General features: G+C 35.4%; 1 protein-coding gene across 1 annotated transcript; it reads left to right on the top strand.

Moving 5' to 3' along the window:
* Positions 1-50,661: 50,661 nt before the first annotated feature.
* On the top strand, positions 50,662-130,512 carry SLC7A11 (solute carrier family 7 member 11). The gene is made up of 12 exons (XM_033215280.1): positions 50,662-51,283; positions 56,627-56,753; positions 60,755-60,870; positions 69,860-69,985; positions 74,053-74,152; positions 79,201-79,245; positions 108,575-108,698; positions 110,837-110,940; positions 111,747-111,843; positions 113,347-113,496; positions 115,076-115,253; positions 122,674-130,512. The coding sequence occupies exons 1-12, from the start codon at positions 51,007-51,009 to the stop codon at positions 122,733-122,735; spliced, it is 1,506 nt and encodes a 501-aa protein (XP_033071171.1). The 5' UTR covers positions 50,662-51,006; the 3' UTR covers positions 122,736-130,512.
* Positions 130,513-144,179: the final 13,667 nt, after the last annotated feature.

Here is a 144,179-nt window from a genome sequence, read left to right as displayed (position 1 = left end):
TTGTCCACTTAAGCATGCAATTAATTTTTCAGATAATCAGTTATTGAATTGGCCATTCATATAATGTTAATGCATTCAAATTTGTAATTAATCTCTATTTTGTTTAGAGCATTTTATATCTATCTTCCAATTCTAATGTAACAGTATGTGGCCTTGACTTTCTAAGTGGATTTACCACTAAGCACATGTGTGCACACACACACACATTCACACAAAGGACTGGGGAAATTAGAGAAGTAAAGTCAGGCACTTTGACTTTTCAGAAAACATTTTCTAATGATTAGATAGATCTAATTTCACAGAATTTTGTTTAAAAATGTGGAATATTTACATTTTGAGCTTTCTTTTCTAGATCAAGGATTGCCAAACTTTTTCTGTAGCGGGTCAGATAGTACATATTATAGGCTTTTTGGGTCATATATTCTCTGTCTCAACTGCTCAGTGTACAAATTTGTGGACATGGTTGTGTTCCAAAAAGCTTTATTTAAAAAAAATAGGCAATGGGATAAATTTGCTCCATTGGCTATAGTTTGCCAACCTCTAGACCTCTTAGTGTGATTTAGATTAATCTCTTGACAAATCATGGGGGCTCTTGCTTTGAACTTTGTCTTTCTCCATGAACTAGTTCTATTATTTTCTGTCCTTATATATGGTCTTTCAATCTTAAAAAAAGTTTTGTGGTTAAGGAAATGTGATTTTAACTTAAGTGTTATCTTGCATACCTTCTTTCCTCTGTGCTCCTTCTCTTCTTCCACTACTTGTTGTTCCCTACTTGTTTCAGGTCTTATTTTCCCATAATCCTCTCAAACCAGCAACCCTGGTTTTATACGTCTCTCATACCTAGCACAATGAAAATTCTTTTTAATGCTTATCTAAGTAGATTATATTAGAACAAATATGGGAAATGTAGAAAAGTAGCAGAAAATATTCAAGATTGATAAATATTTTTCAAATACTTCCTTGGTGCTGGGTTATGAAGGAATGAAAAAATTGCACCAAAACCCATCATTATCAATATGGTATCACTTCTTTTTTCTATGTACAGGTTTTAAAAAGGAATTGTGTTCATACCACACACAACCACTTTTTCTTGCCTTTTAAATTCAATTGTATAAAGAAAGCATCGTCCCTGTTATATCATACCTTTTATAGACATGCTTTTAATGATGGCTATTACACTGTAGATGTGTTATACTTACTTACTATTTAATTATTAACACTATCATAATTATTATGACAGCAAACAACTATTTGTGTAAAGTTAAACAATTATTTGAAGTTATTTAGGATAGATTCTGGAAATAAGATTACTGATTCAAAATGCCATAAATGGTTTCAAGGCAAATGAAACATATTGCCAAATCAGTGTTACAAAAGATTTACCTAATTCACGTTTTTTTAAGGAGTACACACAATCAGAGGTGTGCTGGAGTCTACTCAGATTGGCTCAGGAAAGCCTATCATAAATAGCTTCACAATTTAGTGTTTAGTGACGTGTATTTGGTAGCTTGCAATCAGCCATGGTGAGAGTATTTATAAAACAGAAATCAGCAAATACTACAAAGAGGTGGTGTTGTTTTCGTTCCCTCCAGAGAGCAAGTCCTTAAGCATTTATCAGTACAGCTCTGCAGCATAGCTTTGTATCATACCATTGGACGACATAATTTAAATTTTTTTGGCCAATTAAAAAATAGTATATTTAAACATATTTTCCATTTGGTTGATTGCAAGTGGGGTTAAAATTTTTTATATTAACCAGCTGCTTTATTTTAATTTAATTAATTAATTAATTAATTTATTTTTGAGGCAGGGTTTGCTCTGTTGCCCAGGCTGGAGTGCAGTTGCACAGAGTAAATTGCTGTCTATCTTCTGGACTCAAGTGATCTTCCCTCCTCAGCCTTCTGAGTAGCTGGGACTACAGGTATGTACCACTATACCTAGATAATTTTTAAAAATTGTTTTGTAGAGACAAGGTCTCCCTTTGTTGCCCAGGTGTTGGTCTTGAACTTCTGGGCTCAAGGTATCCTCCCGCCCTGGCCTTCGAAAGTGCTAGAATTACAAGTATGAGCCACTGCACTCAGCCATTTTTATTTATTTTTAAATAGGCTATATATGTTCATGCCTGTTTGTCATCAAGGAAGTCTTTGTGTTTTATAAGTAACTGTCCTCTTATCTCTTTATTGGCCTACCTTTACTATAGTTATTTCTATAAATTTATAATCTACCAAATATCTGTAACTATACACATTAGGAGGATTCAAATATACACATGCCTCCATAATGCCTAGTATCATGCTAAATATATAACAAATACTCAATAAATACTCTAAAATTAGGTGAGAATATGTATTAAATCTTGGCTCATTCTTGCTCTTGCTTGCATTAATATTTCTCTTATTATAATATGTTTTTAAGAAAATAGGAGCTGAATATCAAATAATTACATTTTGTTTCACAGTTTAATAGTCTGAAAAATTGGATTATTTTCACAGATGCAGATAGAAATATTAGTTTTATGAGAAATTATTTCTTAAAGGATGAAACATTCCACAAAATATATTTTATCAAAGACTATGGGTGAGTACTAAAGTTTTTTGACATTTGATTTATTAAAATCTAGTGACATTTATTCATATAAGAGTAAAAGAATAAGTATATACCTAAAGCAAACAAAACACCACTACTTTTTAAAATCAAGACAAAGCATACGGTAAATGCAATTATGTATATGCATGTTATGAGTAGGATTGGCACAGAGCTGATGGAGAAAAGCATGTGGGTTGGGAAGAAATTACGCAAAAGACAGATTATTGGGCATGTGTAGGATGAGAATTTCCAATCTCACTTGACCATGGTACTTTTAGACTCAATGCACTTTTTTAGCATCAGCTTGTGCAGCCAAAACCTCACTTGGAGCTTTAACCAGGGATTGTAGGTGGAAGAACAGATTAAATTAGAGTCTACCTAGACCTACAGGATAAGTCAAATGCTCAATGCACATACTTGGAAATGGATCCTAAGAAAAGATATCCTTATGTGAGTCCAACTTTAGGTGGAAGACCAGAACACTAATACTTGAAAGTAAAATAGCAGAGGAATCTGTGGATGTTGGGACAACTACAGATTGAGGAGGCGAGGATGAAAGGGGTTTAGGGCAGAAATAAGCCACTGAGCTTTCAGTGGAATAACTAAAAGGGAATTCTTTTAAGGTCTAGGAGCACCTCCTAAGGTTCCATAACCATCACTCAGTAGTAGTAACTCAACATGCCTTTCCTAGATTATGCCTTGACTAAGGAAATTTTCCCTTGGTTTATTACTCTCATGAATTCTGATGACGTTTCACTCTAACCTCATGGTTACTCAGTCATTTTTTCCTCTCTGCTTCCCACTTCTGTAGACAGGCCACTTACACATACCTTGAAGTCCTGTTCCTCCACTACTCCCTGTCGTGGTTTCTTTCCTGTTTAGTCAATACTCACATTTACCGAACACTACAGACAGATCCTCCTTTTTAATTCCACTTTAGTTTTTATATTTTCCATAGAAACTATATAATGTTTAACCTGTCTGGTAACAGTCTATGCCTGAGTGTGGTAAAGATTTGTTTCTGCTCCTGTCCCAATAGCCTTATCTATTGCCATTCTACATCTCTTCAATCTTCATTTTAAGTAAAAACACATCCAGCAGATAGTGCCTCAACCTTGGGGCATTCTAGGAATAAGACTACTTTTTAAGGCTCAGTTTCATTCAATAATTGTTACTGAGCACCATATTGTATAAGGTCCTGGGGATTTAAATAAGATATTGCTCCTATGTATGGAGTGCTTACATGCACTAGAAGAACAAAGAAATAAACAATTTTAAGATGATGTGATAAACCCATTGACAGAGGTTCAACTGTCTGTCTAAGCACTTGCTCATTCATTGATTTATTTATATGAAAAAACTTATAGTGATGTACATTTAAATTTTATTTTCTTGCAAGTTACCCTTCTTTAAAAGAATAAGATTACATAAAAGGTACATTTTTGGTGTATTTATCCATCATTATTTTAAAACAGATATTTTCAAATTGTCAAAACAAATATGATAATGTAGTTGCCAAGCATGAAAAAGAAATTTCTGTGACTCAAAGAACTATGGAGGCTAATCAAAAATGCCAAGGATATAAGGAAAACACTATTATTCTATGAAACCAATCACAAATAAATTTGATTTTTCAAAAATAATTTGGTACATGTATAACAAGAGAAATGGTACAGAGAACAGAAACTATCCCTCCAATTATCCCAGTAAAATGTGTAGAGAAACAATAGCATGTGGATAAACTCTTGTTTTAAACAAAGGAACGACCTCTATAAGTCTCTCATTATTGTGGGTGATATCCTACCTATGACTGATTTATAAAGTGGAATTTATTTATTTTTCCTAATTCTTTTGAGGATTGATTTGCTTCTGAAAAGTAAATTTTTAAAGAATGCAGAGATATATAGATTAATTCTTATAACTTTTCTCTTGGCATTTTCACCATTTATTATTGAGGATGATAGGTATTATTTTTCATACACTTGATTGATTAAATGCCTTTTCAGACCTCCCTCGGCAAGTGTTAGAGTAATTCATGTCTTATATAATCAACAGTTATTTACAGTTTCAATTATAAGTGATTAAGTGTCCTGTTCCCAAGAGTTTGTTAAACAGTGAAATGACCCCTTGATTTTAGCCTTCACACCCAATAATGTGAAGATAATTTTATGCATTTACTTATATTTGGCATACTGATGTTTTCTTGTAAAAATTATCAAATGTTTCAACTATTTTTGACTGTATATACTTTCTTCAAGCCTCATTCAAATATGACTTAAGGTCACAGATATCATCACAAAGATTATTATACAACAAGGATACTATAGCAAGCAAACAATCAGGATTCGATTTAATCAGATAATTTAACATGAACACCTCTTGTTACTTGCTGCCCTTATATCCAAACTAGAGTAAATATTGCGGCTAGAAGTTTTTTTCCTGCATGTATTACCATTTAAAAGAGGGTCATGATTCTGAAAAAGTGAAGACATTCACATGTAGCTTTTATTATTCACATATTCTATCTGACTATTTTGGAAATCAGAAAAAATGGAAAGTAGAAGAGAAATTGTATATGCACCATCACAGTTTCTTTTTTCTAAAGTAAAGTGTTTTAGACCATTTTATAAAATCATGAAAGTCCTAAATTATAGAAATTATAGAAAGAATAGAAAATTGGAAAAATCCATAGTCTTATTAATAATTAAATATTTATTTATTTTATGTTTTTGAGACAGAGTTTTGCTCTTGTTTCCCAGGCTGGAGTGCAATGGTGTGATCTTGGCGCACTGCAACCTCCACCTCCCAGGTTCAAGCAATTCTGCCTCAGTCTCCCAAGTAGCTGGGATTACAGACACGCACCACCACGCCTGGCTAATTTTGTATTTTCAGTAGAGACGGGGTTTCACCATGTTAGCCAGGCTGGTTTAGAACTCCTGACCTCAGGTGATCCACCCGCCTTGGCTTCCCAAAGTGCTGGAATTACAGGTGTGAGCCTCCATGCCCAGCCAATAATCAAATATTTAAAATATGAATCTTAAAATGTAATTCTTGATTTAAGAATGAAAAAATATTTTTTATTTCTTGAATTAATAATTTTTCTCCCACTAACACATAATAATTATTTTTATTTTGTTTTTAAACTTTTATATAAAATGTAACATATATACAATAAAGTAAACAAAAAATATGTGAATTATTACGAAGTAAATATGCCTGGGTATTCAGTGCCGAGACCAAGAAATAGATGATTGTCAACACTTGGAAGACTGCCTCATGATCCACCAAATCAGTATTCTTTCCCTCTGTCCAAGATATAACCACTGTTCTGACTTCTCAAATTACAATATAATTTTGTCTGTGTTTGCATTTTATGTTAACATAATCGTATAGTACTCTTTGTGTTTGGCTTCCTTGCCTCAATATTACATGTGTATTAACCCATGTTGTTCTGACGTACCTGGAGGCCATTCATTTTCACTGTTTTATAGTATCCCGATATATGACTGAAACAATCAGTGAAAGTTCTAGGCCATTGTCTCTTCAAGTATTACTTATGCCCTATTATCTCTCTTTTCTCCAATTACGCATATAATAGACCCTTTACCTCTTTACTATATCCTGTATGTCTTCTATATTCTTTTTGATATGTTCTATTCATTTGTCCCTCCATGCTTTAGGTTGCTTATTTTCTTCTCACTTATCTTCTAGTTTACCAATTCGTTCTTTAGTCATGTCTAATTTCCTGTTGAATCTATCCATTAAATTTTCTTTTTTGACTAGTGTACCTTTTAGTTAGAGTTCCTAAATTTTTTATAGTGTCTAGTTTTCTGACAAAATTCTTTATCCTGTCGTTTATTTTTTTTTTGAGCTTAGGCAACATATTTCTTTTGAATTATCTTTTTCTTACCTGGATTCTCTGAGGATCTGTTTCTACTATTTATTGCTTATTTTGTTCTTGATCAACTTAATTTATCACTTCATGTGTTTATTTCTTTATAATTGAGTGTTGTATATTAGCTTTTAAGATTAGTAGAAATAGTTTGAGGCTTAAGATACAATTATCTTTATTCAGAGAAGATTTGCCTTGGCATCTGGCAGGTAGATAAAAATTCCAGCAATCTTAGATTATTTAAATACATTTATTTCATTTTTAGGTAGATTCCACTAGGAGAAAAGAGGATCTAAATGCCAGTCTCACCTCTCACATTCTATTCAACTGCACAGGATAGAATGATGTAATAGTGCTTCAGAATGATGTGATTGAAATGAACCCAAAATCTCTCACATAACGTTGGTCAAATTTATAAGTGTCTTAGCCACCCTAGGTTTTCTCCTTATCCTCTAGACATTTGCCCTAAAATTTGTGACTGCTTTGCTAGCTCTTTGAGATCTTCAATAGATTAAAAGAAAAATTGTTAACTCCAAGTTTTCTAGCTGTTCTTAAGATTACCTGACATGCTTTTACTGAAATCAGAACTTGTGTTTTTGTAACAATAATATCTATAAATGAGGCAGAATTTTATATTATAAATGTATAACACACAGATGTTTTAATAACAAGGAAACACTAATAGATTGATATTAAAAACTATTAAAGTAAACATTGACAATGTTTTGGAAAAGGCTGTTTTTCCATTTATCTGTATACTTTGAGGTACTATAGAATAACAATTAAGACGGGCTCTGGATCATATTTTCTGGATTCAAGCCTCACACCTGCAACTCACTAGTTTTTGTGAAGTCAAGCATGTAATTTAACCTATTTAGACTTCACTTTCTTCATCTGTGAAATGGGGATAATACATGTTTTTACTTCAAGGTTTGCTTGGGTGATAAATTAAATAATTAATTAAGAGCACTTACAATGATTCCTGCATTTATCCAACATGATAAAGTGTTGAATATTATTATTACATTCTATAATGTATTATTATTATACATCAAAAATTAGTAGATAATTTTGTAATGTATTGTTATCATATTGACTTCTTTCTATAATTATTATTTAATTAGTAAGCAGATCGTGGTTATTGAACAGAAAAATGATCATTCAATGATAATATACAATTGAATGGGATGGGAACGTGTAATAGTTTTTGGAATGTGGCATATTCATATCTCTTATATAATGCCATTCAAATTTGTAAATTACTCTCTAAGCCACTTGATTCAAGTCAGTGTACTTGGCAACTGGGTGGTTTCTATGTCTTCCATATAGCCAAACTAATATGTGATAATTCTGAGGAACTTCCTGTCAATTTACTTGTAAATTTTACTTATTTCTAATAGCGAGGGTTTACTTGTGAGGTTTATCTTCTATATATAGAATATAATACAATTTACACTAACTTGAATTTTTCACGTGTTAAATTGCAGATGATATTATCCTTGCCTGCTAATTTACTTGGGTCCTAGACTAGTAACCTATCTCTGTATGTATTCATTTGTTTGCAGGCAAAATAATACATGGACCCACATACATTTATTTATTTCCTTATTAATTTATCTGTAATTAATTTATTTCCTCTTTTTTTTCAGGTGAAAAACTTTATATTGATAAATGACAGAATACTCTGAACATTGTAAGAAAGGATTAGCCAGTAAGACCACTATAACATCAGTAAATATTAACTATAAACGATCAAATATAAATACATTGGCCAAGCGCAGTTGCTCATGACTATAATCCCAGCACTTTGGGGAGGCCAAGGCAGGCTGATCACTTGAGGCCAGGAGTTTGAGACCAGCCTGGCCAGCATGGTGAAACCCCATCTCTACTAAAAGATACAAAAATTAACTGGGTGTGGTGGTGCATATCTGTAATCCTAGCTACTCAAGAGACTGAGGCATGAGAATTACTTGAACCTGGGAGGTGGAAATGGCAGTTAACCAAGATTGCACCACTGCTTACCAGGCTGGGCAACAGAGCAAGATTCTGTCTCAAAAGAAAAGAAAAGGAAAGGGGAGGAGAGGAGAGGGGAAGAGAGGAGAGGAGGGAAGAAAAAAGAAAAGAAAAGAACAACAAAAACAAATATATATATATATACCTTCTCAAAATTCAAATTTTACAAAAGCATGCAATTTAAAAAATGATTTAAGAATATTTTAAGCAGAAGTACTGTATTTTGAAAAGAATTTTCATTGAGCTATAATGTAAGAAAATTTGATATTTAAACAAGCAAGTTTTGGAATACTTTTAGTATTGAATTTAGTGAAGTAAAAATGAATGGAATGCTAGCAGGATCAATTCAATGCTTAATAAGTATTTTTCTATTAATAAAAAATGGTACCTCAGAAGTAAAAAATGAGTATATAAAATTGACAAATTTGAGTCTACAAAAACTGAAATTTTCTACATGGCAAAAGGTACCATAAAACATTAAAATATAGGAGATCATTTGTGAGACAATATTTGCAAGTCATATGGTAGAATAAATGTAATCAACCCTAAAAACAAAAAGCTCTTGTAAGTTAAGAAGACAATAAAAGGAAAACTTATTTAGTGCAAGATTGAACAAAAGACAAAGCAAGCCACCAATAAAAATAGAAATGCAAACAGAAAATATATGTACAAAAAATTATTAATCTGAAAGATCTACATATTGAAAGATCAGTGATTATTTCATTTCCACCCACAAGATAGTCAAAACTTAGAAGACTGAAAACATTCAGTTATTTACAGGGTGCAAGAATGAATATTTTCATGCATTGTTCTTAGAAGTTAAATTGCCAAAGTTTTTGGAATACAATCCAACAATATCTACTAAAATTAAGAGTGTTTGTTCCCTTTGACATAGCAGTATATTTTGGGAAATCTATCTTAAGGACATAAACCATAAATATGTGAGAGTGTATATGAAGTGATATGTGAATCAACATTGTATTCTGTGACAAAACTTGCAAACAAACTAAAATATTAAGTGAGAAATGTTAAAGAAATTATAGTATAGCTACTACGCAATCCAAGGAATATTATGCATCTGGTAATCATATCAATATGCACAAGATATTAGTAAGAGGAAAATAAAAGCAAGACAAAGACTAATTTGTATAGTCAAAAAAAAAAAACACACACACACACACACAATTCTGTGAAAACAACAGCACCACATTCTAATTCTCAGGAATTTATTTTTTTCTGCTTGTGTTAAAATAGGAAAAAGTTAGGAAGAACATGTGTGAAGCTATAAATATTGGGTACTTTAAAGATAATAAAGGAAGGCTAGGAGAAGATAAGATAAGATTTGTTATTTTTTTCTTTACATGACTTATGTCATTCCATATTAAAATGATCATGTATTGCTTTTGTAATTTGAAAGTAAGTTCTAATACAGCGTAAAAAATAAACACAACAAATGTGAAAGCAAAAATTTCCTACTAATAAAAGATTTTGTAATAGTAGTTTTCTCTTATAAGGATAAGATTGTTCAAATTGTCAGCTATATTTGTTCATTAATTATAGTTGACATTCATTATTATGTAATACAATTCAAATTATTTTTCTAAAAAACAAGTATTTATATTTTTATCATGCATCTAAAAGAATTATCATTTTATTTCTGGCTTTTGAAGGCTTGCAAATCTATCAGACTAATCTTAATCCTATTCCTTAGAATCTTGAGTAAAAACATTGTTTTATTAACCTTTACATGAAAATTTATTAGAATCCTCTCAAATCACTCCATCTGGTTTGGTTGTACAACTTTTAGTTTTATTGTACCACTCTTTTATGTTTAAAAATAAAATATTAGTTTCTAAACTCATACTGTAAGTACTATGAGAACAGCTGGGCATAGAGAACTCAAGAAATATTGAGTGAATAGTTAGGTTACCTAAGTAAAATGTGACAGTTTTCTTCTTAAGTGTGCAATAGACGACTAGAGGTATAAAAGAAATAATTGTTCCAAAGAATAGAGGATGTGGTAAAGGTAAAATAACATTAAACAAGTTGCATGTTCTGTGGATACCGTGTCACTTTTCTCATACTGTTTTAAAAGCTGAATTTGTTGATTTACTTTTGGGATGTGTAGCATGAAATTTCTGAGAAGTTAATTCCCAAATTCAATTACTTTTTCCCAATTCCAATTTATTTAGTTAGCATTGTTTGCAAAGTTGGATGATTTTATGTTTGGTGTGTGAGTTATCTATGGTTCCTGTAACATATTCTAGCACTTGGTAGCTTAACACAACATATTGATCATTTTACAGTTCTAGTGGTCAGAAGTCCAAAACAGTCTCACTGGGCTAAAGTCAAAATGTTGGCAGGGCTATATTCTTTTCTGGAGGCTCTAGGAGAGAATGCATTTTCTTTTCCTTTCCAGATTCTAAAGGCTGCCCATGCTCCTTGGCTCTTGGCTTCCTTCCCTCTTCAAAGACAGCAATGGCCATTCAAGTCTGTTTCACGTTATATCATTCTGACACTGAGTTTTGCCTTCATTTTCCACATTTAAGGACCCTTGTGCTTAATTGGGCCTACTTAGGTAATCCAGGAAAATCTCCATATTTTAAAGTTAGCTAATTATCTGACTGGCAACCTTAATTCCATGTGTACACTTGATTCCCCTTTGCCAAGTAATCTAACATATTCACAAGTTCTAAGGATTAAGCTGCAGAATCTGTTTGGGGTCATTACTCCGTCTACCATATTGTTTTGTTGCATAACAATGAAATAGATTAGGAAGAATCAGAAATAATAAACCTTTTAAGAAAATTTTTATATATTACTGTTTTTAATTTCACCTTCTAGGAAGAAAAATGTGTAGGTATACTTTGAGATACAGTATTTCAAAATTTTTTCTTTGAAATTTGGATATCCCAAAATTCACATGGTCCCAAACTCTGGAATTATTCATTTTACTAATTATTCCTGAATTACTGCACCTTCTAAAATAATTTGTATTGTAAAAATAGATAAATCTCTTTTACTGTTTATACTTTAAAAGTAGATATGTTTGTCATTTAAGTAAAAGAATGATTTAATTCAAAATTAATAATTACTTTTGCTGAAATACATTTTGCTGGCAAAAAAAAAAAAAAAAAAAAATTGTTAGAGACTCATGTCTCTGAGACCGGAGTATTACTTATCTTTTCATCTGATCACTGGTTACTTTTGCAGCAAGATTATTGAGTTAGCTAAGGCATGGCTCCTTAGGCAACAACATAAGCATGATTTAGAGGTCAACATTTCTGAAAAGGACTGTGTACTCTCAAAGGAGGAAATGTCAAGTCCCCCGAATTTCTGTCTTGTGAGAAATAAATAGATAAAAACCTTCATTCCATTCTATTTACTTAATTTAGTAATGAAAAACTTGTGCTTGTATACCATTTGCACTCTGCTGAGTTCTTCTTTTCTGCCTTCCAATGTTCAAAGCTGGCCCCTTCTCATCTTAAATGTTGCATTCTCAGAGGGGGCTTCTCTAAGCATCTTATGCAGACCAGTTTATCTCTTTGCCTGGCACAAGTTAGGCTTTCTGTATTATTTTTAACTTTCTGGTAGAATCCTATCAGTTCATGAGCAGAAGACCTACCAAGCTGGTATTGAATACTTAAGCACTCATTCAAGGAAACAGGGTCAGTCTGTCTGATTTACTCCCAAGCCTCTGAAGTCATCATATGTTCCAGGAAGTTGTCATCTGTTCCCTTAAAGCCCTGGCAGGGATGTTTATAATTGTACATAGTTTGGTCTTTTCTCTCTTTCTCTCTTTGGTGACTTTGACCTCTCTCTCCTTCTTTTCCAAAATTAATTTTATTAGCTTTAGGAGAATGGTAGATGTCTTAGTCAGCTTGTGCTTCCATAACAAAATACCATAGACAGGGTGGCTTAAACAACAGTCATTTATTTCTCATAGTTCTGTAGGCTAGAAAGTCCAAGATCAAGGTGCTGGCAGATTTGGTCCTTGTATAAGGCCCTCTTCCTGGCTTACAGATGGCTGCCTTCTTACTATGTCCTCATGCAATTAAAACAGGAAACTTTGGTGTCTCTTTCTCTTCTTATGAGGATACTAATATCACAGGGCTTCAGCCTCATGACTTCATCTAATTCTGATTACCCCCCAAAGGCCTCATCTTCTAATACCATTACATTGGGCATTAAGACTTCAACATATAAATTTTGGGGAGACACAAACTATATTAGTCCATTTTGTGCTGCTATAACAGAATACCACAGACTGGGTAATTTATAATGAACAGAAATTTATTGGCTTACCGTTCCAAAGGTTGAGAAGTCCCAGATCGAGGGACTGGCATCTGGAAAAGGCCTTCTTCTGCATCATCTCGTGGTGGATGGTGAGAAGGTAAGAAAGGATGAGAGAGAATGAGAGAGAAAGAAAGAGAGAGAGAGAGGGAGAGAAAGAGAAGGGTACTGAATTCCCCTTTTTATAACAAATCCACTCTTGCAATAATAACATTAATTCATTCATGAGGACACCACCCTCACGGCCTAATTACCTCTGAGTAGGCCTCACCTCATTGTTGCATTGGGGATTAAGTTTCCAACACACTTTTGGAAGATATATTCAAACCATAGCACAGACATTTAGTCTATAACAGTAGGCTTCCTTTGTTATTCCTGCAGTTTATACCTGACTTCAAAGATGTTAACTATGGCCACAAAAACAACTTTTGTCAATTGAACCTGATTACCATTTCTGCTATATTTAATCACTTTTTGGACATCGTTTTGGAGCAAAGTTTATAACCATGACATATATGTGGAGAATTTATTTTCCTTTCCTTCTGATGTATCTTCAAACATTTTATTCCTACAGCTCTCTCATGATATTTCTTATATCTTTTCACGTAGAGGCATTTTTGGCACATGGCAGTCTCTAGGACAGAGAGGAAAAGATGTTTTCTTTTTCATATCAGCTATCAGTCTTCTAAGCATCTCAATGACCTATTCTAATCAAGGCTGAAAAGTGTCTCCCTGGGACAGGTCCAGAATTCCCTGCATTTTTATGCCTTCTGAGTTTCCCCAAGTAGCTGGATAGCATACATTGCTCTGCCCATTCTACTAGATGAGCCTGCTTCTTTTATGGCATGCCCAGACACTTTAGGAAGGGATGTCAGAATGTAAGACTTCGGCCACTTTTATACATTTTTTCCTCCTTATTTCTATAGGAAGAGGCTCAATTTTTAAAAGACAAATCAGTATCTGAGTTTGTGTTTAAATGTCACTTTCTAGACATCCCTCTTTCACAAGAGCTCACTGGAAACTGCAGAGGAATTACCATCTTCAGCAAGCTTTATCAAGAATGCATTCATGAGATTCCCACTTTAAACATCCAGCCAAGCACTTTTATGTCTGCCCAGGGGCTTTAAAGGAGAGGCTGGAGAGTTCTCATTTTCAGCACATCTCGGCTGTCGGTATTTCCCAAACCTGCATTGATGTCTGAGAATCCACATCAGAACTTTTGCATTTGTCCTCAAAGGATGTTACAACTATTATTCTAAAATGCCCGTTGCATCTATTTCTAGGGATGGTAATGGTTACTCTGTATGGACTAAGATAGGATTAATAACAATGCAGAGTTGAACTCAATTATCAAGCTCTGAATATTTAATTGTCTTATTGAGAAAATCTGAAATTGAAGGGGCATTAAAAACATGAAACTTAAAGTTTTACTTTTTTTCTCCTTGTCACCCTTTAATGAGATTTATGGGAGACTTAAAACTTTCCTGTCACTTTTGTATTGAAAAAAGTCTAGTCTGGCCTAGATTAGTTTAGAATTTCAGTTTCTTTTCTTTTCTTTTTTTTTTTAAGATGGGGTCTTGCTCTGTCACCTCGGCTGCAGTGCAGTGGTGCAATCATGGCTCACTGCAGCCTCAACCTCCTGGGCTCAAGCAATCTTCCTGCTTCAGCCTCCCAAGTAGCTGGAACTACAGGCATTTGCCACCATAACCAGCTAATTTGTTTTTTTTTGTAGAGGTGGTGTCTTGCTATATTTCCCATGCTGGTCTCAAACTCCTGGTCTTAAGCAATTGTCCCACCTCAGCCTCCCAAAGTGCTGGGACTACAGGCATGAGCCGCCATGCCTAGCCTCTTGTCTAAAACCCTTAGCCTTCCGTCACTGATCAGCCTTGAATTGTATGTGGAGGTAAGGATGTTCTTAGATTTATCAAAATAATAAAACAAAAACAAAAATAAAAATTGCCCAGTTAAATTTGAATTTCAGATAAACAACATTTTCTTTTGGTATAAGTATACTTCAAATAGTGCCTGTAGCATACTTTAAATTTTTTGTTTGTGTATCTGAAATTCAAATTTAATGGGTCATCTTGTATTTCCTTTGGTAACCTATTCTATTATTATGGCCTCTGGATCCTCCGGGGTCTTTGGTGGGTGGTGGTGAAAAGAAATGAGTATCTTTTGTGTAACTGAGCACATGATTATAAGCAATTCCTTCTTGATTGTTTCTCAGGGTTCTGCTGTGTTACCCTGAGTCACCGATTTGCTACAAATATTTGAGCCCCAGGCTTCTGTTGGCCTGGAAACTTGATGAATCAGAGGAAACTTCAGGATAACTGGGACCAGGATTTCTGGGACAGTCTGTTTTCTTACGTAAAAACCTTCAGAGATGTTCTTTAAAATAATATTGGCCAATATTGTTAAGAAAACTACACATTCACATGTTAATACTAATTTTATTTTTAATCATTTGCTGAATAATTAAATATTGAAATCACTTTTGGACTACTGACAATTTTATTATCAAAACACTTGAATGAGCTGTTGATGCTTGTGATTTTAAATGAAGCCGGCACCTGAAGGTCTCAGATAAAAATCTGTATTTCTCCACTCTGTCAAAGGATGGCTAGTATACCAAAGTCACAAAGACATTTTTCTGAGTCCAGAAATAAAATATTCTTCATCATATTGATTTCTGGTGCTGCTTATTTTGCACTTTTGAACTTGTAATTTAAATAGTTATCACATGTACAGATACATATAGAGGTATGCTATACATATAAAATGCATATAAAGTATTCTTATTTTTTGAGGAATTTTAACAAACACAAACAAAGACAAAGACAATACCATGTCTCTACCAACAGTGAATGGCCTTTCCCTGTAACTGGGCACACTGGTGTTCAGATATTTAAAATAGCGATTAATGTTAGATTGTGAATACTTCAACTGGGATTTGAAATACAGATGCATATGAGATGGATTCTTTATAACCTACCTACCAGGTTGAGCTCAGATGGTTTTTTTGTTATCTTTGTTGTTGCCATGGGAAGCGTACAAAAGGCAATGGTAGGATGACATCAGGGAGATAAATTGATATACAGATGAAGTTTAGGCCGTGTAATAATAACTAAGTACCTATGATGTAGAGTTGTTTCAACTAAATAAGGTTGAATTTATTAAAACACTTTGGAGTATGTAAACTATTATAGCCAAACATAATCATTTCATGTTTTACAATTCTGTTTCTCTCTATTTTAATATAAATATTGACCTAATAATCTGTGCATGGCAGGAATTCTTATTTTAAAAATTTGCAAAGATTTAAGGGGATTTTCTAAAAAGTTCTTGGAAGTCTTATGGTTCTAATTATGCCTACTGAATAGAATGCAATTTTCTGAAAATAATTTTCTTTGGAGCAATGCAGATTTTCGTGAATCATATGTTTGAAGACATTTTTAAGTAAGAAAAATATTGCAAAGGTAAATAAAAGCATATTCCTGGGCACCCTTAAATCAATATAGTGCAATAAAGTATAAGATAAAAATCTACTTAAGCACATAATTAGCTTGGCTAATCTTTCTTCTCCCTATTCTTTCTTCTCCCTATTCTTTCCTTCCTAATTTTTATAATATTGACAATTTTTTTTTCCACAAATTTCTATTAAAGCTTTTTTTCCCCCATATCATAGAGATAATGGTCACAGATGTTGTTAGTAGTTCCTGATTCCTTATCTCTCCAAACTTTATCTTGATACTGTGAATAAATTTCACAGAATTAATTTCAGAATTAAAAGGGGAAAATCATAATTTCTGGTCATGTTTATGCCTGTTTGTGGTTTGTAACCCCATAAGTTGTCAAACTTTGTGTTCAGTTTACAGATTTTGAATACAAATAAAAAATGATACATACTGTGTGATTTTTAGTTCTGTGACTTATAACTGATATACATTCAAGTGTCAGTGGATATATATAAGGATATAATAATTAAATACATATGTGTGTGTATATGTACATTTTAAAAACAGAGAACCATAAAAGACTAGATTTCTATTTTACTATTTCATGATGTCCTATCTCAGTGGTAACAGTAAGATGTAGTTTATAGACAAGGTATTTTGTATATAAGATTATTTGAATTGTGAAGAAATACTCCCTTTGTTGAAAAAAATTGGGGTCTCACACCTGTGAATACTTTGTAAACCATAAAAAACAAAACGTCCAAAGTTGATCTGACAGCTGAAGATCAAGGGCACATATCAAGCTAAAAAACAGACATAACATCTGATTTTTCATTCTAGCAAGACATAACTCATATTTCAGTTTATGTATTTTCTAATTGATTCAGCAGGCCTGACATTGAACTGCACATAATATAACCAGTTTGATGAGGTGCAACCTATCCTAAGGTTACTAGGTAACTTAAAAAAGTTACACATATGTTCCTAAGTCTAGGGCTTCAAAATTGGACACAGTTACTTGCAAATATATTTGAAAATAAAGGTTTCAATTGCTGTGCAATTTTAACAGTTACTCTGCTGAAAAGGATGTTCTTTGGAATAAACAGCATGGTAGAGACAGAATCAAAGTATGTTCATATTAGGAAATATTGTATTATAGTACAGCAATGATTTTTGCATTTCATGAATGAAACAAAAATTTGTTTACTTTAAAATAGGGAGGTAAGCTAGATAATTGTGTCATTTCCTTTCTAGCTTTAAAAGTCTATAAGTAAATAGTAAGGGTCAATATCATAAAAAAATAAAACAGTGAAGCCAAATGGAGATTTTCTTTTTATACTCTACTACTTGGATCTTTGCAGAGGCCTTTTCCTTTCAAATGACATTTTCCTTAATATATCCTAACAGGAATAATCAAGCGTTTGTGAAGCAAAGAACTGAGTGATGAGATAAATAAGGACAAATCCAGAAAGGTAGCTGATGTATTTATAGTCATACCATCTTTGTTCATTTTACTTTGAAAATGGATTTATTTGCATGTTGCTAGCAAATTCCTTAGCAAGGCAACCTCTAAATCTATTTTAAAGTTGTTGGAAAGGAGGAGCAAAAGTAATCTGATTTCCGTTCTCTCTGATATTTTCCTTTCCAGTTCAAAAGGCCATTTGAAAAAAAAAAAGTTTAGAAGTTGTTACTTTTGACAGCCACTGCAGAAAGTAGCTACCATTTCTGTACCTCACACAGCTGTCAGGCACGAGAACCCAGGAGCATCTACTTGAAAAATCCCTGGTGTTATCTAAAATGAATTATTTCTATTAAGTCATTATTTGCCTCTGGCATCCTGGTCTTCAGTGTTGAATGTCTCTCCTGTCTGAATATGTTTTCTACAACTATTGATAATCAGAGCTGATGTGGACAGAGATCACTATAAAGAAATATACTCTTCAGAAAAACTGTACCAATGTTCATGCTTGGAAAATGGGTGTGACTTACTAAGATGATGTATTTTTTGTTTGCTTTTTGATATGTCTCCTAGTTCTCTTTGCATTTATAAGTTGAGAGTAGAAAAACAGAGGTTCAGAAGCAAAGGAGAGAGGGAGAAGTTGGCAAGAATATTTACATCCTAATAATGTCACAAACTACCCTAAAATACCACCATCCTTACCTCTCCCTCTCTGAAAACATGTTTAATTTTTATAATTACTTTAATGAATTAGTTAATTTTTTAAAAGCACCCAATTGAAAATGTATGTGCAATATTTGTATTTTATCAGTTTTTCTCTGAAGGCTGTCTTAATAGAGAAATTATTTTCCTATAATGATCAAGACAATATTCATTACAGAAACATTCCAAGTAGAATAAATTATAAAACTGCTCAGAGTAGTACAGCTTATAATATAATTCCATCAGCAGTGTAGCACCATAGGATGGATTTTCAGTAGTGAAGTATGAATGCCATAGATATTTAATATAGAATATGATGACTAAATGAATTATTTTTATGAATAATAATTTCTAATCATTAAAATATTGTATGAAATATTTAGAAATTTTTGGTAGAATTTAGAAACAAGTTAGGATTGTGTCAATCCATCCATTTTGCAGATTAGAAAATTGAGACCTAGATAAGATAAATCATTTGTTTATTGTCTCATTAATACCTGGTACAGAATAGACATGGAGGACCATTCTTAATTTATCAGACTCACTCCCAAGTGTAAGAATGCTTTTAGAATACAAAACTGTCATATTAATGTGTATCGTGTAAATCTCCTATCAGAAACATTTTACATGACTTCATACTGAAAAACCTGTGTAATATTTCATAGTCACTCTGATGTAAGATATCTTATGATTCTAATAAAGGTTTTGATTCATGGCACAATACTTTCTAAATACCAAGGTGATTTATTATTTGAACATTGTGGGTTCTTTGTGTAATTGTATACTCTACTTCAGTTCTTAGACATACAGCATATGATTTATTAATGGATAGAAGGTTTTGCTTTTGAACTTCAGACCTGTTAAATGGAGGAGAAGAAGTAGTTTGAATCTTTGGAATATACATCATAATAGTACAATATTTAGTATATTAAAAATTTGGATTTCATAATCAAATTTTTCTTATAGTTTTGTTTGATCATTGATGATGTATTATTCTTTGGGACATGCTGGCAAAGATGCAGTCTTCTTCATGTAGATGTCCTTAGAAGGTTACAATTTATAATACATTGGAACTTTGTATGGAACAACAGAGGCTTCAGATATAGTTGCTACTTCCTAAGAATACAGAATTCAAAAGAGAGAATAACAGATGTGTTCCTAAGCATGCTTCTCTATACAAAGAAAAGAAATGAAGAATATTAAGAGGTCAGGGTATATACAGATAAGTTAGAAGTTGAAAAGAGATGGAGTCAACCTGAAAAAGCTTCAGAAAATAGATATACCTGAAGCAAACATTTAGACATAAGATACAATATGCTTTCCTGGAAATTGTTCCAGAAGTAAGAAGTAGCTCTGGGATTTAAAGGTCACTCTGAAGCAAGAAAAGCATATTGCTAGAGAAAGTATAAAGCAGAGGCTAGTGAGAAATGAGACTGACAGTGTAGAACTGTAAAGGAAGAGAATTAGACATTAAAGAGATGTGTATGCACATGACTTCTAACTGCGTACAGTCCACACTGTATGAAACACAGAATTGTGGACAAGAACATGACCCTAGAAGCTCAGCTCTATAATTTAAAAGTTCTCTCTAACTGTAAAATGTGGAAAATAATTCTACTTGACAAATGTTTAGCACTTATTAAATTTATATTTTGTGCCAGGAACAAAGCACTTTGCATATATAAATTCGTTAGCCATCAGGATAACCCATTGGAGTAAGTTTTAACACTTTTGTTATGAGGATTAACTGGACAAATAAGTACCAAGAACTTAAGTGAACTTCAAAAGTTAGCAATTAGGATAATCATAACGAAATGCTCTTCAAATGAAAATAAACGTAAGTTTAATCAAGATCTAGTTATACCATTGTTGGCAGTGATATCACCAATGTCAAGAGAGTAAATGAATCATTACAGCTGAAGTTATTTGTGAATTCGAGCTTCATTTTAGTATCTGAAGATCAGAATAAATCATCTTGTAAGTGTTCTGATGCTTCGCATTTGTAGATCAACTATTTTTATTTGTTCATTGTCTTTCAGGAGGTGCCTATTTTCACTGCACATAGATATGCCTTGAGAATGGGTTTTCAATGACCACATTTTTGGTTTTGGCTGCCTGTTTCTGTTTAAAGTAAATGTAATATAACAAAATCCATTGAGTGCAGCAAAATTTCAGATTCCGGTTGAATTTACTTAAATTTCCACCCCTTGTCTACAGCAGTTTTGAATGTTTTTCTCACGTGCCCAGGGTTATCCAAAATTTCAGCCTTTTTAACAGAGCTTTGTAGAAATAGTGGGGCCCAAGTTTCTTCAACATGTTGGAGCAGGCACTGCTTCTAAGAGACTGGAAGTTAATGACTTTAGCTAAAGCTGAAACTTGCCTTCATGTCTCCCTCCCTGATCTGTGACATAGAGCAATTAGAGTTAAATAAGATTGGTATATTGATGCCTATAACATGCAAAATTGGTGCCTGTATCAGTTGCAACTAAAGAAAAGAGCAAAAGATTGATGCCTCCTGATTATTCACCCTAGGTAATGAGGAAACAGAACTGTATTTTTTATTAGATTTTGTGGGTTTTGATTTAAATATAATGTAACCTTAAAAGTTTTAGCTTTTCCTAGTTTTCAAGTATTTTATTTGTATATTTTAATTTAGTCATTTAAAATAATTTTTAATCACCAAAGCAATATGAAGTACATGATACAGTCATATGTCAACTAGGCACATGATCACGATTCTTAAGAACCTATGGTTGGGCAAACATTAAGGATATATTTTCAATATAGTTTTTTAAAAAAATAGAATGACACAAGTCCTCAACTACAAAATATTCTTGAATATGATTAGGAATTATTTATGCAACACATTCACCTCAACATGGTGGTATTTTGTCTGTTATCATTAGGTTGTGTTTTTTAGACATAATTGTTAAAAGATAATATGCTAAACTGAAGAGCATATTGCAAAAGTGGGGAGTTGAGCTCTGATGGTTTTCAGATAGGCAAAAAATAAAAAAGGTGGGAATAAATTTTGAAAAATATTTGTGAGACTAAAATAATGATTGCAATAAAAATGCAGGAATAAAATATAGACTGTGTTGCTGTAAACTGGTAAACCTCCTTGGCTGAGCTCCAGGTAATGTCCTTTCTGTGTGAGCATTTGTTGTTTAGGAAGATGCAATATGCACATTGAGATGTCAGGAAAACGAGCCCCTCTAGAATCTGTTGACAGCAATTCAACTCTTAACTCTGAGAGCACATATGCGATCTGATATCACTCATCCAGAAGGCTTTTTTTTTTCATACTCAGGGTGTAGTCTCCAGTTTTATTTTTAATTTATTTATTACTACAGCAAATTTGTATTGACTCGTTTTCTCCCTGCATTCTGTTTGTTTTCAATGTTTATTTCTTTTGAGCGTGGCTCTCTGCTCTGTTACTTAGTCAACTTCATAAATCAGATTCTTCTCTGATCTGACTTAAATCTCATGTGAATATCCTGATTCTTCTTATACCATCCTTTATCAGCAGAAGTAATGACTGCCTTCTACAACAACACAGAGGATGTTTTGTTGCAAAACTACATCTGGAATTCACATGTATTTAAGAAACATAAAAAGAAAGCATTTATCTTTATTGGAATTTGTATGGAGTAGAAATACATTTATATATATTTCAACTACTAGTTTTTCTCTGGGGATGCCAGAAAACAATGCAGTTTTAGGTTTCAAGACTTCAAAAATGGTGGCAGATTTTCCACAGTTAAAGAGGCGATATAACAGAATGCTGAAAACATAGACTTTGGAGAGAGACATGTTTAAGTCCAAGTCACTTCTCATGGGACTTACTCACCATTTTCAGATTTCCTTAAACTCCTTGAGACTCTGTTCCCTCATCTGTAAAATATGGATTGTAGTATATATGTCACAGGATTGCTATGAACATTAAATGGAATCATGTGTGATTAGCAAAGTAAAACATCAACAGTGGAAGATGACTATTATAAAGAGGGTGGAAATTTTATCAAATGGCAATAAGGAGTTTGGAGCTGTTCCCATTATATCATATATTCCAGTCATACTTGCTCTTGCCACATGAAACATGAGGGGTAAAGTAAATGAGCCAGGGATGTGTAAAAATTATTAGATAGGAAGCCCCATCAACAACTTGGTCCTGACAATGGAGAACAGTAAAGGGGAGCATACTGTTCAAAGGATGGTAGAAGAGGTTTATAGTCAATGAGGGGCCCTGGCCTGGCTCTCCCTCATTTGAAAGAAAATAAAAGCATCGATTTAAACAAAGACACCAGAATATCTTATATCTCCCTGGCATCATTTTAGGCAAAGGGGATGCAGTAATGAACAAAGGAGACAAAATTTTCAGATTTCTTAGAGTTTGTAAATGCATGGGAAACACAGGCAATAGATAAGAAAAACAGGTAATTTATAACATATGACAGAAAAGGAATAAGTGCTCTGGAGAAAAATCAACCAGAAAGTAATTGAGAATGTTGTGAGGAGCAAACGGTTATTTTATCCCACATGGTCAGGGAAGGGCTCAATGTTCATGATTTGAAAGAGGTAGGAAGCCAGCAGATTTCTGCGACTAAAATATTCCAAACAGAAAGAAGAACAAGTGTAAATGCATTTAGGCAGGAAGAAAGATGGCATTCCCTCAAAAACAGCATGAAAGGCACTGTGGGGAGTCGGGGAGCAACTGCTATCAAAGAACTGAGGGACCTTGCATGTATTATAAGGACTTCTGCTTTCATTTAGCCTGAGTTGGTAAGCCAGAGGAGACACCTGATAAGACTTACTTTAGAGCAACATTCACTCTGGCTTCTGTGTCGCAAGTTCTCAGTGATCTGTAAAGGAGATTAGGAAGACGGTTTGTTTAAAATCTTAACATGTGAAATGGTAGAATAAATGGTAAGAATAGTAACATATATTTATTCCAATTTTACTATACACCAAGTGTAGATCTATCTTGTATAGATTTAATATTATATAATCTCATTAACTTCCTCCAATAATATGACATATGGTACATATATTATCCTTATCTTATGGGTAGGAAGAAGAGTTTACAGAGTTAAGGAACTTTTCTAAGATCACAGAGCTAGTAAGTCACATTGAGAAGATCTGGTTCTAGAGTTCAGACTCTAATATGTCTTCCCCTACAGGACATTAAATGAGATCTAAATATTTTATACCTATGTGTGTATATAGATTTTTAAAAATTCAGTTCTTTCCACTATGTAGTTTAATTATTAGTGTTTAATCAAATACATTACCTTTTGTATTAATGACCATGAGTGAATGAAAATCTCTTCACAGATCCACATAGTGTATTTTGTAGCGGGGACTGATGGTCACCAGTTTTCTGTAAATCATATCAAATACTACTTCGATTAGCAAATGAATTATCAGCTATGGTAGAGTATTTAAAACACCGGTTCATAAATGTAGGCTCTGTATATTTTGACAGTGTTTAGTTGGTATAGATGAATGATAAATATGATTTTTAAATGTACACTATATTCCTTTTTCCATTTTGATTTATGATTTGGAATCCTGATTAAGTCTCTCTGGGAAAACAGCAGATTTTAAAGTAGATTAGAGTGAATAGATATTTGCTCTAAATATAAACCTTCTTTAAATGTCTTCCGCTCAGGTTCCACTGATACGTTTAAAGTTCAAAGTGCAGTGATTGTTTTAAAAACTAAACATTCTTCAAGAGCCCTAAAAAGTAGTTTAAAATGTTAGTGGAGATATGCACTTAGTAACAAACCACAGCTTTAAGTAAGTAGAAGACACATCTCACTTTGCATTTCATATAGAGAGGCTCATCTTAGCTTATTATAGACTCAATAATACCACCCTAAAGATGTCCATATCCTAATCCCTGAAACCTATGAGCATGTTACTTTTGCCATACAAATTGCAAAAACAACTTTACAGATGTCGTCAAATTAAGAATATTGAAATGGAGAGATTATCCTGGATTATCTGGGTGGGCTCAATGTAGTCATAAGCATCCTTTTAAGAGAGAGGCAGAAGATCAGAGAGGCAGAGAAATAGGAAATCTATGCTTTCTTTTTTTTTTTTTTTTGAGGTGGAGTCTCACTCTGTCGCCCAAGCTGGATGGCAGTGGTGTGATCTCGGCTCACTACAAGCTCCGCCTCCCAGGTTCACGCCATCCTCCTGCCTCAGCCTCCTGAGTAGTGAGGACTATAGGCACCCGCCACCATGCCCAGCTAATTTTTTATATTTTTAGTAGAGACAGGGTTTCATCGTGTTAGCCAGATTGATCTTGATCTCCTGACCTCGTGATCTGCCTGCCTCCACCTCCCAAAGTGCTGGAATTACAGGCATGAGCCACCGCGCCTTGCCTAGGCTTCTGTTGTCTCTTTTTGCAAAACTAGTCAAAGCTATTTTATTCAGCTTTTCCAGTCAGGCACTGGGCTGAGTAATTTAGGTTCTTTATGTTATGTATTTCTCAGAGCCTTATGAAGACGTGTTAGCTCCATGTTACTGATAAGAAGACCTGGGCCGAGTGTGTGTGAGTGACTTGAGGTGGTAGAGTAGAACGTTTATGGGACCCTGGTTCCTGAGGGTGATGAAGGGTCCAGGTCTCACAAAAGAGATGCAGTGATGGTAGGGCTCTAGTCCCAGAAGAGAATGTGGAGAGAAATTGAGACAGACACTTATTAACATGGACTAGGCTAGCATGTGGTGGGCTTGGAACAGTAGTAACAGGCTGGGCATGTGGGTGAGCAGGGGTATCTGAGGACCTGACCACTGGGGAAAGGGTGAGAAGGCTTTCTAATCAGAGCTGCTCACTGAATGAGGCTGATCATTCACTACTTGCTCTCATCATCACCCTGGTGTAGGACTTGAGAGAAATAAACCCTCCCATGATAGTGAATCTAGAAATAAGGGGAGGAGTCAAGAAGATGCCACAAGGCTACAAACAAAAGGATAAGTTGTCAGTTTTTAACCAAAGGTCCCCAACTTATTAGAAAGTCTACTGAATAGTTATATAATTATTCTAAAAACACATGGAATAAAAGGCTACTCTATCAGAATGAGCAAGGTATACTTTGAAGGCTTCCATGCCAAAACAAACAATTAACAAACCAAAACAAACAAAAAACCATCCTATGTATACCTCTAATTGATATTTAGTAGAAAGTATTTCTTTGAGGTTAAGACTTATAGCAACCATTCACACTTTGCACAAAGTTCTCCAACAAAAATTGTTTTTTTTTATTGTTATAAGTAAAGAAAAATAAGTTATCAGTGAAGAAGGAATTATTTTGTGTTATGGGGCACTTTAGTGAAAATTGGATGCAATTGGGGAAGTGGAACAGAGCAAGAAGGAATAAAAATATTCATGTAAAAAAGGAGGAGGGAAGGATGATCAAATGATACTAACAACAAACTTTTCCTAATTTTCCATTTTAAGTGTGCCACTGAAAATTTTCTCTTTGTAAGACTTTGCATGACACAGATTGCCTGTATGTTATCTTTTAAAACAGGAAAAATGTTTTGGTTTTGTCAAATCCATAAAATGGTTGGCTCCAATTTCTTTCTCTCTCATATTTGAAAATGTGTCATAGAAACATGAGTTATTGTAATTGGATGTTTTTCTCATGGCACTCTATCTTAGTCCATTTGGGCTGCTACAACAAAATATCATAGACTGAGTAGCTTATAAAGAGCAGAAATTTATTTTTCACAGTTCTGGAGGCTGAGAAGTCCAAGATCAAGGTGCAGGCATTTTTGGTGTCTGGCGAGAGCACATTTCCTCGTTCATAGATGGCACCTTCTTGCTGTGTCCTCACATGGTGGAAAGGGCAAGGCAGCTCCCTCGGACCTCTTTTATAAGAACACAAATCCCATCGAGCCCTCATGATTTATTCACCTCTCTAAGCCTCACCTCTTAATACCATCACATACTGATTAGTCTTTCAGCATATGGATTTTAGGAGGATATATACTTCAGACCATAGCATATTCTCGATTAAAATGACCATAAAACACTCAGCCATGCACATCTATTTTTTTAATGGATCCTTTCTATTGCTCCTTTCCTACCTATATATCTTGTTTCCTCCCTTCCTTCCTTCTCTGTCTCTTTACCTTCTGATCTGGTTAGGCTTTGTGTCCCCATGCAAATCTCATCTTGCATTGTAATCCCTAGGTGTTGAGGGAGAGACCTGGTGGGGGGAGAGCAGATCATGGGGCAGGTTGCCCCATGTCATTCTGATGGTTTTATGAGTGTTTGGCAGCTCCTTTCTTATTTGTTTCTTCTTCTCCCACCACCCTGTGAAGAGGTACCTTCTGCCATGATTGTAAATCTCCTGAGGCCTCCCCAGTCATGTGAAACTGTGAGTCAATTAAATCTCTTTTCTTTATAAATTACTCCCTGTCGGGCAGTTCTTTATAGCAGTGTGAACACTGGCTAATACACCTTCCTTATTTCCTTTTCTTAACTGGAGGCCATTACCTTAAGTGAAACAACTCAGAAACAGAAAGTCAAATACTGCATTGTTCTTACATATAAGTGGAGGCTAAATAATGTGTACACAGGGACATAGAGTGTGGAATAGATATTGGAGACTTGGAAAGGCAGGGAAGGGAAAGGAGGTGAGGGATAAGAAATTAGGGATGCAATGTACATTATTCAGGTGACAGTCAACACTAAAAGCCCAGACTTCACCATATATAATATATCCATGTAACAAAACTGTACTTGTACCCCTTACATTTATATCAGTTTTTAAAATGCAAACCAGTGTTGTCTCAGTTTGCTAGGAAAAGATATGTGATACTAATAGGTACAAGACGAACCCTTATTCCACTGTTGAATATGAAGACTTCAAAGCAAAAACTTGTCCAATTTACTACTATTCTTATCAAGAAATATAAGTCACAAAAATGTGGTCAAATAACTAGCTATGATAAATGCACTGAATGTTGTAGCTGGGCATTCAACTGAAATGGCTGTAATCTGACTTGGCACTAGTGGAAGGAAAAGGCCTCATTGCCAGATTCAAAATTTACTTTTAACATGGAGGTTTGAAAAATTAAGTTCTTGCCTGTCGTGCTGTATTTGAGGGTGTAATCACCAAGCATTGCATAACTACCTGCTGTACTTCAAAACTGTACCATGTGCTCTCTGAGTCAGCTTTACTTATCATCTTCCCCCTCCTTCTCAGCCTTCTCATGAACAACTGTCAAGTCTTGTTTTTTCTTTTCATTTCTTTTAAAAAAAAAAAATGTTGGTTCCATATTCATTGACACTTTCCTACCACATGATATATGTTGTTGGCTAGCTCCAGCCTGGCTTTCCTTTTTGGTTCTTTAACAAGCTGTTGTGCATTTAATCATTGTAGGGCTGGATGGGACAGACGGCTAAGTTTCAGTTTGTTCATTTATTTGGCAGAATGATCAGTTCAAAGTTTTAGAAAAAGACAGAACAAATGTACCATATTGATGTACTTTGTCATTTGAGTGGCTGCTTTAGAGTTTCTCATTTTCACCAATCACATTCATTTTCCCCATTTCATTCAACTCAGCCCCACTCCTCCTCACCCTGACTCCCCACACAGACATGCACAATTGATTTGAGTTTCAGGGGTCATAATTATGCTTGCATTTTTGAGGTTTCTGCTAATGGATTTTACCACTTAGCCAAAGTCTTAACATTCTTTTTCCTTCATCCTCACATTGCATTACACCACATACTTAGATTTTTTACTACAATTCTGGAAACTGATGGATACACACACATACATGCACATACAAACTGAATGAGAGTTGCACTGTGCTATTTGCTGGAGAGAATTCCATTATGATGGTTTCAACAAAGCACTGTTACTGGAAGTCACTAGTCAGGACTTTTAAACCATTTATTCTAGCATATTTTACCTTTTAGTACTCTTCCTTGTAGACTTTGTTCTGCTTGCTTGTGCTTTTTTTTTAATGTTTACTTTTCTTTTACAATTCTGCTTTCAAATTGTAAGAAAGAAGAAAAAAATAACCTGTTAATTTAAGAACTGAGAAGGAATTCCTCTTAGGTGAAATGAATATGTTTCTTGAGACCAGCACCATGGTAGACCATCCGTTTGGTTGAACAATGAATGTCTTTCAGCACAGGAATAGGCTGGGTAAGAAGTGAGGCAAAGGGAAACATATTACTATGAATGGTCACGTGAGAAGCATTTTGAGCTTCTCTAGGCAGCCTGAGAACAAGAAAGAAGATGAAAGTAGGTGGGGAACTACAGATCTAGAAACTTAAGCAATGGTTGACATTCTATATTAAAGAAGAGTGAAGTCTCCAATGTCAGAAATGGCTAAGAGGCTTTAAAATCAGACATAACTAATTCTTAATTCCAAGTTGTTGCCTATGTTACTATAATCTGGGAACAACCCTTCTCCAATCACTTTGCACCAAAACTTCACACTAGTCTGCTAGTCATAGATAAATATACAACTCCGAGTAGTTGCTATTTGAGGGTGTGAAATGATTGGGGGCGGTGTACAGTGGGTGAAGAGGTGAGGAAAATCAAAGGCATAAGCAAGAAGCAAAGGCAGAGTAGTGATATAAACTTCAGCAAAAGTAACATTTCAGTGCCAATGGTGGCTGGCAGAAATTTAAGTGCCACCACTTCTCACTCTAAATCTGTAGCAAATATGAGAAGTGAGATTTGACAGCTTTATTTAAAATGTCTTCAATACTGTGGAGTGCTTATTGCATCCAGGAGCTGATTTTTGCATTACAATATAAACTGCATTTAGAAAAGAGTTCTGAGGATATCCCATGATATCAGTTTTAAATTGTACATTTATGTGTATTGTTAGACAAAGGAGATAAGAAGAAACAGGAAGAGGGAGGTAAAGAAGAGAAGAGGAAGAAAAAGGGAAAAGGAAGACAGGAAAAAGATGTGCCAAAGTTCTCTTCATGTGGACAGCATGAACTTTCTGCTACTGCCCCTCTTTCCTCCTCCCTTCCTTTTTAACCTCTCTTCTTTTCTTCATTTTCTTTCTCCCTTCTAAAATGGTTTGGATTTATGTCCCCACCCAAATCTCATGTTGAATTGGAGGAGGGGCCTGGTGAGAGGTGATTGGATCATGGGGATGGATTTTTCCCATGCTGTTCTCACAAGAGTGAGTGACTTCTCATGAGATTTGATGGTTGAAAAGTGTGTGGCACATTCTCCCTTTGCATTCTCTCTCTTCTGTCACCATGTGAAGAAGGTCCTTGCTTCCCCTTCGCCTTCTGCCATGATTATAAGTTTCCTGAGGTCTCCCCGTCATGCTTTCTGTTAAGATTGCAGCACATGGCCGGGCGCGGTGGCTCAAGCCTGTAATCCCAGCACTTTGGGAGGCCGAGACGGGCGGATCACGAGGTCAGGAGATCGAGACCATCCTGGCGAACACGGTGAAACCCCGTCTCTACTAAAAAAATACAAAAAACTAGCCGGGCGTGGTGGCTGGCGCCTGTAGTCCCAGCTACCCGGGAGGCTGAGGCAGGAGAATGGCGTAAACCCGGGAGGCGGAGCTTGCAGTGAGCTGAGATCCGGCCACTGCACTCCAGCCCGGGCGACAGAGCAAGACTCCGTCTCCAAAAAAAAAAAAAAAAGATTGCAGCACTGTAAGTCAATGAAGCCTCTCTCCTGCATCAGTTACCCAGTCTCAGGTAGTTATTTATATATAGCAGTGTGAAAACAGACTAATATACTTTCTTTTATTCCTCCCTTCTTTTCTTCCCTCCTGCTCTCATTGTCTTCCTGGCAATGAAAGAGAACAGATTGCAGTAGAAATGGTATATAACAATTTTGGAGAAAGGCAGCTTTTAATCAGCAACACCTGCATTCTCTTTGGTTTTACTAACATCATGCAGGAAATTAATTGTGAATGAGTGTTCACATGAGTCTCCGAATCTTCAGTGGGATGAAGTATATTTACCTAAATATGGAGGGCAAGTGTAGGCTTCTTAGTGAAGAGCTCGTCAGATGTGGGAGAAAAGTGGGTAAGAATGAGGAAAGGGCTTAATAAAGTTTGTAGAAATACAGCATTGGTTTTCAGAGAAAAGCTGTATGGGGCAACTGGGGAAAAATAATAAGCAATTGGTGGAAACTGATAGTGTTCTTATCCTTTCTCAAGGACACCAACCCTGCCTTTCAGACCATTTCCCTGTTATTTAGACTCCTATAGATCTTCTTGTTGGCTCTTATTACAATTGAAATCAGTTAATTAGCTGTGTCTTCTCTACTACATTGTAAATTTTATGATGTCAGGAACTGTAAATTGCTTATACAGTGATAGGCACTTACATACTCTTATTGTTAACCTCTATATATCCCCACCTAGTATAATGCCTGGAACATGGTAGTCATTAAATATTTGCCTAAAGAAGGAATAAAATGACAGATGCAGAGGGGAGACACTTAAACTAAAGAGGTCAATGAACTGACCCAGCTTATCCAAAGTGAACATTCTCACCTAAGGGCTAATTGTCAATCAGGTATATGTGACTTTGTATATCATTTATATGCCTCCTAAGGATGCTCAAGTGTAAGGAGAATTTACTTACTAAAATTAAGTCAAATATTTATTAACATAAACAGATTTTTAAAACAATCTGATTTTAGGAAAATTATTTTACATTTTTAAAACTTTAGAATTTATTTAGAGTTCTTCGTGACAACTCATGGTGAGTTAGTCATTTTAATAGACATTGTTTTAGTGAATTCTGGCCCTGAATTTCATGTTGAGATTTTCCTACATTACATTCCTAGGTTCATATAACTCATAATTGAATTTAACTAGATTTGAACTAATTGCTTATTACTTGTTTAATAGATTAAAATGCATGGATTTTTTTATGTTATGGACTAAGATTCTTGCCCCCCCCAACTTCAGTAACGTTTTTGTTTTATTTGTAACTATTTCCTGTGGCAAATTCCTTTAATAATCACTTTCCCCACTGCAAAGTGTGAAGTACAAGGCCTCTAACAAATTATTAAAGTGAATATTGACGTAAATTACACTGTAGATAGGCTGTCATTAGTGATGACGGGTGTGTCCTTTTCAGAAATTATGATTTCCTGCTTCTTAAAAGAACAGGGAGTGGAAATCCAAGTGGAGACTTGCTTGTGGTTACATTTTGATGACTCAGTATCATGACTGAAATCAAGGACCACATTTTTTTGATAGGTTGAATTTTTGAAATGGAAACAGCGTCATAATTATGGTATTTCAGATGTTCATATGACCTACATTTATACATGTATTTATAATTTTGTTACTTTGCTTCTATATATTTTCTCTGGTGTTTACACATTTCTTTAAAAGAGACATGCTACAAAAATTAAATATTTTAATTGACTTTATTTAAGGTGTTTTGAAATTGCTTATTTATGAATGATTTTAGTTTGTCTAGATTTAGTATAGCCTCAACTATCTGTTAGAAAAGAGCACTTTCAGCATTCTCTGATAACTGATAAAAATTTATATTACAGAAGGCTAAGTACTCTTCCCAAAATCTCTTTCCTTTTTCACGTTGGAATTTAGGCTTTAGCTGAGTGAAATAATTACAGGCAAGACTGGACACATCAGACCATTCCAAGGATTCCGATAATTCTCTTGTGCTGTGGAACTGATGGTGTTCTCTGGCATTTAAGGTAGTTTGAGATGGCATACTATTTTGTTGCATAATTCAATAGAATTTAATTCAATTCAATTTTATTGATGAAATAATTAAAACCTACAGAAAAAAAGAATATAACAAACACATGACGTGCGATTTAGGTTTAACGGATCCTATTTTGCCATATTCCTTGAATTCACAGCTTATTTTTACTTTAAAGAAATAATACATTAAAGATCCCAGCAAAGCTTGATCGCTGGAACCCTCCCTTCTCTTGCCTTGTAGGTAAACTACTCGCTATTCAGGAACTGGTAATAACCTAATGTTCTTTTACTAAGTATTGAATGAATTCATAAACAATATGCAAAATTGTATTGTGTACTCTTAAACTTTACTTAAATAGTATCATACCCTGTGTATCTGACTGCGGTTTGCTTTTCTCACTTAACTTGATAGTTTTAAGTTGTTAATACATGCAAATTTAGTACATACAGTTTATCAGTAGGAATATACCATAGTTTGTTCATTTCTCTGTGATGTTTCTGCGTTTTTGCTGTGATAAACAATACTGCAGTGAAGGATCCTTGTGCTTGTCTCCATTGAGCGCTTGTAAAGAAATTTATTTAACGCAGATATATGGAAGTGTAATTCCTAACTCATAGTGCAAGTGTGACTTTAGATATTCTAAATATCTAGATAACAGATAATATTCTAAGTATTCTAGATATTTCTAAATTGCTCCCTAAAGTCATTGTATAAATTTACATTTGAAGGTCAATATTTAGGTTTCCTTTCCCCATATCCTCACCAACATGTGGATGTTAATCATCCTAAATATTTGCCAACTGAAGACAGGTGAAACCTTAACTTTTCTTTCCCCGTGTAAAGTAGTTGGTTAAGATTTGTTATGATAAGACCAGAAGATACAATTACTTCTTTTTCTTTTCTGTAAGACCTCTGGCCTGAGGAATGACATTCATTACATTCCTAGGTTCATGACACAACATTATTAGTCCAGTCATGGCCATATTTTTGCTTATCTGTTTGTTTATAAATAATGCCGTGGACACCCATGACCTCTCAAACCCCTCTCCCTTTGCATCACTCAGCCCTAAAGTTTAGTTTGCCTTTTAGGAATTTGTGTGTATGTGTGTGTGTGTGTGTGTGTGGTGTGTGTGTGTGTGTGTGGTTTGCATTTGCTTGTTGCTAAACTTTATAAAGAGTGTGTCATATTGAATTGCTTTGGGGGTTTTATTATGTTAAGATTTTCCCACGTTTTTGCATGCAGTTGTAGTTTCTTCTTTTTCATGCTCCATGATGTGAATAAAACACAATTCATTTAACATTCTCCAGTCAAAGACAATTTGGGATGTTTGTAATTTTTTGCTTTTTGATTATTCTTGTCAACATCTCTTGGTGCACATGGATAAAGTTTTTGCTTAGCTAAATTGCTATGAGTAGAATTGGTGGGTTTGGGGTATACAAATTTCTACTATACTGGTCTTTGAAATGTTTTGTAAGATCGCCTGTAAACTCATCCAGATCTTGTATTAATTCTGTGTAAGATTTTAGCAACACTTCAATTTCTTTACTAATGATAGTGCCATTCAGATGTTCTATGTTCTCTCACAAGTTAGTTTTCTTAGGTTAACTTTTAACAGAAATATGTTCATTTCATCTACGTTTTCAATCTAATTTGAACAAAGTTATTGATAATATTTGCTAGTTCTCTTTATAATTTCAGTTGTATCATTAGTACTGTCTCCTTTGTCATTCATAATACTATATTTGCATTTTCTGTCTCTATCTTTTTATTCATCAACATTACCAGAAGTTTGCTTTTATTTCCCTACTCTTAAAATAGCTAGAATTTGTTGAGTTTTTCTATTTTATCTTCATCTATTTTGTTATCTTAATTATCTTCTTTACTTAACTTTCTTTGGGCCTATTGCTTACTGTTAATCTTTTATGTTGGACAGTTACTCTTTAATTTTTAGTCTTTCTTCTTTTCTAATGGGAGCAGTAAAGGCAGTAAATCCCCCTCTCAATGTGGCCTAAGGTATTCCTCACACATTTAGATATACTATTATTATTGTTATTCACCCCTAAGAATTGTAACATTTCTTACCATTTATTTTTCTTTTAGACCAATGAGTTTTAATGGGGATTTTGATTTTCCTGTTTCTAACTTCTAACTTAATTGTGTTGCAGTCAAAGAACATGAATTGTATAATAGGTCTTATCTGAAGTATTTTGAGATTTCTTAAATGTCATAGGATGTAGTCAACTGTGATAACTCTTCCATATGTGTTTGGGAGGAATATGTTTTTTCCACCAGTATTGTCTTTGATGAGACTATATTAGCCTGCGAACGTGCAAGGGAACAGATGAGGATCTATGTTAATATCTAGGTATAATGCCATATAACTTGTAATTGAATTGTGGATTGTACAATTTTGAGATTGATGAGGTAAACCTGACTCAGATGAGATACTGGCATATGCCAGATTTTCTTAGATGTAGATTGCTTTCAGATCTAGAAAGAGAATGTCATAGCAACAGAAAGCCTCAGCTTTCTTGTATGTTATGGTCTGCAAGTGGTGAAAGGGAAACACCATCAGTGCTGAAGAATGTAGCTAAGATCTCTGTGGTATACCTTGACTACACTTGCTTTCTTCTCTCTGTGCTTCAGGTAAGTAAACACTACTTGATTTCCACAAGCAGTGCCAGTCAATGTTTATAATAGACAAATGTCAACAAAGCGGTTGTGTACCTGATACACAATTTTTTCAATGCTGCTTCACCAGCCGGAATCCTCCACGGCCAGTGGCACCTCTGCCCAGGTTTTGTTGGGGCCACTGGGCCCTGGTGTCTGGACAAGAGGGAGACAGTGGCACCCCAAAACTCAGAGATGCCAGCAACCGTGGAGTCCCAAGGGTTGTTACAGCTTTGCTCAGGGAGTCCTGAGGTCTGAGCCCCAAGGAAGTGTTACGGCTCTCTTTTTTCCTGCTGCCTGCAACTTGGTGAAGGTGGGTATGTCACACATCTTGTTTGGTCCCACCGCCTGGAGCTCAATGAACGGGGGTGTGTGGTGCCCAGCAGTTTTTTTCACTCCTGTAGCTTGATTAGCAGGAGTGTGTGTAAACAGCACCTTTTACACCTGCTCTTCCACGGGTTCTGGGTTCTTGTCTCATGACCAAGAGGAATAAGGTATGGTGGACATCAGAGGGTGAGCAAGGCAGAGAATTTTATTGAGTGACAGAAAAGCTCTCAACAACAAGAGGGGACCCAAAGTGGGTAGCCCTCTGTGATGATGAGTCAACAATTTTTATGGGCTCAGAATGGGGAAGCGCATGCTGATTGGTCCACGGGCAGGCCTGGGAAAAGCAGCATTCAATTCGCTAAAAGGCATGGGGGAAGTTTTCACTCCAATTGTGGACTCCACCCCGAACTGGCAGCTCAGGTTCTCAGGCTTCAGGCTGTCTTTGGTTTGAAGGTCAGGTTTCATCAGGGAACCTCTCCTGTCTGCCTAGGGATTCATCTGTCTCCTGTTGCTATCATATCTAAGGTCACTTTTTCACGTGTTCTGCCAGTTAAATTGTCTCTTCTTTGAATAATCTGATTAAATCCTTTGTCCTTTCTATCTTGAATTGTTTGGTTTTCTTATACATTTCCACACACAAACACATGCACACATTCTGGACTTTACAACTTTCTCTTAGATGCAAAACAAATATGGTCTCTTGGATATGGACTATTTCTATATTTATAGTAATTTTAATGTACAGAAATTTTTTAATTTAATATCATACACATACAAATACTTTATAGTCTCATTTTCTTTTTTCATTTTCACAATTCTTTAAATATTCTATTCAGAGAATACTACATGCCAGGTACTAGATCTAGGGGTACAGTAGCAAACACAATAGACAAAGTGCCTATTCCCTTCTCAGCATTGATAATGACTGATATAAAAAATGTAAAACAGGATTATGATATAGCAAATGGTAAGCATTAAGTGTGGAGGTTCATATTTTATATCTGATGGCCAAAAACAAGCCCTTTTGATTAGAGCAGAGAACTTGTTGGGCGAGGGAGGGAGCAACCCATGTAGATATTTGTCTTGTTTAAAATTTTTTCACTGCTCTGATGACATAGCATTTACTCGTATACATTCTTGTAAAATATTTTTAAAATTAGCTTTTCATATTCAGGTCTTTAATCTGTTTAAAATATTTTTGTGTATACTTTGAGGTAAGAATCTAATCTGAACTTTTTCTATGCAGAAAGCCAACTATTTTAACGCCATGGATTACATAGGCCATTCTGTCTCCACTGTTTTGTAATACTGCCTGTTGTACACCTTTGGCTTCATATGTAATTGAGCCTTTTAAAGTAAGCTTTCTATTCTGTTCTATTGGTCTACTTATTTGTTTCTGTACCAAGATCACTAGTTTAATTACTGTGTTTTTGCAGTAAGTCTTGATTTCCAGTTGACTCTTTCCTCCTCTTACTAGTTTTTATTTTCTAATTGGCACTGATCATTCTTGGCTTTTCATCTTAAAATATATATTTGAGTATGAATTTATCCAGTTTTATAAAAATTTTTAAAAATATTTTATTGTCACATGTCAATTCATTTAATAAGGATTGCTGTCTTCAAGCTATTGAGTTCTGTCATCCAGGAAAGGGCATATATCTCTATGAATTTAAGTCTGCTTATAAATCCTTCCGTGAAGATTTTAATATTTTATAAAGTTTTCATTTATTTCTAGGTAATCTACATTTTTCAACTTTTAATACTTTTTAAAGGATTTTTTTTTTTTTTGCTTTTGGAAATATAATTTTTTTGGTGTAATGATCTGATATTCAACAACCTTACAGGGCATCCTCATTATTTTAAATATATTTGTTGGTAGAGTCTCTTTGACTTTCTATTTAGACAATAAACTAAAGTGTGAATAACCAAAAAAATGTGAATAACAAAAACTCTTTATATACTTTTTTTTACAATACTTAGCCATTTTATTTATTTTCTTTCTTGTCTGTTTTTGTTGGCTAAAATTCCTTTTTTTGTTGTTTTGTTTTTTTTTTTTTTTGGGTTTTTTTGAGACAGTGTCTTGCTCTGTCACCCAGGCTGGAGTGCAGTGGCAGGATCTCGGCTCATTGCAACCTCATCCTCCCATGTTCAAGCAGTTCTCCTGGCTCAGCCTCCCGAGTTGCTGAGATTACAGGAGTCTGCCACCAAGCCCTGCTAATTTTTGTATTTTTAGTAGAGACGGGGTTTTGCCATGTTGGCCAGGCTGGTCTTTAACTCCCGACCTCAGATAATTAGCCCACCTCAGCCTCTCAAAGTGCAGAGATTACAGGCGTGAGCCACCACTCCTGGCCAATTTCTAATAAATTTCTAATAAAATGTTTAATAGCATATGTGAATATACATCTTATTATATATGCATATATAGAAATAATATACTATATATAACTATATTAAATTTATCATTTTACCATCTTTTAGTTACATGATTACACATTAAATTAAATTAAATTACAATTCTAGAAATTGTTAATTCCATATTATGTACATTCCAGTATACGAATTGTAAATTCTATACTTATACAAGAAAATTGCATATAAATAATACACAAAGGACTATGTTTATTTTCTATTGTTCAATTATCTTTCTATTCTAAGATGTCATATTAGATTATTATGAATTTTTAAATACATTATTAAATATGATTTGCCAATATTTTAAGTATTTTTGTTAACACTTTAGCATCCATTTATATTTTAGGTAAGGCTGGACTTCCTTTTTCCATGTTTTTACTGTGTTTTTCTATTGTTTGATACCAAAATTATAATAGTGTAATAGAAAAGAATTGGGAGTTTTTCTGCTTTTACTACTTTGGTAATAGTTTGCAAAAGTTAGGAATTATGTGTCCTTTAAATGTTTGTGGATGTCTCCTATAAAATACCTGTCTACTTTTTGTTGGTTATTTTGTTAAATGTAGCTTTTAACTGTTGATTGAGTTCTAACTATTTAAAAATATATTCCAATTTTCTATTTATTTTTGAGTCATTTTGGTAGTATTGGTTTTTCTAGAAAATTGCTCTTTTAATCTGACTTTTAAAATAAATTGTTCTGGCCGGGCGTGGTGGCTCAAGCCTGTAATCCCAGCACTTTGGGAGGCCGAGACGGGCGGATCACGAGGTCAGGAGATCGAGACCATCCTGGCTAATACGCTGAAACCCCGTCTCTACTAAAAATACAAAAAAAAAAAAAAACTAGCCGGGCGAGGTGGCTGGCGCCTGTAGTCCCAGCTACTCGGGAGGCTGAGGCAGGAGAATGGCGTAAACCCAGGAGGCAGAGCTTGCAGTGAGCTGAGATCTGGCCACTGCACTCCAGTCCGGGCGACAGAGCGAGACTCCGTCTCAAAAAAATAAAAAAAATTAAAAAAAAATAATAAAAAAAAATAAATTGTTCCGAATTTGGGCCCTTTATTAAGGTTTTTAAACTTGTATTTTGTTACTAGTTATTTCCTGTATTTTTTTCTTAAGGTTTAGTCATGACTGCCTCTCCTTATCTTGAGCCATCTTGCCAAAAGCATGCTTAAATTTATTAGCTTTTCAGAAACACAGTTGTCGCATTTGTTATTTCTCATCATTATGTTTACATCTATTTCTGTTATCATGTTTTCTACCTTTTCTCCACATTCTTGGCACTTGCCTCATTGTTTGTTACATTTTTGTGGTTATTAAAATCGGTATTCATTCACAAAGGTTAAATATCAGCGTCAAAAAGAAGTATAAACTAAAACTATTTGTCCTACTTTTACCCCCGTCTGCTCAATTTCTATGCAGAGATTTTGCACAATTATCTTTATGCACACACACAATTATTGCCCTTCTTTTATTACTTAATATCAGATATGTTATGTTTTAGAAATTTACCTATACCACTACATTATGAGATTTAAATAAATTTTTAAAGCTGGTTAGTATTTCATTGTATATTTGGATAATTATTTAACTATTCCCTTTTGATGGATATTGATTTTTTTCCAAACTTTTGCTGTCATGAACTCTGATGCAATGGTAATAGTTTACCGCATCTAACTTATCTTTACATATATTTTTGCTGAATCATCTGGCAACAAATTACATACATTATGACACCCATATATATTTCACATGCATCTCTGAAAGGTAATGATATTCTCCTATGCAATTACAATTTTATTGTCATATCTAAAAAAATTAACAATAATTCCATATGTAATTTAAAATACAATTCTTATTCATATTTTTTCAATTTCCCAAAATATATCATATATATATAAAAACCTGAAGTTCAATCAAGTTTGACAAACTGCATTAGGTTGTTGCATCGCTTTAGTTATTTTGAATCTAGAACACTCTCTCTCCCTTTTTATTTTTTATTACACCGAGTTTTTGAAAATTCCAGGCCAGGCCAGGCACAGAAGCTCACGCCTGCAGGCAGATCACCTGAGGTCAGGAGTTTGAGATGCACCTGACCAACATGGCAAAACTCCATCTCTACTAAAAATACAAAAATTAGTTGGGCAGTGTGCCGGGCTCCTGTGATCCCAGCTACTTGGGAGACAGAGGTTGAAGTGAGTAGAGATCATGCCAGTCTGGGTGACAGTGAGACTCTGTCTCAAACAGAAAGAAAGAAGGAAAAAAGAAAGAAAGAGAGAAAGAGAGAGAGAGAAAGAGGAAAATTCCAGGCCAACTGTGGCATAGATTTTATCATATTCTAGATTTTTCAGATTGTTTTGTTTTCTTATCACTGGATTCAGGGTAAGCATTTTTGGCAAGAATTTTACATAAAGTATATTGCGTTATCAATATTGGTTATGTTAACCGGCATTATTGGTGATGTTAGGTTTGGTCATTTAATTAAGGCAGTGACCACCAGATCTCCCTTTTACAAAGGTACATTTTCCTGTGAAATTTATAAGTGATCTTTGGATGAATAATTCAAAAGTAAGTGAATATTTTCTATTTTAATCAGATTTCACTCAGTGGTTTCCACATTCATTATGATGCTTGTCTGAATCAATTATTGAATAGAATTGCAAAATCATTGATTTTCTTTCTTTCATTCCTTTTACATTTATTAGCTGTGATTCTTTAAAGAACATCCCTTTTCTTTTTTCCCTTCTCTCTTCTAATAAAACTACACTCATCATTTAAAAAATGTATAATAATTCATTGCAATCATTATCTTTCTTAGTGCTCAAATTATTCCAAGTTTGGCCAGAATATCCTGCCTCAAGAAAGCTTCTCCTTTTGACTAACTCTATTTGTTAATGAGAACATTCTTGATTTTTGAAATTGTATTTCAATATGATTAAGATTGAATATCTTTGCATATGTGTAAAAGCCGTATGTATTTTTTTTACTGTGAAGAATTTATTAATATCCTTTGCTCATTTTCAGTTAGGTTGCTGATTGTTTTGTTATCAATTTGTATGAACTTTGTTAAATTTAAAAGGACTAGAACTTTGGCTTTGGTTTTAAATATATCACGTTTTTGTGACATTATGATTTTATGTTTTGACTTTATGATTTTTTCTTTTTGCCAGAAAGATTTCAATAATTTATCTTGTTAAAATGATCTCTTTATTTTTCGTGGCTTCTAGAGTTTGTGTCAGTTAGACAAACCTTTTGCACTCTAGATTCTAAAGGAATTCTACTATGTTTTATTACAGGACTTTCTACCATGTTTTGTTATAGGACTTTTGTGACTTTATTTTTACATTTATACCTTTGATCTATTATGATTTTATTTCTGTTGTATGGTATGAACAATTAATTCAACTTTATGTTTTTCTAACAGTTTAGGGTTCCCCACTTCATTTATTAAAAAAAATTTTAACTTTTATTTTATTTTATTTATTTATTTATTTTTTGAGATGGAGTCTCGCTCTGTCACCCAGGCTAGAGTGCAGTGGCCGGATCTCAGCTCACTGCAAGCTCCGCCTCCCGGGTTTACGCCATTCTCCTGCCTCAGCCTCCCGAGTAGCTGGGACTACAGGGGCCCGCCACTTCGCCCGGCTAGTTTTTTGTATTTTTTAGTAGAGACGGGGTTTCACCAGGTTAGCCAGGATGGTCTCGATCTCCTGACCTCGTGGATCCGCCCATCTCGGCCTCCCAAAGTGCCGGGATTACAGGCTTGAGCCACCGCGCCCGGCCGCTTTTATTTTAGATTCGGGGGCACATGTGCATGTTTGTTACATGGGTAAATTATGGGTATATTATGATGCTGGTGTTTGGGGTATTAATGATCCTATCACCCAGGTAGTAACCGTCACTGATAGTAGCCAATGGGTAGTTTTTCAGTCCCCACCTCCTCCATCTCTCTCCACTAAAGTAGTCCCCAGTACCTGTCGTTCCCATCTTTATGTCTATATATACTCAGTGTTTAGCTTCCACTTATAAGTGAGAACATGTGGTATTTTCTTTTCTGTTTCTGCATTAATTCACTTAGGATAATGGCCTTCAGCTGCATCTGTGTTTCTACAAAGGACATGATTTTGTTCTTTTTTATACAGCTGAGTAGTAGTCCATGGTGTATAACCAAGTCCCACATCATTTTTAAATAGTTGATATTTTTTCCTCTGGTTTGAGATGATACTTTTATCATTTGGTAAAATTCAAAATTTATTTGGGCCAATTTCTGGTCTTTAGATTCTGTTTTTAATTTACCTACACCACTGGGTTTTAACTACTGAACAATCGTAGTATATTTTGATGACCTTGTATTTTCTCAATCTTTGTTTTTTAGTCATGAAAAGTTAACATTTTCATATAGTTGTAGAATTACTTTTCCTGGTTAAAAATGTTCCTGGCATTTTTATTTGTATTATGTTCCATTTATAAATTAACTTAAAAAATTGACAGCTTATATTATTAGTATTACTATCTAAAAACATTTCATAGCTTTCTATCTGGTCAAGCTGTTTTTTTAAAAATATACAATTTACAGGCCAGGCACCATGGCTCACACCTGTAATCCCAGCACTTTGGGAGGCCGAGGCGGGCGGATCACGAGGTTAGGAGATCGAGACCATCCTGGCTAACATAGTGAAACCCCGTCTTTACTAAAAATGCAAAAAAATAGCCGAGCATGGTGGCGGGCTCCTGTAGTCCCAGCTACTCAGGAGGCTGAGGCAGGAGAATGGCCTGAACCCGGGAGGCGGAGCTTGCAGTGAGCGAGATCCTGCCACTGCACTCCAGCCTGGAGGACACAGCGAGACTCCGTCTCAAAAAAAAAAGAAAAAAAAGACATATCTTTCTATCTGGTCAAGCTGTTTTTTTAAAAATATACATTTACAAATGTCTTGTTAATTTTATTCTTAGCTTTTAAATTCTTTGTTACTGTTGTAAATGGTATGATGTCTTTCATTATGTCATGTAACTTGTTTGTATATATAAAATGTACTGATTTGGAAACTTATTTATTGTAACCATTACTTTAAAATAGTTTAATTCATTGTAGGAGAGATTTTTGTTGTTGTTGTTGTTGAATGTTTTATTTTTTTCCAGGTAATTAATCATAAAATAATGAGTTTTTGTGTTCTTTTCTTCGTTCTTCATGCTTTTTCTTGTCTAATTCTAGCAGTTAATGCATAGAAAATGATAAATGATAGAGGTGACAATATCTTTGTCTTATCTCTAACTTTAAGGAGAGTACTGTAATATTCCCAAATACTAGAGGTTGCACAAAGCAGTTCATCCCTATTCAACCATACCCTATTCCAGTTCATCCCAGGTGAAAGTCTTAGTAACTGCAATACAGCAGCCTGACAGGAGCTATACATACGCTGCTGGTCGCTTGAGTTGGGCTCGTTACTGCCATTTGAAAGGTGAGTGAATAAACTACAGATTTTTTTGAGTCTGCACTCGACTACGTTCAATGTCAACTGTCTTAATTCGAGTTCTCTAGAAAAATACCACAAAATAAGGAAATGCTTCTATGAATACTGTGAAGGGAGTGCAGGAAGCAGAACATGGAAGAGAAAGACAAAGAAAGGTAGAATTTCGGATAAAGTCCTGGCCTGATCCTGCAGATTGGGAAAATAACTCTAGAGGGCAAAATACACTTTAGAGATTGTCGCAAATCAAGGCAAGTGTGTTGGACTGTCATTTTCTCAAATCAAGGAGTGACTGGTTAACATCCCTTAACATTCCACAAGGGATGTAAACTCCCAGGCGTCTCTCTGTCCCATGGGAAAAATAGTTCCGTCAATCTAAGCGCCATCCTCTCAGGAGAGTCGCAGGTACGACTTTTTAAGCAAAAACAGAAGCTAAGGAACAAATGCCCAGAAATAAGAAAAGTGTTATGAGAAAATCTTCAAAGAACATCAACTATCACCTACAACTGATATTTTTTCCTATTGATTTAATATTGAGAGAAGCGTGTTGAATTTTCCAACATTTGCTTATCAAATTTTCTTTGTTATTTTATTGTATCTGCTTCACATATTTCGTGCTGTGTTCTTAGATGCATAAAGATGTTTTATCTGTACGATGACTCTCTTCATATATAATATTTTTTGCCTTACCATGTTTTTGTTTTAACTCCTATCTTGTAGGAATAGCAAGCACTGAATATGCAAGGAGAGTTGCTAGTAAGAGAGAACATCAAAGTGGAAATAGTCAATTCCTGTATGTTCTCTTAAGCCAGAGTTAGCAAACTTTTTCTGTAAAGAGGCAAATTATAAAAATTTCTTATTTGGCCATTCAGTATCTTTTGCAGTTACTCAACTCTACTGTTGTAGTATGAAAGCAGCCATAGGTAATATACAAATGAGTGGGCATGGCTATGTTCTAATAAAATTTTATTTATAAAACTTCCTGTCAGTGCCCATTGCACTGACTTTGTAATACCTTATTTGCAGTTAAGATAGTGCTAAACAAAGAGTTGGCAAACTACACAGGAGCTAAGAAAAATTTTATGTTTTTAAAGGGCTGTAACACACACAGAAACAGACACATAGACATACACACACACACACACACACACACACAGATACACAGAACATGGACAGAAACAATGTGTAGCCTTACAGCCTAAAATATTTACTGCTTGGCCTTTTACAGGAAGTTGGCCAATGTCTGCACTAAACTCACAAAAATGAGTTCCGCAGTTTTTCCTCCTTTTTTCACTTTCTGAAATTATTTCTCTAAGGAGGAGATTATTTATTTCATAAAAATTTGGTATGCCTTACCTGTAAAACAAGTAGAATCCAGTTTTGTTTGGTTTTGTTTTTTGAGCCGGGGATATCCTTGATTAGCACCATAAGTAGTTGCCCTTCCATTCACTTTTTCTGTTTTTTCTAGTGACATAACAGAATCGATTCATTTTCCAGAAATGTATCCATTTTATTCTGAGTCTCAAATTATTTTCCATGTAGTAGATCACTATACTCTTTTATTATTTAAAAATTCTCTTTAGCTCTCTATTTTCTCTTTTTTTAAACTCACATTTAATGTATTTCCTAATTTTTTATTGCTTACATTTGCCAAACCTGTATCTAAATTATTATTCTTTCTAAATAATTAGATTTTCCAATTGGGAATGTTTTCTATGCCCCTTTTGTTCTTAATTTTTTGATTTCTGTAATTATCTTTTTTTCTTCTTCTATCTGTAATTTCTTTTTTTCTTCTTTTTTATCTTCTTTGACTATATTCTTTTTACTTAAATTTTTCTGTTGAATATTGAGCTCATTTCCTCTTTTATTTTCTGATGAATGTATCTTGAAGCTTTAAGTTTTCCTTTAAGTTTTCTTTAATCTACTCTAACGAATTTGAACATAAGGTTTTCATTGTTATTAAGTCTTAACTATTTTGTGAATTTTTTCTCAGAGCCATTTTCTAATTTAAAGATAAGTTGGTAGTATGATTTTTTTTTATTTTATTTATCTTTTTTGAGACAGAGTCTCCCTGCGTCACAATTTCAGCTCACTATAACCTCTGCCTTTCAGGCTCAAGCGAATCTCCTGCCTCAGCCTCATACTGGGATTACATGAGCCACTGCACCCAGCTGGTAGTATGATTTTTAATTTCCAGACAAATAAGATTTATTTTATTAGTTTTATAACTATTAATTTCTAATTTTGTTGCATATTTATGTAGCAGAACGGGCGGCAGACAAAACTCCTCAGACACCGAGTTAAAGAAGGAAGGGGTTTATTCAGCCGGGGGCATCAGCAAGACTCTGGTCTCAAGGGCCAAGCTCCCCGCAATTCCTGCCCCTTTTAAGGGCTCACAACTCTAAGGGGATGCATGTGAGAGGGTCATGATTGATTGAGCAAGCAGGGGGTACGTGACTGGGGGCTGCATGCACCAGTAATTAGATCAGAACAAAACAAGATAGGGATTTTCACAGTGCATTTCTATACAATGCCTGTAATCTATAGATAACATAACCGATTAGCTCAGGGGTGGATCTTTAACTACCAGGCCCAGGGTGCGGCACCGGGCTGTCTGCCTGTGGATTTCATTTCTGTCTTTTAGTTTCTACTTCTTCTTCTTTCTTTGGAGGCACAAATTGGGCATAAGATGATATGAAGGGTGGTCTCCTCCCTTACTTATAGTAAGAGTGTATAGTTTATATAATGTTGATTCTTTGGAATTTGCTGGGGTTTCATTTTTGCCTTTGATACGAATAGGTTTGTTAATGTTTCATATATACTTGAAAATAATTTTTATTTTGTATTTGGTGGATGGGAAATTCTCTCTAAAGTAACTGTATTGAGTTGATCAATTATGCTCCCCAGATTTTCTACAGTTTTGCTTATTTGTCTGCTTGAGCAATCTGTTTCTGAAAGAACATCACAAATTTTCAACTGTTGTGCTTTTTTTTTTTTTATAACTGAGTTATGATATAAATACAGAAAGGTATAGCAATATAATGTAGGCCAGGCGTAGTGGCTCATGCCTGTAATCCCAGCACTTTGGGAGGCCGTGGCAGGTGGATCAGTTGATGTCGGAGTTCAAAACCAGCCTGGCCAACATGACAAAATCTCGTCTATATTAAAAATACAAAAATTAGCTGGGCATGGTGGCGCATGCCTGTAATCCCAGCTACCCGGGAGTCTGAGGCAGGAGAATCGCTTGAACCTGGCAGGCAGAGGTTGCAGTGAGCCGAGATTATATCACTGTACTCCAGCCTGGGCAACACAGTGAGTGATACTCCGCTTCAGAAAAAAATAATAAAATAAAGTAAAATAAAATAAAATAAATGTAAAGCTCAGTGAATTGTCAGAAAGTTAAAATATTCAGGTAATTACTACCCAGGTTATAAAATAGTACAATACCAGGACTCTAGAACTGTTTTGGTTCCCCCTCGCAATCACTAGAAATGCTTATCTCCAAAGATAACCAGAGAGTTCTCAGACTGTAGAATCATTTCACCTGTTTTTAAACTTTATATAAATTGAACCATGCAGTATATGCTTTTTTCTTCTGTCTTCTAACATTATGTGAGAATCACCCATATTGTTTTTTATATCACTATTGTTCGTCCTTTTTTTTTATAGTATTGCAGTATTTCACTGAATAAATACAGTGATATATGTATCTGTTATACTGTTAATGGACATTTGGTTATTTTCAAATGAATAAAGGTACTAGGAATATTCTCATCCATGCTTTTTGACATATAGATGCCCTGCATTTTTATTGGGCATATTCCCAGGAGTGTTTTTTTGTTTTTTTGTTCAAAGGGTATGTGTCTGTTTAACTTTAAAAGATACCATCGGCCGGGCGCAGTGGCTCAAGCCTGTAATCCCAGCACTTTGGGAGGCCGAGACGGGCGGATCACGAGGTCAGGAGATCGAGACCATCCTGGCTAACACGGTGAAACCCCGTCTCTACTAAAAAATACAAAAAACTAGCCGGGCGAGGTGGCGGGCGACTGTAGTCCCAGCTACTCGGGAGGCTGAGGCAGGAGAATGGCGTAAACCCGGGAGGCGGAGCTTGCAGTGAGCTGAGATCCGGCCACTGCACTGCAGCCTGGGCGGCAGAGTGAGACTCCGTCTCAAAATAAATAAATAAATAAATAAATAAATAAAAGATACCATCAAACAACTTTCTATAATGGATGTACCAATTTGTATCCCGCCAGCAGCAGTGTAAGAATTCTGGTTCCTCCATGCTGTCAATACTCCTGGTATTGCTAGTCTGTCTCATGTGAGCCACTCTCAGTGGGAATTGATGGCTTATTGTGGTTTCGGTTTTAATTGCCCCAATAACTAATACTGTTGAGCAGGTTTTCACAAATGAATTGACTATTTTATTGAACATCTGTTCAAATTTCTTGGCCATTTTTTATTGGGTTGTCTGTCATTTTCCTATTGATTTATACAAACTTATTATGTATTCTCGATATGAGAGCTTTGCAAATTGGAAATATTTTGCCCTATTTTAAGATTCACTTTTATAACCGAGTAATATATTTTGATAAACTCAAATTCTTAATTTTAATGTATTACACTGTATTTTTCTCTTTTTTATATTAGGGTTTGTGAGTCCCTTTTAAGAAATCCCTGTTTACACAAAGTTTAGAAATACATTCTGCATTTTCCTCTAGATCAACACTGTCCATTAGAATTATAAAGTAAGCCACAACTTTGAACCACAGATATGATTTTAATTTTTAGTAGCCATAATAAAAAATAAAATAGGTAAAACTAATATGAATAATACAAATTATTAATAACTTTTTTGTTGTTTTTCTTTAACTAAGACTTCAAATTCTATTCAGATTTCAAGAGCTGATAACCACATGTGACTAATTACTATCATATCGGGTGACCCATTTCTAGAAACATTCGTGATGCACCATTCAAATTTAGCTCCATGATCCATGTACAATTGACTTTTGATATGTTATTAGGTAGCACACCTGGCAAGGAAACAAGGTAGATTACAGAAGCAAATGAAGATCTTCAGGATCCCGAACCAATCTGTGTCCCTTAGGAACTAAGATAGGGCATGATAGTACTCGGACTTTCTGAATATCTCTAATTTCTGCATATTCAATCTTATTCCATGAGGAGATTTGCAATATGTCAAGGAACATGGCCACCGGTTGTTCTCAGGTCACATCTTTACAATCTCCAACAACAGATGAAAAATGCTAATTCTAATTCTATTTAGAAATAGCCAAGCTCAGGTAATATTCCAATAGTCTGCAGCCAGAGCAATGGATTATTTTTGGCCAGGCCTAGATTATATACCTATATTTATAACCATGGGACAGAAATTATTACTAGAAAATGGTAGCTATCACTATACATTATGTCTATTTCTATTATGAGATGCTGTGAGGAAGCTAGGACTATTTCTTGTGCACAGTAAGCAGTAAATAAGTTTTTGCGAATTGCACTAGGATAGTCTCATAATTTGACAGCTATGCTAAAAGTAAGGCCTAATAGAGGATGAAGAATATGTATTCATTTGCTTTGAACACATTTTTATGTTACACAAGTATTTGAGGACCATCCAAACTCTTAGTTTACACACTTAGAACTGGCGATTTTAAGAGTTCAAGAAAATTCAACATTTTCTTTATAAACTGCATTTTCTACAGATTTTGGCGTGCTTAGAAGAGGTACACTGCTGCCCTTAGTAGCAATGTGCAGCTTTGCAAACATTGTGAGTGGTGGCCTCTATCTTACATGAAAGTACAATCCTTTTGGTTTTTAATCTAACATCAGCCATTTTTCTTCGCAATTTTAAAAAAATACTGTGAGGAGGAAACTGTTATTTAATATTGAAAGAATAATCGTCCTTTAGAATTCATTCAGCTTCCTATCTGAGTGGGGTCTTTGGCTCAACTTATTAGTTCAGTTATTTATAACAAAATTCAAAATTAAAGTGTGACACTGTGTTAATTAGAGAAAGAAAGTTGCTGTTCCCTGTGATTCCTAGCGTCCTACTTTTATCTCATATTTCTTCAGAGCTAATATGTTTCTCTTATTGGGAAACAAAAGCCACTCCCCCTTAGGTACATTAATCAGGAAAATTGTGTGAGTGAAAGGAGATGTAGGAGGAGGAAGAGAATTGGAAGGAAAAGAATCTCCATTTAGCTTCCTTCTTTAAGAGTTTTAGCAAGATTGCATGAGGAAAATGACCCATTTTTGTTTTTTGAAAGACATAGTAAGTGAGAAAAAGTATTAAATAAAAACTTTAACTTGGTGTAGCCAAAGCCAATTATATAGAATTTAGAAAGATAATTTTAAAAGGAGAAAATGTCGCCTCAATTATTTGGATGGCAAAGCATTGAGGTGGTGTCATTTTCTCAGGTGCCAACACAACAGAAAATGGTCTGACCTTTTCGATGCTACTTTCCTAATGGCAATTTCTTATTTCTTTCTTTGATCATCCTGACCATACTTGACTCCCTTCTTTCCTTGCCAACCTCTCGCACACAGGCTTTTTGTTTGTGGTTTTTGTTCAAAGGTTCAGAAGCATATTTAATAGTGCGTAAAGCTAGCTTCAGGGTAATGATAACATTCAATTCTTCTCACTGAATTCAAAACCACATGTAACTATAGCCAAAAATGATATCTAGGATTTCTTTTCTTTTCGTATTTGTTTTTTCTTGACACTTGGTTGAGAAAGTTAGAAGGGTTTAAAAATGTTTTGCCTTTTTGACTATTGCAAAGTAAATATTTTAATCTTAGGTTACATTTTAAATTTATAATCATAATATAACAATAGTTTATATAATGTGGAAAAAGTCATACATAATATCATTACTTTCTGTAACTACTATTCTGTGTTTTCCTTTACAGACTTTTGCTAGATGCATATTTTTATGTAATTGTAATTGTGTAATTTTGAACTTAGAAATTTTTTTTGGTAATTCAAAGGAACAATATGTATCTTTTACATTAGTTAAAGAAATCACCTTGTGCTAACGAGAATCAGAAAATGACTATTTTCTGGAGTCATGGTGAATTTTATATTTGTCACACTCAGATGTGACTTAAAATGTTGGTTTATTATGAGTAGTAAGAAATAATTTTATCTTTTAATGTTGAGGAAGGCTTACAGTTGTATGTATGTGACAGCAGTATAAAGTGTAGAATCTTTTTAATTTTGTAAATGTTAGATTTGACTGTATTGCCTTATAAGAAACTCAAAATAAAAAATAAAAATAAGCATTACGCAAATTATGAAACTCAAACTGTGTTGTTATAAAAAATGCAGCTTTAGGATACATTCTACTCACAAAACAGTCGCGTGTAAAATGTTTTTATACATGCATTAAAGAAAAAGAAACTCCTTAAAATGAAGTAACTATTTCCTGTTTCATTTTGTTTGAACAGCTTTTGTTGCTCACTACAAGTTGCTTTAAATCTCTGGGAAGGTCTGTTCCGAATTTACTACTTCTGGATTGGCCAAAATCTCTTTAAAGTGTGTGCTTTGTTCTCTAAAAAGCTTAGGTCAGTTGAGCAACAAGCTCCTCCTGTTTTTTTTTTTGAATAAAAAAGAGCTGAGTAATGCTGGAGCCTTCTCATGTGGCTGATGCAAACCTGGAGAATTTGCATCATCATTTAGCTGTAGTAAGTTGGTGTGACAGGCAGGCGCTTAAATACAAGCCCATGAGGAAGCTGAGCTGGTTTGTAATGATAGGGCGGCAGCAGCAGCAGCGGTAGAACGAGGAGGTGGAGAGCTGGGAGCACGATGCATACACAGGTGTTTCTCATTAGTAATTAGCAGCTGTGAAGGAAAAAGCACACCTTTGGGTTTTTACCTGTGAACACTATAGCGCTGAGAGAGACAGTCTGAAAGCAAAGAAAGCAAAGAGGAAGACCTCGATCAGTTAACACCAAGAGACACCAAAGTTGAAAGTTTTGTTTTCTTTCCCTCTGTTTTGTTTTTCCCCCGTGTGCCCCTACTATGGTCAGAAAGCCTGTTGTGTCCACCATCTCCAAAGGAGGTTACCTGCAGGGAAATGTTAACAGGAGGCTGCCTTCCCTGGGCAACAAGGAGCCACCTGGGCAGGAGAAAGTGCAGCTGAAGAGGAAAGTCACTTTACTGAGGGGAATCTCCATTATCATTGGCACCATCATTGGAGCAGGAATCTTCATCTCTCCTAAGGGCGTGCTCCAGAACACAGGCAGCGTGGGCATGTCTCTGACCATCTGGACGGTGTGTGGGGTCCTGTCACTATTTGGTGAGTGCAACTTTTTTCTTTGGGGGGGAGGGGGCGTGGCTGTGGGACTGGAAAGCTTGCTTTCTGGGAAAGCAAATGGTAATTTTTGAGGAGTGAATGGATGGCAAAGGCCACACCAAATTTTTAAAATTTTTGTTCAGGTACGTGAACTACCCAGACGCAGAATCCACTGTTGGTGGGATCCGGAACGCCCTCAAATTATTTCCTACAGGCTGTACTTTCTTTTCCTGACTAAGACAGGCTATTTTCTGACTTTTCCCTGTGGGATGAGAGCAAAGACTAACTTTCATGACCCAGTAAAAAAACATGCACACTTTCTGTGCCGGGCAGTTGTGCTTAGCTTGGGCATTCTGGCAGCTGGCATGTTGAATGAAACACCTGTGAAGTGGAACCTGGCATGGCCTATTTAGACATAGAACGGAGTGTTCAGCAGAAGCCTTACTGACTTTTTATTAGCCAAACAAATGGGTAGCAGTCTTTTTAAAAGTTTTTTTTTTTTTTTTTTTTGAGGCGGAGTCTCGCTCTGTTGCCCGGACTGGAGTGCAGTGGCTGGATCTCAGCTCACTGCAAGCTCCGCCTCCCAGGTTTACGCCATTCTCCTGCCTCAGCCTCCTGAGTAGCTGGGACTACAGGCGCCCGCCACCTCGCCCGGCTAGTTTTTTTTTTTTTTTTTTTTTTGTATTTTTAGTAGAGACGGTGTTTCACCGTGTTAGCCAGGATGGTCTCGATCTCCTGACCTCGTGATCCGCCCGTCTCGGCCTCCCAAAGTGCTGGGATTACAGGCTTGAGCCACCGCCCCCGGCCTTAAAAGTATTTTTTAAGTTCATGTGCTTGTCACCTCTTAATATCCTTTCAAAAGTCCTTGACATGAGAGAGAAATGTATGATGGCACATAACTCAATCCCTATCATAATGGGACCTATTGCAATGGCCTGAGCAAATTTCAAATTACTTTTCAACCTTTCATCTCTTCTCAATACCCATACACTTTTGCAATATAAGTTTTAAAACTTCAGTTGGGTGTTAGTTTTCTGTGCTTGCCTAGATCTGTTTTTATCATCTATATTTCACTTGTTCTCCAGGGACACAGATAATTTGTCCACCTGTTCACCGAATTAATCCGAAGGGAACTGGTAGAAGTATAATTATGAATTTTTCTTCAAAATCTATGTCTCTTCTATTGATTTGAGAATTAATAATAAAGAGATAAATGCCCCTTATGAAATAGGCAAATTACTAGAGAGCTACCTGAGTTTGTTGTAAAGATGATAGAAACTGGTGAACTGTCAAACATTAAATATGATTTATGCTATGAAGATTTGTTTACTCTTCTTGGGAAAGATTCTATACTTTAAAGTTGCTCTTTGTCTTAACTCTAGGACTAACACTAACAAGTACTAACACTAACTCTATGACTAACTAACAAGTACTAACTCTTGTTCCCATGTGTACCAATCCATTCATTCTTTCCACTCAGGCTTTGTGATGTTTTAAATCATTGGTTTGATGCTCATCTAGATAACTCAAATTCCTTTTTTTTTTTTTTTTTTTTGAGATGGAGTCTCGCTCTGTTGCCGAGGCTGGAGTGCAGTGGTGTGATCTCGGCTCACTGCAGCCTCCGTCTCCCAGGTTCAAGCAATTCTCCTGCCTCAGCCTCCTGAGTAGCTGGTGCTAGAGGTGTGTGCCACCACGTTTGGCAATTTTTTGTATTTTTGTAGAGATGGGGTTTCACTGTGTTAGCCAGGTTGGTCTCGATCTCCAGACCTCATGATCCACCTGCCTCAGTCTCCCAAAGTGTTGGAATTACAGGCATGAGCAGTGACGCCACTCCTGGTCCTCAAATTCCATTTTTAGGAAGAAATAATTTATTTATTTTAAATAAAACTTGTTAAAACAAGGTCATAGTATAGAAAGATTTATAGAGGAATTATTTGGGGTTTTTAAAAAGAGTTTGTGGTATTATTTATATGACTAACTTGTGCTTTATTAAATATTCAGTAACAATTGTGTATCATTATTTCCCAGTATTACTTCCCATCTTTATAAAATAATTTGGAGTAATACTGTTATGAGAAACTCTGATAGTACCCTTAGCCACTATTAATTTTAAAATAGCTCTGGTGTATGCACTTGTAGATAAAGAGAAACCTAATTGTTGATCATCTTAAATGACTTTGGGTACCTCAGTCTTTAAATCTTCCTACAACACTTTATATATTCAGAATAAATCAATATCTAATCAGAAAAACCACAACCAGTTTACCGGACTTTACATACTTATGTGCATGCAGCTTCCACTATGGGATTCAATTTTTACACATAATAAAAGATTATTCAGATGTAATAAAATAGATCAGTATGCATATTGAACTATTAAAGTGATGTTGACTTGCACTATGAAGATATGCTTATGCATAAGTATTACATATCATCTTAAGCAGAAGCTCAAAAACAATAAAAAGAGAGAAACAGCTAAGGAGACTAGCTAACATTACACTTGAGCTGGTGTTCTTTGATTAATAATTGAAGAGAGTGTGCTCTCGTATTAATCTACTTATCTTTATCTGCGTTGCATTTGTCACTTAAGTTACCAGAAGCTTTTGGACAGGAGTGCCTCTCTAACAGTAAGCAAAGCAAAATGTAAAGAAAAAATAATCCTTCTTTTTAAAAAGACTCTAGAACTCTGGGACCAACTGTAAAGAATCTGTACATTTGGTTTAACACATATATATAGTTTTTTTTTTTTTAAGTGAAGGGTCAATACATGGATTTTTACATCTTGTTTTGAACTTTTTTCATCTGGGCAAAATGGTTATGAAGCTTTAGATCTTTAAATGAAAATCATTCCCCCAGAACTCAGTGTAAACCTAGGGCAACCATCTTGGAGTTTCAGCAAAGCATACAGAGGTCTAGGTATTGATTCTCTGACAATAAATTCTGAGGTACTTAAGACTCTTTCCAATAACATTTTATATTGGATCCTCTTCTGGACAGCCTACCAACATGGCGAATGTTCCCCCATGGAGCGTGAGTGGCAACTTGTTATAATTAGTTATAGGTAGATGAAATATATCAGTGTTCCCCACATATCAGTCTGAAGACTAGTTACTTCAGAATTATTTGTGCAAATTTTAAAATGATAGAGATTCTTAAATTTCTCTTGTGGACAATCTACACTCTCTTGATTAGAGTCTGTTTTTCATTTGAGTGTTTTCGAATTAAAAATTATTCCCAGACCGAGCATGGTGGCTCATGCCTATGATCTCAGCACTTTGGGAGGCTGAGGCAGACAGAACCCTTGAGCCCAGGAGTTCCAGACCAGCCTGGGCAACATGGCAAAACCCTGTCTCTACAAAAAATACACAAAAATTTAGCTGGGCATGGTGGTGCACTCCTGTGGTCCCAGCTATTCGGGAGGCTGAGGTGGAAGGATCACTTGAGCTCAGGATGCGGAGTCTGCAGTAAGGCGAGATTGTGCCACTGCACTCTAGCCTAGGTGACAGAGCAATACTCTCTCTCAAAAAAAAAAAAAAAATTATTCCTAGGTGACTTTGATGTCATGACAAGTTTAGAAATCAGATATAAAATATGTAACACTAAGATTTCACTGAGTATCCAAATTATATTTATGTTGGACAGTTCTGTCTAAATTATTATTAATCAGTAATACTTTTCTACACTTTTATTCTCAGAAGTAGCTTGGAAAAAAATCATTTTCTTACATTTGAGCACTTGGCAGTACAGATAGAACTTTTCACATAATGACAGGATATATTTTTTATTTTCTTGTTAATTACTCAAATTAATAAGTATAGCTATATTTCATGTGGTGCTTGCCATGTGTCAGGCCATGTACTCTCCTAGGTACCCACTGCCACATCTATACACATAATTCCCTTATGAGGTAGAAACTGAGATCTCCATTTCACAGAGAGTGAAACTGAGGTTTTGGGGAGTTGCATATTTGTCCAATTTTATGTGAATTTTATCGTTAAATATTAAAAATTTAGCTCATAGTTAATTCAATCTGAAGTACACAAATATAAATTATAGCACCTCATTTTAAAAAGTATATTCTGGGCCGGGTTCAGTGGCTCACGCCTGTAATCCCAGCACTTTGGGAGGCCGAGGCGAGCAGATCACCTGAGGTTGGGAGTTCGAGACCAGCCCGGCCAACATGGAGAAACCTGGTGTCTACTAAAAATACAAAAAATTAGCCAGGCGTGCTGGCAGGTGCCTGTAATCCCAACTACTCGGGAGGCTGAGGCAGGAGAATAGCTTGAACCCTGGAGGTAGAGGTTGCAGTGAGCAGAGATTATGCCACTGCACTCTAGCCTTGGGGAGAGAGTGAGATTCTGTCTCAAAAAAAAAAAAAAAGTATATTCTGGCTGGGCACAAGGGCTCATGCCTGTAATCCCAGCACTTTGGGAGGCCGAGGTGGATGGATCTTCTGAGGTCAGGAGTTCAAGACCAGCCTGGCCAACATGGTGAAACCCCGTCTTTACTAAAAGAACGAAAATTAGCTGGGCGTGGTGGTGGCCACCTGTAATCCCAGCTACTCGGGACCCTGAGGCAGGAGAACTGCTTGAACCTGGGAGGCGGAGGTTGCAGTGAGCTGAAGGCACTATTGCACTCGAGCCTGGGTGACGAGAAACTCCATCTCAAAAAAAAAAAAACAAAAAACCCAGAGTGTACACTTCAAAAAACATTCAAGATAGCCTTTTATAGAAACAGAAGGGGTCAGAATTCATTTTGTTGACAAAATATATCCTACAAATTAAATGAAATCTTGCAAGGCATAGAGTCCATAGTTTTCTAAAGAGTGGATACAGCTTATTTATTTTGATTTTCCACGGAAACATAATTTATTAAAAGGGTTCTCAAAAAATAATTCAAAAAAAGTTAAAAGCTAACTCAAACATTTGGACTAATTTAGCCTTGTCTTGGTGTGAGGTTGTGTTCTTCTAAAAACAGGTCAATATTATTGACATCTCTCAGGTCAATATTATTGACATCTCTCTTCTCCTTTTCCCCTATTTCCAGGTTTTCAGCTCAAAATTCTGGAACACATGATATTGTTGTAGACATGTGTCTTTGTCATTTCAAGTAAAATTATAGTGTTCAAATAGAGTGAACTAAATCTCAACTGTGAGGATGTTAGAAAAGGAACTTGGCGGGTCTTAGCAATTAGATGATGGTTATTTGTCTTGAATAAGGATGCCATTCAGACCAAAGGAGGTAGTTACATCTCAGGCAGCATATAAACATTATTGTATCCATTTTAATGCTAGGTGTCTTGAAAATGTGTTAAATTGGTACCATTTTGTGACAAATATTTCACAGGAGCCTTGTCTTATGCTGAATTGGGAACAAGTATAAAGAAATCCGGAGGTCATTACACATATATTTTGGAAGTCTTTGGTCCATTACCAGCTTTTGTACGAGTCTGGGTGGAACTGCTCATAATACGGTAAGAACATAGTAAAAAGAATTAAGAAAAAATAAACCAATTCATTCTTATGAATCACCTTGATTATTTTTAACTGGTTAAACATATGCATGTCATGTGACTACGTGTAAACATGTCTACCTCAGAATATAGAGCCTGTGATAAAATACCTTTCTGGATTAAGATATTTTTAATGCAATTTTGTCACTGACAAGCAGTTCACCAGCAACGTCAAACTATTAAAAGTATCTACCTTTCTTTAACCCTCAGCTATCCTCTTTGACACTTCTAGGAGAAAGATGATTACTTGAAAGAATATGAACATGAAAATTCACCTGGATACCTTTTGACCAACTAGACAAATTAAATATTATACTAGGAATTGGAATTTTATCTTATTGTAGATTATATCACTAAGGCATTTAACTTTACTTAGTCATTGTGACGAAGATACTTCTGTGCCTGACAACTTAATTGGTCACCAAGTCTTATACTTTATAAAAAACAGAGTTTGCATGACAGAGTCAAATGACTCATTTCCTTATGTTAAACAAATCAGGAACTACAGTTCCAAAAGCCTTTTTTGATTTTATTGTTGTAACGGTGTGTTTACATTCCTGCTTGTCTTAGTTTAAAATCAAACTGAATAGTGCCAAGTCACTCTGAATAGCAAATTTCCTTCAACTTTGTGGGAAGCTTATGATGTCATATGAGCATTTCAGAGTATCAAAGTTTCTTAAGGCTAACTACTTCTATAAAATGTGATGTGGACATTCTGATTACAGAATTTAATGGATGTTACTAGGGAAACTTGCTCTTATCAAACTTACCAAACATACATGATTTAGAGCTCATGTGAGCTTTTATGGCTAAGTGCCAAAAGTGCTAGTTAGTACTGACTTAACACTAATCATGGGTTTTACAGTGTTAGAAGTCTTTTTTTTTTTTTTAACAGAAAAAAGATCTTCAAAGTAGTATATACTTCATGAAGTCTTTTTCATTTTAAACAACTCTGCATTATTTAAAATTGTTATAATGATATAATAATAAATATTTTTTTCCTTTTCTAAAATTCCTGTATCAGGAACGTACTTTCTGTTCCTTTTTGGTTATCTCAATCTTATCTGCTCTTCAAAGGTCATCTTATATCCTTTCTTTCTCATAATTAATTTCCTGTTTATTCTAATTTGTTATTTCTTTCATCTCTAAATTCTTCTGAAACTGCTCTCTCTGCTTCACATTTGACATTGAACATGATACCTTCTATTCTTCCTTAATATTTTAGGTGTCTATATTTTGTTTCCCTTTTAAAACTGCCAACCTTTCAAGCATAGAAAGATAAGATCTTTTTGTAACCTGTATAGCACTTAGGTCAGTGCCCTTTTCTCGGCATATATTAAATTATTTTTGAATAAGTAATTGAAAGTTTAAAGTTACAATATATTGTGTACAACATACTCAGCATTCAAATGCATGTACTCCTTATTTAGACTGCTGACCTGTCAGACTTGTGGGCTTTGGAGCTTATACAGTTGGACTTGACTCCATCTTCAACCATGTATTAGTGTGTAACTTTGGCTCATTGCTTGGCATTATGATGAACACGATCATTCCATATAAATATAGCTTATATCTTACGGTAGCACAGATAAAATATTCATCTGTTAATTTATTTATTCCACAAACTGCTACTGAATGGTAAATGACAATAAAAAGAGATCTAAAGTGAAATCAGTCATGATTTCTGCTCCCAGGTAGCTGATAATCACTTGTTACTTTAATTTAAAAAAACAACAAAAAACTACTTTTCTCTGTGTGTATGTGTGTGTGTGTGTGTCTGTGGACAGAGGAAAGTACCTTTGTATTCTAGAAGCTTCTAAAATATGCTTATATATCTCTTTGTCATAACATACTGATTTTGCTGAGTTGGCCTTTTAAATAGGTAGAATAACAAATATCATGAGGAGGGACAAGACATCTAAGTATTTAAACATTTCTCTTCTTTTACTAATACCCATAGTTCCTAAGTACTTCACATTAAAATTATACCTTTAGATTAAGTTAGTATTGCCAGAAATAATCTGTAAAACACAGATTTCAAGGAGAAAAATATTACCTATCCGTACACAGCAGGGGTCATTAAACCGAATTTGCGTGTTCACTATATATTTAATATATATTGGGTTTCTACTATATGTTAGACACTGTGCTAAACACTGGAGATAAAATTGTGGTTAAGATAGATACGATTTTGTACCCTTAGAGCTCAGAGTCAAGTGGGAGGAAATCATTATCAACTGAGAAATCACATAGGTAAATATAAAATTGCTACTGTGATAAGCACTGTGGAAGACAGGCCAAGAACTTCAGTATGAATATACTCCAAGAGACCTGGCCCAGTCAGAGGTTGGAGAAGCTTTCCCTGGCAAAGGCAAATTGAACCAAGATCTGAAGTATATAGCATAGCCAATGAGTTGCAGAGGCTGCAGGCAGAGAAGATTCGTATCCTTCTAGTGGGAGGAAGCTAACTGAAGAAGTAAGGAGAGCTTAGACCAGATGGAGCCTTCAATGCAATGTGAAGGAGTTTTGCATATCCTGAACATATTTTGAAAGCACTAAAATGACATGATCAAATTTTAAATTATACATCAAAAATTGTATAAAAGATGGAGAATAGGATAAACAGTTTTGTTTGGGGAAGATGAGAGGGTGTCTAGGAAAAGAAGAAAATCAGAAACCTTATGCTGCTCTCCAGTATCAGCCAGCCACAGTTGAGAACATGTATTGGTGGTTGGTTTTCTGATAATCTATGGATCAGGCATGAATGTCGGGTGACCACGAGAAGAAAGAGAAGCTAAAAAGGAAGTTTGACATAAGAAATTAGATAATTGCCACCGGGCGCGGTGCTCATGGCTGTAATCCCAGCACTTTGGGAGGCTGAGGCAGGTGGATCACCATGTCAGGAGTTCAAGACCAGCCTGACTAATATGGTGAGACCCCGTCTCTACTAAAAATACAAAAAATTAGCCAGGCATGGTGGCATGTGCCTGTAATCCCAGCTACTCAGGAGGCTGAGGCAGGAGAATTGCTTGAACATGGGAGGTGGAGGTTACAGTGAGCTGAGATCATGCCACTACACTCCAGTCTAGGCAACAGAGTGAGACTCCATTTCAGAAAAAAAAAAAAAAAAAAGAAAATAAATTAGATAATTGCACAGACTTGCATGTTTATGGAAAAAATATGTGTTCATATATACATACATCTAAAATGAAAAGGTCTGTGCAATTTTCTCATAAAAATATTTGAAGAATTAAATAGAAAGATGTATTACCTATATTTCTATATACTTGAATTTATTTCATATTCTTGTCCCATTTATATTTGCTTACTTGTATAAGATTATAATGAATATATTATTTTTAAATTTATACTTTATATCTGATTGTTACTATAGGAGTAAGAATAATCACTTGACTTTGAGTTTTTGTCTGTACAGAAAAAATAAGAGTAAAACAACATCAAGTATTTAGGTATGTATTTCCAGGGAATACTTAATACTATTTTTTAGGTTGAGTGTTGTGTTCATTCTTTAGACTATGCCTTGACACATTAGATCTGTACGGCATTAAGTAATTCATAATATGGCTGAAGTTTATTTACTGACTTTTTGAGAAAGAAGATGGCTTCCTGTAAGCCTAGCTCTGTCAAGATCTCATGTAATAAGCCGGATTTTGAAGGAAAAGTCAAATATGGGAGAGCAGGAGAAAAGTTGGTAGTACTTACCCTTGTTCCCAAGAATATGTGAAGTTTAAAAACTAGCCACCAATGTTATAGGAAATATTTCATTTGGAGTGTCTATGACAACCTAATCAAGTATGGAATTCTGAAAACTATAGACTTTCATATTTAACATGTTCCATATGCTAAATACACTCAAGGCAGAAAAATTTAATGAAATTAAATTTAATAAAAATGCTATTTTCCCCCCCTGTGGTTAATCTAAATATATACATTTTTTTTAGCCCTGCAGCTACTGCTGTGATATCCCTGGCATTTGGACGCTACATTCTGGAACCATTTTTTATTCAATGTGAAATCCCTGAACTTGCAATCAAGCTCATTACAGCTGTGGGCATAAGTGAGTATTATAGCTATACATGTAAAAAAGGAAAAAACAACACAAAAACGATTGAATACAAAGTGTCTTTAGACTTTTTGCATTGTGGGGTTGCCTCTCACATCATGTTCTTCTTGCTTACAGTTCCAAATTTCCGCTGGAAGGATTTGGAGTGACATCCAATATTGTATTCCATGCCAATTTTGTATTTGGTCAATAGATAGGATGGCTAATCTTTTTAAATAGTAAAAATCACCTCACTAGTAAAATATTAAGTCGATTATACATGAACAAGACTTTTAAAGAGGAAACCCCAATTATTTTAGAGATTATTTGAATTGGAAATTAGCTATATATTGAATTATATCTCATGTGTATTTGTGGAGTTACGTAGTTAGTTATTTATGTAGTGGGTGTGTAAGTTGTGTTTATACATTTTGTAGTGTTAGTAGCTGTCACTCCCAGTGTTATAATGTTAGCTGCCTGTTGTTGATCATAAAAAGAGTTTTCTTTCAAGATTGATTATTAATAGTGTTTTCCAACTGGATTTCTTTATGGTCTCCAAATTGAGATATTGCCTGTAATTTACCTATTGCCTGTAATTCATTTATTTTTTTAATTAAAATTTAAAAAATAGATTTAGTGGGTACAATGCAGTTGTGTTACATGGATATATTGTGTAGTGGTGGAGTCTGGGCTTTTAGTGTAACCACCACCCAAATAGTGTACATTGTAGAAATTAGGTAATTTTCATCCCTCATCCTCCTCCTACCCTCTCATCTCTCTGAGTCTCCAATGTCTATTATTTCACACTCTATGTCTATGTGTATACATTATTTAGCTCCCACTTATAAGTGAGAACATATGGTATTTGACTTTCTTTTTCTCTAATTCCACTTAAAATAGTGACTTCCAGTTCCATCCATGTTACTTGCAGCAAAGACATTATTTTATTTAATTTATTAAGAACACAATAAAAATGGTAGCTATTTATACTTTTAGTAAAGCATCATTTGAAGTTCCATGAGACGAGAGACCTATTCATTGCTGTATTTCCAGCCCCTCATTTAGCTCCTAGCATGTTGTTGGTGCTCAATAAGTATTTGTTGACTTGATTTTCTGAGAAGTCTAAGAATTTTTTTCTCCAGCAGAAAAGTCTATAGTCTGTTTACTTGTTGAACTTGGAGGATTAGATATCTTCAATATATTTCCAGGCAGTGGGAAAATGATAAAAATGAAATAGAGTTCGCTTCATATTATGTTCAGATCTAGCAGTCTAAGTTTTTGTGGGTTGAACCATTTTAGCATAGTGGTTACAGTTTAGGCTTCGGAGGCAAACAACCTGGAATTGAAACTTGGTATTACAATTGTTAGTTTTATGATCTTGTGTTAATTTTTAAACCTATTTAAGCCCCAATTTTATTTATTAGGAAAATGCCTGTGAAAAAATAATTTATTAATATCTTGAATGGCTGAAGGAAGATGAAACTAAGCCAGATTTTTTGTTTAGGTCACATTCTTTTTCATTATATTTTCTTTTTCCTTTCTTTAGCTTTTATTTTGAGTTCAGGGGCACATGTGCAGTTTGTTACATAGGTAAACTCATGTCATGGGGGTTTGTGGTACAGATTGTCTCGTCACCCAGGTTCTAAACCTAGTACTCAAGTTATTTTTTTCTGATTCTCTCCCTCCTTCCAGACACCCTCAAGTAGGCCCAGTGGCTGTTGTTACCCTTTGTGTTCATGAGTTGTCATAATTTAGCTCCATTTTGTACATGAAAACATGCAGCATTTGGTTTTCTGTTCCTGTGTTAGTTTGCTAAGGATAATGACCTCTAGCTCCATCCATCTTCCCACGAAACACATGATCAAAGTCAGACTTTTAAGACCATTAATGGAGTGCCTTGTCTATAGAAAGTTCTTGATAAGTCCACTGTTCCACTAAGGGATTGGACTAACAGCCATTGTTATATTCATCATTTTCTTATCCCTCAAATGACTGAGGCAGAATCATATCAGAGTTATTATATTTAAGAAAGAGAAGAGAAGGGGTAGCATTTTGAGAGCTCTGTAAATTAATAATAATAGTTATCAATTAAAAGCCATAACCAGAAGACTAAGTAGATTGCATGTAAACATTTATAAATCCACAAACTTTACTCACTTTGGAGTTAAAATTACATTAATAATAATGCTATATTTATGTTTTTATAAGTCTAGATAACTCTCTTCTTGTTTATCCCAATTTAATTAAACATTTTAAAGGGAAAATTAGTATTTCAGAGGATTAAATGAAAACTGCTCAAACTAAACTTTAAAACAGTTCTAGGAAAGGATAACTATGTTGGGATTTACAAAACCTCTGTAGTAGACATTGGTGACGGAATAGTTAACAAGGAGCCTGAATAAATCTTAGATGAACCCAGACGTTTCCTTCTATTTTTGCCACAAGTTACTATATTCATTTTTAAATTTTGATGTTCCTTTTGCAAGCTTGAAATTCTGAGAAAGAAATGTGTTTCCATAATCAGCAACAATTAAAAAGAAAACTGGATATCCTTATGACTCAGTGGTAGGTAATGTAAATCAATGCCCTAATTGGGAAAGTCAAACTGTCTTTAAGAAAAATTTAGCTTTAGTGGAGCAACAGGGGGTAGAGATGGAGAGAGAGAAGGAGAAATTTATCTAGGGGCAAATCTCTCACATCCTGCTTTCTTCAAAGTGAGTCTAGGTGATTTTCTACCTGTTGGGGTGGAAGGTTACTAAGATGTAGAAAATAGAGTTTAATTGCATGAATTGCTTCCCTGTGAACTTTGGGGAAGGAAACAGTTTGTGGTCATTTGAAATCTCTAGTTAAGCATAGAAAAAGGGCAAACCTGAAGGGTCTTGCTACATCATGGAAAAAAAGAATTTCAAATTTTGTGAAATGTTAGGCAACCATTTGAGAGATGATAATAGGATAAGGGTGGGGGGTTAAGTAAATACTAATTCACCCCCATTTTTTTAAGTACTATATTTCATTTCTGTCAAATTTAATGAAGATAAAAAAGCTTTTGCTTATACAAATTTTATCCATTCCAATAAGCATGTCAGGTGCATAGAAGTTTAGATGGAAAATCTTATAGATTCACATTTGGCTGCTCTCTTATAGCCCAATATTGTAATTTCTTTTTCTTTCTTCTTTCTTTCTTTCTTTCTCTTTCTTTCTTTCTTTCTTTTTCTTTCTTCCTTCCTTCCTTTCTTTTCTTTCTTCTTTCTTTCTTTCTTTCTTTTTTTTTTTTTTTTTTTGAGGCAGAGTCTCGCTCTGTCGCCCGGACTGGAGTGCAGTGGCCAGATCTCAGCTCACTGCAAGCTCCGCCTCCCGGGTTTACGCCATTCTCCTGCCTCAGCCTCCCCAGTAGCTGGGACTACAGGCGCCCGCCACCTCGCCCAGCTAGTTTTTGTATTTTTAGTAGAGACGGGGTTTCACCGTATTAGCCAGGATGGTCTCGATCTCCTGACCTCGTGATCCGCCCGTCTCGGCCTCCCAAAGTGCTGGGATTACAGGCTTGAGCCACCGCGCCCGGCCTCTTTCTTTTTTTTTTTTTTGAGACAGAGTCTCCCTCTGTTGCCCAGGTTGGAGTGCAGTGGCATGATCTTGGCTCACTGCAAGCTCCTCCTCCCGGGTTCACGCCATTCTCCTGCCTCAGCCTCCTGAGTAGCTGGGACCACAGGCGCCCGCCACCACGCCCGGCTAATTTTTTTGCATTTTTAGTAGAGACGGAGTTTTACCATGTTAGCCAGAATGGTCTTGATCTCCCGACGTCATGATCCGCCCGCCTTGGCCTCGCAAAGTGCTAGCATTAGAGGCGTGAGCCACCGCACCCGACCTGTAATTACTTTCTTCACCTTCTGTAGAAGTTCATGAATTTTCACTGCTTTTATAGATTCAATAAGCATTGAAGTGTGCTCAATATTTAAAATATTTATCTGTTCTGTTTTCCTGAAATTGAACCCTTTATAATGATACACTTGAATGTCAGAATATTATAATAAAAATATTCTCCTTAAGATATGAGATCTAGTCCCAGATCCGTCCCTAACACCATCAATTGTTGAATGCCAATTTCCTTGCTAGTTTATTTTATCTATATAAAATAAAGATGAGTTAAGAGCCCCATCCTAATTCTCAAACTTTTGAAAGTAATTGGGAGGAACAAACAAAATAACATTTGTGATTGTATTGTGAAAAAAGTTAGCCGGTTCTACAAATGTATTACTTTATATTCTTTTTGAAATCTATATTTTCCTGGCACCATTAAATTACATAAAAGAAAATCTAGGACTATTTCTGTGTTAGCACTTCAAATATAGCATATGAAGTGGCTCTGTTTACATCTTTGAAGTCTGGCTATACCTACTTCTTTTCTACCATAAGTAAATTACCAACACAACCAATCCTTAGGTAAATATACGTAGTATTAAAATATAAAAATACTGCAGAACAACTATCATATACTTTCAGAGGATGACAAGTAAAATGTGGAAACAAAGGGTCCTGAAATCACAGCTAACATAAATATGAAATTTTGCAGAGAGAAAGAGTTATCGCGAGTTTAAAAGAACTAGGTACACTAATGGAATCATGTATGTCTTTTGAACTACTTCCTCATTGTTACCTGGGAACTAATTAAAAGTGTGGGCTCCAGAGTTAGATTACCTGGGCTCCAGACTCACCTTCACTGTTACTACCTATGCAAACATAAGCAAGTTAAATAATATCTTGAGTCTCAGCTGCTCATCTGAAAAATAAGGCTGATAAAATGACTATGTCATAGAGATATGAAGATTAAATAACATTATTCATGTAAAGTCTTTGTAGAATGTCTGCCATGAAATAATAGTTTATATTTATATATCACTTAACATTTTTATTCCCAATAGTGAGATCCTAGATATAAACTGTCACTCTGCTTTTTAAAGTGTTTGTTGCTACATATCTTCTCTAAAATTAATGCATCCAGGAGACGAATGCTAATAAAAAGATAAAAGGAATCCAGGCAGCCATTACAAAACAGCAGTGAAACAACTCACTTTATCTCAACATGTAACATACTTACACAGTATCCATATATTTTATCAGTTTAGCACAAAGTACTTAGAATTCAGAAGCCAAGAAGAACCTGAACCTGGGAGAAAACCCAATATATCTAGACTCTGTAATCTCACTCTTCAAAACCCAAAGATAGACTTGAATTACACAGTGCAGAAAGAGATACTTGCCAGTCCTTAAATCACAGCTTTAGTCCTTAACATTCCCCTAAACATCCTCTTCAAATATAGCTTCCTTCAAATATGTATTTCTTATCTCCAGGATTTATAGACATAGCTTCCATTGCCACATTTCAGTTCTTAGGAAACTGCATCATAAATAAGTAAATAAAAACTATATGTCACTATATTTTTATTTTGGTAAAATTTAAGGCAAGCACACAAAAAATGCCCAAACTGATATAATTATTTCCTCATGTGTGAAATTAACGAATTGTTATTCAAAGGAAGTAAAACTAGGACCAGAGAACTGGCTCAGATTTCTTTCATTATTGCAGTGTGGGCAGGTAGTATTTTTTAAAAGTATATATTATTTGTTTCAGAAACTCAGAAAGCTCTTGCGTTTAGTGAATCCCAAATCCCTTTTCAATATTGTTGGATAAGCAACATACATAGACATAAATTTCACTGTAAAGACACATGATGAAACAGCAGTTATAGCCACTGGAGAAGCTTCACTGTGCCTCTCACTGGCTGCCTTGTTACTTGTTAAGCTGTGCCTTCAGGGTAGTACAGGTGCATCTCAGCTGGAATTTGGTGTACCAAATAATGAGTACAATGTCTGGATGCTCAGATAAAGCAGGGCTTTGAGAACCCTTTGAAAAAAAGTCATCTTTTTTTTTCTTAAAAATTTTATTGAGGTGTAATTGACATACAATAAGCCATACATGCTTTAAATGTACAGTTTGATAAAGTGTGATGTATGTATTCCCTTGTGAAACTATCACCACAATCAAGTACCCAACAATGGGATTGCTGGATCATATGACAGATTTATTTTTAGTTGTTTAAGGCACTTCCATACTGTTTTCTATAGTGGCTATAGTAATTTACATTCCCACTAGCAGTGTACTAGCATCTTAATGAGAATTTTTGTTAAGCTATCTGAGAGGAAAGCAGGATGAGATGATCAATTCATAGTATCTGTTGAATTATGTCTTCCATTTGCCTAAGAAAACTTTACAAAGTGTTTTTTAAAATCCCAAATACCCAGGGTTTTTTTTTTTTTTTTTAATATTTCAATAGGCATTAGGTACTTATACTCTTTATGAAAGTAACAAAACCTCTTTCTTATTTTCAAACATATAGATGGCTAGTTGTTCCAAAAATAAGAATGCCTCACTCTCTCTCCTTCCTTCTTCCTTGCCTGCCTCGTTTTCTTTTTATCTTTCTCCTTTCCTCTCCTTTCTTTTTCTCTCTTTCTCTCTATATAACAGTTCTTTTCTACTGCGGAAAGAACTTTCATAAATACAGAGTGCTTTGGGTTTTAGGAGCCCTATTTGAAAGAAAACACTGCCCTTTTGTTGCTGGTGGCCACATGAGACAGTTTTGTCACTTTTACACCAACGTTGAATCTCCTTAATTAAAACAATAGTCATTATCGTATAATGATTCATCACACAGTCATTTGCGTAGAAAAGGAAAGGAACCACTGGATGATGGAGTAGGGAGCAGAGTTACACTAACATTTTCCATATATAAGTGCTTATATTGGGGAGACAAAAATAATTTTATTTTTGTGATTCCTCTGATAAAATAATGCACTTTGTGATTGACGACAGACCTGTCTATTCCTTCATGTTTTCAACTTCCAACACAGATGAAATATGCCCCCTTAGATGCCCCTGTAGCTTATTCAGGGGTTTGGCCTTTTTGATCATTCTCATAATTACTCTTTTGAAATATTTCTTCGTTAATAACCACCTGTTTCACTTTGTATGAGATCTTCTGGTCCCTTATTTTTCCCATCTTGGAGTTTTTTCCAAAAACAAAATCTATTTTATTGCTTCATTTACTTTTTAAAATTTTCAGCTTTATTGAGGTACATATAACAAATAAAATTGTAATTTTTAAGGTGTACAATGTAATGATTTTATTTATATATATATATTGAAATGATTATCACAATCAAGTGAGTTAACACATCTATCATATCATTTAGTTACCCCTCTTTTTTTGTTTTGTTTTTTGGTGAGAACATTTAACTATATTTCAAATATACAATTCAGTATTTGAAACTATAGTCACCAAAAAGGTATATGTTCATTATAAAATTTATTAAACTATTCCTAAAAATAAATTTTAAAAAACTGAAAATTATTTCGTATTCCTATAAACACCTGCTGTTGATGTTTTGGTAAATATGTTTCCAGATCTTTCTATTTCTCCTTCCTTCCTTCCTTCCTTCTTTCCTTCCTTCCTTCCTTCCTTCCTCCCTCCCTCCCTCTCTTCCTCCCTTCCTTCCTTTCCTCTTTCCTTCCTCTTTTCATCCATCTCTCTAACTTGCTGTATTGATCAGTAATATATCATGAATATCCTTTCTTATAATAAATATTTAACTGCCTCATAATTTTAAGTGGCTGCATATAACCTATTAAAATGATATACCTTAATTAGCCTTCCTTAGGAGGTTTAGGCTATTTCCATTTTTTTGCCTTTAAAGATTATGTGTTGTTAACATTTGCATTGATTGTTAAATTCTGAAGTGAGCTAGTAACTATATCAGGCAATGAAAACTGTGAGGAGGACTCATTGCTATACATAAGAAAACTTCCAATTGCAATTTGAATAATAAGAATTCTGTAGGAGTTTTGTTTCTTTCTTTGAGAAATATCTTTACATTTTTAATATCTGTTTAGGGAGAATATACCTTTATAAATATAAAGGTTATAGTTAATAACTGTAAATGTCCGGAATAAAGTAGTGTTTTGGGTTGTTAAAACTGACCATAAGGTTGTGGAAAGGGTATAGAGTTGAAATCCACTGTCTAGAATAACCTCAGTCGTCCCAGCAGAGTAGGGGAGAAAGGTCTTAGAGCATCACCATTCCCCTTGTGCCTTAGATTTTCTGACTGAGGACCCAGTTCATTCATTCAACAAAAATGTATTAAACTACCTGGGCCAGGCATGGAGCTGGATACTAGCAATACAGCAATGAATAACCCTTGCTCTATCCTTGAGGTTTTCATGGTCCACAAGGTGTCGAAGGTGGATAGTTATTGCTGCTTGGGAAATTGTGGATAGCATCAGTAAGAATGAAAAATTCTGCAGGCTTGAACCTAATGTGCATCCTAGACTGGTTAGTCTTTTGCACTCATCACTTAGAATATTGTGCTCAAGCCCTAAAACATATCTTGAAAAACGATTCTTGTACAGTAGGTTGAAAGTTGTCCCTTGACATGCTAATTAGAAAGAAGAAAACCAAAAGAAAACTGCTGCCTGAAGCTAGTCCTGAGAATGAAAAATAAGATCTGAGCCAACTTCTACATGTCTTGCCCCTTCTTGAGTGTGATCCACAGTGGCAGGCATACCATCATGGAGACAGAAAAGAGTTGCCACATCAAGCTAGAGAGTCAAATTCAGCCATCTGATTGAATGAGGGTTTGGTTAGAAGACATTTTTATAGGATTGTTAGAGTACTACAATATATGCCCACTCTTACATACAAAGAACAAGAATTCTTATTGTCCAGAGGTTTTATCCACATTTCTCAAACTTTAATGTGTATAGAAACCAGCTGGAGAACCTGTTGAAATGTAGATTTGTATTCATTAGGTCTGGGGAAGGGCCTGGGATTCTGCATTTCTAAAACAGTAATGTCAACACGGCTGCCTCATAGATTGCCCTTTGAGTAACAAGGACCTAAAATGTCTTTGTGCCATTGAGGATTCACCTTTTGTAACGTCATCTATTTGTTTGCAGCTGTAGTGATGGTCCTAAATAGCATGAGTGTCAGCTGGAGCGCCCGGATCCAGATTTTCTTAACCTTTTGCAAGCTCACAGCAATTCTGATAATTATAGTCCCTGGAGTTATGCAGCTAATTAAAGGTATGGACTAAAGTAAATGCTTTTTGAAATACTTATCTGCTTTTGGTCTTTTTTAACACTAACTTTTACTTGTACTAGCAGAATCCTTAATTAGTCTCCGCATGTGGAACTTAAAGTCTATATTGTCATCTAATTGATTTGAAAGGCTGCTACATTGTGAGTGAGTTGGTTTTTACAGTTGAATGGCAGAAAGAGGATTAAGACTGGGCCAAGCAACAAAATAAGGCCATCAGTGAATTTTCTAGGTGTAATGGTTTGAAGTGAAAACTCAAAGTAGAAAAAAAAAACTGCTGTTTAGTTTTAATTACAGATAAATATGTCTTTTTTTTTTTTACTTTAAAATTGTCTAATAACAGTAATAAAAATTAAAGAGAAAAAGGTATCTGGAAAATAATAAAAGATGATCAATAATTCTTTGACTTTCTGGTTATTATTCCTTTTAAATTGAGAATGGTATCCTCAAAAGAGGAGTCAATGTCAGAACAGCATTCCTAAACAGCAAAATTATATCACAATAAAATAGTTGTAAAAACTTAATTTTTATTGTTACATTATTTTTAATATAAAATTTGCATTTCTGTGATTACTTGCTTTATAGAGTTTAACATTTAATTTAAAAAAAGAAGTTGAGAGGTGATATTTAGAGTTTTCGTTGTTTTAGGAAAGAAGGCACATGCAGTTGCTTGAATTCAGTGGAAATTGTTGAAGGACAGAGATTCACATGTGTTATTTAATTGGCAACAGGAATATAGCAGGAAGTAAGAAAGTGAGAAGAAATTGTAAAGGAATGACATAACTTGGGCATGTTAAGTATTTAATGTTTACATTGATGTTGTCTGTTCCAAGAAAGGGAATTTATAGAGAAATTTAATGATGTTGCAGAAGAATTGCACCAGGCAAAAGGAAATGCCAACTTTTGGTAAAATCATCACTGTTGGTAGAAGCATTAAACAATGACAAACACTGAAAGATCAGCTATTCTGGAGCTGGGAAAGGGAGCTGTTGTTGCCCATTTAATAAGCCTAACGGGAGATTTTAGAGTTCTGCTGGCAGAAATGTTTTTATGAAATCCGGCAACCACAGCCAACGCAGAATAAACACAATGTAGATTTTGACCATTAGAGCTTGCTCTGAAGAGAAGACAGGAGCTTCTCTTCTAATACAGGAGCTTGCTCGTCTAATACAGCTTGGCCTCCACAGAGCTAGCCTGCTCACTTCTATCTTATTTATTAGGAATGTAGGCACAATAATCTGTTTTGTTAGTGCTTTATTTTTCTGAGCTAACTCTTCAGTCTTCTGTAAGGAGTTTCTTCAGTATTTGAAAAGTGCAGAATCTCTGGGTCATTGGCTGTTCTTTAATACTAGTTTAGATTCCAAAAGATTATATGCTCTCACTTGAAACTAAGATATATTTTCTTTCTTTTTCTTTTTGGTGTAATGTAAGATACTATAGGTAGCATTATAGACTATATTCAGTTTTTACCGGGTATTTATAGATGTATATGAGGAAGGGTTTGGTTGCTCAAATGTTACTGTATTACAAACTCCTTGAGAGCAGAGGTCATGATATATCTTGAGTTTTTTTTGGTGGCTACAATACAGAGATACTTTAATCAATAATTATGATATCAATGCTTAATGTGACAGGCTTATTCAGAGATCTCACTCAACAGAGAAATTCCCTGAGAATATTACCACATTTAATGTAAATTTTAACATTTTAGAGACCATTGTTAGCAGATATATTTGCTCAATTACTATAAAATTGTGACTTTCTTTATCTCTCACATGATCACACATTTTTCACATTAATCTGAAACTCTAGTAAGAGACTTTGTTAATACAGATTGTGCTTTTATTTCTATTCTAATCATATCCTGAAAGTAGTTGTATGTAATGTATTCACTTATGAGGGTTTGTTGAACTTTCCTTTGAATATTGACTTTAATCTTCATGAGACCTCTGTTATATAGCCAAAATATTCCTGAATTCTAGAAACAAAATACCTCTCTTTCATAATATTCTCAAAATGGCACTTTTGAAGATCTGTGCTTGTGACCCAGTCTTTACAGAATTTGGCTTTTCTTATTGATTTTTTGGTGCTGTACTCTTAGAAATATTGTGCCTTTATGCCAAAGAGACCACAGATTATGATAAAAGAATATTCAACAGATACTTTTCTCTTAATTCCACTACTTATATTTTTCTTCTGGAAGGACACAACGATGTCTTAGTAAAATGGGCATTTCTGAATTTATCGTATCATTTAAAAAGTGAGCTATGTTTGGGAATCATTTACTTTGACGGAAAAATTGTTTAGTATATAACTCAACATTCTTCATTTTTGGTCTTCATACTCACACATATTATATTTATATATATGTTGTGCCTGGGCAATGAATGCAGGAAAAACTGATATTTGACTTGGAAGAGAGAGTGCCTCATACATATCATCCACCCTCTGTCCCTCTTATGTTTATTTACATGAAGTTTTATTTTAAAACAAAGTCTCACTTCCCATTTGGATAATCTCATTTGATATTTTCTTTGGGTAGTAGAAACATTTTTTCCTCTTAAGTTTGAATATTGACTGACTAAAGTGAATCTGAATTTCTAACTTTTAAAACTATTCAAAAGATAGAAAAGAAAAACTTCCATTGTGATTCACAAAATAGAGAAAAAAGTGATGAATAAAAGTGTTCAATTTACATATTGCTGCAAAATTTATTGAAACCTATTTATTTTAGAATTCATTATAATATCTTTTCAATATTTCTAGGAAAAAAACATGTCATTCTCTAGGACAGGGTCATAGGGTGAGTGGACTTTTTCTGTAAAGGAAAAGATGGTAAATATTTTTTCAATTTTTCAAGCTGTATGGTCTCAACTCTGCTATTATAGGCTGAAATCAGGCAATACTTCATGAATGGGCAGTACTTCATGAATAGGCATTTTTAACTTATATATAAAGAAAGCTTTATCTGCAAGAAAGGTTTGTGGCCGGACGCGGTGACTCACGCCTGTAAACCTAGCACTTTGGGAGGCGGAGGCGGGCAGATCAGTAGATCAGGAGTTCTAGACAAGCCTGACCAACATGGTGAAACCCCATCTCTACTAAAAATACAAAAATTAGTTGGGCATGGTGGCGCACACCTGTAATCCCAGCTACTCAGGAGGCTGAGGCTGGAGAATCGTTTGAACCCGAGAGGTGGAGGTTGCAGTGAGCCGAGATCGTGCCACTGCATTCCAGCCTGGGCCACAGAGTGAGACTCCATCTCAAAAAAAAAAAAAAGGGAGGGGGTAGGGGGGAAGGATGGCATTGGGAGTTATACCTGATGTAAATGACGAGTTGATAGGTGCTGACAAGTTGATGGGTGCTGACGAGTTGATGGGTGCAGCACACCAACATGGCACATGTATGCATATGTAACAAACCTGTACGTTGTGCACATGTACCCTAGAACTTAAAGTATAATAAAAAAAGAAAAAAAAAAGGAAAAAAAAAAAGCCTTGCAGTTTGGGTTGGCAGACATGGTCCTCAGGGTTTTCCAACTTCTGTTCTAGGAGGTAGGCCTCTAAGGAACAACGTGGGATAAACAGAAAGCAGAAAGGTAAATTGTGTAGGAAAGGAGTCCTGGGATTTATTTCCATCTCCTCATTAAGGGTAGAACCTTGGATACCTCTGCATATTTTTTTGCCAAGCAAAACATTATCTTCATTTTTAAGAATTCTATTGTATTCGTAAAGATTATAATTTACAGAAAACGCTTTAGTCTTCTTTTATGGTCACAACAGAGGCATCCTCAAACAGAGGATTGTTTTTCAATGACGTTTTCATCTTTGTTATACATTTATTAAAAGAGAAATGTGAAATAGTGTTAATGATCAATATACTTTTGGAACCCCTTCTGTAGAATGGGTACAGCATTGATAGAGATGGTAATCAACAGAGAGTAAGAAATCTAGTCTTAAAACAGTATGGTTCTCCACACCCCCATGTTTCTGGTTAAGAGTGAATAAGAACCAATTCTTGGAAAAATCCTAAAATCAGTCTATTCTAATTACAGGTCAAACACAGAACTTTAAAGACGCCTTTTCAGGAAGAGATTCAAGTATTATGCGGTTGCCACTGGCTTTTTATTATGGAATGTACGCATATGCTGGCTGGTAAGTCGATAGCTCCAGATCTGGTGGTTTATGTAGTTCATTAATCCCATTATGCACTCAGATTAAGTGCCAACCAAGGTGCCAGGCAAATGTGAATAGGCATAATCCACATAATAGCAATAAGGTATTGTCCCCTCCACCAGGCCAATTACTTTGCACATGACAACACAAACATAACAGGTTTCCAGTCAAGATGACTACTAGATTTAACCTGATGTCATAAAAAACAAACAAATGCTGGGTCTTAAGATCCAATAAAAATTACTTATAAGTATGTACCAGTAAGGACATAATAGTGCCGTAAGGTACTAGAGAATAATACTTCGCTTGTCAAAAGGCCTTTCAACTAAAGCTTCAAGGGTATTTACAGATAGTGATTAATTGATTTTTTTTTCCAGCTTCTCATGAGAGAAGTAACTCAGATGTAGAAATAAGTATGACATTCCCAGAAGGTAATGGTAATCTAAAGGCAGAGAAGGAGAAACCAAGATAATGCAGTAAACTCTGCTAGACAGTCTACATTTAAAAGGACCTTACATGTTCCTTAAAATTTCCCCAACATCTGAAAATTTAAAAAATAAAGATGAGTAAAATCATGATGCCACAGATATATTTCCTTTGATGTATGTCCACCTGTGATACCTACCTTTCTAGTTAAGGCATTAAAACTTTGTATTTGTACCTTGTTTGTTCAGATACTTGAAAACCAGTAATCATGGATAAGAGTGGGACTTTTTCTTCAGTAAATTTTATTGACCTTGTAAGATTTAGTTTAGATGATAGTTGCAAGAAAACCTACAAGGTATTATTTAATTATCAAAATCATTATAGTAAGATTAAATTTCATTGTTTTGGGGTAAATTATGGCAATATTTATTTTAAAATTTTCTATAAATCTCATTGTTATACAGCTTTAGCTGTGAGAATGATGTAATATTAGGAAACTATACTAGCTCAAAAATTATATGAATGCATTTCCAACACAATTATAATTCCTTTTGTTTCTTTAGTTTTTAAGATCTTACCTTCTAGCCAATGCGTGGAACATAGATATATTTCAAAATGAATGGAGTGTTTACCCTATTAATCTCATTGAATTATGAAAATATAGTATTAGAGGATAATTAGGGAGTATGGGAACTTAAAATCTTAACATGGCCTTTGAGGCAAAATACGTTTGAAGATTGTTAGAAGATTATAGCTCTAAGGAAATCAGTGTAAAATATTTGTATATTCCCAGAATATTTTTATAACCATTATATGTAAGCGTTAGTTTAGAATCACTCAGTATTTTTGAAGTCTTTTTGCTTTTTTCTGAAGCTCAATGTGGTGCTAGACATCAAAAGAACTGAGCGTGATCACAGGGTTAAAGCAGAATCAACTGTTCTATGGCTATTCAGCGTGGATCAGAGCTCTGTGCCCTGGGGCTGAAGCCAAGCTACTGGGAGGGTCACTGGGAGACACCAGAGCAAAGCAGGGAGGTAGAGAAAGCTTTCAGCTACAGCCAAGTGTTGGGAGCCGGGCAAGATGCAATCACGAGTGTGGAATGTGAAGATGGTCACAAGGGAGATTTGATTAATTCTGTTGAATGAAATTTCTTTTCCCTGCGAGTACCATAGATCTGTTCCCATGCAATCTTAAAATATTCTTTTGCCCTCCTTACTTTTCTAATAGCCAGAACTAAAAATTCAGGTCACTTGCTTTATGTAGAGCAAAATTTCTCCGCTTATGTAGGCTTTTGAGGGCCAATGAATTTCTCCATGGATGAAGACCCTTTTCATTTTGAATTATCGTATTAATATTTAACTTTATTGATGCTGACCCCAAAATGTTACTCTGATTACAAGGTAAAAGGGATTTACGTGAACCTTTTTTAATACTTTTACCCATATAATCCTCATGTCTACTCCTTATATGAAAGACCAAGAAACCATTGATTTCTTTGGTTCCTTGAGGGTTCAATCACAGTATTGGAAAATAAGTCCAGGATTTAAAATGGAATGTTATCTGATACAAGTGGCTTATGTAGGGGACAGATAAGTAACTGTGTTTCTATAACAGGTTGTTGTGCTACCTGAATGCTGCTTTGTGAAGACGTAGAAATAATCTGGCTGTTAATCTATGGTCATCAGTCTCAGAAAAAGGAAGCTGTGTTTAGAAAAAATATAGTCTGTTGGTGTGGAGTTCTAGAGGAAAAGTTATTATCTTGATGTTAATGAAACAAAATGGAGCCTAAAATAATTCTAAAGAGAGGGGCATTTATTTACTTGCCAAATGTGATCCCTGCCTTTCTGACCTTTCCCTTGCTTTCAAGATGTAATTACAAGACTGGGTTGTAGAATTATCAGTGGGGAACTGTCAATGACTCTCCACTCCCTATGCTCCTGCTGTGACAAGTTTGACGCCCCCCTAAAAAAGGTGAGGGCATTGAAAATGAGTAAGTCAGAAGCAAAACAACTATTGTCATCAGAGCTTACCGCCCAGCCTGTTAGCTTGTAAGTAAAAGCAGCAAGACCATTGTTGTCCTGGAGACCTTGCTCTGCTAGCACGGAAAAAGATACCACCAAGCGCAGTGTGGGGATATGAATAGAGGAGGCTTTTGTCTCTGAGGAATGCAGAATCTTCTAGGATGATAAAGCTACTTCACAGAAACTTGAGTAGGGGAAAAGAAATCATTAACTCAGGTCACACAGTTGGGTCAGAACAATGTTAATAACATTGCCAAGGTCTGCATTCAGAGAAATACATCTGCCAGTCCCCCTTGTGGCCCTGGGGAACTCAGTCCCATATCCTTATCCAAAGCTAAACATTGCTTGGTAGGGTTTTCTTTTTTTTCAATTGTATGATAGAAAATCGCTTTCAGTGTCTTTTTCTCTTCCTTTTAAATCCTATCCTCAATGGATTTAGTCTTTCTAAAGCACTTGCTAGGATTATTTTGTACTATTGTGTCAAATCTAATCTAAAGAAGAAGCTCTTTTTAAAAATAATTCACATAGTTGGGTATTAGAATGCTTTGCTAGCATTGCAGTACCTTTTATGCACAATCATGGAAAAGATGGAACAATAGATCTTATGAGCATTCTCTAGAGGCCTTAAAGTGTTGTAAACCAAAGAGAATATCATGGACTCATTCCTGGAGACTAGAACGTAAAGGTGGATTTCCCACAGGATGTGTGAATGTTTGGACTAAAACAAGAAGCTTTCTCCTTCCTACCCACCACCCTGCTCCAAGCCCTTTCCTTTTCTCTACTCCCTGGAGCTATGGCAAACATATGAAATTTTGTTCTATTTTTCATAAATATTTTCTTTCTTGCTTTAACATTGTTGGAAAATACTACTTTCTAAAACAACTATTAGGAAGGAACTGGCTATTTTTGACCTGAGAAGCCTAGAAATATTTCTTGGTGTTGTGATTTTTCATTGGTGGTGGTGTTTGTTTTTTGGGGTGCCTGTGTTTTTTTTCTTTTCTCTTCCGCTACTTCCCATTGCCTCAGGCTTATGGCAAACACATCAAACCCCTCTTAGAGTGCATATTCCAGATCTAAGTACTGATTGTCACTTGCTTTCGTGGTGTAACTATAATCTCTATTTATAGAAACTTATTTTCTAGTCATTAAAAAAATCTTTGGCTGCTGACTTTTTAGATCACCGTTTTGCTACAGTTCTGTCAGCTCCTCAATTGTTTCTACTTAAAACAGTCCTTAAAATTGTAGACACTTTAACCTTGAACATCAACTGACTACTTGTGAATTTAGATGGTTTTATAAAGATGGAGCAAGACAGGTGTCATATGCCTCTGTGTGAAGAGACCACCAAACAGGCTTTGTGTGAGCAATAAAGCTTTCGATCACCTGGGTACAGGCGGGCTGAGTCCGAAAAGTGAGTCAGCGAAGGGAGATAGGGGTGGGGCCATTTTATAGGATTTGGGTAGGTAAAGGAAAATTACAGTCAAAGGCGGGTTGTTCTCTGGCGGGCAGGAGCGGGAGTCACAAGGTGCTCAGTGGGGGAGCTTTTTGAGCCAGAATGAGCCAGGAAAAGGACTTTCACAAGGTAATGTCATCACTTAAGGCAAGGACCGGCCATTTTCACTTCTCTTGTGGTGGAATGTCATCGGTTAAGGCGGGGCAGGACATTTTCACTTCTTTTGTGGTTCTTCAGTTACTTCAGGCCATCTGGGCGTATGCGTGCAAGTCACAGAGGATGTGATGGCTTGCCTTGTGCTCAGAGGCCTGACTACAGGTTTCTTCATCTTTGTTTTAGCTGGAGAGATACTTAAAGTATGTTAAGAGCTGATGAACTAATATTCCAGCCACTTGATTTTAGATTTTAGAGAATTTGTACCTATGAATCTGTGCTCCTGCATACCTATATAAAAGGTTACTTTTAATAATAATAAGATAACAGAAGATTATATTGAATAAGTGATTTTTTTATTTCGCAAACATTTTCTAAGCATATAAAACGAAAAGGTAGAAAAGTCTTTGCCTTCATATGTTTGACTCTTTCTATAGTAATCCCTCTGTCACACTTGTACTGCAGAATACTAAACGGGTGCTCATTTTCCTCTGCCTAACCCCTCTGCCACACTTTTGTGCTTGTGTGCTATTCTCAGTCTGGAATGGCCTCACACCACCTAACTAGGGTAAGATAAAGCAATTCTTAAAGGCTTAAGTTGGGTGATGCCTCCTCTAGAAAACCTCCTTTGACCTACCAGGTTGGGCTAGACCTGCCCTCTGGCTCCCATGTGCTTGCTCCAGTATTGGATCTGCACTGTATCACACTATTCTGTGGGAGATTCTATGAACTATGAGCTCCTTGAGACTATGGGCTTACCACTTGCCTATTTCTGACACGTGATAAAAACTCCACAAATATGGCTAAATAGAAAAATGTTTTATGGGAGTATTTAGTTGTTAGATATTTTCATCTTACTATAAGTATTGTTATAGTTTTCATAATTCTGTGTTCAATGTTAAATATTTAAAATTTGAGACTTTGGAAAATGGTAAAATCTATTAATAGTTTATAATTTATTTATCTATTTTTAGGTTTTACCTCAACTTTGTTACTGAAGAAGTGGAAAACCCTGAAAAGTAAGTAGCCAGATGTACCCTGAAATTTTTATGAAGGATAAAATTTAAGATTACATAGTTTGAAAAGCAGACTTGAAGAAGGAATTCAGTGTGGGCTAGTCAATGTTATCATCATCATCATCATCACTATAATTCTTAGATAAGATTTATTTGACTTTATCATAAATTATATACATAATTATATATTATAATTATATACAAATAGCTTAATTATATAGTCTACTTTCAATACTAAGTTGTCTTTTAACCTGAACATAGGAAAGAATAAAGTTATATTTTAGGTAGCCTATCCCATATAAATGCCTACATGTAACTTAATATGGACTCTCAATTACCCACAGGATAGCTTGAACTCAAAAAGTTAATTATTTCTAACAATTCATGTAATCTTTTTTCATAACTATAGAATTAAAGTGAGTAGTGTAATTACTGGATGATTACTTACAAAAACCTAGAAATACCTGCAGAATGTATAGGAACTTACAAATTTGGGGAGCTGGATAAGTTTTACTCTTTCTTTCCAGGTAGCAATTTGATAAGTGGATGATTTGATGGTGATTTATGTCATATTTTCAAAATGAACTAACTTAGAGAAAAATGAATTATTCTTATAATTTGTTCATAAACATTGGATGTTCTACAGGGAAAAATAATTCATGGGCAAAAGAGGGAAAATTTAGGAACTATAGTATAGGATAAAATGTAGACTAAATTATAAAGTTATTTAATTCATTTTACTTTATTGAACATCTGCTATGTTCCAGTCACTGTGCTGGGAACAGCTTTCATGATGCGTAAGACTTGTCTTGAAGTATTTTGTTGACTAGTCAATGAGTCAAATGTGTAAACAAATAAATGTAACAGTGTGATTGGTACCAAAATAGATTATTTATCTAATTTGGAATAAAGGAAAGAAGGAAATACTTAAGTGTATCTAGAGAGATGTTGTTTATAATAGTGTCTCAAATGATGAGTAGGTGTTCCTTATGTAAATATAAGTGAGAGAGAAGAGGGGTATGGGGTGGGCGGTGGGGAGAGAGAGAAAGAGAGAGACAGAGAGGAGAAACACACACAAACACAAACAAACACACACTGATTTCTAGGAAAAAGAACAAGTACAAAGGTGCATCAGTATGAAATAGCCTGGACATCAAAGAATATGCCTAAGGATTGACAATTCACACTAAGATAGACTAAGAAATTCTGGAACCTGGAGTCTTGGGAAATGGTAAACTGATTATATCTGGCCAAGTACCAGGAATGTCAGAGTTTAGAACACACAAGCCAGCAATTGGTATCTGATTCAACTGCTATGCAAATCAATATGTAATTTAAACATGTGAAAGTCTATTTTATTAAGAAATATGACCAATTTATGCTAGTATTGTCATATTTATAACTGGAATTGTAGGTCGAGAACACATATTTCCCAAGAGCTAGTTCTTTCTAAGCATTACTTGGAAATGGCAAACTACCTTATGACTGTAAACCCATTGATTACAGAGATAAATAAGTTGGCCTGTCTTTTTAGTTTTTGAGAATAGCTTGTACATAAGCAGCAGCGTAGAGAAAAGACAGTTCTTACTGGATATAATATAAAATATTTATTGAATTTCTTTTATGGGAAATAAATTATTATGGTTTGTGACTGTCTGTTAAGTCTAAAGACATTTTAAAGACATCAATTACTAGAATTTAACATGAGAATATTTTTTATAAGCAAATGGCAAATTGTAGGGTTGCAGACAAGACCTATAACATAACATTTATTATATGATACATCAGTGGTGTAGATATAATTCATATTATCTTTAATATTATTTAACAGTTTAAGCATGATTTTTGTTTGACACATGTACAGTAATACTATTGTGAATATTAAGCATATCTTTAAGCTACTTACACCATTATTACCTCAACCCAAATTTCTGATGTATTCCACTAGACTAGTGTTCCAATTAAGGATTGTCTCCTTCTCTTCTTTAAATGAAGGGCCTTAGTTGCACACCACTGATAAGGTCCATGATTTAGTGCACACAGATACTAAGGAACAGTGATGGTGATGTATTGATTCAGTGCTTTTTTCTTTTTTTTTTTTTCTGTTGCAAAGAAATTCTCTTATCTCAAAAATGGAAATAGTAATAGCACATACTTCACTGGGTTGTGTTGCTGATTAATATGCATAAAGTGCTTAGATTAGTAATTGTCATTTTTTAATTTCTATATAATTGGTTGTCATTACTACTATTATTGTTATATACTTTATTAGAGCAAGGTAAATGTTATTCACATAGTGTTTTCTAGAATAGTGTTTTCTAGAATTCAATATTCCAAGCAATTATTTTTCTTCAGAGCTTTTGAAAGAAATGTGAAAAATTACACCATTTTGAAGCTTGCTCCAAACTTTTAGTGTCAAACCTCATATGCATTTTTTATCTCTGTTATGCATTCTTGATCCATAAAATATCTTTATGGGATATCTGTGTTATCTTGGTGCATGCATATGATGTGTAATGATCACATCAGGATAATTGGAATACTCATCAACTCAAACATGTATCTTGTTTTGTATTGAGAATATTCCAAATTTTCTCTTTTAGCTAATTTAAAATATACTATGTTTTTGATAACTATGGTCACTTTACTATGCCACTGAACACTAGAACATATTTTATCTAACTGTATTTTTGTTTTCAATAACCAACTTATCTTCATTACTTTCTCCTTATACTTTCTAACGTAGGTAACCATCATTTTACTCTCTACCTCCATAGGGTCAACTTTCTTTAGCTCACACATGAGTGAAAACATACAATATTTGTCTTTCTGTGCATGGCTTACTTCTTTTAATATAATGTCCTCCAGGTTAATATATGTGGCTTCAAATAACTGATGATTTCATTTTTATTGGATGAATAGTATTCTAGTGTGTATATATATATGTGTATATATATGGTATATATAATATATAAATGTGGTGTATGTATATACCATATATTACATATAAATGTGGTATATATACCATATATACCATATATACACCATATGTATGTGTGGTATATATACAATATATAGCATATGTATAGTATATATAGTATTATATATGGTATATATAGTATTATATATGGTATATATGGTATATGTATAGTGTATATAGTATATATGGCATATATAGAGTGTATATACCACATTTTTGTATATATATACTATTATATATGTATATATACCACATTTATATATATGGTATATATACTATTATTATGTATACTATTATATACTATATATAAATGTGGTATACATACTATATATACACACATATATAAGTGTGGTATTTATATATAGTATATATATTTATATATATTTATATTATATTGCAGCACTATTTTGAATAGTGCTGCAATAAACATGAGAGTGCAGATATCTCTTCAGTATACTGATTTCCCTTCTTCTGGATATATACCCAGTAGTGGGATTGCTGGATCATATGGAAGTTCTATTTTTAGTGGTTTGAGAGCCTCCATATTGTTCTCTATATTGTCTGTACTAATTTACATTCCCACCAACAGTGAATTTTAGATTCAGCATGCATCAGGATAACACAGATATCCCATAATTTAGCTACATGTGTAGCCCCTGAATTTAAAATAAAAGTATTTTTTTTTATTTGTTACATGGATATATTGCATGATGCTGAGGTTTGGGGTATGAATTATCCTGTTACTATTGAGTAGGGGGCATAGTACCCAGTAGGTAGTTTTTCAGCTTTTGCCCCCGTCTTGCCCTCCCTACTCTAATAGTCCCCAGTATTTATTGTTCCTATGTGTTCATGAATACCCAATGTTTAGCTCCCAATTATGAGTGAGAACATGCAGTATTTGGTTTTCTGTTTCTCTGTTAATTTGCATAGGACAATGGCCACTAGCTGCATCCATGTTGCTGTAAAGGGCATGATATCATTCTTTTTTATGGCTGCATAGTACATGTATATGTACCACATTTTCTTTATCCAACCCACTTTTGATGGGCACTTAAGTTGATTCCATGTCTTTGCTATTGTGAATAGTACTGCAATAAACTTATGAGCGCATGCATCTTTTCCATAGAATTACGTATTTTCCTTTGGATATATACCCAATAATGGAATCGCTGGGTCAAACAGTAGTTCTAAGTTCTTTGAAAAATCACCCAACTTCTTTCCACAGAGGCTGAACTCATTTACATTCCCACCAACAGTGTATAAGCATTCCCTTTTCTCCACAGCCTTGCCAGCATCTGTTATTTTTTGACTTTCTAATAATAGCCCTTCTGACTGATGTGAGATGCTATCTCATTGTGGTTTTGATTTGCATTTTTCTGATGATTAGTGATGTTGAACATTTTTTCATACGTTTGTTGGCCACTTGTATGTCTTCCTTTGAGAAGTGTCTCTTCATGTCCTTCATCCACTTTTTAATAGGATTACTTGGTTTTTGCTTGTTGAATTGTTTAAGTTCTTTATAGATTTTGGATATTAAACTTTTGTCAGATGCATAGTTTGTGAGTAATTTATTTAATTCTGTAGGTTGTCTGTTTACTCTGTTGATAGTTTCTTTTCCTGTGCAGAAGCTCTTTAGTTTAATTAGGTCCCATTTGTAATTTTTTGTTTTTGTTGCAATTGCTTCTGAGAACTTAGTCATAAATTCTTTCCCAAGGCCAATGTCCACAGTCGTACTTCCTAGGTTTTCTTCTTGGGTTTTTAGAGTTTGAGGTCTTACATTGAAATATTTAATTCATCTCGAGTTAAGTTTTGTATATGATAAAAGATAGGGGTCCAGTTTCATCCTTCTGCATAAGGCTGGCTGGTTATCCAAGTATACCACTTATTGAATAGGGAGTCCTTTCACTGTTGCTTATTGTTGTTGACTTTGTTGAAGATCAGATGGTTGTAGGTGTGTGACTTTATTTCTGAGTTCTTTAACCTGTTCCATTAGTCTATTTGTCTGTTTTTGTACCTGTATCATTCTGTTTGGGTTACTGTAACCCTATAGTATGGTTTGAAGTCAAGTCATGTGATGCCTCTGACTTTGCTCTTTTTATTTGGGGTTGCTTTGCCTATTTAGGCTCTTTTTTGGTTTCATATGACTTTTAGAATACTTTTATCTAACTATGTGAACAATGATGTTGGTAGTTTGATAGGAATAGCATTGAACCTGTGTATTGCTTTGGGCAGTACTGCCATTTTAATGAGATTGAGTCTTTTAATACACGAACATGAAATATTTTTTCATTTGTGTCATCTACATTTTATTTCAACAATGTTTTATAGTTCTCCTTGCAGAGATCTTTCACCTCCTTGGTTAGATGTAGTTCTAGGTATTTTCTGTTGTTGCTTGTATGGCTGTTGTAAATGGGATTGCATTCTTGATTTGGCCCTCAGATTGAATGTTATCAGCGTATAGATATGCTACTGATTTTCATACACTGATTTTTGTATCTTGAAACTTTACTGAAGTTTTTTTAAACACAGAGAATGCTTCCAGAAATATTTATGGGTGAATATCAAGCACAGATGGTAAAATTATTGGACCTAGCCCAGATGTGTAATTTGCATTATTTTTTAGGTAGATACAGCTCCAAAATACCTTTAGTTACAAGGGATAATAATTATGATTCCATCTCCTTTGTGATGTGCCAAGATAAATGTGTTTCCCAATCAGTCATGGATGCATGTGTCCAGGTGTGCTGCAACATGCAACTTTCTGGCAGCTGGTGAAATGAATCATCCGCTGAAGATACAACACCTTTTATGGCCTTCCTCCACCTAGACAATAAAATCTTCCTAAATTTGTGACCTAATAGAAAGATGATGATTAATTTAGATTAGTGAAAATACCAACGTGTATTAAAATATATCGAATGCAGAGTAAGTTTCCATGATCTCAATTGACTACACTTTAGGTGTAATTTCATTTTGAGAAATCTTTCAAATTATCAACCGTTACTCCATGAAATAACTTCTGAGCTGCTATTATAAGTAGATGGTATAGGACAGTTCCTTAAGTGTTGTATCAAATGAGAGACAAAGGTGGGCGAAATTCCTGTTTGTGTGATTACATTTATAACGTTAAGAAATTTTCCCATAATCTTTCTTACAATGTTTTCTTCTCCAAGAATAGCTTTGAATTTATGGAAGTAGCAATCTTTCAAATACAACAATTGCTCTTGAACTTTTATAATAACATAAGAATATTGCCTTTACCAATTATCTATAACATGATGGCTGTTTCCACAAATTAATATATTAGAGTAAGGATTGTATTTTGAGGGACATGAATGTCCAAAGTTTGGACCATGAAGATGATAGAATCTCAAGGAATAACTGAATTTTAAAAGGCTTCTCCACCACCCAAAATGGCATATATAGTAATAATGATTGCTACTGTGTACATTTGTTTTAAAAAAATCACAGTGCTTGTGCAAGTGTAATGAATTTTGCCTTATGACGTGACTTTTGTGGTGACTATGCAATCTGTCATTGTTCAAAAAGTTACACAGTGCACAGAACATGTCATTGAGATGTACAATGTTGGTAATCCTGCTCTTAGATTGATAAATCATGTCTTGTGTTGATGAAAGGCAAGAAATGAATTGCTTTTCTTTGACCTTGGGGGTCTGAGATTAGCCAGTTTGTCCATTAGCCTTGTTCCAGTGTTCTTCTCACTTCATTTATTCCTTCTGTTTTGAAGAGTTGGAAATAGTAGACTTAGAGGAAATCAGTAAACCTTGATATCATTAGTCATTTTTGAAAAACAGGCTATCAACACACTCTGAATAATCAACTTTAATAGAAGGTTTAAATAATCAGAGTGTCATGTTTAATTAATACTTTGCCTACTTCCAATTTATATTAATTGATGCCTCAAAGTCAGCACACCTTGTACCAATGATAACTTTGAAGAAGTGAAATTTGGTTTGGGAAAAATGCCCAGAGACCTTTAAGGCAGTGTGATCAACCAGATTGGTCTACAAATGATCAACAATCATGTTATTTGCATTCAGTTCAGATGTTACAGTCTTAAATTCTTAGTGTGTCTGTATTAATTGCTTATTGATCGTGTAATTCTTTACGATACTCTTTTATAAGGCCTATTGCTTGTAGGACGGTTTTATAACTGTTACCTGAGTAAAAAACATGAGAAAACAAAATAGGTAAAATATCTTGCCCAAATGTGTTGTAGCAGAGTTACATGACTAAAGACTAAAGGTTAATTGAAGTCTTTTATCTTGCATTTTGACAACTTAACAATGCAACTTGCTTTCTTTCTCTTTTTGTTTTTTGAGACAGAGTCTCACTTACTCTGCTGTCCAAGCTGGAGTGCAGTGGTGTGATCTTGGCTCACTGCAGCCTCCACCTCCCAGGTTCAAGCGATTCTCATGCCTCAGCCTCCCAAGTAGTGGGAATTACAGGCATGCGCCACTATACCCAGCTAATTTTTGTATTTTTAGTAGAAATGGGGTTTCACCATGTTGACCAGGCTGTTCTTGAACTTCTGACCTCAAGTGATCCACCTGCCTCAGCCTCCCAAAGTGCTGAGATTACAGGCATGAGCCGCCACACCCAGCCAAGAATGCATCTTTACATGCATTATAGTTTTCTAACCTAATAGTTGCTAGAAAATAACATATAATATCTTAACTATATATGTGCAGATTACAGCAATATTGTACTTTGTAATCTTTTTATTACAAGTCAATGTTGTCTACATTTTTAGACATTTAATATTATTTTAAAGAATATTTCCAAAGTTTCTGTTATAAATACTCAAGTTATATGTTTTTAAGATATGTATTAATTTATTTACAAGTTTATAAAGATCTTCCCTGGGGCAAAATGAGGCATGTCTGTACTAATGACAATATGACATCCTTAGAATTATCTTAAAATGTGACACTGCTTTTCTTCAATTGTTGAAATAATTGATACCTAAATTAGAATCCTTCTGGTGTTTTTTTTGCTTTTCTTTAGAAAATATATATAAAGCTTGGTGAATCCATTTTTAAATATGTTTCACAGTAGAAATAGAATTGTACTAGTTGAGCCACTGAGGCAGACAAAAGATCGGTATTTGGCCAGATGTCACAGAGAAGAGATGATTCTATGTTCAAAGAACAAGGTCACCAAATTGCTCTCCCTTGCTTTTGTTCACTCGAAAAATTTCTGACATTAATAGAACATGTGGTTGATGTACCTTGGGATCAAAATTCCTGCATTTCTCTGCATCACATATGCATAAAAAATACATTTTGCCCAAAGACAGTTTGTTCATATAAGGCTGAAGTGTCAAATAAGTGGTGCAGAAATTATAGGATTATGTTAAAATATTTTATCGTGGGGTAATCAAAGAAGACAGATATTAATCCTTCAAGTTCTTTGTGGAAGCCATTTAGCTTTCCTTTCTTTCTTTTTTTAATTGTAAGGATTCTTTTTTTAATTCCACTATGAGGCAAAATTTGAAGGGCAATGCTTTACTTTCTTTCATAGTAGTTGTTTCAAAGTTCTAATTTTAATCTCATTGAGTTTTATATTTTGAGGCTAGAACAATAAACTCTTGTTTTAGGAGCAACAACGTTGGCTGATTTAGTTTTATGCTATGTTTCTGTTCTCTTTAATTAGCTGAGAGAGAGAGAGGGAGGGAGAGAGAGAGAGAGAGAGCAAAAGAGAGAGAGAGAATACAAGTGGCATGATAAGTAGAGTCATAGAATCACAGAATTTCAAAATTTGAGGGGACCTTGAAGTCCATCTAATCCTTTTTAACCAGATGCAGAGATCTTCTCTATAATACCTTTACACAACAATAATTCATGTATGATAAATTGAGAAAGTATTAATATAACTTCCTTGAACTGGGCTATCAGCCTTTTTTACTTCCTTATGCTAGGTAGCAACCTGCTAATTGCTATGACTATTTCAAGCCTAGATAAATTTTTGTTAGCTGGCATAAACGATGGGTCAAATATTTTGACTGCAATAGATACAACCAAAATGAGAGTTAAATAAAATATGCCAGAGATTCCAGAGTTAGTATCTTGTTATCTGAAAAGAAATACCTTCCATAATCAGAAGCAGTAAGTCAGCTATTAGATTGTCTCCAGCTTTTGAGTCCACATGTATGTAGACCCCCTCATCCATATTCTTATTTATGCATATAAGCTGCCCTTGTTCTTTTCTTTATGTCTGGATTTGAAAGTTAGGTGTTTGTGCCCAAAATGAGGTTCACAAGTAAAGCTTACATTCTGTGTCATACTTGGTGAAAAACTTCTTGGACAACTAAAATCTAGTCCAAGGCCTGCTGCCATCTGGGCATTCATGCAGATGCAATGTTGTTTAAGATTCTCACTGAAATAGGATAATGTCACATGTGGTTCACTAAGGGTAGAGACAAAATGCATTCAGGTTATTATATTTACACACACCATGCACTGAAATTATTTTGGTAACTTTATTCTAGTCACATTCCAACACTGACTTAGATTATTGATCTGCTCAGGAAAATGAGCAACTTTTGAATTTGGATAGGCACAAGCTAAAACTGTATTACCAATGTAAACATCTAAAATGAACCAAGTGAAGTTGAGACTTTCCAGTGAAAAAAATATTTTCTTCTATGAACTATAAAAACATCTACTTGCTGAGTCTTTGAAAATAGCACTGGTTCAGGAAATCAAAATTCTAATCCTGTCTCTTTTTAACTAGCTGTTTGACCTTGGACAGACCTCTAAATTGCTTCTGAATCTTTGTTTACCAGTTTTAAATGGAAGATGATAATCCCTATATTATAGTTCTCATGGGGTTGTGAGGATAAAATATGTGAAATTTAAAAATGTTAATGAGCTCTACAAGTAATATACAAACACCATCTGCAACCAAAACCTATATTCTTCAAAGATTAGAATATTTTATAATCTTTGAAAAAATTAGAGGATTAGCATAATTGTTTTATGAACGGGGAGTGCCTTTTCACATACATGACCTATTAATCAGCTTGAAAAGTTGTTCTGCATCATCAGCAAAGTGCCCAATTATTAGTAGTTAAAAGGTTCAGAAGATGATGAGAATCGCTATTTATTTTATAGTCTACTAACCTCCCTCAGGTGACAATATGCTCACACATTGTAATCAGAATGACTTCCTGGCAGATTTTTTTTTCCTTCTTAACCAAATATTTGTATGCTCACACTCCTATTGTCATTGTCACTGTTGGCTGGTTGTGCTGATATAATGGATGGACTGTTTGTGTTTCTACTGAAGTCACCTATTTTTAGGTTTACTATCTTACCAAGAAACTCCTTTATGACGTCTGACAAACAAGATCTTGATCTGAGTGGCTGACATCATGTATTTTAATATTTATTTTTACTTTTTCTAGAAAAGGAGCTATTCTGTTGATACAAAACAGAAGAATACAAATACAAGGTCACTCCCAGATAATTTTTATGAATTTTTGTTTAATTTAAAAATATAAGACATTCATTAAAAACACAAACAGTATCTGCTTTCTAACAAGTAGATTGATTGCAGCATAAAAGTAGCACCTCAGATTACTTTTAATAACATACTGTATATTATCTTCATTCTGCGGTGGAGAAAGCTGAAGTTCAGAGTAGTGAAGTAACTTCCCATATCCATGTAGTTAGCCAATGAGAAGACCAGAATTGCAATCCACGTTTGCCTGGTTCTAGATCTCATACTCTTTCTAACATGACAGCTGGTCTTTGGGAAATAAAAAAAAGCTGATCCTTGAGGGTACAAGGTGGCTAAATGGCTAAGGAAGTAATTTTGCTATGGAAGAGAAAGTTGGAGGAAGAATAGAACCTAGAAGAGTAGAACAGAGAAGTGAAGATGTCTCAAGCAGCGGGTGAGCATACATACAGCCATAGAAGAATTCTTGGTTTTAGGGAACAGTATGTAGACTGTTTTGACTAAAGGAAAGGATTGTGAAGAGGAGTCAAAATCAAGATAGTGGTAGGATGTGGATAAGGGGATACAGCAACTCTGAGCCTCTACTATCAGAATTTTGGATCTTATTCAGTAGCCAATGGTGGGCCAGCAACTCTTAGCCTCTACTATCAGAATTTTGGATCTTATTCAGTAGCCAATGGTGGGATGGAGGGTGGGAAAACTGTTGCAAGTTTTGAATGTATGGAAGGCAGTGCTTGGAGACAATTAACTTTATGACAATTTTAATGGATTTTCATTTTGTGACACATATGCAGTTTTTAAAACGTTATAGTCTATGAAGATATGTTTTAGTTTTATTTGCATGTTTTTTTTAATAAAAGCAAGTAACTCTGTTAATTGCCTCATACACCTGCATCATTGCTAAAGTCAAACAATATGATAAATCATATGGCAGAAATTATGACAAACAGCATCATAATCTCCACACTGTCCAAGCCCAAAGATATGGATTAGACTGCTTAGAGAAGAAGGATGCATCAGTATAGTGGTGTTTACATACTATGCAAAAATATAGAGCTATCTTACTATCATTTATTTTCCCTGACAATGGAAGAACAAATGGGATTTAATTAAATGAGAACATAGTTCATTTTAAAATTAAATTTATATTTCAAAAGCATTGAAATGAGAATTTGGTTAAGCATTGGAATTCTCAAAATAGAGATAAAAAGGATTATTGTTTAGCCACAATTTAAAGGATATTCAGGTTGAAAAAATGACAGACTATTGCCTAAATGTGTTTCTAGTTCTCAAATATTATAGTTACCTTTTTAGATTGCTGAATATATGGGAACCAATGTAGGGAAGCACACCTTACACTACAGGCCTATTTTCTTGGGGTGGGGAGGGAAGAAGGTGTCGTGTACTTGTAAAGCAAAGGAAATCCTTAGTTAGATTTTCCTTATTCTTGTAAGTATGGTAAGGTCAAATAGAAATCTTAGGTCAGAGTTTCTAAATATTTCAAATAAGATGTATTAACGATTTGATTTTACTCATTTCGTATTCTAAGTGAAGGGAGGTATAAGGAAGAGAGTAAAATAGCAATGCCAGTGCACGATATGAGTCAGCCTGGGGACAGCGGGCAGTTCCAGGCACAGTGAGCATCACACTGGTCTTGTGAAGGTAGCTCTGGACTTGGAGTCAGGTGGCCCCAGTTTTAGCTCTTGTTTTGTAAATATTTGATTTTATGTCCTTAGCTACATCTTTTGTCCTCTCTGAGCCTCTGGGTTATCAGCTGCAAAAAAGAAATGGTAGAGTAGCAAATTCTGAGTCTCCCTTCAACTCTAGCATGTTCTATGATTCTTGTCAACGACACACGAGTACCTAGTTTGACAAGGAGAGTACGTCACTATGGGAGCATGGCCGAAGGGTGGAAATGTAAACAGAATATCTGTCTTAGGGACACTTAAGAAAAAGTGTCAAGAACATGAATCAAGAGAAAGGGATGCTATGGCCATTTTCCAGATCCCATGATGGTTAGGAGATTAGGCAGGACCAAAGTTTCCTCAGTTGTCTCAGAAACTGTTAAGAAGTTTGAATGGGTAAATGGAGGAAATGGGTCCAAATTGGCACCCCTTCAAAGTGGAAACTTAGTTATTAGATCTGAAGATCTAGGATCATATCCAACCTATAGAATTGAATTCTACTTAAGGGATCACCTTAAGTAGAGTGTCTTGTGACATATGGAGTGTACCAGGAAAAATATAGATTTTAAAAATGCTTGTTAAGAGTACCATTAATGTGGCACAATGATGAATCCCTAATCCTATTTACTACTTTTACTATATATGCCCGCAGAAGATATAAAATGATCTGTAGCCTCTGTGGTCCAGAAGGTTTATATTAGTCTTTTATTATGTGATTCATTATTTTTCTCAATAGCGTAGACATATGGGATTGCCCATAAGTATCTATAGATGCAATTATATGAGAGGAATCTTTTCTGATGGGTCTGCTACATTTCAGTATTAGACATTCCCCATAATTTAGTTAGGATTGCATTTCTAGATTTCTAATATGCTGCATACATAAAGAAAGAGAGGGAGCAATCCTTGTCATGACTTTCAAAAGTCTGCATTCATTCATTCATTCCTTTTCCCAACTAAGTGGGTATTCTAATGCTTACCTTAAGAGCTTTGTGAGAATTAGATATAATTTATGGCTGTGTCTGACAATGCTTTGCTCATAGTAGATACTTATTTAATGGTAGATGGTTTGCTTTTTACTGATATTGAACATCATGTCATTAGTTCATTTCTCACCTATAGGGACTATCAGATCAGGATTTGTGGACATAGGGAAGCTGTTTCTTTTCTTCTGTACTGCTTGAGTGTTGGCTTTGACAAAACCCATGCTCACAAGGGAAAAGACACCCTTACTTGAAACACCCGGCCATGGGAAACGACAGTTATCTCAGTCTCAGAGTTAGAGCATTTCTAATCTCCAATGCTGGAGGTTGTTTTTCAAGAACATATAATATTTTATAATTGGCTTTCTAAGGAGACAGGCTCATTTTTTTTAAATCACATGGTTTTCCTTGCTATTTAGTGCTGTACCATATTATCTTTCTTTCCCTTTCTTATATGCTCTGTCTTAAAATTATAGAAGTGGAAAAATACATCTTTCTGTCACAAAAGTTTAAACAATAACCCATACTGATACATATTATTGAGAATGCAGTGATCAAATACAAAGGTCACTGTTTTATATATCAAGCTGTACAATACTGTATGAAAAATAGTTTATGATATCAAGTTCATGGCATAGCACTAAAATATGCCATAATATGTAAAAACTAGAGCTTATAATAAATAGCCATATAGCACAAAATGAGATATTAAAGAATAGAATGTCTGATTTTATGAGCAAAGTCACTTCTAGGTCCTGGGAGACTGCTCCTCACACAATGCTTTTCTTGGTATCCCAAGTCCCACCTCTTCCAAAGAATCTCTTCTATTGGCTTTTCACGATGCTATTCCTTCTTCCTCCCTGATATTCTATGGTTATGGCCGTTCTCTAAGAGACAGATAGCAAAAGATTTATTATAGTAATGTCTCCAAATTTCAAAATGGTTTCAATTATCATATTACCTGTGTGTACAAATAGTTCTCTACTTGGTTACCTTCTTCTATTCACACATTGACTTGGCTTAATGTATTGGACTCATTGTCATAATTAAAACCACAATTAATTTGACCTTGAGAAAATAAATTATCAAAGCCTGTGATGTTAGAAGGGGAGGAGCCATTAAAATTCACAACCCTTTTATTGTGAAGCTAATGAAATAGAAGCCACAGAGATGATTAATTTGTCTATATTTATAAGTTAAAATCTTGATCCTTTTCTAGTGCTCTTTCCAAATGCTTAGTGTTGTTGAATAGAAATCTAAGAAAGATGGCTATGGCAAGATTTTAGCCTTGAAATTAGCTGGGGGAAATGTAATCATTAGACGTGACCTCTATGTCATTTGAGAATAGAACAAAACTGCTTTTAAAAATGTGTAAGAGCATTAAAATTTGCCTGCGTTCGACTTTCTAAAGCTGTTAGTCAAATAGATAATGAAAGAGGGTGCTAGGCTAGTTGAAGTAAGTAATACATTTCAGGTCGTTTACTGAAGGTCATTTGGTTAGAAGACTAAAATAGAAAGTTTACGATTAGGAAATGCTGAAATGTTAGAATATTATAAGGAAATAGCTGCTTTTTATTGTCTTTAACATCTTTACAGATACACTGTCTCTTAAAATAGGTTAAATATCATTTGTGGAGGCAATATTTAATTTTTCTGTTATTGATATTGTCAAACAAAGTCTCACTTTCTATATTCTGGCCTGAGGCAAGTAAAAGAGAAATTTAAATAGAAAACAAGATTAACTTTGTTTTCAGCCAGAAAATGACAAAAAGAAATGAGTGAGATAGCAAGTGGAAGTCATGATTTTAAGATACTATTCTCTAGCTGCTCTGGGTCTTATGGAAAAAGGTTAAATGTGTTTTAAATATATGTAAGTGTTTAGCTATTTAATCCTCATAGTGCAGTGTCCTCTTGCCAAGGAGAAGTGATCAAGTGGCAAATGTTGGGGGAAAGCCACTAGAAATTGAACTCAGTGATGTCTTTCTCTGAGCTACGGAATTGTTTGTCTTTATGCCAAGTCACAACGTGGACTCTGAACTGCAGCAAGGCAGAAAGCTTCAGTTTGAATACATAGGTGCTTTTCAAACCATTGGGCTTATGATGCAAGCCTGTGGCTAGGCAGAGCAGGTATTTCCTGTTCTCTAAAAGATAGTGCTAGTTCTATTCTATTGTTGCCATATCTATAGCGATACCTGGGTGGAAGTCCCTCCCTGCTTAACCCTGCCTCCTCCACTCCCTGCCTCTGATCTATGGGCACTTAGAAACACAGGATATCCTGATTATCCTGTTTCAGTATTTCTCATAATGGACACATATTTGTTTATTCTATTTTTAAATGACGGGGACACAAATCTCTACCCAGTAGTTGTGGTCGATGATCCATTTAGTTAAATGAAGAAAGGAAAATTTATATGTATTCTGTACCATATCGGAAATCAAAGTAAAACTTTATGATTGTGGTATTTTCAGTAACAATATATAGCATTTCCTCCTTTCTTTTAATAATAATAGACATATTTAAAATGTCAAAAAATTATGATGAAATTAAAAATCACCTGTAATATCTTAATCACATCAAATAAAAGTCCTCACTGTTATTATTTTGATATTTTGTTTTCCCCCATCGTTTGTGTGTGCATGTGCATGTATGTATTGCATTATATTGCTTGAGATAAATGTTAATGTGCATGTTTCTTCCTAACTTTGGTGTTATATAATGTATTTACTTGGTCGTGTATTGTCTGATTCCCAAGGCCAGAGCCTTGTCTGTACCGTTACAGCCGTATCTCTGATGACTGGAAGGTTCCTCCAAGTGTGCCCTGCCCTTTAGATTTGCTGCATCTCAAGCTCAACTCCAGTGCTTTCTGTTTATGTGCTATAGATCTGTCTCACCATCTTCATTTCATGTCATTTTATTACATTTTCCTATATCACCTAGATCTTAGTAAAGAACATTTTTAATGCTAGTGTAATATTTCTTTGGGGGGATGTGCCAATATTCTTGTGGTAACTTTCTTGTTGGACATTGAAAGCATTCCTAATGTTTCTTAATGTATTAGGCTGGTGCAAAAATAATAATAATTCTGGGTTATACATTTCATATATACATATTGGATATGTAAGGATTCACATCCTTACATAGAATAGATCTAGAATAGATTGCTAGAAGAGAATTGCTCTGTCAAAGGCAACAAACTTTAAAACAGTTTGTCTGTTACCAAGTTGCTTTCCAAAGTGGGTATATTAATTTCCTCTCTCAACAGCAATATCTAAGAATACTTACAGTGTTGGGTGTCATTATTTTAAAAAATCCTGGTTAATTGAAAGGCAAAAATTACACCTCATGGTTTGAAACTGCATTCATTTGATCACCAGTGAGGCTCAACACTTCCAGCATTTTTAGTAGCTACATGTGGTTACCATTTTGGAGCATGAATATTGGTGATTCATCAGAATTCTTTGTATATTACGGGTATTGATTCTTTTTTATATTATTTGTAAAAAGTTTACCCCAGTTTTTCACATCACTCAATTTTCTTTATGATCCCAGCTTACAAAACTTGTGATTTTGTTTCTATAATTTGTAATCAGATACAATAACCATTTTTAATTTCTGTATTGCTATTATGATCCTCAAATTTTTACATCCCTAGATCATTTTCATCTCACCCATATTTTCTGTTTGTTTGTTTTCTTGGTTTCTTTTTTACAGCCCACTCTTTACCTTATCTGGAATGGATTTTTTTTTAAACCTGATATAATATAGGCTCTTGACTTTCCCCCAAATTTCTCAATATCCCAGTATTAGCAAATAGTCATATTACTCCTTAGTTTATGATACTTACATTACAAATATTGATACTTGTCATTATATTAATATATTTTTATATTATATACTAAGTTGTACTTCAAGGTAATCTATTCCACTTGTGGTTTTATAGATATATCAAGCAATTAGTATATAATTTTATTAAAAGTTTGTAATACTCTTTTTTTAATCTGAAGGGAAAGGTAGCCTCAATTTTTATTATTTTTCTCTGAATAAGTTGACTTTGAGTATAACTTATATTTGCATGGAGGTAGTTTTTACTCTTGGCTGTTCATGTGGATGAAGAAAATCTGTATAGTGCTTTTAAATTTAAAGCTTGTGGTGTTTCAACTTATCTTGGTAGTGTTATCTCTCATAATTAAATCTGTTCTATATAAAGATATAGTCCATGTATATGGCTGAGTCTTTTATAGTCCAAAAATTTATTTTTCTGTGTACTATGGTTTATTAACTTGACTTATTTTTCTTCTTTCAGATTTAAAAAATGTTAACTAATTAAAGTAACTTCCCAAATACCTACCAGTGACATTAATCTTCCTCTTTTTGTCTTTTGTTCTTTTTACCCCCTAAATCCTATTAATAGAGCGACTTTTTAATATGATTTTCTACTTTTCAGAATACTTCTTAATAATATAGCAAATGCCTAAATATTAATGGAAGTATTAATGGAAACATGCAAAAAATATTTCTTTATGATTCTCATAATTATTGAAATTGTCTTAGATTAAACATGAATAAATTTGATTATTATATATGTATTCAAATTGTTGGATATATAATCCTGAGAAACAATCCTTCACTACATATGTTATAAAAATGGTAATGAACACATTACCTAAGAAGTGTACGCTAGAAATAATAAGATACCTTTTCCTTCTTGACATCTTTCTTCTTTTTGAACCAAGTATCTATAGAAAAATATTTGAATCAAATTTTAATGAAATTATTATTAGAGGTTTGCTACTTTTCTTACAAAATGGCAATATCGCCAGGCACAGTGGCCCATGCCTGTAATCCTAGCACTTCGGGAGGCCAAGGTGGGAGGATCACCAGAGGTCAGGAGTTTGAGACCAGCCTGGCCAACATGGTGAAACCCTGTCTCTACTAAAAATACAAAAATTAGCTGAGTGTGGTGGTGGTTGCCTGTAATCCCAGCTACTCAGGAGGCTGAGGCAGAAGAATCGCTTGAATCTGGGAGGTGAAGGTTGCAATGAGCTGAGATTGTGCTATTGCACTCCTGCCTGGGTGACAAGAGCAAGGTTCTGTCTAAAAAAAAAAAGAAAAAAAAAAAGGCATTATCAATGTAAGCCTATTTCATAACAAGTCTTTTTTTCCCCATGGTGCTTCATCCTCACTTGGCATATTCTAAATATGCATTCACAAAACACAACTGTGTTGCTCTTTCAACTTCAGTAGTCACGGAGGGAGCTCAGTATTTTGACAACGAATGTGAACTGGCCATTCGTTGTACATTTAGAAGTGAGTCTTCCTTGTGCTCCTTTCCCTTCCAGGTGTTGACATTATTTCTGTCTGTGACTATTTTTCGTTGGCTGGTTTCTCTAGAATAGTGAAGGCTGATCCTTTCCATGTCACTCACACCCTGTTTGTTTGTAGCCAACTCCCCACTGGTGACTGCTGGCTGATCATACCATGCTGTTTTTGTATTTTATGGAGAAATGTTCATGTGTGGCTGCTGTGTTTGATATTAAATCTGAGATGAACTTCAGGAGGTTTCCTGCTTTTTATTATACATAATTTTGGCTAGGGACAGTGTTATCCTGTTCATAAATCAGGTATTCTCAGAGATTTAATAATTTAGAATTCACATGAAGATTTGGTGGAATAAACATTTCCTTTCTCTGTTAAGCTGCCTCTTAACTTTCTTCCTTTTTCGCCTTTCTCTTCACTGCTTCCATTTTTTCAAGTCTTCTTTTAGTCTTTGCCAAAAATAAAAAAAATAATAAAACATAAGACAACAACGAAAGAGGCCAAAGAAGCCAGAAACCCTTTCTGCCTGTGGTTACAAGCCACATAAAAATCTAGGGGGAGCAGCATGCCAGAGAGAGGGTCTTCCATGTCTTGTCCTGTTTGAATTTTAGATTCCATGAGAGGATGAATTTTTGTGTGTAGCTGATGTCTTTATCCCTTTACTTATTAAAGCATCTAGCATATAGAAGATATTTAACAAACATTGATTAAATGAATGAACTCGATATAAAGAATGTTAGTAAATGCAATGGGAAATATCCTCCTGAAATTCAGATGATTTTAAAAATATTTCTTGCAATAAGGTTTTGATAAAAGCTAAAGTTATAAGATATAGTGACTTATGAAAACATTGCATGAGATAATACGGTCAATGTATGTGACCTTCCAGAGGTCTGACCTGATCCCACAGACAGCCTTTTTAGAATGCAGGAGAGTGAACAGATCACTTATCCTTTAAATGATCTTCTGTAATTATCATTATTTTTCAGCCAGGCTGACACTTTGAAGTTATAATGATGGAAGGTACTTTGATGTGCTATACTGCTGCTTGAGGACAGAATCACATCTTCAGGAGACAGGAGAAGAGATTGTAAAGTTGGCATCCTATTCTCTCCTGTGAATTGACAGAGCAAAGCAAATGCAGAAACTTCTTTAGGATGCCTGTTACATGAGCAAGTGGGCTTAACTGAGTTTTCAAAGAATTCTGTTAAACAATCTTTAGGGATTAGTTTTATGTGCTACAATTATTAAATAATGAACTTTCAAGAAAACAAACTTTAGATTTCACCAAGTCAACACCCTTGTCAACTCATGGGGAAATGTAAGTCCAGAGAGATTTGGTGATCTTTGTTTCTGCTAGTGATGGGGACATGACTTGACCCAGACTTTTCCATAATTCTGTGAAATCAAGTGAATACAAATACCAGAGACAGAACTCCAGAGAAAAGATGTCACCAAAAGACAATTTACATTTGGGATGGTATATATAAACATTTTTCTTGATTGTAGGAATTTAGAGTATAAAGCTGAGGGAAATGATGGAAGAAAAGGGAAATTAAGAGATGGACAACTGTATGAACCAATTTTGTTTCCCTTGGGCAGAGAGTCCCTGAGCCATAAGATAGTGTCACTTGACTTGAGAAAAATGTTCCTCGAGAGAGGGACGTGAATGTTTGTAGTCTAAGAAAAGGCATTAGTAAATATAAAATGAGTGCACAAAAGCTTATTTTTCACAAGTTTTAACTTTTGAGCTGAAAGATAAAAGATCACAACATTTCCATTTCTGTGGGGAATATGAATAAATTGACAGCCTGAGGAGAGGAGAGTCAGGGCTTACTGGAGGTTCTGCCATTCTGAGCGCCTTTGTGACCTTTTCAGGAAGCTGTCAACTGTTCCAACCAGGAGTCTTCATCATCACTTCCTTGACAGTGACGTATTATCTCTCTGAACTGGCAGGGTGCTTAGCCCATCAACTCTTTTTTTCTCTTTCCCACCTTTCCTTCTGCTCCATTCAGCTGCTATATCATGTCCTCTGTGGCCTTGGCATGTGGATTTACCACTTTTACTAAAGCCAGGCCATTGTTATTGGCTTTGCTATCAACTTTATACTTTTCCTACTAACATTAGCTTCATTTGCTAAAGTTATTTTTCCCTTAATTACCCTAAGAGTACAAATAGAGATTTGTTGCAGTGAAAAATTATTTTCAATTTTAGGGTCAAATGTGTACATACATACCTATATAATCATTTATATATAGGCATTTTATAAAAACAAATTTTTATATATTTTATTTATTTATTTATTTGACATGGAGTCTTGCTCTTGTTGCCCAGGCTGGAGTGCAGTGGTACAGTATTGGCTCACTGCAACCTCTGCCTCCTGGGTTCAAGTGATTCTCCTGTCTCAGCCTCCTGAGTAGCTGGAATTACAGGTGCCCAACACCACACCAGGCTAATTTTTCTATTTTTAGTAGAGATGAGGTTTCACCATGTTGGCCAGGTGGGTCTCGAACTCCTGACCTCAGGTGATCCACCTGCCTTGGCTTCCCAAAGTGCTGGGATTACAGGTGCGAGCCACTGTGCCTGGCCCAATTCATATATATTTTAAACTATACTTTAGGAAGCCAGCATTGGGTCCATAAAGCAATGTGAAGACATGACTTGGAGCATCTAGAACGGTGATTTTAAACCTACTTCAACTACTGGAGCACATCTTTCTTTGACAGAATGTCAATACATGAAGCTAGTAAAAGAGGACTCATCTGGTTGAAATGAGTGAGAACAGGGTATTCTATAATCTCACTGCTCATCTTATATTCTAATTTCCAGAGCACCCTACTTGAAAGCCAGTTGTTTAGTTGACCACAAGATGTCAAAGTGAAATGATCAACATTTGTTGCACTTGCCTTTACTGGTCAGAAATGTTGGAGGCAATTTTGGGTGGTAGAAGCAGTTTCATTTGGCACAATTGAATGTCTCCATGTTTACTTGTTTCATTTCTTATTGTGCAGCAGAAATGTGATGGGACCTGGTTTGTGTGTGTACAGTATAAGTTTTCTCAGTTCCTTCTAAGACCTGTGTTTACTGTCTAAGGGAATTTTGACTTATTTCCATTTACCATGCCAAAGTGTGTGTATTTATTTTATGTTGCCTTGTTTTTAGCATACGAGTATATTAACTTAACGTTGCTTGTCTTATCATGTGTCCTTGGGCAAAACAACAGGCAATTATACTTTGTTCTTTGTTGGATGGGTGGCAATTTTCAAAAGTGCAAGATATTTTAAAATTTCACAATAGTGAACAATGGGGTTGATCTCTGCTCTGTTTTGGGGAAGTGTGAGTAATAATAATGCTTATCTCTCCTAGCTTTTAAAGATGAAATCAGTTTTTATTTGATATTACAATTTAGAACATCATTTTAATAATTTTATGTCATATATTTGTGTCTTATAAAACAAGTAATATATTGTAAAGTAAAATTTAATGAGGAACCATTTTGAGTCTTGTATAGACTAACTAAAAGCTACAGAAAAGTCTTGATATAATGAGGTCCTTCATTCTCTTATTAGTTAGAATAATGCTAATTGCTACAGCAGACAACCCACAACATTTCAATGACTTTACACAATCAAAAGTTAATTTTTAAAAATTATGTAACAGTCCATTGTTGGTGTCCCTGGCTACTGGCGGGCTGCCTTTCACATATTTATTCTGTGACCCATATTCCTTCCGTCATGTGGCTTTGTCATGCTATAGGTCCTTTTCAACTCAGGAAAAGGAGGTCACAGGGTGACCCACTTAACCACCTTGGTCTTCAATGAACACATCTACTCACTTTCTGTTTGCAAGAATGAGTCACTTTCCCCTCCTAGACACAAGAGAGGCTGGGAAATGTAGTGTGTCTGCTTTGTTAGCTGCTTCTCATATATAACTTACACTTTGGAAAGGGAACACAAACTTTTGGTGAGTAATTAGTTGTCTGAGCTGTAAATCTGAATCTCAGAAACACTATTATAAAAATGGTTCACCGAAATGTTGCATTATCTTAGTGTTCTGTAGACCAAATCCTGAAGAAAATAATAAATTAAAAAAATTAATAACAACCTAACAGATAGAAGAATTGAACATCAGTGTAAAATTTAATTTTTTACTATTAAAATATGTTGTCTTCTTAGTTATTTAATTGCTAGTATTTTGTTTAAAACCAATTTTGTTTTTGTACACTAGAACTTCCCTACAAATATGTTTGTGTTTATCCATGATAAATATGGATAACTGTAATATATCTGTAAGACACACTCTAAATCTTTAGAAAATGAGAAAAAAATGAGATGCAGACAATGCAAATTTTTTGTGTGTATGAAATGCAAGCAAATGAAAATTTACTCTCAAGCTACATTTTGCTGAATAATTTTATTTAGTCATGAATTTATTCTAATACTAGAATAAAAATAATGAATAGATAAAACTGCTTATATGTATGTTTCTGATTGCTTATTATTCTGTAGTTCTGAGTTGTAAGTTTTCATTTTAGTTCATTTTTCTATGTGGTGGTGGCTAAGAATGACCCTTCTGGCCATTTTTCTATATGGCTTTGCTGCACTTTTCTCCTTCCTTTATGCATCTCTGCACATTTTTCCATGAGCTTCCTTTAGCCCTGCCGTCTTTTAATCTTTGTCTGTTCATTTCTTACATCTCCCTACAGGTCTCTCTGTCTTCTCTTCTTTTATGGAGTTCTTCATCTGTGGACAATGGAGAATGGTGAGATTTAGATTAGACATCAGTGGTATTGAAATTTAAAATGTCTCAGTGAAAACACCCATAGCCTTGCCATGGTTCAGTAAGAAGCAGAGGGCAGGTGTTTGATGCTGGAAATCAGTGAGATCACTGTGTACATTTATGTAACAATATGCTCGGCCCATCACTTTGTTCAGCCTTGGCCCAGAATCATCATTAAGCATGAACATGAACCATAGACCTTTAAAAAATGTTCATAAATAGGCTTATTGAATGTTTTCTTCCTCTTGCTATATATTTTTTCAGTGATCACCTATGCCTTACCTGCAACTATGTGCTGTATCTCTTCAAATACATTTCATTTATAATGTTTTTAATAGCCCAATTCCCACTCAGTAGAAAACTAGAGTTACCGCCATAGCACTAAATGACAATGAGGCAAAATCACTGAAAACACACAAAGAAATGTGTGTTCTTCTACAGATGCTCTCAGTCATTTGTAGTCTAAGTTTTTTCATGTCTGGAAAACTATGTGTTTTCTTGAATGCTTTCTTATAATTCAATCCCTGCTAGAAATGTCAGAAATCAGAGAGGCAGATAGGACAGTTCCATGTCAAGGGGTCTCTGGAGAGTTTAGTGTGAGCAAGAGTCAGGGAAAGTATGTCAAAATGTATGGAAGAAAACTTACGTGAATGAAAAATACAGATAGCTTTTCTTTGAAATGTACTCATTTACTTTTTTTGTCTGCAACACATGACTGAAGTTTGAAGGGTAGAATAAAATTAACAGCTGTGGTAATAAGATAAATAGAGTACTTCTGCAAAAAAGTAAATTGGTGGGTCGAAAAGAGAGAAGTGAGAGATGTTTGCGTCATTTCTGGGTCAGACTTACAGAAAAGCTTTCAAGGTCTTTACCTTTAGAGGGTCACTGTAAAGAAAATGTGAAACAAGTATGATTCAAAAATAAATGCTTTCAATCAAAAGGTACTTAATATGATTATAAGTACTTTATGTTGAGATAAATTACAGTTCCATTTCAATTGTATGTAAAGAAATAGTCCCTGGTTTCCCTTTGTGTTTTGTGTCTTACATATTAAGGTATTTGCCATTTTTTGTTCTTCTTAATTTTTTCTCTTTCCCTTCTTTCTTTTTTTCTGAATGCCAAGTATATTTGTTAAAATGTTTAGAATTTTTCAACAGAAATGTGAAGCCTCAACCATTTCTCTCCAGAACACACAACTGTAGGTTTTGACAGAACTGCCTATCATCATGCCCAGCCCCACAACATAAAGACAAGTTTAGGTGCCCCAGGATCCATGAGTTCTGTAGTCTCCATTCTATGTGTCCAACAGAGGAGAGTGTATATGATCTATTTGGACTTGCACAAATCTCAGAAGACTGTATTCATGTTATAAAACAATCTTGAAATATCCTAAATCCAGGTGATTAGAGAATCACTCATGTAATTCAGACCACTCATGTGGGCTGTATGTCAGAAATCCTTCTAACCTTCAGGTCTCCTTGACTTCTCGGGAGAATCAGACTAGGTTTATTCATTTCATTTTCATAGCAAGGGTTACTTTTAGTGAAAATGATGCACTGGAAACAATAGTCATTTCTGATGCTCCATGATAGTGTTGCAAAGCATACTTTAAAAAACGCACCTTATTCTGCGTTATTTACCAGTTTATTTGTGGTGTGAATGTTTTTTCTACTATTTCTACTATTAGGTGTGAAGAAAAATATACTTGGCTTAAAATGTGTCACACCATGACAATTGGTCTTCTAATATTTGCCTCATTTATATAAAAATAGTACATGTTTGTCAGCATGTAAAGGTCCTGGGGGCATTGTACCTAGAGTTAAAGCAGGCACAAAGCAGCCATGCCATTGTGACAAGATATACCGTGTGTGTGGAACTCAGGGCCAGAAGATGTGGGTCCTGGTTCCAGCCCTCCCACTTACTACTTTTGTGACCTTGATTATGTCGCTCAACCTCTCTGAGCGTTGGTTTTCTTGTTTAAAAATTGTGGATATTACTTCCTATTTCCATTGGTTGTTGTAAATTTTGTTTGCTCATGCTGCTTCTCATTCCACAAATGATTTAAAATGACATGCATATATTTAAAGGTAAAATAAGATGTATTTGGCAGTGCTTTGTAGATTATACAAACATAAGTTGCCTGCCATCAGTATAGGGCCATTTTCATTTCTGGAGAAGCCTATTACTCAGAACAAAAGTGCTTCTAAGCACATGTTCTGGAGACTTCCATTTAACAATTTCGAATAAAGCAAATATGTGTGACATAGACTGGTTATAAGTGCCAGTTTAAAATAAGCCTGTAGGAAAGAAGACTATCCAAGACCTTTTTGATTGAAGACCATTTGCAACTAATAAAAATAGCAGACTCTCACATACTTAATGCCTGTTAATTGAAAAGAGCATTTATGACAAAAAGCTCTTAGGATTAAGTAAGTCTTGTAAATGGTATTTTGCTGGTCATAACAAACATGTACTAACATTTGAGAAAGAATAGAACTTAATTTTGTTAAGAGTGAGTCATTTTTACTCAGCTTAAAAATAATGCTTTTGTTGCAATTAGGATTGGTGGATACCTCACAAGAACACAGAGGATTTGAAATATCCATGGCCTACCGGTTCCTTCCTCTAATTCCCTTCATTATCAAGTGCCATTTGCCTTAATCTTGGGTTACTAGCAATGCTATCTGCTTTCTGCATCAAAAGCCTCCAGGAAATTGCTCTGGCATGGCCTAATAGCTTTTATCTGCTCATCCAGTGGCTCTTACACTTTGATACTTGAAACCTAGAGTTAAACTGTGTAGGGCCAAGCCCTTCTGAAGGAGTCAACTGCTCTTTACTGTCAATAATGGCTGCTTATGCCAAGACAGCCAAGAGAGCCTCCCCACCCACTTCCCTCTGTCAAAGTGAAATGGAACCTAAGTATGGAAGTTAGTGGCTATTTTGCCATACCCCCTCCAACTTGCCATTGCTTAATTGCATCTGATTATCAGCTGGGAGTGGTGGCTCATGCCTGTAATCCCAGCACTTTGGGAGGCCAAGGCAGGAGGATCACTTGATGCCAGGAGTTTGAGACCAGCCTGGCCAACATGGTGAAACCCTGTCTCTAATAAAGATAAAAAAATTAGCTGAGTATAGTGATGGGTTCCTGTAATCCCAGCTACTAGGAGGTTGAGGCAGGAGAGTTGCTTGAACTCGGGAGGCAGCGGTTGCAGTGAGCTTGGATTGTGCCCCTGCACTCAAGTCTGGGCAACAGAGTGAGACTCTGTCTTAAAAAAAAAAAAAAAGACTTTTTTAAAAAAAAGAATAATTATAGAGAATTTACTGGATATGCTGTGCATTGCAGCAAGATTCGACTCTTTCTCTTTTGTTTATATTTTAAGCTGTTGTTTTTCTCACTACTATCTGGATAGTATATTTGGCTAATAGTAAAATTGTTAGTCTGTTTCTGCTTATCTGAGGCATTCTTACCTTCCCTCTTTTTCTATAAAAAAAGTTTTTTAGGAAAATTTATTGTAAGCTTCTGTTTTCTTTTAAATAATATATAATTTTAAAATTGTCTTTCCTAAGCAGTGAAACTATTTGAAAACATTCACTTCACATTACAGTTCATGTTACACAGAAAAGTGATAAAACTCATGAAATAAGTTTGTCCCCTTCTTTATAGTAGATAAAATTGTAGTGTCAAGGAATACATGAGAAATACTAGCTTGATAAAAGCTCCAATAAACTTTATTTTAAACAACTGTGATTTTCCTTAAAAGTAGTAGAGTTGAGGGACCCACATGCTTGAAAGTGGACACACTTTGGTGGTCCAAATGTCCGAATTTCAACGTAGAATGTGTATACACCTGAATTCTGGGGCTTCCCCTTACCAATTTTGTATCCTTAAATAGTTATTTAAGCTCTTGAAGACTTTATTTTCTCATATATAAAATGTGCTGATGTTCCTAGCTCACAGAATTTTCTAAGGACAAAAGGAGACACATATGTAAAGTGCCTAATAAAATGTTGGGCACATAGCAGCCCAATGGTAGCAGCTGCTCCTGTTGTTTTTGTTATTAACGAACAGAATGAAGGGAAACCAACCTAGAATGTTAGATTTTCTGGGATACCTTCTGCTTAGATCAATTTAGGAAATGGCCCTCAGAGAGACTGTAATGTCTAGGCAGGAAATAGGCAGGCGGCTGACTTGGAGGAGCTGGACTGGGAAGATAAATTCTATGCTGGGAGAGTCACAATCCCAAATTTCAGACTTATTTCTTTCTGCTATTTTGCAGCATCATGTGATATGACAGTGCTGTTTTGGACAGGTTACTTCACTGCAATTAATAATGTCACTTCATTTTTTATTAATGGAAACTTTATATACCTTAATCATATGCTTGCAAAGAACAGAGAGTCTTTTTCCTCTTCTTTTCCTCTCTTCCCCTCTCCTTCACAGAAAGAATTTACTCCCTATGTGGGGGTGTTATAAAAGCTGAAAGGATTCAAGGTCAAAATAATACACTGAGTGGTTGAAAAGCTGTGTATACACCTTCATGTTCTCCTTCTTACCCTTTTGCATTTACAATAGCCCTTCTTACAAAGAAACCGAATTCATCTTTAATTTGCTTTATGCCATTCATCCTTTTATATTTGATTGGCTCAGTGATATTCTTTACTTAAATTTAGCATTTATCAATCACAACTAGCAATGCATGTTATAGTGTTAGCAGAAAATTCCACAGGACCCTCTTCACACTGGGGAAGGGGACCATCTGCTACTTTCATATTAGGATGTCAGCATTTAGAGGTCAATGTGTTTCCCCATCAAGGCTGAAGGCTTTGGGAATCGGGGGAAGTGTCAGGCTCCAAGCAGCATAATGAATGACAGTTGCTGACTGGCTAGGCTCGCATGTTTTCAACAGGGGATATCGCTGTTCAGTATAATGTGCTGGGACTTAGTGTGGTAAACACACCAAGCTTGGGTAGTGAGACAGGCTGTGCCTTTCCCCTCCCCGATTCTGAACTACATTTTCATCTTCGAAGAAATTGTATTGAGGTCTTCATTAGTGGCACCCAGCAGGGTGAAGGCTCCATGAGGGCTGATAAGCACTATGGCTGAAAAATGATCAGCCTTTGTTCAGGCAGTTGAAGGTTTAAGCTGCCTGAACTGGAGAGAGTCTGAAGAGGCGATTCTGTTAAGCAAGTAATGTGTATTGGTAACATGGAATCAAATTATTAGGGTCAGTAACTTCCTGGCTTTCCCAGTGCATTAAATGAAGACATATAATATTGCATTTGTGTCGGGTACTTCTTGATGCCACATAGTGTCAGCACTGTCTGGTCGTCTGTACTTCACAGCATGTCACCTCTAATTTCATGGGATTATCTGTGCTGTTGCATTATTACATACTCACAATCTTGAGCTTCCTTTGAACTCACAGCAGGGCAGTACAAAGTCATTATTGTGAACACTTCTGTGCTTTCTTGTGTTTTATACAAAATTATGGCCACATTTAGAAAGGTAGATATATCCCTCTATCATACTTCCAAAAGTGCACGTTTATTTGTTGGTAAGGAAAACTACTGATGGAAAAAAAATTGAATGTGAAAAACATTTTTAAGGACTAGTGTTAGAAAGATGTCAAGGCAGTGAATTAGTATTAGAAATGTTTATAGGACAGTGGTTCTCAAAGTGTAGTCTGATCAGCAGCCTCAGAATCACTTAGGAACATATGAGGAAATGCAAATCCTACTGAATTAGAAACTGTGGGGTGGAGCTCAGCAGTCTGTGTTTTAACAAGCCCTGCATGTGATTCTGATGCATCTCAAGTTTGAGAAACACTGCTGTAGCATTTATGGAGTACATGAATGACATAAATCCATATGTTCTGGGGTATAGCAATAGACAAGACAGACGAAGTATCTGCCCCCGTGGACCTTATTAAGTTACAAAGGAATATGCGGTTCTTTGCCCTGATGAAATGTGTATACATACCCAACAGAGCCTATAATTATTGTAGATACCATTATATTCTTCATTTGAATTAGCTTGTTATTTTCTTCGGTATCAGACAATGACTAACAAAAGATAATGAATAAGTAATTCCTTTGTGCATTTCAGAACCATTCCCCTTGCAATATGTATATCCATGGCCATTGTCACCATTGGCTATGTGCTGACAAATGTGGCCTACTTTACGACCATTAATGCTGAGGAGCTGTTGCTCTCAAATGCAGTGGCAGTGGTAAGTCCAAGTTGGGAAAATGCCAATTGGAATTTAGGTTAATGAGTTGATACAATTTTATAGTAGTTCCCTCTAGCAGAAAGTGTTTTGAAATTCTGTAATCTTTTCTTGACCTGAATAATAATGAATATTTAAAAAATTTACAGCATACCTTAGCGTGTTCCTTTTAACTGATACATCTAAATTCCTATATGCTTTCCCATTATTTCTAATTTCTTATAAAACAATTTCACACACAACATGCTTGAAAATCTGTCAAGGCTTATTCTCCCAGCATGTCTTTAAAGATAGGTGGACAGTTACTGAATCTAAGTAAATGCATTTTTTGTATGCAAATTACAATTTGTTCTGTACATTTTCCTATTTATAAACTTTCCAAATGCGAACTCAAAATCCTTTCCCCAAGTATCACTTAAGAATTTTGATGTGGACCGTGTAAATTTGGTTTTCCTAGTATATCCTTTTGAATAGTAGTCCTGGAATATTAATAAATTTAGGAAATACTGGGTTATTCAAAGTTAAACAGATGTTGTTGTTATAATACTTCTCAGAATATTCAAGATACCAACATGAATTTTAACTCCCTAAGAAGTGGATACACATCATTTTATAGCATTTTCCAAAATTTATTTGACACCAGGACCATCTTTGTCCCCAGTGATCATGTTATAAGACTGTTATTCTGGCTGGGCATGATGGCTTACACCTGTAATCCCAGCACTTTAGGAGGCCGAGACGGGTGGATCACGAGGTCAGGAGATCAAGACCATCCTGACTAACATGCTGAAATCCCATCTCCACTAAAAATAAAACAACAACAACAAAAATTAACCAAGTGTGGTGGCAGGAGCCTGTAGTTCCAGCTACTTGGGAGGCTGAGGCAGGAGAATGGCATGAACCCGGGAGGCGGAGCTTGCAGTGAGCAGAGATCACACCACCACTGCACTCCAGCCTGGGCGACAGAGAGAGACTCCATCTCAAAAAAAAAAAAAAAAAAAAAAAAGACTTGGTGACTCATACTTTTATTTTGCATAACACAGCTAGTAAGAGACCATTCACTCTTGACTTCATAACAATGAATGGTGAAAAATTAAGTTCCCATTACCTGATGTCAGTTCCTTTTAAAATAGTTAGTATAACCTCATATCAGCAACATCTACAGGGAATAAATTATCTCATTTCATTTGAACCTGTTTGAGTTCACTGTATTGAAAAAGACTTTGACCACTGCTCTAGGTCCCACCAGACAATCAAATACACAAAGCTTATTGAAGTCAGGTCAGTCATCTCATCTTTCGAGACAAAGGGCAGCACTTACTCTTTGGGCATAATGTGCCCCACTAATTACATAGCACCAGCTGCATCAAGGACAACTAATGAATCCAACACATTTTCGTTTTTGGAAAATACATCCTTCATGGAAATTTGCAATATTGCACATATCATGGCATAAAATAATGTTTTAGAGGTTGTGTTTATCTTTTAAGTTTCTGTGGCTTATTGGACTTTTATTTGTGTTCTAGCCTTTTTATAGGAAACCACAAAATAAATTGACAGATACATGAGGGGGAGGGGGTGACCTTATAAACAGAGGTTTAGCTAGTGTGATTTGCTGGGAAAAAGATTTTCAGAGCTACTCGTGTATATGCTATAAATTATTAAGTCATCAGTTATTTTATTTACCTCCTAACAATGGGATTGGCATATGAAACACACATTTGTAATACTTCTCAGTGTATTTCAATATCAAATATGGTTTTCCAGGCTAAAGAGAAGGTATTATAGAGAAAGATTTCTATCTCCAGAAGTAGAATTCTGATTTGAGCTTTTATCACTTGTCAGAGTCAGAGACAATACACATCATAGTTGATAAAGATTCAATAAATGGATCATTGCTTTTTGAAAGTAGAGAGAAGGTGCCTGTTTAGACCTTTGACTACAGTTTTGCAACAAGCAATGTCATGGTCCTTGCTTTTGATTATTGTCTATGGAGTTAGTCTGACCCTAACCAAAGAGAGAAATTATAAAACATATAAGTATCACCAGGCTAGTAGAAAGTCTCTAGTTTGGCCTAAATTGTTTCATTTTATTCCACTTTCTGGCAAGGCATTAATTTGCTTCGTTCTTTCTTTCACTAGACCTTTTCTGAGCGGCTACTGGGAAATTTCTCATTAGCAGTTCCGATCTTTGTTGCCCTCTCCTGCTTTGGCTCCATGAATGGTGGTGTGTTTGCTGTCTCCAGGTGAGTGAGTTCATATATTTCCAGAAACACATTTCTGTTTTTGAGATTGGATGTGATAAGGATAACTTTAAAAAGAAAAGAAATAGTGCCTCCAAACCTGTTGTTTTAAAGGGACATGCAAGATTGAAATGGTCCAAGTATCAACAGCATGTTTTATTCTGTCCATTAGAGGGCACTGCTTGCCTATTAATAGCTTATTTGGAAGCCTGACATGTGGCTTTTTTAAAAATAGTATTTCCACAGAGTCTAACAACGGCATTTTATTTCTGGTGATGTAATTTTCTGTTTCTCTGAAGATGCCAAGAAAAAGAGTAAAGTAAGAGACATCAGAAATCACCACCCCTACCATCTGTATTTCCTTTGTTTAGTTTGATGCAAAAGTCTTTTTGTTTTAATATAAGATTAAAACCCGATCAGATAAATGTGAATGCTACATACGTGTGTGTACCTGTGGATGTACATGTGCGTGTGTTTGTAGAATTGTATTGACAACACACATAGAAATACCAGGAATTTAGAACTAGATTTCCCATCAGCTATTTATATGTAGAGAGCGCTATGCTGAATCAGATATGCTATTCTTTCTCTTCAAAGAAGAATACAATGTTGGCAGATTTTGTAACATTCAAATTTACATTTCCTATGATGTTTCTTCACCTTATGTGAAAAGTGAACTTAGGCAATCACCTAAGAAATGCCTGACCATTTGGTATGAAAAAGATGCAAGTTTTCTCTGGGATTTCTGGATTTTCCCTTTGAAATGATCAATCATACAGTCAACTCCACCCACATTTCTCTCCCATCAGGTTATTCTATGTTGCGTCTCGAGAGGGTCACCTTCCAGAAATCCTCTCCATGATTCATGTCCGCAAGCACACTCCTCTGCCAGCTGTTATTGTTTTGGTAATGCATATTAACAAGTGTATCTAGATATAACCTTGAATAATAAGTTAGCAAAAAGGAATTCCAACCAGACATTAATAGTACTTTTCTTTCTCATTCATTGCTAATGTATGTCATGGTGGAGTTTGGGAGGCTGGATATCTTCCATCTCTTCCCTTTACTCCATGTTTCTGATGCCCATTTGATGCTTTGGGGCAAAAATCACATCACCTCTCTTTCGTCTTTGCAAAAATGTGTAAGGTCTAAGGAAAATGATTAGCTTGGTTCCTCTCATCGACATAGCACCTCACAGAAAAGAATGTAGAGTATTAAGTCCCAACTGCTTAAGGAAAGTAGAGCAAAAAGCTACAGCCCAAAAAGTACCCAGATGTGCCATCTAGGCACCTTATCATGAAATGCACACAAAATTATTGAAAGAATTGATAAAATCCTAGACAGTGCCATTATTCATTTGAGACATTTGAGAGCAAATAATGTCTTTTATCCTACAGGATAAAATAAAAGCACCATGAGGTAAATTTGAGTTGTAAAATTCTTTATGCAGAGCAAAGTGTTGTGAAATGTGAGCTACAAAAGACTGTATAAGGTGTAAAAGTCCTCAAATACCCATTGGCAATGTTATATTCATTTTTACTGATGATTTTGTAACATTTCTCTCAACTGGAATCTGTTGTCAGGAGCACCATAGAATGCACTGAACATTTTTTTTTTCATGCATTTAATTTGTTTCAGAATGTTTCCTTGAAATTTCTTTTAAAAGTGTGCGTACTCTCTGTGCAGAATCTGGACTTTAGCGTCACTTGTGGGAACAGAATGTATTATTCCGTGAAGAGGGCTTTCATTTTAAGCCTCTGCTATCAGTCATGCTGTCCTTGGCATGTGCAGCTGCAGAGACTTGCTAAGCTGATCTCTGCGCTTCATTCTTCTCCGTGGTCTTGAGGGTCACACACAACAAGCACACCAGGAGAGTAAATGTGGAGGAAAGAAGTTCAATGTTTTGCAATCAAGAGCCAACAGAATCACCCATGAGTGTCTGTATTTCCTGTGTGTGGATAGCCAAGAGCTCATCAGAGCATTTGCAGAGCTTTCTGTACATCTTCCAGTTGGGTCTCTTTTACTGTTTATTATTGGTTATTTGCTAATCATCTCAATCTTTGAGTCTTTCAATTTTGAGTCATTGAGTACCCTTTCTTTTACTCTTTGAAAACATATTATCTTCTCTCAAATGCAAAAGGAGCTAAAAACAAAACACAACATTCATATAGAATTCCACTTGAGTAAAGTATAATGGCCATATCACTCTCATACTGTTACTGGTGTGTAAATGGATTATGACAGCAGATTATAGGAAAGAGATTAGTCAAATCCAGGTTTCAACTATGATGATAATTTATTGGTATAAATAATTATTTGAAAATGGTCATAATGCGTAGTGAGGTTTTTGTTGTTAATCATCTGTGTTTTCACTGAATTCACCAAGCTTGCTTCCCTTTCCCCCCTCAGCACCCTTTGACAATGATAATGCTCTTCTCTGGAGACCTCGACAGTCTTTTGAATTTCCTCAGTTTTGCCAGGTGGCTTTTTATTGGGCTGGCAGTTGCTGGGCTGATTTATCTTCGATACAAATGCCCAGATATGCATCGTCCTTTCAAGGTAACCTCAGCAGTCTTGATGGGTTTACATAAATCTTTCTCCTAATACCTAGTCCTCCCTTTGTCATAACTTACTGATGGGGAGGTTGGGCTGGGGGCAGCATCTGTGGAATAAAAATGTTTAACCCTTGCAGGCAGTGCTTTCCTGTTGGATTTATTTTAAGTTGGAAAAAAATAGTTCATCCAGTTTTTTATGTGACGTGCTGAACTTTGTATGTCACATTTTTGAAAAATGACGGTATGAATGAATGTTTGGTATGTTGATTTTTCATGAATGTGTTCAACGACCTGATACACTCAAAGTGTGGGCTACTTCCGTCTGTCTTTATGCTGGAGTTGTGGACAGCCGTGGTGAGAAGGAGTAAGGGAGATACTTCGTTAATGCCAATTCCAAAAAGAAATTTGCCTTTACAAAATAGGCATTTTAAGTACTTAAATGTTGTGATTTGTTACATTGCTCTTTCTCTATATTATACACTCTAAAAGGAATAGAAATGTAAAGTATACAGGGAAAGAGAAGATCTATGAATTTACCACTTAATACCTATTTCCCATAAGTAAGCATTTCCGTTTTGGAGGACTGGAGAAGAAGCTTGTCATCGTCTTCAGACTTGACTCACAGATTGATTTGACCTCATCATTTATTTGTTTTTAAGAAATGGTATAGATAATGTTGTCAGTCATGTTGTCAGGATTTGTTTCTAATAATATTCATTGCCTAATGCTGGTGGCATCTTTATTAGTGGTTGAATAGGAGTTGGCTTGTTTTATTCCTGTCCGTTCTTATTGTGAATCTCAGCAGAAAATCAATATGCACTGGAAGACTTTAACATGTAACAAGCAGCCGGTGCTCTTGACTCCACATTAAAGTGGGTTCTAATCATAATTATCAAAGAGTCAGTCTTTTAAAATCAAAACCATAATCATCATGGCATTTAACTAGTAAAATAATTTCAACAGAACATCTCTAATAAAATATCCTTTTTTGTCCTTAGATTTTGTTCTATCTAAATAATTAAAAACAATTTAAATTAAGTTGAATTACATCTAAGACATTTAAGGGAGTACATTTAATGTTTTTTTTTTTTTTTTGAGACGGAGTCTGGCTCTGTCACCTGGGCTGGAGTGCAGTGGTGCGATCTCCGCTCACTGCAAGCTCCACCTCCCAGGTTCATGCCATTCTTCTGCCTCAGCCTCCCGAGTAGCTGGGAGTACAGGCCCCTGCCACCACGCCCGGCTAATTTTTTTTTTTTTTTTGTATTTTTAGTAGAGACGGGGTTTCACTGTGTTAGCCAGGATGGTCTCGATCTCCTGACCTTGTGATCCACCTGCCTCGGCCTCCCAAAGTGCTGGGATTACAGGTGTGAGCCACCGTGCCCGGCCAAGAGTACATTTAATACATTATCTGTGCACCATGAAAGAGATTTTGTTACTAAGGTAAGGCACGTTGGTGCCTATCACCTGGTCGCATGACTACAGCATATCACTAAAGTATATGTCATGACTGACATGCTCATCTGAAACCCAACTTCTGTTGCTTGAACATGTTTGAAGTGACTTTTTTGTGTTCTGTGTTCCAGGTTCCACTGTTCATCCCAGCTTTGTTTTCCTTCACATGCCTCTTCATGGTTGCCCTTTCCCTCTATTCGGACCCATTTAGTACGGGGATTGGCTTTATCATCACTCTGACTGGAGTGCCTGCATATTATCTCTTTATTATATGGGACAAGAAACCCAAGTGGTTTAGAATAATGTCAGGTAAGAATTTTAAATACTTTCAGGACATTGTGCAACACCATGTAGAAAGCCCATAAAGGTGTACATACGTAATATACTTAACATTTAAAAATGTAAGTGGCATAATTGATAATTTGAGAACATTATGGCATTTTAATTGGAACTACTTTTTGGCAGGAAGGACATTTAGGGTACAGCCATTGAATCCTTTCAGGATATTAGTTTGGGCTGCCTTAATCACTTCTTAGGAGAAACAGCTTTGTTTTAGATGAAATTTTATCAGTAGTTCTCTAAACGACCTAATCTCTCTTTGAATCCCCTACTAACCTAATTATTTTCCTTCTGGGTTGAATGCAGTTTGGTGATTCTATATCATAACATGTAACTTGATGAGTGACATGAGATTTGTTGGGAAGTTAGGCAGTGGCCTGCAAATGCCTTAAACATTATGACTGTGCAGTACCTTAAAAGGAAGGGTGCCTCATGAAGGATTATAATAACAAGAACAATGAAGAGAACAATATCAGCTTCCACATGTGTGTGCAAGTGTATGACTTCATTTAATTCTTTTTTTTTTTTTTTTTTTTTTGAGACGGAGTCTTGCTCTGTCGCCCGGGCTGGAGTGCAGTGGCCGGATCTCAGCTCACTGCAAGCTCCGCCTCCCGGGTTCACGCCATTCTCCTGCCTCAGCCTCCCGAGTAGCTGGGACTACAGGCGCCCGCCACCTCGCCCGGCTAGTTTTTTTGTATTTTTAGTAGAGACGGGGTTTCACCGTGTTAGCCAGGATGGTCTCGATCTCCTGACCTCGTGATCCGCCTGTCTCGGCCTCCCAAAGTGCTGGGATTACAGGCTTGAGCCACCGCGCCCGGCCAATTCTTTTTTTTTTTAATTTTACTTTAAGTTATGGAATAAATGTGCAGAATGTGCAGGTTTGTTACATAGTTATACATGTGCTATGGTGGGAGTGTAAATTAGTTCAACCATTGTGGAAAACAGTGTGGCAATTCTTCAAGGATCTAGAACCAGAAATATCATTTGACCCAGCCATCCCATTACTGGGTATATACCCAAAGGATTATAAATCATTCTACTATAAAGACACATGAGCACATATGTTTATTGCAGCACTATTTACAATAGCAAAAACTTGGAACCAACCCAAGTGCCCATCAATGATACACTGGATAAGGAAAATGTGGCACATGTATACCGTAGAATACTATGCAGCCATAAAGAAGAATGAGTTAATATCCTTTGCAGGGACATAGATGGAGCTGGAAGCCGTTATTCTCAGCAAACTAACACAGGAACAGAAAACCAAACACCACATGTTCTCACTCATAAGTGCGAGTTGAATAGTGAGAACACGTGGACACAGGGAGGGGAACAAGACTTTATTTAATTCTTATAATATCCTACTGAGGTAGGAAAAATTATTATCCCCATTTAATAGGCTTTGATTTATAGCATGAGAGAATTCAGGTCACTTGTTCCAAGTCATACAGATTTAAAGTAGAGTAGCTGAAAGTCAAACTCAGGCAGTTTTATATTTTAGGAGAGTCACCCTGGGGGTTGTGAGGATGGATTAAGATAGGTTGGGGCTGAAGACAGGACATCGACTTTGGTGGTTACTGCAGCAGTCCTGTTGAGAATTGAAGGGGATTCTGAAGACAGGCAGTATCAGCAGGGTCTGAGAGAAAGTGAAATATACTAAAAGGAAAAACCAGCAAGACTTGGTGACCAGTTAAACTGGGGGAGGAGAAAACATAGTAGATCATTAGGTAGGAAGGGTGCTTATGAATAGCCTGTGTTGAAAGCTTGTCTCTCTGTCAGAGGCTCTCCTGAGTCCTTTCCCCTACATGATCTTCTCAAGCAATCCTCAACAAGGTTGATGGGTGAGGTGCTGTTATTGCCAAGTCCAGATGAGAAAATCAGGGCTCAGGAAAATGGATAATTTATTTTTGAGCGTACATATTTTAAACCATAGAACTAGGAATTGAACCCACATCTGCTGGACTTCTAAGTTCATGCTGTTTCTAGACTGGATCCCTTGTGGAAGAGAGGGGGGCAGGTAGGTCATAAATACAGCCAAAAGGGCAGATCTAGTCTCGCTGGTGAATTTGGTGAGTTTAGAACATAGCTTTCATACTTTTTCTGTGTTTTAATTTACTTACTTTACCATAATTAATTTTTTAAATTCCAATTAAAAGGTTAGGGAGATTTCTGGTTAAATTATTAATAAATGATGGCAGTGTTACTAGAAAACAAACAACCAAAAACCTTGATATGCATATTGAATCTCTAGTGTGCTGTGCAGACTCATTGAGAAGTCAGTCCTTTAAAGCAGTTTTGTTAATACCTTTTATTAGCATTCAATTGGAATTTTGCATCTTTAGATCTTATACTGCTATTTATATCTGGATTTCGTTTCCCCAAAGAAATGTTACTATACAAATGAGGTGCTTTATGGCTGACACAGGCGCACTGATTGCCTTAACTGAGTATTTAATCTCCATTTCTTCTCAGATCACACTAGTTTTCTGTGGAATGTTTTTAAGTTCTCTTTGTTCTAAACACTAAAGATAGAGCCTATTTGGAGGGAAAAGGGATCTTACTAAATACCATTTACAATTAGGGTTGCTTTATTCATTGCTAACATTTAGGACAGATTAGCACTCATTGCTGTGAGATCTATGTCTGTCTCCCATACTAACTGAGACAGTTAAAACCCCTGAGCAGCACAGAAAATTAACAGAATTGAGGAAAAAAGAGCTGGTGGCCCTAGAGTTAGACTAGAACGAGAGGGAGTATGATTAAAGAGGAAAAACATTGTTCCATCCCACTTTAGCAGGCATTTGTTTCTCCTGTTTGGAGTCAGCCAACTCTAATAGTCCTTTCCTCTTGCTAACAAACATGTGTGTACTTTGCATTATTTCTTTGTCAGTTCATCCCAACAAGCAGTTTTCATGCTTGATCCCTCATTGATGTCTTTTGGTGTTCATGTAATTTTAAAGTTTTTTCCTATTTTTCTGTCTCTAATGATGTTTTGAACATTTCCAAGGCCTCCAAATTTAGTGTTAGCCATTTGTGAAACTAGCAGCAATGGAGTAGTCCCATAATGGTTATTTGGTTCTCAAAAATGCCATTAAGTCTTACCAGGGAGCATGGCAATTCTGCTTTTAAACTGCGATCATTGTAACTCTTTATCTTTATAGCTGCCTTGAAAGTGAGTAGCAAAAAGCAACAGTCCTCCGTAATTTTGTTTGATTTTTCTCTGAGGCAGCATTCTTGTAGTAAAATAAAGAAAATTCATAATATTTATTGCTGCAATAGGAAGTATTTTCTTAGCCTTTGGCCAAAACAAAACACTCACACACAGACACACAAACAACAGAATCCTGAGGCAGTGCCCTGATCCTTCTCCCAACTACTCTATGATCTTTTTGTTAGAGAGAAACTCAGTGTGAACTTAGAGACCAAGAGCCTGTGCTTGGAGCAGTTTTTTCAATGATTTAGTATCATGTCCTTTCATTTGGTAAAATTCCATAACCCTTATGTTATCATTTATTTTTACCCTGATAATGCATGAATAGATTAGCCCTGTGAAAATGATAGTCTATCAAAATACATTTTACCTAGGTTGTTTCCATGAAAAGTGAGAGGTAACCAAATAGCACTCAGAAAATGGTGAAAGGTTGCTGAGAACTGACAGCCAGGGAATGTTCAGAATCCGAGGAGCTGAGATTTATCAGAGATTTGATAAATCTCTCCAGCCACAGGATGCCAGTATTGAACCACTTTTTGTTTGATAGCATTTCTAGGGAGAAAAGAAAACATGCTCTTAAGGGAATGGTGAGATACACAGAAAGCTTTTTTCTGCCATCTGTGACACAGTGGTTTATTCTTCTGGTGGGTTAGTTATATTATTTATTTACTTACAGAAACACAAGCTTCTCACGTGAGGAAAAAGGGGCAGATACCCCAATGACATATGCAAATACACAAAGATAGCAAGACCTGGCAAACCTGGGCCAGGGCTCACAGCAGCCGTTTTACTTGGCTGTCTCTATTTATCAGCCAAATCTTGTCACGGGGTTGAGTAGGGTGACTGGAAGTGGGTCCCTCTTGCTCAGGGAGAGAGATAGAGGACAGTCTTATTTAAACAAAATCTTTAATTATAAAAAATCAGATTGGGAAACACCAGCAGAATGACTGTAATGCATCTTTGTGGACAGCGAATTTGCAACTTGAGAGTCCTAAAAGCATATGCTGCATACAGTCAGTCAAGATAACTTCATTTATGTTAAGTCACTGAAAGCTGAATAATGCATTTAACAGACTGTTCACAAATACTGTGGTGTGATATGCAAATTAATTAAGCTTCCCTGCATTTCTTAGGGGTCCAAACTATCTTCATTGTAAGGATAAAATGAGCTCATGCTTGTGAAAATATTTGTACCCTTAAAAAAATACTATTATTCTTATGAACACTTCCAGAAAAAAAATGACCTTGTGCTACATCAAAAATGTAGGCAATTTTTGCTGTAGTTCCCATGCTGGTACCAGGTATGGTTGGGTAAATCAAATTTTGCAAGGCCAGTTGTTGTTTCAAATTATTTCAAGAATAACACTGAACATGAAAGGTAAAGCTAAAAATACTACAACTGTTATTTGGTCTTGTACCTTACAGTTACTGAAAACACCAAATGCAGACTCATTAACACATCTTTATTTAAAGAAAGAGTACCATGGGTTGATTATCCTTAAAGCCGAAAGACTGTTTTTGAACATGGATGTAGACATGGCAGTTGAATGCCACATGCTCTGCAGCTTTCCCAGGCAAGCGGGAAGTTTCCTTAAAGACATACTTGACTCTCTTGAGCACCGCTGTCTGGTGCACTGCTGTAAGATAATCTGGAAGGGAAAGTTGGTATGACTCCAACAGGTACTCATGGTCAAAATCAACTACTCTGTAGAAGCCTTCATTACAATGAAAGTCATTCAAATCCTGAGATTCCAAGAGAGATCACATAAGCAAGATACATTGGATATTGTCAACGGGGCTGACTGAACACAAAGGAAGAGGAAAGATAGCAGAAAGTGTGCAAAACCAGAATAGAGATTCTATGATGATGTGCTACTGAATAATGGACCCGAACCAAGCTTTTAGGAAGAATGACACATTAGGGAAGCAGCAGGATCTAAGTTGCTCCTCATTTGTCTGAATAGAGGCATGTTCTAAGATAGCAGACATCTGGGGATCCCTGAATATAGAGAGACACTTTTGGAAAAGGCTTTCGTGTTGGGTGTGGAGGGCAGTCATGGAGATTAGTTCAGGAGGCTATGGGCAGGATCTCTTTAGGGAGGCAGGGCTGGAGATGATGTCTCTTTAACATCACTGCTTTTCATTTGGCCAGTGCAGATGCGGAGATCTCTTGTTTTTCTATTTGTTTGTTTTAAACTACTGTCACATATCCCTAGCCCCTTCTCTGTTTAAGCTACATTTTCTTTACAATTTATTAATATTTCCTTTTCCCAAAAATGCCTATTTTTTATAGAATAATTTTGTCATTTCCCTTTTCTGAAAATATGGGCTTTAATTGCTCTTGAGTGCTCCCTTATGCTGCACTTACATCTCAATGTAAAGAATGGGCTGTGTAAAATACAGTTTATTTAGGAAACATTCACATAGAGTTTATAATTTACCACGACTGTGCTGGGCCCTTTACAATTAATGTAGACTGTAAAACTAATGGGCTGAGGACAACATCTTGGACAAACACAGAAAGAAAAGGATGAAAAAATACCTTTTTTTGTTTTTGAGATGGAGTTTCTTTCTTGTTGCACAGGCCGGAGAGTAATGGCGCAAACTCGGCTCACCGTAACCGCTGCCTCCTGGGTTCAAGTGATTCTCCTGCCTCAGCCTCCTGAGTAGCTGGGATTACAGGCATGCACCATCACACCCAGTTAATTTTATATTTTTAGTAGAGACAGGGTTTCTCCATGTTACTGGGGTTGGTCTCGAACTCCCAACCTCAGGCGATTCACCCGCCTCGGCCTCCCAAAGTGCTGGGATTACAGGCATGAGCCACTGTGCCTTGCCTGAAAAAAATACCTTTTTAAATGTCATTAAATATGGCTTGAAAGGAGCTATTACGGATAACAAGCCATGAATGAGGAGAAATATTCTATGTCCAGACGAAAGACAATCTGGGTCTGAAACCCTCAAGAGGTCAGGCTCTAAACGGCTCCAGGACTAGCAGGACATTGAAAAGGTTCTGTAGGAATTCATTACAAAGATAAGAGGCAAACTGGCTGGGCACAGTGATTCACACCTGTAATCCCAGCACTTTGGGAGGTCGAGGCAGGTAAATCACTTGAGGTCAGGAGTTCAAGACCAGCCAGATCAACATGGTGAAACCCTGTCTCTACTAAAAATACAAAATTAGCCTGGTATGGTGGCATATGCCTATAATCCCAGCTACTTGGGAGGCTGAGGCAGGAGAATCACTTGAATCCAGGAGGTGGAAGTTTCAGTGAGCTGAGATCACACCATTGCACTCTAACCTGGGCAACAAGAATGAAACTCTGTCTCAAAAAAAAAAAAAAAAAGAGGCAAACAAGAATTAATGTCCCCAGAAACCAGAAACCAAGGTCATAGAGTTCTAGAACTGCTGAGATAAAATGACCTTGGGAATTAGATCTAGCCCAATGGTTCTGAAGGAAAAAAGGTAGGCCTCCTTCTGAACACTGGAGTCAGCCTCTCTTGAGATGTCCTCAGTTCCTACATTTTTGTGTCTATCAGAATTACAGACTACTAGGCCCCATCTTCAGTTTCTAATTTAGTAGGTCTAGGATTGAGCTTGCAAAGATGCATTTCTAATATGGTAGGTGATGCTAATTTTGTTGGTACAGGGATCACACTTTGTGAATCACTGATTTAGTCTCTCATTCTACTGATTAGGCATATTAGGCCCTAGGAGATAAGACAATATTCTCAATAATATGTTACAAGTTAGAGAATGAAAATTATATTCTGATTCTCCTTCTGATTCTTCTGAGGAACTGACTGTAATCTCATAGGTGCAAAAAGAATAAACCAATTTTAAGCTGAATATGATGTGTATTTTTAAACATTTATTTATATATTGGTCCTACTGTCTCAAAATATTTTCACTCTTCGCGTCCATGAATAAAAATCCTATTTGAATGCAAAATATTAACGTATTCTTGCTGAGAAGCCATCATGGGAAGTTACAGAAGTGTGCAAATAAATTAATTGAGCATGATAGGATTCTAATGAAGTAAAAAATTCTTGAAAGTGCTCTATGAAGTAGACAGTTGTGTGTTTTTGGTATTCAACCCAAAATAATTCCTATTTTGTTGTTTTTATGCATTTCTGATTTCCATGCATTTTTAATTTATTTTTCTTTCTTTATAGAGAGAATAACCAGAACATTACAAATAATACTGGAAGTTGTACCAGAAGAAGATAAGTTATGAACTAATGGACTTGAGATCTTGGCAATCTGGCCAAGGGGAGACACATAATAGGGATTTTTACTTCATTTTCTGAAAATCCAGAGAATTACAACTTCAGTGATAAACAAAAGGAGTCAGTTATTTCTATTCATATATTTTAGCATATTCAAACTAATTTCTAAGAAATTTAGTTATAACTCTTTGTAGTTATAGAAAGCAAATATGCAGTTGTTCTATGAGTTCACACAATTCTTGAGTCTCTGATACCTACCTATTGGGGTTAGGAGAAAAGACTAGACAATTACTATGTGGTCATGCTCTACAACATATGTTAGCATAGCAAAGAACCTTCAAATTGAAGACTGAGATTTTTCTGTATGTATGAGTTCTGTAAACATGGTTTTACACACTATAGATGACTATACTGTGAAAAATGTTTTCAATTCTGAAAAAAAAGCATACATCATGATTATGACCAAGAGGAGAGAAAGAAATTTATTTTACATTGACATTGCATTGCTTCCCCTTAGATACCAATTTAGATAACACTCATGCTTTAATGGATTATACCCAGAGCATTTTGAACAAAGGTCAGAGGGGATTGTTGAATACATTAAAGAAGAGTTTCTAGGGGCTACTGTTTATAAGACACATCCAGGAATTATGTTTGAGTAAAAAATCCTTGAGAATTTATTATGTCAGATATTCTGTCATTCATTATCAGGAAGTTTTAGTTATCTGTCATTTTTTTCACATGAGTTTGATCAGGAAAGTGTATAACACATCTTAGAGCAAGAGTAAGTTTGGTATTAAATCCTCTTAAGAACCACCACCTGTTTCACTAATAACTTACCCCTGATGAGTATATCTAAACATATGCATTTTTAAACCTTCAAATTACATTGTCAACATGAGAGAAATCACCAACAAAGAAAATGTTCAAAATAATAGTCCCATATCTGTAATGATATCTACATGCAATGTTAGTAATTCTGAACAGTTTTTTAAATTTATGGCTATTTTTACATCATGATGAATTTTGACAGTTTGTGCATTTTCTTTATACATTTTATATTCTGTTAAAATATCTCTTCAGATGAAACTGTCCAGATTAATTAGGAAAAGGCATATATTAACATAAAAATTGAGAAAGAAATGTCACCGCTAAATAAGATTTACAACTGATGTTTCTAGAAAATTTCCACTTCTATATCTAGGCTTTGTCAGTAATTTCCACACCTTAATTATCATTCAACTTGCAAAAGAGATAACTGATAAGAAGAAAATTGAAAGAATGAGAATCTGTGGATGAGTGTTTTTGTTCAGAAGATGTTGTTATGTCAGTATTAGAAAATAATGTGGGCCAGGCATGGTGGCTTACACCTGTAATCCCAGCACTTTGAGAGGCCAAGGCAGGTGGATCACCTGAGGCCAGAAGTTCTAGACCAGCCTGACCAACATGGGGAAACCTTGTCTCTACTGAAAATGCAAAATTAGCTGGGCATGGTGGCGCATGCTGGTAATCTCAGCTATTCAGGAGGCTGAGGCAGGAGAATTGCTTGAACCCAGGAGGCGGAGGTTGCAGGGAGCTGAGATGGTACCACTGCACTCCAGCCTGGGTGAGAGAGTCCATCTCCAAAAAGTATATATATATATATGTGTGTGTGTGTGTGTGTGTGTGTGTGTGTGTGTGTATGGTGGAACTTACAAATGAGAGCAATATAATGATGAAATTTTCAACTGTTATTTATAAACATCTAAGGTAAAATGGTTAGTCATGGTCAGAATATGTTTCATCCTTTAATTTTTGTCCATTTGAAAATAAGGATTTTTGAAAGAATTATACCAATTAAAATTATTAAAGGCAAACATAGAGTTCATAGAAAATTGTCCAAAGTATAAATGATGACCTATAATTTGGAGCATTTCCAATTCAGTAATTTCAATTTTGTTCTTGAAAATCTTTAATATATATCAAAGACTGACATTTCTTTAGCCGAACCTAACGTTTGGGTCTCTAAGTGAATTTATAATAACTCCTTCCTTCCTTAGCATAGAGTTTTCAAAATTTGATTTATAATTCCTATTTCTAGTAAATATTGTTCATTTGTCCACATCTCTCCCTATCATATGTTGCTGGAGGTAAGAATTTCTTTTATATTCCTATTCTTTTTCCCCATAGACTAGACTCATAGAATTTAAACAAGCAAACTTTTCCTGAGCTTTTTCTTGCCAAATGAAAGAAGACTGGTAAATTCTCATAGAGAGGTTTGTGCAGTTCTTGGCTATTCCTGGGGTTAATGTGCTTATATTCACAGTGGCAAATTGGTCTCAGAATTTAATTTATTTATTTTTGATTTGAATTTCTCTTTAAAAGTATCAGTTTAAAAGGTAACTAGAATTATTCTTTCTCATTTTCAAAAGTGATTTTTGCATTATTAAATGTCCCTGCCATTGTAATGCCATTTCAAGCAGAAAAAAAGTCAGCCAGTAATTAAGAAAAAAAGTGATGGAGATTAAGTCATATTTTGGCTTATTTTTAGGACACATCATGAGAAGACACAGAATTCCTTTAATAAGGAAATTAATATTTATAATTTTCATTCAAAATGGTAGTATGTAAAGCAGATTCTCATTCAAAAACTCTCTTGTACACTTATTTATATATGTATGTTTTTATATAAGTAATTTTTTCTCATATTTTTATACAATATGCACACACACACATGCACATACTACTACATGTGCTGTACTTGTACTTTGTACCATGCATATTCATAAGTTTATTATAACATAAAAAGTAAAAGTAATGAATACTGTTTAAAATAACTAATATAGTATTTTTTAATTTTTGTGGGGATGGATTCTCAAATACTTAATTGTGATTTTAAAAGATCCAGTAAAGACTTCTAAAGCTAAAACACAATTTGATTTTAAAAAGAATGATTCTCCTTACACAATTATAAATATTTGCAGTAAATATTTTCCTCATAGTACTGTTTTGACCCCATTTAAAAAGTATTAGATTATATTCCTTTGATCAAATGAAATCTGAACCATTATAAATGGTTAGCTGAAAGTAGACCCTATTCTTGTCCTTCTTTAGAAGAGTAAAGATTTGTCCTAGGGAAGATGGCTGACTTCAGTTCCAAACATGCATATGGATTTAGACTGTAGCTCCTCAGCCCTGTGGACACAAAATTTGGACAGTTTATTAGGTTACATTATCAATGCATGGCGGTTTCTCCAACACTAAGATATTCACGTTGAAACAGATTTCCTGTTCGTCTTATGTGTCTGGTAAAATTGTTTCCCCAATTACAATTTGACTTATCGATAGAGGGTTAACAAGAGTATAATTACATAACAGAATTCCTCATGAACTGTAATCAGTCTACAGTAAAATCATTATTTTGTCTCGATTTGTAGATGAATATGCTGCTAAGAAAGGGAGCAACTCTGACCTTTGTTAAAGTTGACCTTTTGTAATTGAGGTATAAGTTATGGAAAGATAAAAAACTGAAGGCCAGAGAATCAGGAAATGAAAGATAGTATGTGACTGAAGGTAACAATATTTTAATGTTATGCAACATAGTCAGAGAAATATTAAAAATTAGTTGTTTGCTGTGCATAGGTGGATCTCCCAAGAAGTTAATGAAACCTAAGCTTCAGTGCCTCTCACTTAGACATGTTCCATTTGAGGTCCTGAACCTAACTTTGCATTAGGAATTCTGTATTAATTTTGTTGAAGAAGACCAGCAAAGTTGTGTATACTTCTACCCCCACAAAATCTGCATTGTCCATGTGACTAAAGTAAAATAATTCCTATTATTTTTTTCTATTAGAAATAAGTATGGAGGATATATTTTTAAAAATGTAAGTTATGAGTTAATTGAAATGTCCATATATAACAAGTGACTTTCTCATAATATATATGATATGATATATAGGGAGATAGATTCACTTTCATCATATTTTATATGTTGATTCTGAACTATAGAAAAATAAAAGATGGGATTTTAATTATAGCTCTTTTTCTTAGTTTGGAAAGAAATACAGAGAGATGTGGGATTTGAATGCCCATGAAAGACATTTAATTTTACTTGAATATATTCTTGCTTCACTTTACCCTCCATAATATGTTGTACATTAGTGCTGATCAAGTTTATAGAGTTACGTTTTGCTTTCCTAACCATTCAAAGTCAGGAATTAAAATATGGCATTGTATAGCTGGGAGGAAGTTCATAGTGTATATAAATTAGAGTAGATAATGGGTCACCTTGATAGTTTCTGTTTACATTACTTGTATATAGGCAAAATAATGATTACCTATACATGTATTTAAGCTTAATTTTCACATAAACAGTATTTTTAATCTATGTTAAAATAGATAATACCTAAAAGTGTGATTTTTAGGTAGTCCTTAGTTTATTAGTACTGTACTTTAAAAACATTTTAAAATAAGCCCGACATAGTGTCTCATGCCTGTAATCCCAGCACTTTGGGAGGCCAAGGTGGGTTAATCACCTGAGGTCAGGAGTTCGAGATCAGCCTGGCCAACATGGTGAAACCCCATCTCTACTAAAAATAATACAAAAATTAGCCAGGCATGGTGGCAGGCGCCTGTAATCCTAGCTACTTGGGAGGCTGAGGTAGGAGAATCACTTGAACCCAGGGGGCGGAGGTTGCAGTGAGCTGAGATTGCATCATTGCACTCCTGCCTGGGGGACAAGAGTGAGGCTTCATCTCAAAAAAAAAAAAAAAAAATTTGAATAATAGCTAAAAGTATGATCTCTAGGTAGTCCTTAGTTTATTAGTACTGTACTTAAAAATGATTTTTAATAGTCAATTTTGGGATGTAATTATTTCTTTCCTTGTATTTTCAAATTAGTTGGTGTCTAAAAATAAATGTTTGTCTAATTTTAGATCAGGTATACATTCACAAAAGCATAAATCATGGTCTCACAGGAAATTCACCAATTTTCCATATGTTATGAGATAATTGTCCTTTCTACAGCCTCATAACAATGAATTTATATAATTACCTACATTTTCTTAGGGTGAATCTACCAATTAGTTTTATTTTCTTGGTAGTTATTTTTCTCCCTCCTCTCTGTTACTATTGGCCTTAAAACACACAGAGGATGGTTACAGTCTCCTAATAGCTATCTGTTACATGTGTGTGTTTCAGCGTACTTGAATCAAGCGTACATTTATAGTACCAATAACCACCTTTACAGCTTTACAGCTAACAATTCTGTCACAAAACTGTAGAGCTTAGGCATCTGAGAGCCATACAGAGGGCCACACTTGTTCCAAAGTGAACATACTTTTTTCCTCAACATATACACTACTGATTTTTTTTTTAAAAGTATGACTTTCAAGTGAATTAGTGTATTGGTTAGGAGAACTGCTTGCTAAGTCCTTATTACCTCTTGTTGAAGTCTCAAAAAGCCATGCTGAAAGCCAGAGGGAAAAAAAGAGTAATGCACAGGTATCTCTTTTGCGATGGTGACTGTATTTTGAGTACCTTGTGTGACAGGGTATTTCATACAGCATCATGTGGGAAAACCTATTAGGCCTTTGCATGTTAAAGCTGTATAATTTGTTGGGTTGTGAGTGGTCTGACTTAAATGTGTATTATAAAATTTAGACATCGAATGTTCCTTCTAATTAACTTTATTAGATGCATAGTTAGAAGCACAGTCATATCACACTGGGAGGCAATGCAATGTGGTTCCGTGGTTCTAGGTTTGAACCGTCTTATTTCAAAGGATTTCTGAATTAATTTTTCCCTAGAATTTCTCCTTCATTCCAAAGTAGAAACATACTTTGAAGAAGGAAACAGATTGTTCCCATGAATGTATGCTTACACTTGAAACGATGTTAAATGACTGTGCATATGAATTATTTCAAGTACTACCCCAAAGAACTTTCTTATTGCTCTGAAAAGAAGAAAAGCAATGTAAATCACTATGATTATTGCACAAACTACCAGAATTCTGCAATGATTTTAAATAATCTGATCCTCTTCTTGGAGAAAATTGTTACCTAATAGTTTTTCCTCATGAATGTTATTACTCCTGGTATAAATCAAATTTCTATAAATTTCCTACTTAAGTCTTGAGAACTAGGTTCTTCCTTTGATGTTATTTCATGTTCAGAAAGGAAATAACACTTTACTCTTTTAGGACAGTTCCTAGAATCTATAGTAGTATCAGGATATATTTTGCTTTAAAATATATTCTGGTTATTTTGAATACAGACATTGGCTCCAAATTTTCATCTTTGCACAATAGTAATGAGTTTTCACTAGAACTTCTCAATGTTTGGGAACTTTGCAAATATAAGCATCATATGTGTTAAGACTGTATCATTTAATGCTATGAGATACATTGTTTTCTCCCTATGCCAAACAGGTGAACAAACGTAGTTGTTTTTTACTGATACTAAATGTTGGCTACCTGTGATTTTATAGTATGCATGTGTCAGAAAAAGGCAAGACAAATGGCCTCTTGTACTGAATACTTGGGCAAACTTATTGGGTCTTAATTTTCTGACAGGATTTGACTCAATATTTGTAGAGCTTGCGTAGAATGGATTACATGGTAGTGATGCACTGGTAGAAATGGTTTTTAGTTATTGACTGAGAATTCATCTCAAGATAAATCTTTTATGTCTTTTTATTGTAAGCATATCTGGATTTACTTTATGAAGATGGTTTTAGAAAGCTTTGTCTAAAAGTTTGACCTAGGAATGGTAACTTCATTTTCAGTTGCTAAGGGGTAGAATAATAATACTCGTGTTGTTATGTTTATATTAACATATTATTAGGCACTATCTATGAATGTATTTCAATATCTTTCATATTCTGTGACAAGCATTTATAATTTGCAACAGTAGAATCCATTTAGCCCAGTGGGAAAGTCTTGGAACTCAGGTTACCCTTGAGGGTTATGCTGGCAGCCATCTCTTTGATCTGTGCTTAAACTGTAATTTATAGACCAGCTAAATCCCCAACTTGGATCTGGAATGCATTAGCTATGACCTTGTACCGTTCCCAGAATTTCAGGGGCATCGTGGGTTTGGTCTAGTGATTGAAAACAGAAGAACAGAGAGATCCAGCTGAGAAAGAGTGATGCTCAATATCCTGACTGGTCCTCAACTCAGGCAGAGTTTCTTCACTCTGGCATTGCAATGATGAAACTTAGTAAAGGGGATTGTGTGTATTTTATACAAATTTAATACAATGTCTTACATTGATTGATAAATTCTTAAAGAGCGAAACTGCACTTTATTTCTGCATCTACATTCCAATCATATTAGTAGAACTAAGATATTTATCTATGAAGATATAAACAATGCAGAGAGACTTTCATCTGTGGATTGCGTTGTTTCTTACGGTTCCTTGGCACTGATGCCTGCGCAAGCATGTAATATGTCAACAAAATGGATTCTTCTATAGCTAAATGATTCCCCTCTGGGGAGAGTTCTGGTACCACAATCACAATGCCAGATGGTGTTTATGGGTTATTTGTGTAAGTGGTAAGATACTATGAAATAAGTGTGTTTTCATCGTATGGAAACTCTTGATGCATGTACTTTTGTGTGGAATAAATTTTGGTGCAATATGATGTCATTTAACTTTGTATTGAATTGAATTTTGGTTGTATGTATATGTATTATACCTGTCATGCTTCTAGTTGCTTCAACCTTTTTATAACCATTTTTGTATATATTTTTACTTGAAAATATTTTAAATGGAAATTTAAATAAACATTTGTTAGTTTACATAATAAATATCATGTTTTGCTTTCTTTTTAAGTAGTGTATATTCATTTAAATTGAAGGCCTTAGTTTTAGTGACTGAATTTATCTATCACTGATTCCATGAGTTTGTTGGAGCATCCTACTTCACACCAGTTTCCTGTACTAAAAACTGAAAGTGTTGGCAGACCCAGTCTCCTGGAAACACTCTTCTTTCTCATGGTCTACATCCGTCTGTCCTCTGGTCTGAAATATCTAGCTCCTGTTCTATTTCCACCTGTACAAGTTCAAAATCTTTTCATTTCATGCCTTTAACAAGAATTTTGTCTTTTGTCTCTTTACACTCTCACATTTTTCCCCAGAATGTTCTTCCTGAAACTCAAATGAGGTCAAAATTTTCAATGGTTTCACATTTATATATTTATTTTTTGTGGATGGAGAAAATTCAAACTCCTCCATATAACACATAGGGCTTTCCATCACCTGTCCCCTTTCTTTCTCCAGCTTTCCACATTCTCGGCAGCCATATTAAATGTGTTCACAGTAGTTCAACAGCAACAAAATATGATGCCATTGTTTCTCTTTACACAGTGAAGACTCTTATAGGAATTATATTTTCCTCCCCAACTCCCATCTCCTTATTCCACACACAGATAACTTCTACCCAACATTTAAAATTAAGTTCAAAAGTAATCTATTCCAGAAGCCTTCCCCAAGTTGCTTTAAGACCTGACACCTGAACTCATTCATCATCTGGAGGCCATCTGTTTTGTAGAACTCATTGTATACTGCTGTAATTGATTTGCTGGACTCACTTTTCTGCCTGGATTTGCTGATTTTGTCTTTTGCCAACTGCAACTTAGTAGGTGCTCAATGTTTATTAAATGTATAAATTCAGTAAGTGCATGTATGAATAAATGACATTCATTAGGTTGCAGGATAAACTTTTTTTATGATTAGCATAGAAACAGGTTTTGTTACTCCTAAATTTAAGCAATCCATTAGATTCTATGGAAACAGATTTTCTATAAAACCTACCAGCAGAACAAAAGCAAGCTGACTGGGAAATTTGAGTCAGTCTCTCTTTTTCTCTACCACCACAGGTAGGTAGGTCCTGATGAGGGAAATACTCAGACAAATAGCCTATTATGAATCATTTAGGTCCCTACATTCTTGATACAGTATCTTTTTCATATATCTTGAAAAAAAAATGGTCTGATATGTAGAGCAGAAAAAAACCCTAAATTTTTGATGATCAAATTTTACTTGGAAATAGACATGGGAGATTAAATAGCACTTTTCCCTGGGTAAAATGTTTTGGGAGAACAATGAAAAAAGAAACCAACAACTTTGGCACCTATTAAATTTTTACAGTTTTGAAAATAAATGCAAGCCATGAGATATGCAGATATATTTATTTAAAAAATAATAAATATGGCATGTATTGAATGAAAATATATAATGTCTAGTAATTTGTTTTTAAATTGTCATTAGGCTTTTAAACATGCCGGTTCAGGTTTAGATAGACTTTTGTAACTGGAATACATCTAAACACTTTTTCTTAAACTTTTAGGCAATGTCTAATTTATAAGGATTTGAGATGATTATGCATGCTGGGACAAGCAGGCTTTGGGTGGGTAAGTGTACTGTTGCTTTTGTCTCTACATGCCCTAACAATTATATTTGCAGACTCCCTAGAGATCTGACTTTGAAAGTCAGGCCTGTTTTTTTTTTTTAATGTTCTTAAGCCTAAGAACACCTGGTCATCAGTGGGCAGTGGCTAAAATTATGATCTAAAAAACATGTGATGTTTGAAAGAATTCAGAAATAAAAATATAATTAGGATTCAATTCCTTACGAATTTTAGCTTCTAACATTTATTCATCTCTGAAAGGCATAAAATAGGATTTTGGAGGTGTTAATGCAGGCTAAACACTGCAAACATTGAAATAACTCTCCAGCTATGATAAAATAACTTAGTAAGTGTAAATGAAGATAACCCTAAGAGACATATGGGGAAGTTATTTTCCACTAGTTTTCATTTTTATTGAAAATAAGATAAACTAATTTTACTTTATGTAATTAACATTGTAACTATAGAACATGTCATTATGGTCATATATTTTGTTTCCTAAAATCTAAGGACACCATAAAAATTTATTTCATGTTCTGAATGTTCTCTTTTTAATTCTCACATTGCCATGTTCCTTTCATAATTTGTTACTCAATGATCTACAGTCAAAGTTTAGTTCTTCGTTCATTAATTCAGCAAAAATTCACTCAGCACTTCCCGTATGCCAAACGAATATTGTAAGTGCAATGACTAACAGTTTAAGTAGTGCCTCTGCCTCATGAACCTACCATCTAGTTGTGGGGAGAGGTGCTTTTTCTTAATCAGTCAAATGTGTAGTCACAAATTAGGATTAGTCTCAGGTGCTGTAAGACAGTACAGCCAGGTGGATATGATCTGGCCTGGGAAGTTGGCAAAGACTTTCTTGAAGATGTAGTATGAGTTGCTATTGAAGGATGAGTGCACATTAACCAGATAATAGGAGGCAGGGTGGGGAGTGTTACAGGCAAAGTGAATGATGTGACAATAGCCCTAAGCCAGAATAATCCAGGCTTGTTTACGGAAATAAATGACAGACCAGCACAACTAGAGTATAGTGGCAAAGTACAGAGTTCACTCTAGGAGGAGCAAGCGTAGAGTACTTATTAGGCAATAGTCTAGATTTCAGTATTTACCAGTATAATGAAGATAGCATAGGCAAATGAAATATACATTTAATATAAACTGAACTTTATCAAAATTTCAAATATTTCCTTCTCACATGTACATAGAATTTTTTTAAATAGTAAAAAAGATTTAAGTGTATTTTTAAAAATTCTTATATTTTATCTTTGTAAACTGCAACGGGCTTAAGATACATATTTGGAAAGAGAAAATAATTGAAGGAATTACATAATTAAGAAATGTGAGAAATCTTATTTCTAGGAATTTTACTATCATCTCTCCTTAGCGTGTTTCCCTCCTCTCTTCCAAGTTAGATTATATCTGATCTACATTGTTAAGCACTCACTGATTATTACCTCTAACATTTGTGATTTTTAAAAAATAAATACTCTTCTGGTATTTTGATTTTTTAATCTAATTTTAACTTCTAAAATTTCTTTCTTTCTTTATTTATTGAGATACAGTCTCACTCTATTGACCAGGCTGGAGTTTTGTGTCATAATCTCAGATCACTGCAACCTCTACCTCCCAGGTTCAAGGGATTCTCATGCTTCAGCTTGCTAAGTAGCTGGGATTACACATGTGCACCACCATGCCTGGCTAATTTTTGTATTTTTAGTACAGACGGGGTTTCACCATGTTGGTCAAGCTGGTCTGGAACTTCTGATCCCAAGTGATCCACCTGCCTCAGCTTCCCACAATGCTGGGATTACAGGCACGAGTCACCATGCCCGGCCTAAAATTTATATTTTGCACACATGAAAACACTAAACAAAATCTAATTAATATGATGTGCTGTTAACAAAGTTATTGTCTCTCAAGGCATTTATTTGATTTTAATAGTTTACTATGAAAATCTTCAATATAATAAAATTATTTAAAGCCTTTTCTGATTCTTTAGAGACCCAGAGAATGATTTTTTTTTCACTTTTTTCTACTCTTCATAATTCACAATAAAAGTGGCTCCTGTAGCAAAAGAAGAGTAATTTTGCTTAAGGGATTAAAAAAGAGAGAAAATATTATTTTAAATTATTTAAAGAAAGTTTCCATGGAAAACAGGGAATTCTATGATATAGTTTTCTCATACCCAAATTTCTCTTACTTGAAATGTTATTGCCAGATGTTTTTCTATGCATTTTTAGTGACATATTGATTTCTTTAAAAGAATAATTTGATATCATCCAGGTGTGCCTAATGATAAGAAAAAGCTAATGTAGAAAGTCTACAATTATTAGTAAAACACTTTTTCAAATTAAAGCTTTCAGATTTCAGTGAAAGAATATTGAATCAAAGAACTGAAAGGGCAGAAGAAATGGAACAATGGTTCAATTTTGTAATAGATGTTATTTATCATTTTTATTAAACTTTGTATTAGCTATGTGCCTTGTATTGACTAGGATACTCCTCACCTGTGACTATGAATAAGACAGATGACAAGCCTTGCTTCCATTTTTGGATTAAGAAAATGAGTCCAAAGTAAGTAAAATGGCTTGCCTAAAGCAACAGAGAAAATCAGAGGTCAGAGCAGATTTTGATTATCAAATGACTCAAATTTCAAAGTGTTGAATCAACCCATCTCTTAGGTGAAGGCAATTACTTAGTTTTATTTATAAGGCAATCAATTATTAAATATTATTTTTATCTGCTATATGATTAACAATGAATTTTACGATGTAGGAAATGTACCATGATTCTTCAGCCCTAGGAACTCACAGTAATTCAGCTTGGATAAAGATGAATCTATAAAAGCACAGGAATACACAAACAATTTAATATAGTGTATGATTAACTGGAAACTATATGTTATAATTGTAAATAAGTTAATGGATAAGAGATGCTGGGCTTTGCTTTAGTCCTTAAATATTTGGAGGTGATTGACAGGGTGGTAGAAGTTGATTTCGGATGATGATATATGTGTGGTTTACAATTTCAGTAAAGACATATAGTAAAAGTGGACCATGCTTTTGGTTTATAAAAGAGTTGAGTCCAAGTAGACTAGAGAATAACAAATATGAAGAAGTTGGTTGTATTATATTCACTTATGACAGAGCCTTTAAAATAGGAAAAATAATTTGATCTGAAGACGGAAGTCACTGAAGGTATTTTTGGCAGGAATAATGTGGTCAAAGTGGCAACTAAGCAAGGTTATGTTGTCAGCTCTGCCAGAGAGATTATAAGGAAAAAATCTAGAATCAGCAAAATATAGCTGATGAGCTTTTGCAATGAGCAGGCATGAAGAAGTCTAGCTTGGGATTAGTGATGAAAGCAGATAAATGAAACATTTGTGAAGAAAAAACCGAAGGACTTTATGCCTAACTTAGTAGAATAAGAAGAGGATGAGTCATTGTGACTCTGAGGTTTCAGCTGAATGAGTTGATGATTAGAGAAGTATGTGACTGAAACAGGCATGCTTGGTGATAAACTTCTGATTTTCCTTTATGGAATGATTGGAGATTGGCACACATTTCCATTTGTGAAGTGCTGAATTTGGGGTGGTGAAAATTCCATCGGGGGCTGGGCGCTGTGGTCCATGCCTGTAATCCCAGCACTTTAGGAGGCCAAGACGGGTGGATCACTTGAGGTTAGGAATTCGAGACCAGGCTGAACAACATGGTGAAACCGCGTCTCTACTAAAAATACAAAAAATTAGCTGGGTGTGGTGGTGGGTGCCTGTAATCCCAGTTACTCAGGAGGCTGAGGCAGGAGAATTGCTTGAACCTAGAAGGCAAAGGTTGCAGTGAGCCAAGATCTTGCCATTGCACTCCAGCCTGGGCAACAGACACAGACTCCATTTCAAAAAAAAAAAAAACAAAAAATCCACCTGGATATTTTCCCAGATTATTAGATTACAGGGCAAAACCTCAGGTGAGAGGACGGGATTCTAGATACACACTGTAAATGTTCTTGAGAAGGCTAATAACACTCTTTTCCACTGGGTCTGTTCATCAATTAAGATGTACATCGAAATTATAAGGCATATAGAAGAACAAAATATCACCATCACACAGATATAGCTAACACAGGAGAATATTACTTATAGCAATGGACAAGTGGACTTTCTAATATTGAACTGGAGGGTTAAAAAAATTTGCCCATCTAACCACAGGCAGCCTTGTACCATTCAAGCTTTTTCCCACAGATCCTTGACCCTGTAAAACTTATAGTGTGAATTAACGCCCAGCAGAATCAATGTCCTCTGTGGTCAGGCTGCTTCCCAAGAAGAAAATACATATCATCAGTTGTTTTTTTTTTTTTTCTACCAAACTCATCTATAAGATTAAGACACTACTGTTCTAAAAAGAGGCCAAGAGTATTTCCTTAACGTAGCTCTTAATGAAAACAAATGGCAGGCATGTTATTTGCGAAAGAACCGTCTGCTCTTCCCCACCTTATCACACCTAGGCATACTCTGAGAGAGATGATACTTTGGGTTTAGAAATCATGTCTATTGCACTTTGTAGCCACAACCTAACTCAATAGGCTGTCTGGAAAATATTAGTCTCAACATATACTTTTTGATGAAATGAAATTGCCAGTTGAAGATGATGTGAATTGATGGTTTTCCATCAGTGAGAATGTAAAAATGGAAGCGTATAGCCCCATGGAATAAGCTTGCATGAGTTGGGTAGGAAATGAAATGAGGCAGAAGAACTAAAAGGGAAAAGAGCAGTGGGCATCTACTAAGAATCTTTGGATCTAAGATGAATGTCTATTTTAGATGATGAAACAATTTATTGTAGTTTCAGAATATCTTCATTGATGTCATCTTTTATTTCTCAAATTTGTTCAAGTTGGATGGATGGCAGACATCCTAAGCTTTGTGTTTCAGATATGTGATGAGTGAAAAGATGTCAAACAATGACCGCTGTATTATCTTCGGATCCCAGAAGCAGTCAAGGACACAATTTTCAGCCTTACCAAGCTTGTTATGGTCTATTAGATTGTATTATTTGATACTCTTTTAGATGCAAATAATAGAAACCAATTCAAGTAATTGAAGCAAAAGAGAAGTTATGATAAGAATATAGTAATGTATTGAAAAACCCTTTGTCAGGAATGCCATCTGGCCTCAGAAGGGCCGAAAATCTGGAAATGGAAAGCAATATGAAACCAGGCATTATTCTCTCTCCATTTCTTATCTCTATGTCTCTGGGTGACTGTATTATACCTCTATTCTTCCTCGTACTGGCTTTCTCTCTGCAATGCCTTAGGCTATATATCTTCCCCAATCAAGAGAACAACTCAAAGATTCAAATCTTTAGTCACAATAACAGATACTAAGTTCTAACCCCACATAGAGTCTAAAAATTGTTCTAAGGTCCTTGCACAAGTAGATGGGTGAATGATTTTGAAGAAGTAAAATTCCCAGAGAATATAATGACTATAAAAGGTTTCCTCTATATACACACATACCACATACACAGTTACACAAAGCATGAATAAATCAAGAAAGTGGAAAGAATATGAAAAGTGAAATGCAGCCAATAATATCCAATGACTATCAAATGCACATTATATGACTTTAGTACATTCTAAGCATTAACAGTATGCTAATTTGTTCAATCCTCATGCCACTTTATGAGGTCTACACTGCTATGAAGCAAGATGCAGTTAAGTAGTTTGTCCAAAGGCACACAGTGAGTGTCTGGCACACTGTTTTAGACGCCTTTACATAAAAACCTCTTAAAATTATTCCTGTTCTTTGTCCACCAATTGTTTTATTGTTCATCTATTCATAAATATTGAAATTTTTTTGCTTATTGGACAAAAGCAGAAAAACTGCCGTCATCGGAGAATTGATGATGAATATTACTTGGTTCTTCAGGCTATCCATTGACCACAGGGCATACTGGCGTTTGCCTCGCCTAGCTGTAGATGAATGTTAGGGGTGAATTACAATTTCGGAGGTTTTCTCACCAAGGGAAAATCCAGCAAATAGTAAAGCAATTGAAGACAAATAATAGGCCTCATTTCGACAATCCTTCCATGAGGTCACAGCTAGTAAAAATGATTACTAGCTACTATTTACTTCTAATTAACAATTCCCCTTTCCCCTTGGTTTCAGAAGTTTCTGTTTCATCAGGAGTGGCATGAGCAGTGGGCAGAACAGTAGGCAGATGTGGATGCATTTCCAATTTCAGTTAGAGATTTTAACACTTCCTCAAAAATGGTTTAGATCAAACTGACAAAACATGTAAGTACAGAATGTTTTTAACATGTATAGACATACTTAAAATTAAGCTTACTAATAGACATATTTATATATATTTACCTAATATATTAGTATATATATTTAATACCTAATAAGCAAATATAGTTTTTGAATAACCACGGACCATTCACAAAAACTGAATTTCTCCTGGGACTCAGTGAAAACTAATTAAATTCCAAGAATTCAATATCTGAGAGACTGTGGCAATGATATAGCAAAATTGTAAATCAACAACAAAAGGATAGTTTGAAATCCTACATATCTGCCATCTTAAAAATACATCGTTGGCTGGGTGCGGTGGCTCACGCTTATAATCCCAGCACTTTGACAGACAGAAGCTGGCAGATCACCTGAGGTCAGGAGTTTGAGACCAGCCTGGCCAACATGGCCAAACCTCATCTCTATTAAAAATACAAAAATTTTTGTAATTGGGAGGCTGAGGCAGGTGGATAATGAGGTCAGGAGTTCAAGACCAGTGTGGCCAAGATGGTGACACCCAATCTCTACTAAAAATATGAAAGAATTGGCCAGGCATGGTGGCTGGTGCCTGTAATCCCAGCTACTCGGGAGGCTGAGGGCAGAGAATTGCTTGAACCAGGGAGGTGGCGGTTACAGTGAGCGGAGATCATGCCACTGCACTCCAGCTTGGACAACAGAGCAAGACTCTGTCTCCACCAAAAAAAAAAAAAAAAATTGCCAGGTGTTACATGCCCGGCTACATAGCACACGCCTGTAATCCCAGCTACTAGGGAGACTGAGCCAAGAAAACTGCTTGAACCCAGGGGGCAGAGGTTGCAGTGAGCCGAGATCACACCACTGCACTCCAGCCTGGGTAACAGAGCAAGACACTATCAAAAAAAAAAAAAAAAGGGTAAAACTTTAGGGTAGGAAAAAAGTTTCAAAATACTTAGAAGAGGATGATAATGAAAAAACAGCAAGTCAACATTTTTAGGTTCTAGCTAAAGCAGTTCTTAGAGGGACATTTAGAAGGTAAGGGGAATGGAGCTGTGGCCACGGGAAGGAAAATAACGATGACAAACAACAAAGCAGCAACAAAACCAGGTGAGGGGCTGCACAGCTTCAGCAAGAGGAAGGATCACGAACTGAGGAAATGCTTAATAGTATTAAAAATAATAATTTTGAACAAATTAAATGCAATAGTGTATTCCATTAAAGTCAGTTTTTAGAAAGGGCAGTTACTAAACAGCAAATTACAATGATACTAAAAGACTATGATAAAAATGCATGTACCAGTGAAAAATCGTCAGGGCATGTTTTAAAATAGCACTTCTTCAGTTATTTATACATCTGAGGTTTAAATGAGAGAGAGGAAAAAATGAAGAAAAAGAAGAAGGATGGTTAGTTTTCCATGTTAGCAAGAAAAGTCTGTCTTGCCCATAAAGTACAGCAATTCCCTGCTTCACTGTCCAGAGAATTTACTGCTATTTTTCAGTTTGAGAATAAACAAGTATAGAACAGATTCTCTCACTTCTTGCTTTTCTAGCAGAATCTATAACCTAATAATCTGCGGTGTCCAGGCAGTGTAATTTTCAAATAAGATACTCTCCACAATTTACCTTTAACTCTTTTTTTTTTTTTTTTGAGACAGAGTCTCACTCTGTTGCCCAGACTGGAGTGGAGTGGTGTGATCTCAGCTCACTGCAACCTCCGCCTCCCAGGTTCAAGCGATTTTCCTGTCTCAGCCTCTGGGTAGATGGGACTACAGGCACGTGTCACCATGCCCAGCTAATTTTTGTATTTTTAGTAGAGACGGGGTTTCACCATGTTGGTCAGCCTGATCTCTATCTCTTGACCTCGTGATCTGCCCACCTCGGCCTCCCAGAGTGCTGGGATTACAGGCGTGAGCTACTACGCCCAGCCACCTTTAACTCTTTAGTAAATAAAGCTACAAGAAGCCTTGAGATGAGTCTATTAGCTTTTTAGCTACATAATAACATGAATGTGGCAATGAAAGATCCTTCCAGAGATGTTCATTGAATCTCAACATGAATATAGATTTTAAATCATTGGTTTATCCTATAAAATTGTTTTCCCTCATTTAACAACCTGATTCTTATCTGCATTATACAAACCCAATGATAATTTGTATTTTTAAACTGGAAATGTACCATTGAAACCCTGATTTGCTCTATGCAACATTTCCTGTTATAAATGGATTTTCCAGATTATCAATAACTAAGTAAGTTGTGATGTTTTGTAACGTGCATTAATTTTTCTTTTACTGATGACATGTTTTTCTCATTGTTTCTTAACATTATTATAATTTACTGGTAAAGTATTTCCTTCTTTTTCCTAGAAACCAAACTTTTTTATAGATGTACCATATTACATACATTAATTCAATAATTTAACTCTTTCAACTAACAAAAAACTACTGTGTCCCAGATTGAGTATTGTGCATTCGAACATGAAGCAGTTTTTCTCAAGTAATTAACAGTCTGATGAAAGAGAGACCCGTAAACAAATATAAGACAGTGCTTTAAGGGCCTGATAGCGGCATGAATGGGGCATTGTATAGTAATACCTCATCCTACCTAGGGAGCATAGAGATGAGATTCTAGAGGTATGATTTATACACAAGGCACTAAAAACTAACCAGGCAAAGGGGAATGGGAGGGTTAGGATTGTGAAAAGCATTCCAGCTGTTGTACGTGCTGGGCACAACACGTGCAAAGTTAGAATGAAAATACTGTACAAAGTGCACAGGGATCTTAAGCAGTGTTTGAGGCAGAGGAGAGAGGCATAGGCTGCAGACGCAGGCGAAGACCAGGTCAGACGGCGCCATATAGGACTTGGTGAGGAAGCTATATATGATTTCTTTGGGTGACAAGCAAGGAAAATCTCTACAAAAACCCTGAGTATTTGAACAGAGTAGATTATAGAGGATCAACACATAAGAAGGGCGACAATAAAGAGGTTTGTGGCAATTGTTCTAGGCAAGACATTGAATCCAGCATTGCAAAATTATAACTGAGACAGTGAAAGAGATCGGACCTAACCGACTCCATCTTGCTTCTAACATCCAAATTGTCCTTGTTCATTCCTGGGTGTAGGTTGAACTAACTTTGGGAGGAACTTAGTTTATACTTTAAAACAAAGAAAACAACAGGCCTTTCCCCCAAACCTCCTTCTTGCCTGCAGACTAGACTGCCTTTGTAGGACTAACAAATTAACCACAAGATTAGAAATTATAGTTTAGAAGTCATTCAGCTAGAGGCTACAAGACTCTGACCCTCCCTAAACTGCTCCTAAAATCAGCGTTTGAGATATTTTGCAGACTCTGCACTTGATGGATAAGGTGGCACCACCCATATTGATAAACTGGCTCATCTGATATGTGGTCCCCGCTCAGGAACTGACTCAGTGCAAGAGGACAGCTTCAACTCCCTAAGATTTCATCTCCTACCCAACCAATCAACACCCTCGACTCACTGGCCTTCCTCTACCTACCAAATTCTTCTTAAAAACTCGGATCCTCTAATGCTCAGAGAAACTAATTTGAGTAACGATAATAAAACTCCAGTCTCCTGTACAGCCAGCTCTGAGTGAATTACTCTTTCTCTATTGCAATCTCACTGTCTTGATAAATCGGCTCTCCATAGGTAGTGGGCAAGGTGAACCCATTGGGTGGTTACAACATGATAAGCACCAAACCCAGTCTGTGGACATAGAGACTGTAATGAGGGGATGTATTGGTTGCCTATAGCTACTAAAGTAAGTTACCACACACTTAGTGGCTTAAAATAGCATAAACTTATATCTTACAGTTCTGGAAGTCAGAAGTCTGAAATGTATCTATGGGGCTAAAATCAAGGTATCAGCAGAGCTGTGTTTCCTCTTATTACTCTGGAGAAGGGAATTGTTTCTTTGCCTTTTCCAGTTTTCCTGCATTCCTTAAGGCCTCTTTCCTGAGTCCCTCTGGCTTCTTTCTCTGTTGTCACATCTCCTTCTCTGACTGTGATGCTTCTACTTTCCTTTTACAAAGATCCTTGTGATTATATTGGGTTTGGCTCATTGAGATAATCTAGAATAATCTCCTTATCCCAAGAACTTCAATTTAATCACATCTGCAAAGTGTTTTTTGTCACCTAAGAGGACACTTTCACAGGCTTGAGGGACTAGGATGTGGACATCTTTGGTGGGCTATTATTGTGTCTGTCACAGGGAGTACATGCAAAAAGTATTTGGGAGAATTTATTAATTTATGAAGATGGGGTGGAATGAATGAGGGAGACAGTAAAATATTCCCAGATATTTAATTTACTTAATTTTAAGAAAAGAGGTGTTTCATAGACACAGGGAGGGGAACATCACACACTGGGGCCTGTCGGGGTTTAGGGGGCAAGGGAAGGGAGCGCATTAGGACAAATACCTAATGCATGTAGGGCGTAAAAGCTAGACGACGGGTTGACAGATGCAGCAAACCACCATGGCACATGTATACCTATGTAACAAACCTGCATGTTCAGCACGTGTATCCCAGAACTTAAAGTAAAATAAAATAAAAGTAAAATTAAAAAGTAAACAAACAAGAAAAAAAAATGATGGTGTTCATCTACTGAGACAAAGCATATTGGAAAGAAACTCATTCAGGTGTGAAGACTATAATGTTGAGTCATGTAGACAACTATATGTGACAACTACAACATTTAAAATTACATATGTGGCTTGCATTTTGTGGTTCACATTAGATTTTTACTAGCCAGTGCTAGTCTAAAAAGTCCTATTCCAAATACCTTTGGCCTATGAAAGTTCGAAGCCTCTTCATGATCTCTTTGAATTCCCAGATAGTCCATTTTCTTGGGACTTCGTCCAGATATCTGCCCTACACACATTGTCTGTGTTTTGCTCTACATTAGTACCAATATAAAATTTAGAAGCTTTATCAGTTAAAGAAAAAAATTCGTATGTGTAGAAACATTATTGACAATGTATTAGTCACAGAATCTATCATAAGCTCTGCCTTCTCTTTCGCTACCCATTTTCTCCCTTAATTCTTTATTCATTCTTCTTTTTCTTCTTTCTTCTAAGAAACAAAAGAAACTATTTCTCTCCTGCTAAGTAGTTCAGTAAGCGTCTTATTTTGTTTGAGCACGCTTCTGAGACTTGTCTCTCTTCCTGAAATCAGGCAGTTTTCTCCTTAAGATCAGGTCTAGTGAATAAAGTTTTCTTCATCTTTTTACACTTGCAATACAAAGATGAAAGTCACCGGAGAGATTTTTTTGTGTATTCACAGTCTAGAGGGGGATACAGGGAAGGTAAATAAAAATGAAGATAGATATGAAAAGCACCACCATACAGCACTGTATAGAGGCTATGGGAACACAGAGAACAAAAATGCATATCATTAATTATATGAATTGATGAACATAATTAGTAGTTGAATCTTTTTTTTTTTTTTTTTTTTTTTGGAGACAGAGTCTCACTCTGTCACCCAGGCTGGAGTGCAGGGGCTCAATCTCAGCTCACTGCAACCTCCGCCTCCTTGGTTCAAGAGATTCTCCTGCCTCAGCCTCCTGAATAGCTGGGATTACAAGTGCGTGCCATCATACCCAGCTAATTTTTTATATTTTTGGTAGAGACGGGGTTTTGCCATGTTGGCCAGGCTGGTCCCAAACTCCTGACCTCAAGCAATCTGTTCACCTCAGCCTCCCAAAGTGCTGAGATTACAACAAATTACAGAAATTATTAACAAAATATTTTATACTTCTTTTGTAATCTTGCCCAGCCT

Source organism: Trachypithecus francoisi, unplaced genomic scaffold, assembly GCF_009764315.1.
Source record: "Trachypithecus francoisi isolate TF-2019V2 unplaced genomic scaffold, Tfra_2.0 Lachesis_group1, whole genome shotgun sequence".
Classification (NCBI taxonomy): domain Eukaryota; kingdom Metazoa; phylum Chordata; class Mammalia; order Primates; family Cercopithecidae; genus Trachypithecus; species Trachypithecus francoisi.
The sequence above is the reverse complement of the archived record's forward strand: the minus strand, read 5'-3'. Positions and strand labels throughout refer to the sequence as shown.

Excerpts from the sequence above, each read along its gene's own strand:
- SLC7A11 (XM_033215280.1), top strand. The coding sequence starts at position 51,007 with ATGGTCAGAAAGCCTGTTGTGTCCACCATCTCCAAAGGAGGTTACCTG. Across the intron at positions 79,246-108,574 it reads GAAGTGGAAAACCCTGAAAA|AACCATTCCCCTTGCAATAT; the intron begins GTAAGTAGCCAG and ends TGTGCATTTCAG. Across the intron at positions 113,497-115,075 it reads ATATGCATCGTCCTTTCAAG|GTTCCACTGTTCATCCCAGC; the intron begins GTAACCTCAGCA and ends TCTGTGTTCCAG.